Below are 144,179 nucleotides of genomic sequence, written 5' to 3'. Positions count from 1 at the left end.
AACGGGACTGGGGGGCTTTAACTGGGGGGCGCGGTCTGTCTGGTCCGCCCCACCCTCCCTACATAAAAGACCGAGCCCACCCGGCCGTCGCCCTCAGCCCATCGGTTCCGGACTAAGTTTCAGGTGGCCCTGCACAGGGTGTGGAAGGGGAACACCGTCAGACCCACTGACGTACATCCAAACCAGCAAGAAGCTAACGAGGCACCATGCGAGAGATCGTGCACATCCAGGCGGGCCAGTGCGGCAACCAGATCGGCGCTAAGGTGGGCTCGCAGCTTACGGGGTGGGGGAGGAATGGTAGGAGAGCGCCCCTCGGGATGCTTGGGCACCAGAGCACTGCGCGATCCTAGGTGGACCCAGGTCTTGCCAAGGGTGGATCTGACTTGCTTTGTGCAATAGGATAGGGCGTGTGCTCGGAGGCGATTTTAAAGCTTGGGGGTATTAATCATTTTTCCGGAACTGTTGAAATTTGGGATGCCCCTTCTTCTTTTCCTCTCTGATCGCCACGCGAAGGAGGGGTGTGCAGGCTGGGTTGTGTGCGCCGGTCTTTGGGAGGGGCCGGGACGCAAGGAGAATTGATTTTACTCGCTCGAACACCCGGCGAGCTGCGGGGGAGGGGAGGAGAGCGATTGTACGGCTGGACGTGCTTTGAATTTAAAATACCCTCCTACAGTTCCCTGGCCTCACTCTCTCCCCGCCTGCCCCTTTCTTTCCGCTCCTGGAGTCCCAGAGCGTTTGTCTCCAGCCGCCACTGGCGGCTGTGACCCGCAATCCCAGGCTTGGGCTGGTTTTTTCACCCCCAACCCCCCCCCCCATTCCTACCTCCTGCTGAGAGCAGCTGTCCGCCTGGGAAACCGCCCAGTTTCAACTTTCTGATCTTGTACAATGCAAGCCCTAAGGCTGTGCCCGGGTCACGCCACTCATTAATGCTTCTGCAGTGTCGGGTTGTTAAAACTGGGTGGGAGCTTCTCATTACAATTCGGGGTGGGGTCGTTACATAGCTAAATGCAGACTTTTTATGTCCCAGTTTTGGGAGGTCATCAGTGATGAGCACGGTATCGACCCCACTGGCAGTTACCATGGAGACAGTGATTTGCAGCTGGAAAGAATCAATGTATACTACAATGAAGCCACTGGTAATTATTTTTAACTCCCCATCTTTAATTCCGGCACCTCTATGCCCTGCTCTCATGCGGCCCCAGGAGAAGGTGTCGACTTTAGGATGACCACTCTTAGGGTGGGGTAGCCTCTACTGTGTCAACGAAATCCTTTGAAAGCCTGGTCATAGGCCTTTCTTTGTTTGCGGGTAGTACCAATCAGGAAAGAGGTGGTACCAAGCCCTTCTCTGCAGAGATCATTGCCTGAAGGGCTAAGCCAGCTCTTGTTTCCTTGCAGGTAATAAATATGTACCTAGGGCCATCCTGGTGGACCTGGAGCCGGGCACAATGGACTCAGTCAGGTCTGGGCCATTTGGGCAGATTTTCAGGCCAGACAACTTCGTGTTTGGTGAGTATGTGGCATAGCTGAAGACAGAAAGGCACAAGGTGCCAATTACCACTGGTATAAGGGGTGGAGGAGTGTGATTGACAGATTGAGAGCATAACTAGCATCATCCAGGTGCATCCTGGCTAAGCCTTAGTGTATGCTTAGAGACAAATGCATCTTAGCTTTTTCAAAGCAACTCATTTATAATTGCATGGATGACCAAGTAGATTATTGTTTAATATTTATTGGCCACTTGGTGGTAACTTGAAATAACTATATCTGAGGGGTGTTTTTTGGGTTTTTTTGTGATTTTTTTTTTTTTTTTTAAGAAGGAATTTACCCAATCATGGCTGATTTAATCCTCCTTTGCTCTGACAGGCCAGAGTGGTGCAGGAAATAACTGGGCAAAGGGCCACTACACAGAGGGCGCTGAGCTGGTGGACTCCGTCCTGGATGTAGTGAGGAAGGAGTCTGAAAGCTGTGACTGTCTCCAGGGCTTCCAGCTGACCCACTCACTGGGGGGAGGCACTGGCTCAGGCATGGGGACCCTGCTCATCAGCAAGATCCGAGAGGAGTACCCAGACCGAATCATGAACACCTTCAGTGTCATGCCCTCACCCAAGGTCTCTGACACTGTGGTGGAGCCCTATAATGCCACCCTCTCTGTGCACCAGCTGGTAGAGAACACAGATGAAACCTATTGTATCGACAACGAGGCCCTGTATGACATCTGCTTCCGCACCCTCAAGCTGACCACACCCACATATGGCGACCTCAACCACCTGGTGTCAGCCACCATGAGTGGGGTGACCACCTGCCTGCGCTTCCCAGGCCAGCTGAATGCAGACCTGCGCAAGCTGGCTGTGAACATGGTGCCCTTCCCACGCCTGCACTTCTTCATGCCAGGCTTCGCACCTCTGACCAGCAGAGGCAGCCAGCAGTACCGAGCCCTGACGGTGCCTGAGCTCACTCAGCAGATGTTCGACTCCAAGAATATGATGGCCGCCTGCGACCCACGCCATGGCCGCTACCTGACTGTGGCCGCCATCTTCCGTGGCCGCATGTCCATGAAGGAGGTGGATGAGCAGATGCTCAACGTGCAGAACAAGAACAGCAGCTACTTCGTGGAGTGGATCCCCAACAACGTGAAGACGGCCGTGTGTGACATCCCTCCTCGAGGCCTCAAGATGTCAGCCACCTTCATCGGCAACAGCACCGCCATCCAGGAGCTGTTTAAGCGCATCTCGGAGCAGTTCACTGCCATGTTCCGACGCAAGGCCTTCCTGCACTGGTACACGGGTGAAGGCATGGACGAGATGGAGTTCACCGAGGCAGAGAGCAACATGAATGACCTGGTGTCTGAATACCAGCAGTACCAGGATGCCACGGCTGATGAGCAGGGCGAGTTCGAGGAGGAGGAGGGCGAGGATGAGGCTTGAGTTCCCCAGGCCAAGAAGGTTAGGGAAAGCTGAGATGAAAGCAGGGGGTGGGGGGCTTATCCGTGAAAATAACTTGGCAGTTGAAGGAAGAAAGATGGTCTTAGGTTTGTGCTGGGTCTCTGGTGCTCTTCACTGTTGCCTGTCACTTTTTTTCTCTTTTTGTAATATTGATAACATCAATGTAACACTTGAGATCTTTCTGAACTCCTGTTGTAATGGCTAAAATCACATAAACCTTTGTGTCCTAACGGTGTCCTCTTTTCTTTCTCTTCTTTCTCTTTATTAAGTTCTTTTATTACCAACTTAAATCCACCTTTCTGAGCACATAATACTTTCTTCCTTTAGAAAAGAATGAAAGTCCAGAGGCATTTCCTTTTTGGGTATGGTATGAATTAATATAACTGAAACCAAGAATGACCTTATTCAATCCAATAGGAGAAAGCAACCTAGATTTTAAATGCCCTTTGGTACATGACTTGTTTGCTGCAGGAGTGCTTCCCAGAAAGCACACAAAGCGTGTTTTCATGTGGATACCTTTCCAAGCCTTTATTCCCTTTATAAAGTTTTATTTGAACAGTTACATAGAGGCACACAGCACAGCATTTAAAGGAAGGTGGAAAGTTAGTTCCTCTCCTCCTACGGTCCTTGATCCAGACTTCTTCTCTGGAGAGTGCCATTATTAATAATGTTGATATAATCACCAACTTATATGATTTTCATAATGCTGGGAATCAAACATGGGGCCTTCTTGCACACTCAGCAAGCATTATACCACTGAGCCCAACAGCTGTGTTCAAGAGACAGGGCATTCACCATGTAGGTATGCTGTGTTTTATTTGGCCTGCTCCTACCAGTGGACATTCAGGTCATTTAGACTTTTTTCATATAATGTGACAATGAATAATTTTGTAGCATTGTGCACACAAGAAAAGCTATTTCTATAAGTGGATTTTCTGCCTTTTTCAGATAATGAAGTTATGTGCACTTAGGAGCATACGTTAGATATTTAATAGGTGCATTCTCAGGTTTTCTCCCAGTCACAGTGTCCACAGCTTTATAACCTTTGTACTAATCTTCATTTCAGTTTATTTGGAAATATAAATTTGGAGTGGTTGGGGAGTTTTCCTTTAAAAAGACAAACCATAAGAATTTTCATAGTTTATTACATTCTTACCACAAAGACCCAGGACTTGAGCTTTGTATTCAAGCTTAATCTAGACTTGAAGTCAACAATGAAAGAAGCTTTTGGAGCTCAGTTAAACATGGATTCTCAGTTAAGATACTTCCATGAGAATATCTGTACTTTATCAAAATGGCACTGATACTCTACTTTAATCTGGGCCAGACAGTTTCTCACTTGAGGATGAGAAGTAGAAAACAACTGTGCAGAACTTATTTATATGCTCCTCTGGAAAAGAAAATAAGTCAAGAAGACCTTTGGGATTTTTCTACTCTTTTAGATGAATTCAAAACTAAAAAAAATACTATTTTATATCTGGCCTTATATTTTTTTCATTGTGTATGGGTCTATTACTTTAAAAGGAGGCATAAAGAATTTTTATCTTAATAAAAGGTTGGAATATATTTGGAAGCAGTTCCAAGGGGGAGGGTGAGCAGTGTCATTCTGAGTAGTGTTAAAAAGAAGTTCATCCCACTCCTAGGCTCCATAAATGGAAAAGGGCAGCAGTTCACTGTGTAAGTAGAGATCACAGAAACCTGACAGTGTGAGTAGGGTTCAGTGGGCCAGGATCTTTAGTTCCAACACTCTATATTTAATGGCAAACTGACAGGTGTCAGTCCTGGCTGAGTTGGTGTAAAGCTTCCTACAACCTCCTTGAGGGACGACATTGGTTTTAAATGCCCTGAACACTTGGGGCAGCTGCCAAAGCTCCCTGGACGTGTCCTTGGCTGGACATTTCCAACAGCCTGTCAGATCCATGACAGTAACTTTGGAAAAGAGAAAGGATGATTGCCAAGCTTCTTGTGGCATCGTGGAAGTGTGCATCTCTCTCATACCTTGTAAGTAAAGAGCAGGCAGGTGCCAGCCAGCTAGCCCTTTGGCTGCACACAGCTAGAGCTTATTTTGGCATGATGGGAAGGGTGGATGCCAACCTGACCATTCAAGCAGATGCTCTGGATTTTATGTCACCTCAAAGACGAGAAAAATGTTTAGATACTTAGAATAAGAGATGCTATTTTTTTTATGCGTGGCTTTTTTTTTTCATTTAAAAAATTAATTTATTTTTATTTTGTGTGCATTGGTGTTTTGCCATGAGTGTTGGGTTCCCTGGAACTGGAATTACAGACAGTTGTGAGCTGCCATGTGGGTGCTGGGTATTAAACCTGGGTGTTCTGGAAGAGCAATCGGTGTTCCCAACCAGTGAGCTACCTCTCCAGCCTCAAGAGATACTGTTTTAAAACACAAATTTCCTTTGGTTGGTGGCCATTGTGTGATGGGATCTTGTGTATGTGTGCTGGAGGGGCAGTGGTAGTGAGCTGGTGGTGGTTGCAATGGATGTTTTTAACTCTAACAGTGTTCCAGGCCTCCCTAATGAGCTTTAAGGAGGATATTCACTTTGAGTAAGCCAGGTGCCCAAATTATAAAATCTGCTGAAGGTCTAGAGGTTGGGATTAAGGATGGGGGATTTCGGTTATCTTGAGGCAAGGAAGCAAACTCCCACAGGGCTCCACACTGGCCTACTCCCCTGCATCAGCTTAAGGAGTGCTAGGGTTTTGTTAGGCTAGTAGTCGTTTCAGCTAAAATCTTTTGCTTTTCTGTGCAGTTCACTTCAAAGGAAAACTTGAAGACGTAGTTGGTTTGGTTCTGTTCAGATGTCCCTAATGAGGTCACTGTTTGAAAATGATGTTGCATTTCTTCATTTTAAAATTCCACATGCACATGTGTTATCATATTTGCAAGAGAAATTTTTTTTTCTTTTTTTTGGTTTTCAAGATAAGGTTTCTCTGTGTAACAGTCCTGGTTGTCCTGGAACACGATTTGTAGACCAGGCTGGCCTTGAACTCACTGAGATCCACCTGCCTCTGCCTCCTAAGTGCTGGGATTAAAAGCGTAGGTTACCCGGTGCAAGAGAAATATTTTTATCAGAACTGTGAAAATTAATGGGGAGTTAGGGAAAGCTGGGAATCATGAGAGACCCTAAAACAACCATGTCACAGCTAAGACTCCCTTCCCCCAGACACCCTTTCACATGTTCTGGTGTCCTGGTTAGCAAGGCTTATCTGCGGGGGAAAGCTGCTTGACAACTCCTAAATGTTGATTTCCTCTGAGTGTGTCAGCAGCTTCCTTTGAAGTAAAGACGTTTCCAAGTCAAATCACGTGTTCACTCGGAAACGGACTCGTTCTTCCCTTGGTTTTTTAACTGCCCTCTCTCTTAGTTTCTTTTGAGATACTCTGATTGTCACGGACCCACAAAAATTTATTCTGGTGCAGTCTATTTCACATCATTTCTTCTTCTTTTTTAAAATTTTAAACCATAAAAAAATAAGCACTTGAAAGAGTACAGGTGTTGTAGCAGACGACCTACTTTCTGAGTATAACAGCCATTGCCATCTTAGGCAGCAGCTGTGACTAACAGGAGACCATCAGGATGGGGCCTGTTGAGGTTCTCATAAAAGGAGGGGCATCCTGACACTCTCACCTGGGTCCTCTTGGCCACTGGGTCCTGTTCCTCCTGCTGAATGTGTTCCTGCACTCACTGGTTCACCAAGCTAGACTTAACACGGAGGTTCCTAGAGGTTGTCTATCCAGCAAGGAAATGGACACCTTGTACCTTTTCCCACGTGCCCTGCGTTACGCATCCCTTTATCTGATCCCCACAGTTTATGGTTCCTTTTATAGCAAACCAGTAGACTTCAGTGCTTCTCTGAGCTCTGTAAGCTGCTCTAGGAAATCCATCAAATCTGAGAGGTCAATGGAGGCCACAAGTTACAGCTGTTGGCCAGAAGTATAGGGGGCAACCACTGGATTGCCACTGGCATCTGTAGTGCATGACAGTCTTGTGGGTCACAAGCCTGAGATTGTGTGATATGATGCTGCCTCCAGGAAGTCAGTGTCATAGCTGGATTGAACTAGTGGATATCCAGGTGGTATCTACTGTAGAAATGGCTTGCTCTGGTGAGGAGGCATCTCAAATTTAGGGGGTATAGTTTTCTGTATTGAAAGTAGAGGGGAGAACCATTTTGTCCACAGAGTAATATAAATAGGTCTCTTAGGCTTAAAGAGAGCAAGCACTAGGAAAGGAGATAAGCCTTTGAAGTGTTTTCTGGTGTGGAGAAGCGTTATTTTCTAAAGCAACCGAAGACAAAATTTAAAACTTGACCCACATTTCTGGTGTGATCAGGAGTGTTCAGATGGACAGTATTCAGGATGGTATGGCTGTAGACATTGTCCATGTCTGGATTCAAACATTTCTCCCTCTTATCTTGAGGCCTTCCTAATTTTAAGCTAACAGATATAACACACCCATGACTTACAGAGAACATGTTCAATGATCTGCAATGAAATGTCATGTCAGGACAGCTAAAATGATGGTGTTTTTTTTCTCCTGTCTCTCCAACACAAGTGTGTTTGCTGTTTGTTGTTTGTGTATCTGGTTACCAAGGGGAAGGGATCTACTTTGATGGATTTGGTGATAAGGGAAGTCACAAAAGTATACACAAAAAATAAGCCCCTGTGGCCACATGGAAGGTGTTCCCAGGAAATTGGTTGGGCACAGGAGCTAACATAAGGTAAAGGGCTGGAGAGGGGGTAGAAAAGAGTATGTGGCATGTCCATGGGCAGTCGGTGGCTAGTGTCTGGCAGGCCTGTTGAGACATGTGAGTCTGTGGAAGTGAAGACAGGAAGACATTCTACATTCAGCAGCTACATTACTCATTGATACAACTCCAAGATACAATCTCTCCCTAAAGGAGACAGAATTGAGCAAGCTGCTTTGCAACTTCATAGTTTGTTTCTTCTAGTTCACTGACTGAATATGTGGTACCATGTGAATGCAGTTTATTTCCAACAATAACCACACGGAGACTTCGTTCTGCAATGTAATGATGGTGAAGTGGTGTGATTTTAAGGATGATAACTAGGTATAGGGCACCATCCTGAGAAAGGATGAATGTGATTCTCTATGGGCAGTTCCTCTCCTGGAAAGTGGGTGACTATGAGACTGGACCCAGACCTTTCTCCCCCTCCGTGGCTCTTTTGTTCCTACTATGTTTCAACATAGCCATGACCCTCACCAGAGCCCAGAAAATGCTAATGTTACAAACGTAGAAGTGTGAGGAAAATGAGCCTCTGTCCTTTATAAAGAATATGATTTGGAGATTTTATTATAACAACACAAAACAGAACAGCACCACATGGCTTTAGTATCTCAGTTTATAGGAAAAGAAAAGAGAATCCACACTTAGCACCTACTATGTGCTAGGCTTATTACCATTTGGTCTACACTGTAGAGTCTATACTGTAGAGTGGAGAGAGAACTCAGTTGTCATTGAAGAATTTGGGAGACCTTTAACATATCACTTCAGCTGTGTGAATCCCTGTATAAAACAATTCACAGTATCTGTACAGAGGTCCAAATGGCGTTAATGTACATAGAAATAAGAAAGTGATCGTGCCCAGTATTTGTGAACATGTGCTCCCTGTTATATTTTAATGTCACCTAGTTTTTCCAGGAATAATATACAGTTCGGGTACTATTGTGTTCCAAATGAATTTTTAACTTGCCTTCAAAAGGAGTAAGAGAAATTATTGGCTCACGTTGTTAAAAAGCCCAGAAGCAGATCTTTCACAGCAATATTTAGAGTCTAGACGTACATATCCCTTGATAGCTGTAAATGCAGACCAATTCAAAATCATAAACTTACTTAAGACGTTATGAGACCATTTTTTTGGTCACTTGATTGTGTAATTCTCTGGTGTAAACCTTGTAGATGACAAATCATGTTACCATGTCAAAAGTTGGAGGTGCCTGGACTGGCTTTGCATTGTGTCCCTGGAACCTGTTCTCTCCTGAACACCTCTGGGCTCTGCACTTCCTTGTTTCACCATTGCTCTTTACCAAGATCTCCCCAGGGATGACAGGTTGAGGCTCATATCACCCCATTGCTACAGAGAAGGAGCCAGACTGGCTATGGACCTAAGTCAGATAGATGCCCATCTCTGAATAAGCCCCTAGGGGCAGGGGAGAAAAGGACAATGATTGATCAGTCTGGATCACTTGTGTTTTCAGGCGGATGAAGAGAGGCCAGAGGAGTGGTAATCTTGGCATTCAGGGAATTAACTTAAGCAACTTGTTCTAGAATGATTCAGTTGTAAGTAAAAGACACCTTGGTTTTCTGACTCTGAAGTGCTTAAGGTTTGTCCCAAAAGGGATCACAGCCAGTTACAAAGGGCTCAGCATGGGAGCCTGATCCATAGATAAGCAAATCTCCAAGGTTCCAGCTGGTCAACAGGCTTAAGTCTATATTCAAGGAGCTTGAGACCATCTGACACATTTTTTACCTTTCTATCTTCTCTCATTCTCTGTAGGAGTCCTACACTAGACAGTAGCCAAAAAGCCAAGAAGCAGTCTTCTTGTTATAAACTTCATCTCCAATAGACAATGCTACACTTCCTCATTATGCTGTCTTTTCAAAGTTCCCAGATCATGGAGTTATTGGGAGGTGGTGGAAACTTCAAGGTAAAGCCTAGTGGGAGGTCTTCTGGTCAATGGAGAAATGCCCTCAAAGGGGATTCTGAGGGCTGGAGAGATGACCCAACTGTTAGGAGCACTAGCTACTCCTCCAGAGGACCCAGTTCATTGCCAGCACCTGTCTTGTTCACAGCCATCTTTAACTCCAGTTCCAGGAAATTGAAGCAATGTCTCCGTGGCCTCCTTGGGCACTAGGAATGCACATAACACATAGATATACACTTCTACACATTTTTTTTAAAGAAGGGAGGGTAGAATTCTAGGACCCTGTTCTTCCTCTTTACTTCATAGCCACAAGGAGATTGGTATCACTCTACAGAGTGCCCCTTCTGTAATAAGCTGCCTTACCACAGTAACAAAATTAAGAGGGCCACACAACCATGGGCCAAAGCCCAAGTGAACCCCTCTCCATCTCTCCTTTTGAGACAGGATCTCACTGTGTAGTGGTCCAGGCTAGCCCCAAGCTCTGCTCTTTCTACCTTATCTCCTGATGTCCCAGGTATGCGCCAGCACAAGCTTTCCCTGTTCTAAGTGTGCTACCCCAGGCACTTGTCCCAGTCATGGCAAGCTGTGTAACACATTCAGATCTCACCTTGATACATATCCTTCTCTCTTCCCAGAATACACTGCGTGTCTTCTTCCCAAGGGTTCCTCAGCTGCGTGCATGCGTGTGCGTGCGTGCGTGCGTACGTGTGTGTGTGTGTGTGTGTGTGTGTGTGTGTGTGTGTGTGTGTGTGTAGTGTACACATGTTAAAGAATATGCTCATGTTTTTGTTACTGTGTTTGTGCACATGTGCATGGAGGCCATAGGTCAGTGTCAAGGGTCTTCTTTAATCACTTCTGTGACAGTTTGAAAGAAAATGGCCCCCAAAGGGAATGGAACTACTAGGAGGCGTGGAGTAGGTGTGGCCTTGTTGGAGGAAGTGTGTCATTGTCGGGGTGGGCTTTGAGGTCTCCTTTGCTCAAGCTATGCCCATGTGGAACACAGACAGTTCACTTCCTGTTGCCTGTGGATCAAGGTATAGAACTCTCAGCTCCTTCTCAAGTACCATGTCTGCCTGCATGCTGCCTTGCTTCCTGCTATGATGATAATGGAGTGAACCTGTGAAACTGTAAGCCAGCCCCAATTAAATGTATTCTGTTATGAGTTGCCATGCTCATGGTGTCTCAGCAATAGAAACCTTAACTAAGACAACTTTCCCTCTTATTTTTTGAAAAAGGGTCTCTCAGATTCTGCAGTACTGGCTAGCCAGTTCCTGTGTCTACCTCCCCAGTGCTAACCAGCCCCTGTGCCCACCTCCCCAGTGCTAGCCAGCTCCTGTGCCCACCTCCCCAGTGCTAACCAGCCCCTGTGCCAACCTCCCCAGTGCTAACCAGCCCCTGTGCCAACCTCCCCAGTGCTAGCCAGCTCCTGTGACCACCTCCCCAGTGCTAGGATTGCCAGCATGTGTCACTACCCCCACCATTTTTTAATGTGGGTGCTGGGGATTTGAACTTAGGTCCTTATACTTTCATGGCAAACACTTTTACTGATTGAACCCATGCCCCAGTCTCCCACTTAACTCTTAAATGACAACCAGATTCCATCTTTCTAAGAGATTTTCCTTTGTTTTAAGGTTTTATGTGTCCATTCTTTTCATATTTGGTATCACGGGAGCTGCCAAGGAATCAGCTAGTTTTGGGCTGGTCCTAACATTTTTTTGCTTCCATTTTATCTACTGCTTTTCTTTTTTGGTCTGCTCTCTCTTCTAACTCCACTTTTATCTCCATTACTGCCTTATGGATGTTTGTTTTCAGTGTTTGTGCTATGGTTTATAATATGTACTTTACCACACTATGCTTTCAAGTCGTGCCCTCACACCCAGCCCCAAACGCTGTGAATTGCCCACAGTTTTGCACTTCCTTTTGCTCCAGCTGTCCAGCTGTCCAGCTGTTCAGCCTGGAGCCCTGTCTTGTTCTCAAGTCTTTTATTTAAAAACAAAAGTCACTATTTTTGCTTGTAACAGCTTCATTTGATTCAAAAGGAAACTGTGTACTCATCCACATAGTTCCAATTTCAGATCTCTGCATTTCCTTGGATACATCTACTTTCTTTCCTGCTACAAAACTTACTTCAGCATCCTTAAGGTGGCAATGAATCTGTCAGCTTTAGTTTAGGCTTTAAAAACCTTTATTTTGCCTCATTTTTCAAAGATGTTTTCACTGGAGGTAGAATTTTAAGTTGACTAAAAGACATCATTCTATTGTCTCCTGATTTGTATTAAGATGTAAAGTTACCGGTAGTTAAGAATTTTATCTTCTTGTATGAAATGCTTACTTTTCTGTTTTTAATCACTATTTTCCAAGCAGGTTTTAAGTTCTTTAAAGATTTATTTTATATGTGTATGAATGTTTTGCCTGAATGTGTGCACCTTGTGCCTGCCTGGTTCAGAGACATGTCCATGAAAGTCAGAAGAGGGTATTGGATCCCCCAGGAACTCGAGTTACAGATGGTTGTGAGTAGCCATGTAGTTGCTGAGAATTGAACCCAGATTCTCTGCAGGAGCAACAATCGCTCTTAACCACTGAGCCATCTCTCCAGCCCTTCCAGCAGTTTTGATATGCTGTATCTTGGTGTGGTTTCCTCCAGGTTTACTGTATTTGGGGTTCATTAAGTGGTTTAAGTATGTGAGACTTCGTCAAATTCACGTTATCATCCAAAATTTCTTCAAATATTTTTCTCCTACCCTTACCTAATATTGAAGGATTTTAATTACATATGCATTTAACTTTTTAACTGTGTCTTAATGGTTTACTGTCAATCTGGCTGTTGTCAGTGGTAGATTTTATCAGACTTTTTTTTTAATGGGTCTGGAAGTTTCTATTACTATGCTTTCAAATCCATTGATCTTTTCTACAGTGACTAACCCCCTATTAAGCTGATGTGAGGATTTTCAAACTTAGATATTAGATTTTTAATCTCAAAATGTTCCCCCTGGATCTTAAAAAGCATTCTGTCTCTCCCTCTCTCTCCTTTCCTACGTTTTTGAACGTAGAACACATTTACATTCACAGCCTTGTGGTCCTTTCCGTGCTTCCATCATTTCTGTTATCTGTAGTTCTGCCTTTTTGGATGGATTTTCCTCCTGGTTATGGGCAATCTTTTCCTACCACACTGCAGTTTTCAGGTGGGAGCCAGACATTGTAAATTTTTTGCTATTTGAAATTTGAATTTTGTTGTAGTCCTTTTGAGATTATTAGAAGTAGATAGAACAATACCTATAGCCCCCAAGCCCTGAGTGGCAGTGTCGCTCACAGGAGTTTCAGTCCTGTGCCTTGTACTCTTCTAGACCTGTGGGAGCTCTCCCTATGGTATGGTCTGGTTTACTTTCCAGCTCTCTTTCTGCATCCTTGCATTTGCTTGGGTTAAGAGGATCGCTATGTTATGTTAACCACCAGAGCATGTTCTCTCTCTCATTTTATTTTATTTTATTTTTTGAGTCCCACTGTGTAGCCCTGGCTGTCCTGGAACTCTGTGTAGGTGGGGCTGGCTTCAAACTCACAGAGATCCCCCCACCATGTCTGCCTCCTGAGTGTTGTGATGAACGGTGTGTTCTACCATGCCTAGCCGGCAGAGCTCCCTTCCTTCTAGCCAGTGCTGTCTTTATGATCTAGTGACCTGGGCTCCGAATGCTGACCTCTGATTCCTACTCTGTGGAGCATCCCTCCCTGCCCCCTCCACCTATCCACCCCCACACACCCCACCCCCACCCCTCCCACCCTTGCTGCTCCACAGCATGGAAACTGCTTCCAGATAACATGTTGGGGGAATCACACAGCATCCTCATTTGTTCTCTTTTCTCAGAGATGGCTGTCACCATTGCCTCATACCCAAAGGCTTATTTTGCCCAGTTTGTTAACTGCTTCAGTAGAAAAAGACTTTTCATTTATTCATTCATTCATTCATTCATTCATTCATTCATTTAACCATCCTGGGGATCCAGCCCAGGGCCTGGACCGCGGTCCACGTGATGTCTCATCACTCTCCTTCACTCCCATTGAACTCCATGCCTAGCCTGTCAGTCTGTCTGTCTTTCCATATACTAATTCTCTCATTGCAGTATTTGTCCAGTTTATTTGTTCTTATGTACCTTTTAGTTTAAATGTTGCTTGTGGTTATTTTCTTTATTTTTTTTAAATCTCTTTTTACAGATCTTTCTTTTCTGACAGAATCTCATTTCAGAATTTTCTTAATTTTTTTATTTTCTTCCATATCTGTTATCTTTTTACGCTTGGGCAGATGAGAGATCTGTGTAGACGTTATTTTGCTCCTAACTTCTCTCACTTCTCTTAACACTTTTATGGTAGCACATACTCATAATCACAGCACTCAGAGGTAGAAGCAGAAAGATCGTAAATTCAGGAATCCTGGGCTCCCTGCCACAGTCTCAAAAAAATGTAAAAAAAAAAACAAAACAAATACAGTTGTATGGAATTTGATCATGGTCCTTATGTTATTTATTGGAACTGGGCCTCTCACAAGCTAGTCAAATACTCTACCACTGAGCCCCATCCCCAGCTCTGTAGCTCGTTTTCAAATGAAATGAATTTTCCTACTCTTTGGGAAGAAAAAAGAAAGCTCCCCCACCCCAGTCTACAGACAACACGGCTCTATAGCTCCCCCTTCTGCTGTTTTCATAAGAACAATTTAAAAACATTCTTTAGAAGTGTTTATTTATTCAGTGTTGGGTGGGGTGGTACACCTGGAGGTATTAGGACAGGTATTAGAGGCTTTTCTTTCCTTCCCCTGGCATCGAACTCAGATAGTTAGGCTTGGCAGCAAGTGCCTCTACCCACTGAGTCATCTCGCCAGCCTTTTGTTTATTTTTAATTGCCCGCTTGAGAGATGCATCTGTACTCCCACCAAGACTCCCACAGGAATCTCCTCTTTCCTTTCCTGCTGCTGGTCCTCAGTGGTCATGGAAACTGCAGCTGGCGTTTTCTCCTCGTTGTAATCCCCATTGTAAAGGAGCATTTTGATAGCTTAGCTGGAGAATTTAGAGTTTGCTTCTTGCTGGGCATGGTGGCTCATGCCTTTAATCCCAGGACTTTAGAGGCAGGTAGATCTCTGAGAGTTTCCGACCAGCCTGGGCTACACAGTGAGACCCTGTCTCAAAATTTAATTGATTAGTCAACTAATTATAAAAACAAATTTTGCTGTTTGGTCTGTTTAGTAGATGGGGAAGGTGAGGGAGACAGGTTCAGGGGGATTCAAACTGTGACCCACAGCCGCTCTCTCTGCATCTTCCAGATCAGTCCACCTCTAAAGTCTCTAACCACCATGCTTCTGTTTCACCAGCCATTTTACCTTAAATTTTACTTTGACACAGTGGTAGTGATATGAATGTGTGGATAGATACCCTCTGGCCTTCAGGGAGTGTCCAGGCCACCCAGAGAAGCAGACCCAAGCACCCAAAGAAGACATGGACTTGCTCCCGTGGGCGCTCTATAATTGCAGTTTTCATAGAGGAAACTGCACTCATTATCTCAAGGTTAGATGGTCTGAGGGGCTTCCATATCAGCCAGAGGCAGTGTCTTAAAGGAGGATGAATTAAACAGTGGCTCATGAAACATCAGGACATGCTGTTCCAGCCAATGAAACCAGGTGACAGGAGCTGTCTCTACCGAGAACACTGCTGACCTCATTTTTTTTTTCTATTTTCTTTTTTTCTGTGGTGTGATAGGTCACACAGGGCCTCATGCTCTGTTCCACCACTGAGCTGGGTCTCCTTTATCTTTTGTTGGTTTTGCTTCCCCCAGGAACGTTGGCAGGCCTCTGGAAGGCAGACAGTGGCTGTTGCCTGGTGCAGACCCTATGTCTTCCTTCTTGAGGCTGACACATTTGGTCAGATTACGGCTTTGGAGTCTTCTGTTGAAAGAGGGATCCTGCCAAGATCTTGTATTTTTGACCTGTGGCATTGACCATTCTACTCTTTGGACGGCACTCACATAACCTGCTTCCTTATCTGGATAAAGACCAAGGGGCTGATGAATGTGCTGTATGGAGAGGCAGGCCTAGCTTTTCCCATGCAGGTTTTGTGTGCAGAACTTTACTCAGAGCACCAACATATGGCTATTGTGTTGTATATCATATAAAGCTATTTTATTTTGAGTGTCAAATACTATGTTCAGTCATTCAAGGGTTCAATTGGAGAGTTCAAAAAGACGGAAGACACGATTATCTTTAGGACTCACAGTCTTTTCTCTATACATACCACTACACCTTCCTACTGAGCCCAAGGCTCAGAAGCAACCCTGAAATCAGCAGGTGGAAGAGAAAAAGGCAAAAGTTAAAGATATTCCCCTAAATCAGCCTCAGAAGGAGCCATGCTAAGGGTTAACACAGCCTGGAAGTATTGACTTACAGAGGAAGAGGTGGACGGAGAAAGGGTTGCCAGGTTCCCGGTGCCCATACCCATCCTTCTGGACTTACTGCAGTCCTGGACCAGTTCCACAACGTAGGCCCAGACCTTGGCAATTGCTGTGAGACCACACTGCTCCTGACCCCAACTCCTCACCCAAGTCGGGTGAGTTCCTTTGCAAGCCAGTCCCAGAAGATAAGACTAGAAACTTCCTCAAAGAAACTAGACGTGATAAAGCTAATCTCAGTGATGTCCCAGCCAATCCAATTCTCCTGCCAACCCAACTCTCCTGCCAACCCAACTCCCCTACAGATCAGCACAACATGCCCAGTTCTCATGGTTCTACCACCTCCTCCTGCCAACTTTAATGATGTCTGGGGTGGGAGCAAGTTGAGACTAGGGTATCAGAACACAGTGAACCTGGGATGGCCCCTGGCCCCTTCCTTTCTTTTACCCCTAGGCACAGTCCTTGTGTGCCTTGAGCTCTCCAAAGGCCTTTGTTTTCCTACTTCTGTTCTTCTCAAGCTAGATATGATGTCACTTTCAGGTCTGAGTGTTCAACTCTGGCTTTGGAAAGTTAAATCTCAATCTCTCTCTCTCTCTCTCTCTCTCTCTCTCTCTCTCTCTCTCTCTCTGTGTGTGTGTGTGTGTGTGTGTGTGGTTGGTCTATGTCCACATGTGTGCAGGTGCACTTGCTCATGCAAGCTCACATGGAGGTCAGATTGCTATCAGGATGTCTTCCTCAATCTTTTCTCCATCTTATTTTATTTTTCATTTCTTTTATCAAGAAATTCTTCACTCACCCTACATATCAACCACAGATCCCCCCCCCAGCCCTCCTTCCCAAGCCACCCCACATTCCCACGTCCTCCAAATTAAGGTCTTCCATGGAGAGTCAGAAGAGCCCCGTACATTCAGCTGAGGCAGGTCCAAGCCCCTCCCTGCTGCACCAAGGCTGCTCAAGGTGTCACACCATAGGCACTGGACTCCCAAAAGCCTGTCCATGCACCAGAGACAGACCTGATCCCCCCAGCCTGGGTGTCCCTCAAACAGTTCGAGCTAAACAACTGTCTCCGGCATCCAGAGGGCTCAGTTCAGTCCCATGGGGGCTCCCCAGCCATTAGTCCACAGTTCATGGGTTTCCACTAGTGTGGTGGGTCATCTCTGCACATCTTCCCATCATGATCTCGACGTCCCCTTTCCCACAGAATCCCTCCTCTCTCTCATCGATTAGATTCCCGAAGTTCAGCCTGGTGTCCAGTGAGTGGTGGATCCCTGTATCTGCCTCCATCAGTCACTGGATAAAGGCTCTATGATAACAGATAGGATATTCACTAGACCGGTCACCAGAGTAGACCAGTCCAGGAACCCTCTCCATCACTGCCAGTAGTCCAAGGTGGGGTCATCCCTGCTCCACGTTATTTTTTGAGACAGAGTCTCTCGGTAAACCTGTAAGTCACGGATTCAGCTAGACCAGGAGGTTAGCAGACCCTAAGGAGCCATGTGTCGCTGCCCTCCAGCACTGGGGTTACAGACATGCCTGACTTTCGCCTGGCTTCTGGGGATCTGAACTCAAGTCTTGTTTTCACTCTGTCCTGCTTTCGTTCCTGTTGCCATGACAGACACCCTGACAAAAGTGACTACAGGGAGAAAGCGTTTGTCTTAGCTCACAATTCCAGGTTACAGCCCGTCATTGCGGGGAAATGCTGAAGGAAGACCCCAGACTCAAAGAGTATGCAAGAGCAAAGAGTGTTATTAATATTCCAGCATGCCTGTGAGTCGTTCAGCTGTACAAAATGGTGATGACCCTAAGAGGAGCATGCAGGCTCCTTTTAAGCACAGCTAGGAGATTTTCAGGAGCAGTTAGTTCATCTCAAACATAACTGGTTAAGAAAGCAGCAGTTAGATTAGTATACTTTTAGTTGGCTGTGGTTTTATTTTTGGATATACTTGGGTAAGTTTCAAGGAGGTTGCAGGAACTGTTCTTGAGAAATTATGGGGTTGACTCAGGCCTTGTTCATGCTCTCTCCCTTGTCCTTGAATATAATTTGTTGGGAGAGACACCTGTTTGCCTCTCTCAGGGAACTGAAACCTATAATCAGTTGTAAAAGTGGGAAAGTTCAAGACCTTCAGAAGTCACAGTGTTAAGAGCCCGAGACAGTGGGAGCATCACATCCCTAGCCAAGAAACAGAGGAATAATTTACCACATGCTTGCTTCAATCAGTTCATTTCACTTTCACAGTCCTGGACCCAAACCAGGAAATGGTGCCAGACACTTAGGCTAGGTTATCCCAAATCAATTAGCCCTATCAAAAAACAAAACAAAACAACAAACAAACAAACAAATCCACAGGCCATCTGTTCTTGTTTCATTCTATTGCTGTGACAAATACCATGATCAAAAGCACCTTAGGGAGGGGAAGGCTTTATTGCAGCTTCTGGGTGACAGTCCAGCAGGGCAGGAACTTGAAGCAGAAACCACAGAGGAGTACTGTCTACTGGCTCACCCCCAAACCATGCTGAGCCAGCTTTCTTTTACATCCCAGGACCACCTGTCCAGAGAATGGTGCCATCCACAGTCAGAAGGCCTCTGTATCAATCAACAATAAAGGCAATCACACACAGGCATGCCCACAGGCCAACCTGATAGAGATAATTACTTAACTGAGGCTCTTCAAGTGATTGCAGGCTGTGCCAAGTCCACAGTTAATGGTAACTGGGTCACCAACTTAATCTAGACAATTCTTCACCAAGCCTCCCTTTCCCCGGGTGATTCTCCATTGTGTGGAGCTGACAAAACTACCACACACAACCAGTACTTTATCCTTCAAGCAATTGCCACAGCCCTAAGTCATCCTGACAGATTCTACCATGGCCTCTGGACCAGTCGGCTCTCCACCACAGAGACAAAATACCGGAGGCGATTGACTAAAAGGAGGGAACATTATTAGGGCTCATGGGTTCGGGTTATGGTCCTGTTACTTTGGCCCTATGGCAACACAGCAAGCACAGCATGACCAGAGCACGTGGTAAAGGAAGTAAGTTCACCTCGAGGTGGCTAGGAAGCAGAGAGGTGGGGGGAGCCAGAGGCCCAGTGTCCACTTCAAGGATATGTCCTATATTAGCCTCATTCTTTAGAGGAATGGAACGGATAGACTGTGAATGTGAACACACACAGAGTTTTGGCTGTCTGCATGCAGGAGAGGCTGGGAAACCTGTAACTGCTCAGAGCATGAAGCTGGATACCACAATTCCATTCTGGAGCCAATGGCTTAGATTCCTGGTGACTCATTGGTATTCATTCTACAGTGGAAGGCCAAAGAAGTCAGGAGCTGATGTCAGTGAAAGATGGTGGTGGTGGGGGCGGCAGCGGCAGCAGCTGCAGCAGCTGCAGCAGCTGCAGCAGTACTGGAGTCCTCAGCACGAAGCAATGGGGGAGACACTTGCTTTTCCCTCAGACCTTGTATCTGGGCTGTCTACTACAAGGTGTCACCCACACTAAAGGGGAGCATCTCCTCTACATGCAACTCTGGAAATGCCCTCACGGACATGCCCAAAGACATTGTCTCCTAAGTATTCCAGATCCAGTAAAGTTGACAGTCAAGAACCACCACAGCCCCAATGACCTAACTTCCTCCCTAAAGACCCTTCTCCTAAAGGTTCTATCTCATCAAGCTGGGGACCATGCCTTAAACACAAGGGCCAGTGTGGGACATCCCAGATCCAAACTGTAGCATGCTGTCCTGGAAGTCGCCATGGGCTCAACCTAGTATTTCTTGCCTGTCTCTACCCCATGTCATTCTTCCTCAAGCACTAACCAAAAGGGGGGGATGTATGTGTGTGTGTGGGGGGGCTCTTTTGCTAAGTGTTTTGTGAAATACTCAGGGCATCAAATAGTTCTACCTTTTGGCTTTCAAGCTGTGTGACTTTGGACAACTTACTCAACCTCTCTGGGGCTTCATTTCCTCATCTATAAAATGCAAATGATTGTACAAATCATCACAAGTTTAAACACAAATTATCTGTGTATGATATTATTATGGCTTGTCATTGGTGGTGATGTGAAAGGCATTGCAGAAGGATTCCCTCCCCCTGAAGCAGAAGGCACACCTCGACCAATCTCTGGCGCCATGGCCAGCACACAGGTCAAAGAACAGGAACATATTGACGCCACGCTGTAACTGAGTGAGTGGGAGGCATGAGTCACATACAGGGCACTCTCCAGAGTGTTAGGTTGAGTCATACGAAATTACAGAATTTTGTGTGGAAACCCATAGGTTCCTATCAGTCAACCCTGCTGTCAGTCTTGAGGAGAGGAAATGGAAGGAAATGGAGGGTACAGTGTGTTTTTGTTTTTGTTTTTGTTTTTTTGTTGTTTTTTTTGTTTTTTTTTTTAGCCCCCTCCGTCTCCAACTCTTTTCTCTTGTCCTTGTTTCTCAGGATGGTTTGTGTCCCAGGACAGGGTTTCATAGTCCACATCTGGTTCCTCACTCAGATTTGGCAACACCCTGCTTATTATCTGGGACCTCCATATTGCAGGGTCTGACCCAGTAGTTCTGGGGAGCGGCCAGAAACCCTATACTTGTAGCAAGCTTTCAGGACAGGGGCTGCCACTGTACCCTGAGAAGGAGACTCTAGGATGTCATAGCAGCTGTGACTCATTGCAGCTCCAGAGAGCCTGGTGACTCCTTCTTGCAACATTAGCATGCCAAGACAAAATGAAGACAATGGCTGCAGTACCTGTCAGGCTCCCTGCCCCTCCTGTCTCCACAGTTTCAGATGCGACACTTTTATTGTCTGCCCTTTAAGCCCACAAAGGATAATTCTTTTTTCTTGTCCTTCTTCACTGAGCATACATTCAGCCATATTTATTGACATCTGTCACGTGACATGCACTGCATGTAGGGAAAACTCAGTCTATGCTTCATGCTGTTGTCAGTTTGCGAGGACTTCCAGGGTGCAAAGTACAAGTCCCCAATGTGGTGGCTGTGTTGGCTTGTTTTGCTTCGGCATTTTCTGGTGCTGACCTCTAAACCCCCGGCCAGATCCTTGTACATGCTAAGTATTGCTCTGCTACCAGGCCACACCCTTAGACCTTAGTGTAATGTTTCATGTTTTCTGAAAGTGAGCATACCCTATGGATAACTCACCACATGCTTTCCAGCTCTCTTTCCTTAAGCTGACCTGTCTCCAAGCTGCAGCCCCCACATTCCCTGTGGAGGCCCACAAAGGTTTCCTAGAGATCTGAGCTTGCTTTACCCAGCAGGGCTGCATTAGAGGATTGCTTGACTACTTGTGTGCGTGGTTACCAGGTGTTTGGAAGGGTCTGCACTTGGATGTGCAGTATGCTTTGATCTAGCAAGGAGAGATCTTTTACCTTGCCCCTTGGCATTCCTTTAAAAAGCCCTTTAGAAGACACAGAGGGGCTGGTGGATAAGGATCTAGGCCCTCCCAAGCTATCCTGTGTTTCTGTCTCTCTCCCTTCTAGATTTCTATTTAAATATTTCTCACTCCTCCCTCTTCAAGAGTACCTCGGGGTAAAAGCGGGAGTGGGTCTCCCACACTCCCCTCTGACTTATCCCTCCATTTTCCACTTATCACAATGTTGACATTCTCACATCCCTTCCAGAGGCTTTTGGAAGCTCTGGTGGATTTCCCAGGCCACCCTTGGTTCTGGCAGTTTCACATGGAAGTTCATATGCGTCTTCTTCCATGTAACCTCAAGTTTCCAGAGTGTAGAAACTTGTCTCCATCATTTCTCAACCGGCACATTTTTTGCTATGCTGTGTTTTTCTCTGAGCACTATGTCACCTGGTTGGAACTCCTGCCTGCAGGTTTTCCCATCTGCGATGACCATGGATTTGACCTGCTTCCAAATAATTAGCTCTGGCTTCTCAGCAGCTGGTGAAGGGCTGGGTTACAGACTGCTGAGGAACGAGAACTGTTAGGGTGGATGTGCATCATCTGTGGTATGTAACATCACAGCCCAGCTGGCGGACGTTGTAACAAGAACTGTTAAAGAGGGGTGAGGAGAACTTGGGGAAGGCAAGTGAAGGGACGGGGGCACGCCAACAGTGTCTATCAAGAGCCAGGCTCCTCTGAGAAACTGAGTTGTCAACAATTTTAGATCCCCTTCCATGGTGAAAATCTCTCACTTTTGGGTATAATGAATTAGAATGCAAAACCAAGTTCTTCTAAAACCAGTTCTAGCTTGCTTCAGTAAGGTTTGCAGCAGCCAATTAATTGTGCCAATCTGGTGACTGTTGTAGCCACTTCACTTTTATGTCAAAACCCATTCAAACTCCTTCTCTCCTCCTCCTCCTCCTCCTCCTCCTCCTCCTCCTCCTCCTCCTCCTCCTCCTCTCTGTGTGTCTGGGTGGAGAGAGAGAGAGAGAGAGAGAGAGAGAGAGAGAGAGAGAGAGAGAGAACAGGGGTCAATGTCAAGTGTCACCCCCTCTCCACCTTATTTTTTTATACAGGGTCGATCCCTGAACATGGAGCTCATTGTTTTGTCTAGACTGGCTGGCCAGTGAGCCCCAGGACCCTCTGTCTGCCTTCCTGATTCCTGCCTGCTCCCAGGGATATCTTTACAGTCATGTAGTGACCACACCTAGCTTTTATGTTGCTACTGAGGACTTGAACTCAAGTATGTCTGTAGCAGGCTCTGACCCATTATGTTATTCCCCCAGCCCCATTCTTTCCTTTTATGAGAAAGAGCTTTTGGAATAAGTTTGGTTTTCTTGTTCTCTTGAAATCATATTCCTCACTCAAAAACACACTTATGATGACTCAGTAGGCTTGCTGTACAAGCACAAGACCTGAGTTTGGATCCCTACTGCCCAGGTAAGAGGAAAGGCATGGTGGAGCAGCCTGTCAGCCCGATGCTGGGGAAATGGAGTCAAGAGCACCCCTGGGGCTTCCTGGCAACTCATCTAGCCAAACTTTGAGCCCCAGGTTCAATGAAAGACCTGGTCTCCAAAAATAAAGCAGAATTCAATTGAGGAGCATATTCATTGTTGACCTCTGGCCTCAACACACACATCATATACACATTATACATTACATAAACATCATATACACAAACTATACTTATACCATCAATAACAAAAACAATGTTATTTTTCTGTGTCATAAAATTGAATCAGCAAAAATGTAATATAAAGAAGGTTTGAAATAATCCATTATTCTCGTTATTTGTGGTGTGTGTGTGTGTGTGTGTGTGTGTGTGTGTGTGTGTGAATACAGTGTACATGGAGACCAGAAGAAAAAGTCAGATTCCCTAGAGGGGATTACAGGTGGTTAGGAACTTGGATCCTCTGCAAGAGCAGTACATGTTTTTAATGAGTGAGCCCTCAACTTTGAATATTTTTTTGTGTTGATTTTATAATTCAGATGCCTGAAATAATTACTTTTTAACTTTGCAGTCTCTCCATGTGTACAACCCACCATCCATTTGGGTCCTTGGCTCTTTATTCCCTTTGATTCTCAACCCTGAACCACTTTGGCTCTTTATGTCTGAGCAGAACAGTGGCACAATGGATGACATTTCTGGTTTTGAACAGGGTGATAACCTGGTAAAAAGCCAAACGTCCTAAGCTCACCACCCCAAATCCAAAATCTAAATCTTTGTGAGTGTCCCTAAAAGGGAATTTCTACACCAGAAAAGTTTGTTTTATGCTCAAGATGATTTTGAAACATTCTTAAAGATTATGGTCAGCCTCTGTGTATAAGGTGTATATGACACATAAATGAATTTTATGAATAGACACAAGGCCCCTGTTTAAGGTATTTCATTAACAAATGGGCAAATATTCTCAAATTAGAAGATCAGAAATCCAAAACACATCTGGTCCCACACATTTGAATAATGAGTGCCTTTTATAACGCCATTCCCAGGGGTTCCAGCTTCATGGCATGACCACCCAAGGCCCCACCTCCTAAAGCTGTCAGTTTAGGGATTAGGATCTGAACAGATTTCTCAGGGTCGCAACAGTCTGTAGCACGGGGATAGACACCTTGCTGAGGGTTTTCTAGTGAGATGGAAAGACAGACAAGAGATGCCGGAAAGTGGAGCCAGGGTCAGAAACTGGTTGAATCCACTTTCTAGGTCACACTGAGTCATCTTGGGTGGTAGCACAAAGCCAGCACATTCCAGTTAGTGCTTCATTTACATAACGTCTTTGCTAACTCCCAGGGTGGCCAAGTAAAGGAAAGGTGAAACCCAGTAGTGTGGAGCCCATGATGCATATGGTGTTATGCAATGTTGAAGGATGGTGGCCTGTGGGAGGAGTGGAGCTCAGTGTCACAGTCCCCATGAGGCCTTCACGCTGACAAAGTGTGAAGACCGGCTGGTTCCTTCTGTCCTTTCTCCTTGTGTGACCAAGCAAAGCCTCTAGATAGTGGGTAAATTCTGGGTCAGGACAGGAAAGGGTTTGTAACTCTCCAGTATGATCAGAAAAGATGCCAAAGTCAAGGTCAAAGTTGTTAGGTGTTGAAGTGAAGCCTATGGCCTAGGAGTTAGCTGGAGTGTCCAGGGTTCCAGTTTTCAGGAGCAGCTAAGGACCTGGGTGATATGAAGTCACAACATGCCCACACGGTTGGACATGCCTGGCGGACCTAGACACTTCCGCCCTGTTATTTCCGGTTCAAAATAGCCATTTCCAGGTCAAAACACCTCGCATGACTAGGACTCCGTGGCTTTGCATGGTTGTGTAAAGCGTGCGCAGCCATGTAATCTACGCGCATTCGTGGAGTAGCCACATGAGTTCCTGTACTCATGTGCGCCCACCCTTTATAAAGCCGGCACCATTTTTGCACCGGTCTCTCCTTTCTCTTGACCACGTGTGTTTCCCACAGGCCTGTTCACATCTGTCTCTTTTCTCCTATCTTAATAAAAACTCTTCTGTGGATTTCTCGTGTTTCGGGACATTTCCTTGCAGGGTAAGAGTGCCAAATAACTAACACTGGAGGCCTTCCCAAGGTCACCAGCCTTGTAGGCAGTTCTACCGCCAATAAGGGGACAGCTGCTAGGTTCTTACGTGACCAGACAATTTGCGGAGGTGGTCGTATGTGTGGGACTCTTGTGTTTCACCCTTTCTCTTTATACAGACTGCATTATCTGCCGCTGGATTCATCACTATGGTGGAGACTTGAGTTTTAGTCTAGTTTCTTTGTTCAGCCTATGGAATTTTTCTAGGTTTCTTGAGGCTCAAGTCTACTGATAATAAAGCCTGTTTCACGTCCCTGGTCCTCCTGACGCTTTCACTCTGAAGCCTCATCTGCCTGGATGGAGAGTTCTGGGTCAGCACTTCAGTTTCTCTGGACGACACCTACACCATAGGAGAAGTCAGGCAACCCATTATTCCCCGTGCTCAGCACATCTTCTGAGGCTTCTTTTAGGACTGACCTCCATTGCTGTGATTATGTTGTGTCTTGCTCAGTTTCTCTCTGTTCACCTTGCTGCAGTTCGGTGAGTTTGTTTGTTTAATGTATGAATTGGTATTTTCGGGGTCATTTTAAAAAAATGTCTAGCCCTCTTTATTTTCTTTCCTCCTGGGGTTTTAATTGTGTGTATGTTTGCTGTCCTCTCACAGTGAACTGAAGGTCTGATTCTTTATTAACATCTCTTTTCTTCTTCCTGTGACTCAGTTTGATGGTTTCTATTGCCATGTCTTCAAACTGACTGCTTTCCTTAAGATGCCCCAGTAAAACTTCCATTTCAGGTGCTGTTTATATTTCATTTTACTTTCAAATAATAATATAATATATTATAATGCATAATATAATAAGCAATATATCATGAATATATTAATATTATTACTATAATATATAATTGACATGTCACAATATCCTTTATTTCATATCTACTATTTGTTTACTCACTGTGTTTATGTTTTACTGTAAATCCTGTGATGTTTATATTAGATATCTTAAAATTGACTTTTAAAAAAGGATTTATTTTATTAGTTTTGTATATATGTTGGTCTGTGTATGGTATGTGCACATGAATGTGGGTGTGTGCAGTGGCTGATGTACAGGTTTATGAGACCCACCCAGTGTGGGTGTTAGAGTCAACTCAGATCCTCTGCCAAGAGCAGCACATGCTTGTAAACACGAAATATCTCTATATCTTTCCAGCCCTAAAATCATTGTTTTGTTGTTATTGTTGTTTGTTTGTTTATCTTGGTTTTGACTTCGGTTTTTTGAGACAGGGTTTCTATGTGTAACACTCTTGGCTGTCCTAGAACTTGCTTTGTAGACCAGGCTGGCCTTGAACTCACACAGATCCCCCTGCCTCTGCCTCCCAAGTGCTGGGATTAAAGGCAGGGGCCACCACCGCCTGGCAAATTATTGTCTTTTAAAAACATTTTCCCTCTGTTATTTGTAAATGTTTATTACTGATCAAGTTGACCTTTCTGGATTTTCCTATTTCTTTGTGTGTCTGGCATCTCCGGGTTGAATGCTGGACATTTTGAATGTTTCATTGTTGACTTCTTTGGGCTTTGTTCTTCTAGGCAGGACATTACCTCTAGACCAGCTTGACCCTTCCGCAGCTTGTTGCTAAGTACTTTTATGATGGATCTATGCTGCCTTCTGCCCCATGCTGCTTTACTTACACAGTGGTCCCCCTTTCCAGTTTTGCCTCCCACACTTTCAGTTATCTGCAGTCAGTCATGCTCTGAAAATATTAAATAGAAAATTCCAGAAATGAACAATTCATGAGTATTTAAAACAGTATATTGTCATAACTTTAATAACATAACATAATTTTATTAGTTGTGTAATTATGACTATTAATCTCTTCCTATACTCAGTTATAAACTAAACTTTACCCGAGCTAGGGAGCCAGGCCCGCCCAGGCGGGAAGCCGGACCCACTGCCAAGCCAAGTGGTTTTTAATGAATTCTTGCCATGTTGGGCGCCAAATGTAGATGTAACCGTCTTTTTAAAGGTATGCTTATTATGTAGTGTATCTATAGAGCTCAGTACTAGCCTGGGTTTCAAGAACTCACAGGGAGATCTTGGAGCATTTCCCTATGGGTAAGAGGTAACCATTGTACTCCAAAGTTCTAACCTTACTGAGATTTCTATGAAAGTCCTGAGGTTCACTTGAGACAGCCCCAAGCTGAAGCTCAGAATGCAGATTTCTCAGGATTTTGCAAGCTTTGATTGCCCTGTAGTGGCTCTTTTTCTTGATAGTTGGTCTTTGCACAGCCTTATAGAATCTCATCTGCACATAACAGCCTAGCATTCAACCAATATTTTCAAAATATTATGCATATTTATGGAGTCATTTACTTATTCTTGAACCTTCACAGCTTCCCCTCAGGCATGGTTTCTCTTAGCAGTTCCACAAGCCTGCTGTGCTCTGATTGGATGCCTGCTCCCTGTACCACAATAAGGAAAGGTCCCAGGCAGGAAGCAGGAGTGATTCTGAGACCATCTTACTATGTCTCTCCCTCCAGAGGCTGTAGTCATTAGACATTTATTTTCTCAGGACTGAAAAGCAGTTTTTTGCAATGTTATATCCCGTTTTCCAATGTTTGTGACAGACTGGTGCTTTGTTATCAATTGCTTCTTATACATTCTTCTTAATGAAGCATGCTATTTCCTCCTCATTATGTGGTAAAGTATAAACAGCACATGGTTCTGGAAAAGGGTTGAAATCCTGTCATTTACAACAATGTGGATAGACCTGGAGGAAACTGAGTGAAGGGAGCTAGGCATGGAGAGACAAAACACATGATTTCACTCATATATGTGGGGTCTAAAAATAGCTGATCTGATATAAACTTAAAAGTAGAATAGAGCTTACCAGGGGGAGGCTGAGGAGGAGACAGGAGCAGGTAATGAGGAGAGAGTGGCCAATCAGAGCAGGTGACCAGAGGAAGAAGTTGCAAGGTTCTATGGTACAGCAGTGTGATGACCGTTACAGTGCCCAATAGCAAATATTAGTAATGACTTGGTCCAAGAAGCTAGAAGCCTCCAAACCAGAAAGACTCTTGTATAATATTAGAGGGACCAGCCTTAATACCATACGTCCCAGGGGCTCAGGAGAGAAAACAATGAATGGCGAGGACTAATTTTGGGAAATAGAATCTCAGCACACAGAGCTCTTAGTCCAGTCATTTATTCTTCCAAATCTTCTCCATCCTCCTGTGCCCTGGGAGTCCTGGTATATATACACTTACAAGCAGTAATCCGTTGGCAGTGCAAAGCCAGGCTTCCAGGGTCAAACAGAGGGGTGATAAGAATCACAGAGAGGGGCAGTAATTGTTAATTATCATTTGCAACCCTACACTGAAGTTGTTACTACCTTTAGGGGTTTGTGAGATAGAAATTAAATAAAATAAATAAATTTGGGGAAAGAGTTAGATATTTTTATTTACCCATGTTTATGTACTAAAATTTTATGTTCTCCAGCAATGGATGTTAATTTCAAAACACTGGTGACTTGATGAACAATAGTACACATTAAATATAATTTGTGTTCTTTAATTATCAGTGAGGATTGGCACCATTCATATATCACAGAGTGAGAATTAATTTTAAACCCACTACAGTGTCATGAATGGACATAAAACCAATGCAATTGACATTCACAGCCTTGAATCTGCAGATGAACTCATATGCACAGAACTGTCAGGCACCAAATAAGTCACTTAAAAGGCATATTCTCTGAGAACTGAAGATGTAGCTCAGTGGATAGAGTGCTTGTCTAGTATGCATTAAGCCATGAGTCTGGCCTCTAACACTGTATAAACAAAGTTTACTGGCACATGCCTATAATCCCAGTGCTTGGGAGGTAGAGGCAGGAGGATCAGAAGTTCAATGCCACCTGAGGCTACTTGAGTTCAAGGCCAGAATTGGATATGTGAAATCCTGTTGGGGAGGAGATCCTCACCAGAATTTCTGCCCATATTATTGACTGGATACTAGAAATAAGGCCAGAGCATGAGGATCCCAGTAGGATCCCAGGTTTTAATACTATCAACATCTCGCTTTCTCTTTCCCAACAATCTAATAAATCTAGTATGTAAGTCTTTGAACTAGACTCCATATGAACAGAGGCAAGTAATTCTCCACATTGTGATATTTCTTTTTTATGTTAAAACGGTCCCCATTTGCTCAGAGGTAAATGCAACCCTAATCACACTCAGAGGTAATCCTCATTTTAAAATAATTTTCATTACAAAACAAAATGGGGGACACCAAGGTGACTCCGTGGGTAAAGGCGCTTGCCACAAGCCTGAGAACTGGAGTTTGATCTCCAGGGCCCTTATGCTGGAAGGAGAGAACTGACTCCCACAAATTGTTCTCTGACCTCCACAAGCGCTGTGCATGCACACACACCTTCCATAACAAATGAATAAATATAATAAAAAAATAAAAATAATGATAGCCAGATGTGGTGGCACATGCCTGTTACCCTACACACAGGAGGCACAGGCAGGAAGATTGCAAGTTCAAAGTCAGTTAGGGATGTTCAGCTGGAACTTCCAACTTTCTCCTATGAAAGCCCCATTCCTGTCCCCCCAACCCCACCCCTAGAGAATCTCCAACAAAGGGAAGGCTCCAAAAGCCCAGTCCTGTGTACCTGGTGGCTATGGTAGCTCCTCCCCCAAAGTCTCCACCCAAAGCACTCCACACCTGGGCACAAACCCAGCTTATGGAGGACAATCAAGGCCCCTTGCCTACAGGGTATTTAAGTTCAGACATGTTATTTCTCCTGCCTCTTCTCCTGCCTTGATCTCTGGAGGCTGGAGAACTCATCCAGGAGTTAGTTGCTTTGCTCAAAATAAACCTATTCTTTTATTTTTTCAATTTGGCTTGATTTGGCTTACTGCATCTGCGGAGAAACCTTACTATCGAGATACAGAAAACCTATTAAGGGGTACATAGCAAGACCACGTCCACCCAAAAGAGAAACAGAATAAAGGTACCCTGGGGCTGGCAGGATGATGCATCAGGTAAGACCCCTCCCATCAAGACTGAGGACCTGAGTTCAGTCTCCAGGGCCTACATGGTAGAAGGAGAAAACTGACACCAGAAAGTTCCTTTGACTTCATGCTCTTGCTTTGGCATATCAGTAAGCACACACACACACACACACACACACACACACACACACACACACACACACACAGAGAGAGAGAGAGAGAGAGAGAGAGAGAGAGAGAGAGATATGGAAATTATGAATATAATTACATTTTTTTAAAAGACTGTTTCCCTAACCAACTACTCTAGTACAACTGTTGGTTCTGTTTCTGTAACACCATCTAGTCCTCCATTAATTACATATTCTACATATTCATAATTCTAAATCATGACTCAGCCCTCCCAGCATTAGCTATCAATCTGCTATATTCAGTCAACAAACATCCTAAGCCAGGGAAACAATGACTTGGCTGCTACAGACTTCAGTTCATATCCTTGTCTTCTACTTTTAACATTTATTCACTCACTCTTTTAGTCAGCAAACATGTATGATGCTGGACACTATGGGTACAAATATAGATAAGGCTCTATTCTTGCCCTTGGACTCCAAAAGTCCAGGTGATCAAGAGTGTCATGGGTTTTCCATGCCTTTGCCCATCCTGGTAGAAACTATGCTTTTAATGCTAATTACACAGAAGTGGCCAGAGATGTGTGCTTTGGTTGAGCAAGTTGCTTCCTTAAGGCTTTACAAGCAGAACCATGGGTGGGTGAGAACACTCATGGGTAAAGGCACTAACCACCATGTTTGACTGCCTGAGTTCCATCTGAGACCCATGTGGTGGAAGGAGACCGCTAATTTCTAAAAGTTGTCTTCCTCCCTCTACCCACGGTGTGCATACACACACACACACACACACACACACACACACACACACAAACACACACACACAAACACACACACACAAAATACATCTGAGAAAAAGGTAAAGCAGAATCATACCACGATCTAGAAGACTTGTATCCATGTTGTGGTGTAATCTCAACACAGCATATGCTTCTACTTCCGACCACAGGAGGGTTCATCAGATAAAAACGTTGCTTTGAATGAGGAAAACAATTATAAATTGAAAATGGGCCTTACAAGATAAAAATAGGCCTTACTCGCCTGCTTCATAAAATATATTTTTAATGAGTGGATTTGTTTTGTTTGGGTTTTGGTTTTTTTGAGATGGATTTTCTCGATGTTGCTCTGGATGTTCTGGAATTCACTTTGTAGACCAGCCTGGCCTCAAACTCACAGAGATTCACCTGCTTCTGCCCCCTGAGTGCTAGGATTAGAGGTGCATGAAACCATTACCCAGCTAATGAGTGGATCTGGAGGTAGTGTTTTTACCATATTTCCCCCTTTCTGCATTGTATATTTATGAGGAAGCTGGCATGATGGCCACTAACCACACCATGCATTCTGGCTAAAACTCCAGGTCAGTTAGTTATGAGGAAATCTGACTTATGCTTCAGGCCTAGAACCAATCTAGACTGCGAGGGCATTTCTGCAATTTACTGTGTGTGAATTGGGTTTGAGCCCTATAATCTGGACACACACACACACACACACACACACACACACACACACACACACCCCAAAACCCAAACATCTAAAAGAACTAGAAAGTGTTGGCATCACTGTTTTTGTTGTTGTTGTTTTCTTAGCTTCTCTATGTCACTGGAATTGAATGGTGATTGCAAAAGCAGAGGTACCCAGGGTGCAGTGGGGCAGAAACAAAAACCATCACGTGTGGAGCAAGGGTGTCTTGTGGGAAGAAGTAAAAGGACATTCTGTCTCAAAGAAAAACAGACCTGGAGATAACTGGAGAAACAGCAGGCATTAGGACCCAGTGGCACCTGCATCCCCAAACTCTGGCCCAAGCATGCTGAATCGGCTTGTAGCTGCCACACTTGCCTACCAGAAGTAGCTTCTCTAGAATTGGCAATTTATTCTTCAGGTCTTTGCTGTGATCTGTGTTTCTCCAACGTTTGGCCTCTGCTTTCTAGGCGCAGCTATCTCAAAATATTAGCTCTTTATGTTAGCTAGACAGTTTTAGATGCAAATGGCTCGAACAAGTCTAAATCCCTCTTAGAAACCAGTAAATAATGCTATGCAAAACCATGTGTCATAATCTAAAAAGTCCATAGGGGAGGTCTGACATTAGTTCCTTACTCTGACATAGGAAAGGCGTTAACCTCATTGCATGGCAATAGAAGCAGTTTCAGTGTTTACTTCAAGTCTCAGTTCCACAATCGATCACATTAGGAATCCAGGAGAAGATTGGGATGTTTGTGCCTATGGCACAGGATCCCCTGAGGGCTCAATGGTAACTTTTGTGGATGCCACAATTTCGATGTTGCTAATCATGATGGTGATCAAGTCACACAGTCACCTCCATTTTGATGAGGTCTTTGGTCAAGACGGCAAAAAAGCCATTTTGTTACTTCCTGCCAGTGGTGTGCTCAGCTCTACAGATGATAAAGTGAGTCCATCCTCCACCAGGGCTTGAATCTCCGTGGGAATCTCACATGCTAAATGTGAACAATAACTCCTTTGTTTTTAAAATAAGCATCCATTGGGGCTGGTTAATTTTGGTGCATAATTTTTTTAAATTGCAAATTTTATTAATAAAGTTTAAAACAAAAGTACATTACTAAAAATTAAAAAAAACCTTCATCCAAGTTAGGGTAGCATGGATATAGCAGGAGAAATTACTTTCAAGTATGCCTCAAACAGCAAAGTAAAGAAATAGAGAAAGCAATTTCATGATCTCAATCCAAAGAAGGGTAGTGTTATAGAATATTATTTTAACTGTATTAAAGGTATGCTACATTTGTTTCTGCTGCTTTTGTTAAGGATTCAATGACATGTTACATTTGTTTGATTAAATAAAATTAACCTGGGGTCAGGAGGCTGTTTTAGAATATTATTTTAAGGTGTGTTATTTTTGTTTATGTTGCATTTGTTTAACTCTGTGAAGCTGTGTTACTGTGCCTGTCGAAAATACCTGATGGTCGCCGGGTGGTGGTGCATGCCTTTAATCCCAGCACTTGGGAGGCAGAGGCAGGCAGGTCTCTGAGAGTTCGAGGCCAGCCTGGTCTACAAAGTGAGTTCCAGGATAGGCTCCAGAAGCTACACAGAGAAACCCTGTCTCTAAAAAAACCACCCCCCCCAAAAAAAAAACACCTGATGGTCTAATAAAGGACTGAATGGCCAATGGCAAGGCAGGAAAAGGTTAGGCAGGGCTGGCAGGCAGAGAGAATATATAGAAGGTAAACTCTGGGAGGAGAAAAAAGAAGTAGCCAGAGAAGGAGGAGGACTTGAGGGGCCAGCCACTGACCTACACAGCAAGCCACAAAGTAAGAGTAAGAGAACTGGAAAAGCCCAGAGGCAAAAGGTAGATGGGATAATTTAAGTTAAGGAAAGCTGGCTAGAAATAAAGGCAAGTCAAGACCAGGTATTTATAAATAAGAATAAGCCTCTGTGTGTGATTTTTTTGGGGAGCTGGGTGGTGGGCCCTCCAAAAGAACAAAGACAAACAACAACAGGAGGCTGAGTCAGCAATTAGCTGACAGGAAGTGGCAGGGAAGAACTAAGTGTACCCAGGATTCTTTAGTGGGGACAGAAAGCTGGCCCTTTTCTGGGAAATGTGAGCAAGGAGAAAAGGTTAGCTATTTTCTATTCAATCTCTCTGAGTTAGCACGATTTTACTTCAGCCTTTGAATCCTGAGTTCTATAGAAAGATAGAGATTTAGATAAGGTTTCCTTTAGTGGCCATGACAGAGCCGGTACCTGAGGGAACAGAATTCCCTCCTGGCTGTGGCCCATGTGGCTGAACTGCTGCTCATAGATGCAGAATTGCAATTGCTGGTTGGGACAGCAATTGCTTAAGGTGCAGCCATTGTATTGAATGCAAAACAATGTTGGCGCCCAGCATAGGGCACCAAAATGTAGTTGGTTTTTCTTTTTTACTCTTTGGGAGTCTGCCACCCAGCTCCCAAACAAATACAGGGAGACATATTCTTACTTTTGAATGCCTGGCCTTAGCTTGTCTTGTTTCTGGCCAGCTTTTATTAAATTAAATTATCCCATCTACCTTTTGCCTCTGGGCTTTTACCTTTCTCTATTCTATATTCCTTTCTTTCCTTCTTACTCCATGTCTGGCTGTGTGTGCTAAGTGGCTGACCCTGGCATTCTTCTTTCCTTCTTCTTTTCTTCTGTTATTTATTCTCTCTGCCTGGCAGCCCTGATTGTCTCTCCTGCCTAACTATTGAGCGTTCAGCTTTTTATTAGACCAATTGGGTGTTTTAGACAGTCAAAGTAACACAGCTTCATAGAGTTAAACAAATGTAACACATCTCAACATTATTAAACAAATATTCCTCGGCATAAATGAAGGTAACACATCTTCAATTAATATCTACAACAGGGGAGTCCATATTGGACTATGGGAGTAGCTAGAATCACAGTGTGAAGTTTCTCTGAAAAGGCTTCTAGAGAGAAAGGGAAATTTAACCATGACTCAAATTTTAGGTTAAAACAATAGTGGGCCTTCTGTCTTTTAAATTTGTAGAGGGACAGAGGAAAGACAGAAATATAGAAGCTTTAAAAGCAACAAAAGGTTTATCTGTCTCCAGGATAAGAACAACTTCACATATCTCCCTAAAGAAAGTGGCCAAGGACTCCTCTACCCACATTAAAAAATGTTTAAATTTTTTTATAGGAGTGTGTGCATGCATGCGTGTGCATGTGTGTGTGTGTGTACATCATGTATATACAGGAGCCTGTGGAGGTGAGAGGATAGCATCTGCCCTCCTGCACCTGGAGTTACAGGTGATTGTGAACTGCCATGTGGATGCTGGGAATTGAGCCAGGGTCCTCGTCTCATTTTTCTAAGAAAAAGTTCTTTCTAAAGAACTTTCACACATTCTTAACTCCTTATTAGAGGCCCTTTTCATGTTTCATTTAGGTGAGATAAGCAACAAGAGGAAAGATAAGACAGAATCCTTAAGTTTGAGAAGACAGGACTAATGGGGTAAAGGTGAAAGGTTTAATCTCATTGGGAATAAAGGTCATTGAGTTTCCCAGAAGCCAGCTACCAATAATTAACTCTAAGAGATCCTTCACTCAGCTTCAGGGGTGGCTGTCATGAAATTGTGGCCAAAACTACCAAAAAAAAAAAAAAAAAATTCTCTTGCTCTCTGATAGGCATTAGAGGTAAATTCTAAATAGGAATCTCCCTATCAGAGAAAAAGGAGAAACCAAATTACCTGCCTAGTAATTCCATTTGCTAAACTTGGGGGTCCTCCATTCATGGACAGGAAGGGATCAGGAGAGCTTAACTATCACACCTTTTGTCTTAGTCACTGCTCTACTGCTGTGAAGAGACAGCATGACCAAGGCAACTCTTATAAAGAAAGCATTTAATTGGGGGCTTGCTTATAGTTTCAGAGGGTCAGTCCATGAGTGTCATGGTGGGAAGTAGAGTGGCAGGGAGGCCTGCATGGGAGCAGTAGCTGAGAGCTCACATCTGATCTGCAAGTTGTAGGGAGAGAGAGAGAGAGAGAGAGACAGAGAGACAGAGACAGAGAGAGACGGAGAGAGACTGGGCCTGGCCTGGGCTTCTGAAATTCAAAGCCCACTCCTAGTGACACACCTCCTCCAACAAGACCACACCTCCCAATCCTTCCTCAACAGTTCCAACAACGGAGGACCAAGCCTTCAAACATGTGAGCCTAAGGGGGTCGTTCTCATTCAAATCACCACGCCCTCCTGTCCTTTCTGAGTTTGGCTTTGTTCATACTGACCTTAATGAGTCAGTAGTCTTCAAATTACATGAATTTGGGGGACGAATCCCCCTGAAATGTTCCCATCTAGGGGTCTTAGATTGAGTTTGTTTTCTCTATTGACTAAAGAATTAGAATCTAGGAAATAGGTCATAGTCTCAGCAAGCAAACACATTTTATTAAAAGTGAAAGTGTATCCATGTAGTACCGCCCTCCCCCCTCCAAGACAAACTCACCACAAGTGGGAAGGAGACCCAGAAACTGAAATCTGCACCCTCCTCCCTGAGAAGGGATTGGGTTTTTAAGTGTTTTGGGTGGCATAGGGCAGATCCCCCTCACCTCATTTGAGACTGGTCAAAATAGACAAGGAAGAGTGAGCTAGTTGAGTTATAGAGTCCAGGGTCAGGACCCGCCTAGGTCATGTCAAGACAGATCAGCCAGAGGGAGTCCACCATGGAAGGAAGGAACTGTCAACTCTTTGTCCTGGTAGACGAAGGAGCCAGAAGAGTGCCATCTTGTTTATGAATGGTTTCTTTCCCTGTCTGCCTGCCTGCCAGAGTGTTCTCTGACCCCTAGATTCCCTCATGCACTTCCCTTTCCAGTGCACAAACCCTGACTCCATACCCTGTCAAGTCTGGGGACTTTGCCAGGCACTTACACCCATCAGCTCTAGATCCTGGCAGCGGATGACTTCCCACACCTCAGAACCAAGCCCATCCCTGTGGGCCAGGACCACAGTGAAGCTGCTGTCTCTTGACCATGACCTGTGACAACTCTGCAGCTGGTGGTTGGTATCTGAAGTGGTAAGCGAAGATGTAACAGGTTGGTCCACCAATGTGCCCTTCCATATATTACCAGGGGAGATGGATTTTATCAACACACAGGAGTTTGGATTGCATTCACATAGGTGTCAGAAGAGCAAGTGTGTCTCTGCTTCTCAGTAACGGGTGAAGGAAATGCTTTGAGTGGATGAGGGCAGAAAGGCGAAGGTGGTGATGGCATGGAAGGCAGCTAGCTACCTCTTCTTCCTGCTCACCTGAAAAGCAAATTCCTTAAGTCCCAGAGACCATCTTCCAGGTCCACTGGGAAAGTGCACAATAAGAAAAGACCTGGCACCAGGCCAAACAGGATGTTTGACACAGAGACATGCTAGTCCTGTCCCCGTCCTGGTCTGGGAACTGGAGAGCACACTGGCGAGCCTTTTCCCATGGGCAGGGCTGGGGGAGGGGAGGGCTTTCTTTTCTCACGGGTCTCAAAGGGTCCCACCTCATGTGAATAAAGAGGACTCATTCTTGCTCCAAGAACCCCCTCCCCCCCCAAAAAAAAAAGAAACCAAGGGTGTGAATAAAAATAGAAATGAGCTCAGCGCTCTCACAAGCAAGGTTCTCAATGGATGTGGACCTTTAGTGAGTGGAAATAGCTCATTTGAAATAGAATCCCACGGACAGGCTTCTGGGCTTTCTGTTTTCGCCACATTAACACCCCAACAAAGGGCTGCTGCATCATTGCTAAGGCAGGAAATGAGGGGGTGAGTAGACATTGGCTGCATTCCTCCTCCCTTCCTCTGAGTTCAGGCAGACAGTCCTGGAGGCTGGGTGCTGGTTGCCTAGGAAACTGCTTGGCTGTGAATCTCCAGAAAAAGCGCTGTCTGCATCAGGAGATGCAATGACTGGTTTTGTTTGTTTGTTTGTTTGATTTTGTTTTTTTTCTTTCTTCCTTTCTTTCTGGTATTGTGTGATGCTGGGGGCAGGGAGGAGCCTTCTTTTAACCCTCTGAGCCAATTTCTTCACACATAAAGAGGTTCTCTCTCTCTCTCTCTCTCTCTCTCTCTCTCTCTCTCTCTCTCTCTGTGTGTGTGTGTGTGTGTGTGTGTGTGTGTGTGTGTATCATTGCTGGTTACTGAACCTAGCAGACACTTGGTATGGCTTTTCCCTCTTTTCTCCTACCCACCTCACCAGCTTGCTGCACTTAATAGGCACCAATTGAACAAGCAGAATATAAATGAGACGAAGAAATAGGTTTGGTAATGAGAACTTAACTCCATTTTTGTAACTTGCATGATAGGAAAAGCTTAAGCAAGTTTCATGACACAGTGTTAGATGATTGGTCTTTTGTAAATGGAAAAATCATTAAAGATGCAAATACTTCTAATTCACCACTTCTAAGAAACACACAGTTATTGTTTTCTCTTTGAATAAGCATAGCGCAGAGTGGGGGTGGGTGTTGAAGTTTCTCAGTAAATCACTCACTTTTTCTTTACTTGTGTTCAGACCCAACTGAGAGAGATGTGGAGTCAGCAAACAGGAGGAGCCATCTCCCTGTGGAATAGCAATGGGTGTTTTAATCTCATTGCTCTAACTGGAGAAAATCCACACTCCACATACAGGTAGCGTTGGACTGCCTCCATTGCTCCCAGACTTAGCCCCCAGCCAAGGTTATGCTCATTCCTGCTGTGGGTAGCCAGTACACACCCTCTGTAGACACCAGTGAGGCTGTGTCTCATAGGGAGGAGCTCTTAGTCAACATGCACTTAAAAAGACTTTAAAAACTACAAGTCTGTCGTTTACGTAGCAAAGCAGAAGTTGTAGAGACTGCCAGACTTCTATGAGGCTTTCACTTCCCCCAGCTGCGGGTATTCCTTTGTCAGAGCTGTCTTCAGATTAAGAGAATGGCCTCCCCAAAGTCATGGCCCTGATGGTCAGGACTGGTCAGAGGGAAGGGAGTATAGAGCTGTACTCCTTTGCCTCAACTGGGGACATCTCTGCAGAGTTCTTTAGGATGACTGATTCCATCCCAGAGGCTGCAGGGCTCAGCTTGTGGCTTCTTCCCTGTCTCCTCTAGTTTGTCCCATGTTTCATGTGTAAATCTCTGTCTTTCCCCCAAGGAACTGGTTTGAGAAAATTAATTCCAAAGTAACTACATCATGTCCTTAGATTGTAAGAAGTGATAGATGCCCATGGAGAACTGTATCTGAAAATCCCTGTCTTCAGTCATTTTCTTCATATAGTTAGATAATCATATTTTCCTCAGTTTTTTCTCCAGTTCTTATCTGCTGAGTTCCTATCTATCTGGTATTGAACCTTCCAGACTATTCTCTCCTGCTTCTCACCTCCTCCTCCTCCTCCTCCTCCTCCTCCTCCTCCTCCTCCTCTTCCTCCTCCTCCTTAACTCTACTTTTTACAAGAGTTATCCAACTTTTCTTCCAGTGTCTCCACTGGATTTTCTTGATATTATTATAATTTGTGGTTCCTGAAAACCTTTTTTGAAAAATTCTTTAGACTTTAGTTTTACTATTTTATTTTGAGACATGGTCTCCTTCTGTAGCCTAGGCTGGCTTGGAATTTATTGTGTAGCCCAGACTGACTTTGAACTCATTGTTTTGTTTTGTTTCTGTGTACAAGAATGTAAGGATTGAGTTTTATTCATGAACTCTCAGTCCTAAGATTTTCAACAGTCTTTTTGTGATGAGTTTATTAGAAAAATGTGAGGACAATTGGCAAAGGCATTTGTGAGGACCACAACACTTATCCCACTGCTCTCTCTCTGATCCTGAGATTTGTTATCTTTCTAAGTACAGCTTCTCATAAAAAGAATCACATGACCACCCCCTCCCCCCACAGTGGAGAGGCTCTAGGAAAGAACCTAAGAGACAGCAACTCACTTTTAATCACCAGATAGAGTATTTCAACAACAAAAGGCTTTTCCTAAGCATTACATATTTCTAAATAAGGTTAAGTCTGTGTCTGTGGACATTTTAGTCCTAACTTTGAACTCATTGTAATCCTTTTGCCTCAGCTCTTGAGGAGCTGAGGTTATAAGCATGAGCCTCCACTTCTGGCCAGGTCTTCTATTCTTATTTCCTGAACTCACTGTTTTGTCTTATCTAAAGATACTCATGAGATTTTCAAATATTTTTCTTCTCCCTACATGATATCTATATATCTCTCCTTTCTCTCTGTTTGCTTGGGTTTCTTGGTATAGTGGTATTTGGTTGCCTCTCCATTTTTAAAGATCTATTTTTATTTTTGATTATGTATGTCTGTGTGTCAGTATGTGCATATAAGTGAAGATGCCCAAGGAGGACAGAGGCTTCAAGTCCCCTGAATTTAGAGTTACAGGCAGTTACGAGCTGTGTGAAATGGGTTCTGGGAACTGAACTCTGATGTAAGAGCAGTAAGTGCTTTTAACCTATGACTCATCTCTTCAGTCCTATCCATATTCACTAAAAACACACTATGTGTGTGTATTTGTCTGCATGTATCTATGTATACCATGTGAGTGCCTAGTGCTCACAGAGGCAGAATCAGATATCAGATCCTCTGGAACTAGAGTTATAGTTGAGAGCCACCATGTAAATGCTAGGACTGACCCCTGGTCCTCTGTAAGAGTAATAACTGTTCTTAACTGCTGAGTCATTTCTCCAGCTCTTAAAATCCTTTAAAAATTATATTTATTTATTTATGGAGAAAGTTGCATGTGCCATGGCACACATGTTGAGGTCAGAGAACAATTTGCAGAAGTTGGTTCTCTTCTACCACATGATTGTAGTGGGTAGCCATCCCAGCATTGGCCTGGAAGTTCCAACCCCCTTTGAGGCTTCGGTAATGGTCACACCCACAAGGCAGGGTGGAGGAGGAAGCAGAAGACCGAGGATCGAGAGGAGGGCTCTCTCTTGGTTCTGGGACCCTGGACGCTGGAGGTAGACCGAGCAGAGTTCTCCAGAGAACACCGCTGGACTGTGCTATACCTTTGCCAGACCCTGCAACCTACCCCTTCATTTGTAAGTTACCCCACAAAATAAACCTCCCTTTTAACTACGTGGAGTGGCCTTAATAATTTCACCAATATCTGGTGCCCAACTTTGTAGCTGGAGTTTTCCTGCCTGGCCCACAGTCAGGACAAATCTCTCTTACCCGCCAGTCCCACAGTCACTCAGACCCAACTAAGAAAGCACACAGAAACTTACATCGTTTAGAAACTGTATGGCCGAGGAAGGCTTCTTGTTATCTACTTCTTCTATCTTAAATTAACCCATTTCTGTTAGTCTATACTTTGCCACATGGCTTGTGGCTTACCAGTGTCTTTATATGTTGCTTTTCATGGCAGCGGCTGGCGGTGTCTCTCTCCAACCTTCTACTTCCCAGAATTCTCTTCTCTGCTTGTCCCGCCTATACTTCCTGCCTGGCTACTGGCCAATCAGCATTTTATTTATACAGAGTGATATCCACAGCAACATGGGGTCCCAGGAATTGAACTCAGATGGTCCTATTTGGTGATAAAAGACCTGTACTTGATAGCCATCTTATTAACCCATGCCCATTCATATTTATAAGAGATACACCCAAAGCTGACTGAAATGTCTAAGACTGCCGTGTTGCAGTCAAATCCCATGTGTCTACTTGAGGAAGCTCCTGGTACCTAGGTATTTGATCAACAGTGGCTTATAATGGTTCTAGGTCCCCTAATTTAATTTAACTCCTAGCAATTATTTAAACATATTGTCTTCTTTCCTTACCTTAATGATTCTTTACCTCTGATTTGTTTTTTCCAGACACCAGGCAATTTAAAGATTCCACTGTAGCTGTAAGTTTCTCCAGTCCCATCTGCACCCAGGTCCCACAGCTGCTTATAAAATAATCATTCAGAGGCTTAATATTAATTGCAAATTATATGGCCTATGGGTCAGGCTTTTTGCTAGCTAGCTCTTATAACTGAACTCAACCCATTTCTATTAATCTCTATGTTGCCATGTGGCCATGGTGTTATGGGTCTGTTGGTATCTTGTTGCTCCTTCAGCAGCGGGCTGGTGTCCCCTCAACTCTACCCTTCTTCCTCTTGTCTTCAGTTTGAATGTACCACCTAACTTTATCCTGCCCTGCCATAGGCCAATGCAGCTTTATTTGTCAACCAATCAGAGCAACACATATTCATAGCATTCCACAGCAGTCCACAATATGATATTGTGTGCAAAAACAAAGCATAAAAAGAGATTGCAACTTTCTTTCCCCATCAAAGCCCTCAGGAGGCCATGGAGTCAGAGGCTCTGGGTTTGGAAGAAACTGAAAAGGCTAATGCTACAGGAAGCCATGGGTGGATTGCTTTGTGTCTAGGACCATTAGGCAGATCATCCCTTAAGTTCACCATGAGCACCTCACTTCCCCATGCTCTGCTTTGGAAAATGATAGACAAAGTTACCCAAACTACTAAGATTGCCAGAGAACTAAGAAACTCCTATGTTAGTTCTTAGCAATTGTTAGGGCATGATCCTGACTTCCTGAAGGATACCCGTGACTGTTCTCTCAGAAATGACTACTGTGTGTTCCCACAGACATTTCAGATGCCTGTGTATCAATCTTCAGATCACAAACAGGAATCCATCCAATTGCCACCTGTATTTTAAACCCTCCTATAGGAGACCTTCACACGCAGCTTCTCGCGAATCTCCAATCTGGATTGTATGTTGTCACTTCTTAGCTTCAGTAGTTGTTCTTTCTAGTTCTGACATTAAACCACAGCTCTCATCTTAAAGGGAATACAATTTATTCTGGAGCCATTTTCAATGACAATGGCCCAGGAACACAAATTAGGTTACCCCAAATTCTGTGTTCCAATGTGGAAGCAGTTTTATGAATTTTTTTTATAGTTTTTATAGAAGCAACAAAAGTCATACATCAAGGCAAATTTGAAATACCTTGGTGGGTACACCAGAGAGGCAGATACATTGAAATGGGAGGGGAGCACTTCTCAATAGGTTAAGATGTTATTTGATGACATTCTTAACTCTTGGATTGTTGGAAACTAGTATTCTGGTAAGTCAATAGTTTCTAAGAGGTTTTTAATTTATTATAATGAGATGTCAGTTCAGATACAGAGTGAGGCAAGGAATGGCTGTCTCAGAGGCTAAAACTAGACCAAGATAAAGTAACTTGCCTCTGAACCTACAAAATTCTAGTTTCTCCACAGTACTAAAATTCCAATTGATCCGTCAGTCTTTGCAGACACAGACTCCTTCTAGGAATATTTTGTTCACAGCCAAACACAGCTTCTTTTCAGGAATTCTCATCCACACATCTATTCTATGTTTATGTATGTTATTTTTCTTTTCCTGTGATAAAACACCATGACCAAGGCAACTTATAGAAGGATTTTGGGCTTGTTTGAACTTACAGTACAACATGATAAGAATCCATCATTATTACTGCAGGGAGCCATGGCAGCAGGCTGGGATGGCAGCTTGAGCATGAGGGTTCACATCTTGAATAGAAAGTACAAAGCAGAGAGTAAACTGGAAGTGGTGTAAGTCTTTAGACTCTCAATGTCCTCTTCCAGTGACATGCCTCCTCCAAATGTGTGTCACTCATTCAAACCACCACATTTAAAAACCTGGTCCTCATAGGTTTATGACCATAGTATAATGCAAAATGCTTTTAGTCCAACTTCAAAAGTCCTGATAGTTTTATTATAGATTCAACCCTGTTTAAAAGTCCAGAGTCTCTTTTGAGAGACAGTGACTTGTAAAATAAGAAAGCAAATTACTTATTTTCAATATACAATGTCACAGAGTATGCATTACCATTCCAAAAAGGAGGACTGGGGGCATAGTGAGTAAATACTGGACACAAACAAGACCAGAACTCAGCACAAACACCAAATCCTCTAGATCCAAGTCCCATATCTGGGAATCTAATTTCAAAGGGCTTGGATGACTCTACCTTCTAGTCTTTCTCCCTGTAACATACATCTCTCTCTTGGTCTGGTCCCACTCTCAATATGCAGCTCTCCTTGGCAGATATCTCATGACTCTAGCATTTCTAACATCTTGGGATCCCTAACGTAGCCTAGGCTTCATGTCCACAGCTGTGAAAATGGCCTTCCTGGGTCTCCTGCTCTCTCGGGGTCCCCTGCTCTCTCGGGGTCCCCTGCCCTCTCAGGATCCCCTGCCCTCTTGGGGTCCCCGGTCCTCTCAGGGTCCCCTGACCTCTCAGGGTCACCGGCCCTCTTGGGGTCTCCAGCCCTCTCAGGGTCCCCAGCCCTCTCAGGGTCCCCTGCCCTCTCGGGGTCTCCTGCCCTCTCAGGGTCCCCAGCCCTCTCAGGGTCCCCTGCCCTCTCGGGGTCTCCTGCCCTCTCAGGGTCCCCTGCCCTCTCGGGGTCTCCGGCCCTCTCGGGGTCTCCTGCCCTCTCAGGGCCTCACACAGGGATTCCCCTCCCACATGTTGCCAGGCCCCAGTGGCTCTCTGTAGCCACAGAGGAAGATTCCACAACCCCTTCAGTCTTGTATCCATCGTGACTCTAAAGCTAGAGCCATGTGGATGACACTGCCAAATTCTGTTACCTGCTTGGAATGGAACTCAGCCCCTTGAATGGCATTTAAAGCAGGCTTTTAACCCAGTCACATTTTGGAATCAGAAAATGCTTCAGGCTCTCCTTTCACTAATTGGAAGCTTATCTGAGTGCCAAGACCTCACTCAGCTACTTTGTTACTTTTCTGTTACTGTGATAAAACGCCATGACCAAGACAACTCATAAAAAGATGAGTTTGTTCGAGTTTATGGTTCCAGAGGAATAAAAGTCCATTACCATCATTTCGGGGAGGTGTGGCCACCACAGGCAGGCATGGTGAACTGAGCAGAAAGCTGACAGTTCACATCTTAAACCACAAATACAAAGCAAACACAGCAACTAGAAATGGCCTGGGCCTTTACACTCTCAAAGCAGACATTGAGTGACATGCTTTCTGTAATAAGACCGCACCTCCTAAACCTCCCCAAACAGTGCCACAAGCTGGCAACGCTTGTTCAAAATACCTGATTCTTTGGGGGACTGTTGTAGAATATTTAACTATGCAAAGATGTGTTACATTTGTTAATGCTGTGGAATATTACATTAACTGTGTAAAGGTGTGCTACATTTGTTTATGCTACGTTTGTTTAATGATGTAAGGATGTGTGAAATTTGTTTCACCTTGCCTGCCTAAGGCACCTGATTGGTCTAATAAAGAGCTGAACAGTAAATAGATAGGCAGATAAAGGATAGGCGGAACTGGCAGGCAGAGAGAATAAACAGGAGGAGACATTTAGGCTCGAGAGAAGAGAGAGGAGAGAACAAGGGAGACACCTGGGGCCAGAAATGGAGCCAGACATGAGAAGCAAAGTATGATATAAAGAAGGAAAGAAAAGTAAAAAGCTGTGAGGCAAAAGGCAGATAAAGAGAAACAGGTTAATTTAAGTTAAAAGAGCTAGCCCGAAATGAGCCTAAGCTAGGCAGAGCATTCCAAACTAATAATAAGCCTCTGTCATGATTTGGGAGCTGGTTGGTGGTCCAAAGAATTGCTACAGGACGTTCTCACTCATACACCACAGTCAGATGTAAGAGTAGTCTGGCCGTTGCATCTGTCATCCTGTTGGTCATCAGGATTGAGTCAGCTGAGGTGGCTAGCTAGGTGGGTGTCCCATTCCTCTCTTAGCACACCATGTGAGTCCCTCCCAAATTATGTGCTTGTTTGAGAGAATGGCCTTTCCCAAAACAGGACTTCCAATAAGGGTACGGGAGTAGCTGAACTCCCTTGCTAACAAGCTCCCAAACCACCATAGTCTGTTCTTCCAGAAATGTGTGATTACTAACATTTTTAACACCTATCAGTGTGAAAGCGTGATGGAAGATGGTGCAGCTGGCTCTAAAGGGACAATGGACATGATGCCAGTCTAGCTGGAGAACTCATTGGCCAAACTTCAGGACAATGAATTTTCATCCCACTGCTAGTCTCATTTAATAATAGATCGGGGAGGGAGCCGAAACAATGGGAGAGCAGCCAACGGCTTGCATTTGCCTGCTTCTTACCCACAACTTTAGTTTCACCACACCTTAGCCAGGCTTCCAATCCTTTGCAAATGCCTCTAAATTTTGCCTTGTTTCCAGGCACCCAGGCATACACTGTCTGCCTAAACACCACAGAATCCACAGATTAGGGAGAATACTGTTCCCTATGTAAGTGACCTGATTTTGCTACATGCTTATTCCCACCTGGCTCCCCCATACCCACAATTCCTGAATACCCTGCTTGTCATTTCCCAGTAAAGAAACTCCACATCTGTTTGATCCTGGATACTTAAAGGGTACTGGCTTAGAGTATTTCTCTTTTGTAATTGACTTTCAGTCTTTGTCTAGACTTATGTTCTGGATATAGCACCATGCAGATGAGGGTCCTAAATAAATCCTGTTCACATGGGCACTGTCTAAGTGTGTTGACATACAACATGATAGTCTTATTTCCGTTTATGAGCAAATGATGGCACTAGGTAGCGCCACCGTGGGGAGTTCATATCAGGCAGAGTTTATGTATGTGGGTGGGCATGATACAAAAATGTCTTCCCCCCCCCCACCTCTTTCCTGTTTGAGGTTCACAATAGAAGCTTCATCCTAATAATAACCAACCTTCCACCATTGTTCTGTTCCCCCTCAGCCTTCTCTCTAAACTCGCCCATTCAAGGTCAGTATGTATGACAGCTATAAACCTATGCAGTTCAATGAGGTATTGCGTCAGGAGTCTTCAATCACCGTGTCACAGAAATTCACCCGTACCTGGAGTGAGAGAACAGCTGCCTCTGCAGTTCTGGCAGGGGATCTGCTGTGCCCACTTCCTTCTCCAGGCTCCTCCCAGCCCTGCATCTGTGGTCATAATATGGCTGATGCACTCACTGCGCATTTCCCAGACCCTCTGCAGCAGCTGCTGCCCAAACACATAGGGGCCAGCAGCTCCCTGGGCTCTTGCCTGCTGTCTGACCAAGGCCTTTCTGGGTGACAGTTAGGATCCTAAGCATGATGTGATTCTCTGCATTTCAGTTTTGGGAGGTGATAAGCGATGAGCATGGCATCGACCCCACTGGCAGTTACCATGGTGACAGCGATTTGCAGCTGGAGAGAATCAATGTGTACTACAATGAAGCTGCTGGTAAGGGTCTGGATGTCAGCCTTGCTTTCCATACTGTGGCAGAGGAAGTGGCCAAGGAGCATGCAAACAACAAGAAAATGCTTTTTGCATCTCATTTAAAATGCCAACTGCAAACATTAAATAAATAAATAAAATAAATAAAAGCACTTTGTAGCTCCCAAAGACTTCTGCATGCTTCATGTCTCCATTTTCCTTTTCTTCCTTTGTCTCAATGCTTGGATTTCTGTAATGAATTATGCTGCTACATCTATCTCCTTTCTCAAGCCCAGTTGTAAGTCAGCTCTTGTCCCCACAGGCAACAAATATGTACCTCGGGCCATCCTAGTGGACCTGGAGCCAGGCACCATGGACTCAGTGAGGTCAGGACCCTTTGGGCAGATCTTCAGGCCAGACAACTTTGTTTTCGGTAAGTCGTCATGCTCCATGGGAGCTGGCCAAATGACTCACCCCTTCCTAGCAGCCATGGGCTTTAGAGTTCTGTGTGCAGTGCCCAGCTGAGCCTGTGTCCACAGACCACAAGTCCTGACCTCACCTTTGCAGCTGACAATATCATGTCTGTTCACTCTTGCCAGCTCAGAGGAGAGTGTGGGCCTGTAGGGGCTGTTAAAGGCCTCCATGAGGAGCAGCCTCTAGAGGGAAGGGTGGAGAGGATGAAAGTCTTCAAAGTGGGCATCACAGGCTGCAGGGGATTTCAAAGGACCAAAGATGCCAGGTAACCACTTCAGTGCCCAAGGTGTAGACCAAATGCTTAGAGCTGCCTTGCCCTGCCTCTTTAATTATACATAATTAAGAGTATCTACAGAACGTTCTCTGTGCTTATTTTCAGAGGCGGCTCCTTTCCTTCAAGTTGATTCTTTTGTTTGAGACCATCTCATACACCCCAGGATGATCCTCTTTCGTCTACCACCTAAGTACTGGCCTTCCTGGCATATAACACCATATTCAGCTACTCAGCTTAATTCCAACCTTTTTGCCCCCTGAGTCTTGGAAAGGTGACTTTTATTTTTAAATCAATTTATAAAATCAGAAAGGTTGAAGATAATGAGGTGTTACACCATAGCTGGCATATGTTTATATTGTGTAACATTGAAAACCTGGCTAAGCGTTTTCATCGCAAACGTTTCCATGGGCTAAAAACTCAGAAACCTCTCAGCTTTCTGACATGCACAGAACATTGTTGTTTCCATAGCAACAGCACAGCAGTGCTTCTACTCCCCTCAGCCGTAGCTTAGCAACCGAGATCAACATTTCCCCAACACTCTGGATCTCAGCCTTTTTGAGGGTCATTAATTTATGGAAATTTTACCTTTGGAAACAAAAGTGTGTCTAAAAGATTATCCAGGGTATCCCAAGAATAGTCCCATTTTGCTCTTCAGAGTTTTAATGACACAATCTGGGATTGCTATGTGTGTATCTAATATTCTCTTTGTTCCGACAGGCCAGAGCAGCACAGGAAAGAACTGGGCAAAAGGCCACTACACAGAGGGCACTGGGGGTGGCACCAGTTTAGACATCATACCCTCCCACATAGTCTTAGCCACCATGGTCAAGCTCTGCAACACAACACTTTCTGAGCACCAGCTTGTGGAGAACACTGATGAACCTACTGTATCAGTGAGACCCTGCATGACATCTGCTTCTCCACCCTCAAACTGACCACACCCCCATATGATGACCTCACCTACCTGGTGTCAGTCACTCCTCAGGCCAGCTGAACGCAGACTGGAGCATGCTGGCTGTGAATATGGTGCTTCTGACCAGCAGTGTAGCCAGCCATCTTTCTGCTGGAAATGCTGGTGCTCCAGCATGTTCGACCTAGCATACTGGTACTAATAGCAAAGTAGGTGGGTGAGGGGGTTAAAATATGAGTACAGCTTTTGCTGAGGCACTGGTGTGATGAAGCCGTCTTGTAGCTGGTGTGGTCAGAGCTGTCCAATGACAGCCCTTGGAACAGGGGCAAAGCAGTGACAAGGGCTTTGGACTGTTCCTTCAATTCTGAGTCTAAGGCCTCCCTAGAGTAGAAGGGATTCAAAGCCCTGCTTCATGAGGGTCCTGGGAGGGGATGCAATAGTTAGGCCAGGAGCCCCAGGCTCGGGAAGTAAACATGGAGAACAGGTGTGATCTGCATGGGGTTGCCATGGGTCACCAAAAACCACCTGTCCACAGATGAAAAGGAACTTCCTAATTAATGTCTTTAGAGTAACACTTTTAGTCCTGGCCACTGGTTCCTTTGGGTCTTATTATTCTAGGACAAGGTAGAAACCTCTATGGGTGCAACTGCAGGCCTCATTTACCCAGTTAGCTGAGCTTCTATGGAAGACTTCTCATGCAGTGGCAGGTTAGAACCCACCCCCCACCAAAAAAAAATCTAGTTTGCCCATTTCCCATGAGGGACTCATGTGATGCTCTCTGGTCTCCTCTGCCACGTGTCCTGGGTTGAGCCCTTGCTATCCATGACCATCATTTGCTATCTAGTGCAAGCGTTTGGCTTTCTTATCTTCCTTGGCTCAATTCTCCATGACCCTTCTTGAGCATCCTAGGCTTTAGAGCATTTTCAACATCTCCTTTCAAATCTCCCATCTCACAACATGGAAGAAGTCAAGTATAACCACACCTCTATAGCCATAGGTCCCCTATCAGTAGATTGAGCCAACTTCAAGTTGCAGCTATTTGGGGCGTGGGGGTGGGTGGGAAGGCTGTATCAATATAGAGCATGCACAGACTTTTTCTTGTCACTCTCTGTAAGCACTGTTTACAGTATAAACAGCTATTTAAATGACATTTATACTGCTTAGGTGTTGTGACTCATCTAGAGATGATTTAAAGTATACAAAGTGGTGTGTTCTAGACATATACAAACTGCTTTATGGAGGGGATACACATCTGCAGGTTTATATAACTCTTTCCCATGGGTACTGAAGGACAACCTTGTTAGTTCTGTATTCCTATGTAATAAGTCACTACAAACCGAGCAGCTAAAAGTGAAACAATCATTGTACAGTCTCCAGGGATCAGGAACCTAGCATTGAAGATGAGTCCCTTCCTCAGGACATCACAGAGTGGGCCATCCTGGTCTACACTGTCATCTGAAGCTCAGAGGCTCTTTTCTCGCAATTCATCTGAGGGCCTTTTCATCTCTACTGCTATTCACCAAAGACTGCTCTCCATATCTGGAAATGTCTAGCCATTCTCTGTGTGACACAGTAGCCCTCGCTTTGAGGTCAACAGGAGAGTACACTGAGCCTCATGGTCCAAACTGAGGTGCTCTTCTGTCACAGCTGCTCACAGTCTTGTTTTGGGGGGTATCATTAGAGACAGCCTACCCAGGAAGCCTTAAGACAAACTGATGTGAAACCTGCCTATAAAACCCCATCCCAGCAGTACTTAGACTAGTGTTTGAACAGTTGGAAAAGGGGTCGTCTTAGAATCTGCCTAACACACATGGACTGTGTAGAATGGAAATAACATGATCTTTGGACTCAGATAAACCTGTGCTTATCACAGGGTAAATAACTTAGCTCATTCGTTAGTAAGCACTTTGTTTGTGGTGCCAAATGACAAAGGTGACCTGGCTAATAAACTGCAGAGAGGTCACATAGGTTCATTATAATGGAGGAAAACATCCTAATAAACTTTAGAGAGGTCTTATAGATTCATTATAATGAATATATATATTGCATGCTTTGTGTTAGAATAGCCATGAAGTATTGGTGGTATTACATTAGTAGCAATATTTGGGGCTATGAACATTATTATTTCTTGGTATCCAAGGAGATTGGTCCCAAGATCCCCGTGGATGCCAATAAAATAGATGTTTGCATATAACCCACACACTTCCTCCTATTTACTGTGTGTGTTATCTCTAGATTACTGATAATCCCTGATACGATGGCAAAGCTAGGCAAATAGTTGTTTAGCATGACAAGAAAACTGTTTGCACATGCTCAGTGTTGACACATCTTTCTGTTATTTTGGGATATATTTTATCCATGATTGGTTGATTCCATGGATGTGTCATGTGCAGATACATGAGCCAACTATAGAAAAAAACCTTTAAAATTCATCTTACATCTGACATTTGAAGATAATGCTTAGGACTGTTTTGTACATGTGGCACTAAAAACAAAAACAAACTATAGTGACAGATGTGAAGCAGCAACCCTTCCAATTAATCTGATGTTTCTGGGGTTTATCTGGGATATAAAGGAACATAACAACCAGAAACGATTTAGGATTTCTCTGAAGGTCCCAGTTTCACAGTCAGGTCAGCCCTGGACAGTTTGTTGTTTGTTTGTTTGTTTTGTTTTTTTGTTTTTGGTTTGTTTTGTTTTCATGTCTGAAGTGCTCTCAGCCCAATAAACACTTTTGAAACAATTATTTCAATATTCCTTTTTAGCTAAAGGATATCGGCTGGTGTTTTGAAAGCACTTCCCCTGGGTATATCTTGGATTCAGCCTCCCATACAGACTGCTCTTAAGAAAGCAGCACAGACCATGGTAGGGACAGGGAAGGAAGGATCATTTCTGAATCAGAGGCTGAAATACAGCAGTGTGGCTGGGAAAGGACCTCATGGATGAACACCCAGGGCAACCATCTCCAAGCCAGGCTCTCTCCCCCAAGCTTGCAAATATTTGCTGCAAAATTCTCCCCTGCACACTTTCAGCAAAGGCGGAATTATTAGGCTCTGTACAAACAACTGGCATCCTTCCCTTCAGAAGAAAAGAAAATATTGATGTCAACCTTCCCAAGTTGCTATTTGCCTTGACAGCAAAACTGAACGGATCTGGGGCTCTGGAATGTTCTGGAAGAACTGAATAGTGTTTTCTACACTAGCTTGGTAGGACGGAAGGTGGCATGTTCAGCCCCACCCAAATTCCTTGGCAAAACAGATCTTGGTAGAGATGTGAAAGCCGGGTTCTGTGAATAGCTGATGGGGGAAACAACGTTGCAAAGATATGGGAACAAGGTCTCTCCCAGGTTAGGGTGCCTCGCTCTCCTGCCCTGCGTGGTGCGGGGGGTCCTCTGGGGACCTGCAGACCCAAGGGGCTTGTGTAGAGAGGAACATTCAAAGGATGCTTCAACCGGCTGCTTAAGAGTGCCACTGTTTTGCCACATCTGCTGGCCACTGGTCCTTCTCATGGACCAAGGGCACAGATGTTACAGGAGGGTGTGCACACAGCAGCATGGGGCACAGAGGACCGCAAAGATTCAATTAAGTAGAACAGTGGTTCTCAACCTTCTGAGTGCTACCCTTTAATACAGTTCCCCATGTTGTGGTGACCGCCAGGCATAAATATATATTTGTTGCTACTTCATAACTGTAATTTTGCTGCTCTTATGAATTGTACATGATATGCAAGATATCTGATATCTCCACCCACAGGTTGAGAACCACTGAACTAGAGCACCCTATAGAAAGGAGTTGTGTCAGTCAGCTTCCTGTCCCTGAGACAAAATGCCAGGAATGAAACAAATGTCAGAAGGAAGAACGTTTCACTTGGCTTCTAATTTTAGCAGTTTGGTCCGTGATCGGTTGACTCATTGCTTTGTGGCCTGCGGTGGATGTGGGTACATTAGGGTGGAAACTGATGGTGAGGGAAAGTGTTCTATGAATTGCTGTGGATATTGCTCTGTGCAAATAAAATTCTGATTAGCCAGTGGCCAGGCAGGAAGTATAGACAGGACAAGGGAGAAGAGAATTCTGGGAGGTGGAAGGCTGGGGCGGAGATTCTGCCAGCCTTGACCATGACAATGAAGATGTAAGGTAATGGTAAGCACGAGCCACATGGCAAAGTATAGATTAATAGAAATGGGTTAATTTAAGATAGAAGAAGTAGATAACAAGAAGCCTGCAGTTTGTAAACAATATAAATTTTTGTGTGTTTACTTGGTTGGGTCTGAGCGTCTATGGGCCTGGCAGGTGAGAGAGATTTGTCCTGACTCTGGGCCAGGCAGGAAAACTCTAACTACAGTGAATGGTGGCTAAGAATTGAAAGACTGAGAGGAGGTTGGGCCAGAGTCCCAACATCCCTTCAAGGGTATTCTCTCAGTGATCTAACTTCCTTCTACTAAACCCCACCTCTTAAAGGCTCTGCTGCCCCCTTATAGAACCAGAAGCTAGTAATCAAGCCTTTAATGCAAGAGCCTCTGGGGGATATGGACAGTACAAACTGTGGCACTGACATGAGCTGATTCTGATTTATGCAGGAGCATATGGGACAAAAGGAATGCACACCAAACCCTCTGCAACCAGGGGCCCAAATAAATCCTCCCCATCTTGTTTTATCAGATATTCTGCCACAGTGGCAAGAATAATAAGGAATGCAAGCTCCCGGAGTCGGGAAGGGAGAAAGAGGGCAGAGAAGGGGGAGGGTAGAGAGGAAATGACATGCCAGCTGCAATAGCTCAGATGTATGTAACCAACACTTGCTATGTGGCAGGTGGGATTGTAACTGCTGTTACACACTGGTCTGTTCAGTCTTTGTAACAGCCCCAGGGAGGTACAGTTGTCCCTCAGTGTCATGGAAATGGGTTCCAGGAGTCCATTAGATACTCAAGTCTCTTATATAAAATGGTACAGAATTTTCATAGCCTATGCACCCCCTTTAGACTACAGATTATTTCTAGATTACTAACAATGCCCGACATTATACATATCATGTTGTTTTTACTGTGTGTGTCATATTGTATTGTTTAGACAATGACAACAAAGTTGATACATGACCAGTTGGGAGCATTTGTTTCAAATATTTTTGACTCCTTAAATATGGTTAGATGAATCTATAGATACAGAGGGCTGGTAATATGATTATTTGCAGTTCACTGATGAGGAAGTGAGTACACAGAAGATGAATCTATAGATACAGAGGGCTGGTAATATGATTATTTGCAGTTCACTGATGAGGAAGTGAGTACACAGAGGTTAGGCCTTTGGAATTTGCACCCACTCACTCAGTCGGTGTGGCCTGTACTCTTACCAATCAGGGGATGAGATAGGGGTGATTCTTCCCCCCATATTAACAATTAGCCATATGAAGCAATTTGTTCTGAGGACTTGGTATGTCTAGGTGATGGAGAGATTGAGAGCAGCTGGGGGAAGTTTGCATAGGACTGAGACTTTGTAACATTGTATCTGAAGGAATAAGAAGATATTGTTTGTTTTTAATCACAGAAGCAAACATTAAAATTACGTTCAGAAGGAACAAAAACACCTCAACCCACAAGTGGAGGAAAAAGGAACCTATTACCATCAAATATCAATAGTGAGCAGGGAGGTGGTGGTGCATGCCTTTAATCCCAACACTTGGGAGGCACAGGCAGGCAGATCTTGTGAGTTCCAGGCCAGCCTGGTCTACACAGAGAAACCCTGTCTTGAAAAATAAACAAATCAATAGTGAAACATACACCACACATCTAGAGATGAGTGGATACACTAGACCTCTTAATACTTTCTAAATTGTAAAATAGAAAGGATTTTGGGTGTGTGCACATGTGCCCAAGTACATGTGTGTGCATGTGAAAACCAAAGGACAACTTGTTGGGAAGTTGGTTCTCTCTGCCCACCTTTACAGGGGTTCTGGGGATCGAACTCAGTGGCCAGGCTTGTATAGCAAATATCTCTACTTGGTGAGCCATTTGCCAGCTCTAAATTTTTAAATTTTATAACCAAGAAGTATGTCCATAACGCATATTTGTGGAATTAGAGCTTAAGATGAGTTCAACCTGTGGCCAGGAGGAGCCTCTTCCATCTACAAAGGAGATTTATACTTGTAAAAAGTACCTTACACATCCTTGAAGGTGGTTGGAAACGATCACTACACATTTACTCTAAATTACTGTTATCTGATGCAAAATCAATAGATTTGGTTGGGGTTAATGCTGAAACTAATGTTTTCAAAACTTTAGGTCCCTTATAAGTGGGCTGACAAATCTGTCTCAAGTATGTCTGTCACCCACAGAAGGAGCATCAGTCAAGGTTGTAACTAACATGCCATGCACTCACAGAACACTGTTCCCCAAAGCTTTCTCACTGGGACCCTTCATGGTGGAGCCTGGTGAAGGCCAGAAGGGAAACTGGGCAGAACAGCAGAAGGGTAAGACCTGACTCCATGTTCAGCCATCCACCCCCTAGTCTACATTTTTGTCATCACTACTCTGCAATGCCTTCAGGGCAGGGATGATGCTGGTAACATCAGGTCTAAAGCAGGAAATGGCCTATGATTGGAGGACACTGTTGTCTCTTACCATACATCACCTGCCCAACAGCCAGCAGAACTGCCCCTTTAAATGAGAAAAACAATTAAAAGGAAGGAGGGCTAATTGTTTCCCACAAAGCTCTTCAGAGACCTGTTTGAGAGCAAGAATTACTTGGCTCATTTCCTCCTGTCATTCGCTCTGAGCACCACAAAGCAGCAATGCCTTGTGATATGATAGTGTGATGGAGTTTGGATAGTCATACTGGAGAGAGAGAGACAGAGGAAAGCAAACAGCCCTCACATGAGTCACTCCGGACAGGGCAAGCATTGTTTAAAATCTGTGTTTCCCTGACTGTACGCTAATAGACATCAGGACTGGACGCCGCAGGCTGCCTCCAGATAATGCCCAAAGCAGATGGTCTTTAGGAGTCTGTGCCTGCCCTGAGCAACACAGTCACTGTTCACTTACTTCCAGGCTACTCCATGTCCAGAGCACACTGAATTCTGCTTGTCTCTCAGCACAGTATTTCCGCCTGGTGAGGTAGGCTCAAAGGGGAAATGCTGGAGGATGCAGAGAAGAAACAGTAGAAAAGCTACACTCCACTCCCCGAGGTGACCTAGTCTCTGTCTGCTAGGGGAACCTCACATCCCAAGGTCATCCCTTCAGAGTCATATCCTCTGCTCCTCTTGGCCTTAAGCTTCCACCATGAACGAAGCCAACACAGGCCAATGGGCAACTCTCTCCAGGAAAACTTCGTAAAATGCCATAACCAGTGACCTTCTCCAAAGCAGGGTCTTTTCTGCAGAGGGTCTGGAAGGTTCTAGCTGATCATGAAGAGCCAAGAAATGGAACTGAAGGCAGAATGGGGTAGAGATGGAGGGCAAGCCTTGTCCCTGATTATCAGCTGGATAACCTGCCAGTGGGGACCCAAAAGCTGACAAGTTATCCAGCTGATACTCAGTGGTGGTGGGTGGGAGAGAGAACATTTAGGATATCCATTCCCATCCGAGGAGGTACCAGCACTGCCTGCCTGCTGGGATGGAGGAGCCTAGAAAGCTGGTTCCCTGAAGCAGAGCCCATGAATATGGGACTTAGCCTGGGCTAATTCATGAGTGACTGGCTTGTGGCTTCCATCTCAGTGAATGACCCAATATTAATATGGCAAGCAGGATCTACCTTTACAACAGCATTACCTTGGACTTTATGGAAGCATCTTTGCTTTATAAACACAGCCTGCTTTCATATATACCTTCTCATTTCCTGCTCACAAAGCCAGCTCCAAGGGACCTATAATTATTTAATGTTTGAAGAAACTGGCTCCCAAGAGGAAAAGGTGGAGGCTCCTGTTTACCTGTCTACTGTTCCAAACCCAATGAAGAATAACTCCTGTTGGGCCAGCCCTCACACCAAACCTTTGAAACTCACCCAGGGTTTCTGCTAATAGGAAGAATGCAGGTTCCTTGGCTTTCTAGCTTTATAGCTGTAAACTTTGCTTTTCTGACAGGTGGAATCAGGGTAATAATGATGTGTGCTGTAGAGCAGTACTAACCAAGAGAAATGTAACGTGAGACCACACCAGTGTTTTTTATTTTCCTGGCTATCATATTTACTAAATGTGAATCATTTAAAAAATATTTCAAACACTGTATCCAAACATGATCATTGTGACCTGTTATCAGTGGAGTTCTTTGGCTAACTTACCAAGCCCATGAAAACTATCGTGAATCTCACACAGCAACATCTCAACTCAGGAAGGGACCCTGTGTTTCAAGAGCTCAATAGCCACCTGTGGCTAACAGCAACCAAAATTACCTCGCAGGTGGCCTAAGGTTTGGAAGGGGTACATGACCTCAGTGCTGTATTAGACTCATCCTTCCCTCTCCCTCGCTCTCTTGTTCATGTGCTGGCATGCAGAAATTTCAACATTTAAGAGGCTGTGAGGACCCAAGAGTTCAGAGCAGACATATGACAAATCTGGTTCCGAGCACTTTTCCTCCCCAAGCCCAGCAATCGACCTGTAGAGCGCACACTCTCTGTCCTTGAAAAAGCAGCCCAGCACCTCTCTGGAACATCCCCTCCTCTTCCCAAGTGGTACCCAGTCTGCAGTTTAACTCCCCTCAGTTACTACCCAGACTTGAAAGAGAATGGGGAGGGAGTTCAGTCATCAGCCCAAGAAGCACGTTGCCCTGCTCAGATTGACATCTAGTGAAGTATGCATCTTCAGTTCTGGGCCCCAACTCCAAGAGCGAGGCGACTCCTGTCCTGCTACTGGGGAAGCGGGACCCCAATCTCTAGTCCCTGAGTGGTGGGGAGTGGGCGAGATGGGAGAGGAACCATAGTGTGACCCAAAGGTCTCGCCAGTGGCGGAGCAGCTCAGGTGGACGCTGAGGGGAAGCCAGCAGGATCGGCCAAGGGACGCAGTAGCGCTGGGAAGCTGGATGCAGGGCGAGCACCCCTGCACCTCGCACCGCGCCCCGGCTCCCTCTCGCGGTGCCGCAGTCCCTGCCGCTCCGCCTCTCGGCCCTGCCCCTATAACGTCAGCGCGGCCGGGCGGGTCCCCGGGTATAAAAGGCTGAGCTGGGGGAGGGCGACAGGTCTTTGCGCTCCCTAGCCCTCCGTCTACGCACTGCTCCGAGGGCCAGCGCCTCCACCCCTTCTGCAGCCAGCACCATGCGCGAGATCGTGCACATCCAGGCGGGCCAGTGCGGCAACCAGATCGGCGCTAAGGTGGGCTCGCCCCTGGGGGAGGGAGTGGGTGGGGTCGCCCGCTTGGGCTGGGGTCCCAAGGTTGTGAGCTGGGGACTGAGTCGAGCCTAGGGAACCCAGAGGAGCCGGGGCCAATGACGCATTCTGCCGCTGGCTACTGGGCGGGACAGGTCCTGAAAGCCGTTCAACCTGCCACGAAGAGCGTGACAGGGTGTCTTAAATCAGGGTCCATTACATTGCTTTGAGACACAACCCTTCTGCGAGGTGCAGCTGACATTCCTCTGGGTTTTTTCGTCTCTGAAATTTGGGTCGGGGATTACTGTCATATGTGTTGAGAACCTCATGTCAAATGTAATTTGTATATATTATATATGCGTGTATATATATACATATATGTATATACATACACACACACACACACACACACACACACACACACACATATATATTTGTCTGTCATATGAATGAAAAAATGCAGTGTCATTGGGTTGACAGATGTTACAGAGGCGTCTCTTTGGGCCAACAGACAAGGGTGTTAGACAAATTCCCTTACAAGTGCTCCTCTAGACTTTACATAAAATGCACTGATAGTCCTTCTCGTCTGTGAGACAGCAGGTGACTGCAGCCTGGAGGCAGCAGTGGGCATTCAACATGGGTGTGGGCGGGCGCCTGTACAAGGACGTGGTCTCTTTCAACACCGCCATATTGCCCACCCAACCTCCCCACCCCCTTTCCTGCTGCCAACTCACAATGGAGGCTGCCTCCTCAGGATGGCCAGCTTTTTCGAGGGCTGGCAGGCGCCCTTGTAGGATTGTGCTGCCCATCTCGAACATTCCTAGCCCGAGGTCAATACCCGAAAGCCAATATGTAGGTCAGTGGTATAAAACTGGGCTGTTGAAAGCTGCCATGAAGTCTGTGCCAGGAGTCATTGATCCCATGAGGCACAGGGGGCGGGGCACCTGATTTTCCCTTCCTCCCTTCCCCATCCATCAGCCTGTATGTAGTAACATTCAGCCCTGTCTAGAGTGAGAGAATTGCTGCCTCTGCAGTTCTGGCAGGGGATCTGCTGTGCCCACTTCCTTCTACAGGCTCCTCCCAGCCCTGCATCTGTGGTCATAATATGGCTGATGCACTCACTGCGCATTTCCCAGACCCTCTGCAGCAGCTGCTGCCCAAACACATAGGGGCCAGCAGCTCCCTGGGCTCTTGCCTGCTGTCTGACCAAGGCCTTTCTGGGTGACAGTTAGGATCCTAAGCATGATGTGATTCTCTGCATTTCAGTTTTGGGAGGTGATAAGCGATGAGCATGGCATCGACCCCACTGGCAGTTACCATGGTGACAGCGATTTGCAGCTGGAGAGAATCAATGTGTACTACAATGAAGCTGCTGGTAAGGGTCTGGATGTCAGCCTTGCTTTCCATACCAGGGCAGAGGAAGTGGCCAAGAAGCATGCAAACAACAAGAAAATGCTTTTTGCATCTCATTTAAAATGCCAACTGCAAACATTAAATAAATAAATAAATAAAATAAATAAAAGTACTTTGTAGCTCCCAAAGACTTCTGCATGCTTCATGTCTCCATTTTCCTTTTCTTCCTTTGTCTCAATGCTGGGATTTCTGTAATGAATTATGCTGCTACATCTATCTCCTTTCCCAAGCCCAGTTGTAAGTCAGCTCTTGTCCCCACAGGCAACAAATATGTACCTCGGGCCATCCTAGTGGACCTGGAGCCAGGCACCATGGACTCAGTGAGGTCAGGACCCTTTGGGCAGATCTTCAGGCCAGACAACTTTGTTTTCGGTAAGTCGTCATGCTCCATGGGAGCTGGCCAAATGACTCACCCCTTCCTAGCAGCCATGGGCTTTATAGTTCTGTGTGCAGTACCCAGCTGAGCTTGTGTCCACAGACCACAAGTCTTGACCTCACCTATGCAGCTGACAATATCATGTCTGTTCACTCTTGCCAGCTCAGAGGAGAGTGTGGGCCTGTAGGGGCTGTTAAAGGCCTCCATGAGGAGCAGCCTCTAGAGGGAAGGGTGGAGAGGATGAAAGTCTTCAAAGAGGGCATCACAGGCTTCAGGTGATTTCAAAGGACCAAAGATGCCAGGTAACCACTTCAGTGCCCAAGGTGTAGACCAAATGCTTAGAGCTGCCTTGCCTCTTTAATTATACCTAATTAAAGAGTATTTACAGAATGCTCCCTATGTTTAATTTTAGAAGCTACTGAGTATTGTTAAAATGTGTCCTCCTCAACTTGATTCTTACTTTATTATGATCCCCAGGGTTTTTGAGGTCCTTGATACATTGACAATATTTCCTTCCCGTAATACAGTGTATACAAAAGACTACTGGTTTGGAGATTTAGCTCAATGGTAGAGCGCTTGCCTAGCAAGCACAAGGCCCTGGGTTCGATCCTCAGCTCAAAAAAACCAAAACCAAAACAAAACAAAACAAAACTACTGAATGTTTTCTAAGGCCAGCTTTTCCTTTTCCTTCATAGTCCAATGACATCACCCTGAATTCCTAAGTGTCTAATATTCTCTTTCTCTCTTGCAGGCCAGAGTGGTGCAGGAAATAACTGGGCAAAGGGCCACTACACAGAGGGCGCTGAGCTGGTGGACTCCGTCCTGGATGTAGTGAGGAAGGAGTCTGAAAGCTGTGACTGTCTCCAGGGCTTCCAGCTGACCCACTCACTGGGGGGAGGTACTGGCTCAGGCATGGGGACCCTGCTCATCAGCAAGATCCGAGAGGAGTACCCAGACCGAATCATGAACACCTTCAGTGTCATGCCCTCACCCAAGGTCTCTGACACTGTGGTGGAGCCCTATAATGCCACCCTCTCTGTGCACCAGCTGGTAGAGAACACAGATGAAACCTATTCCATCGACAACGAGGCCCTGTATGACATCTGCTTCCGCACCCTCAAGCTGACCACACCCACATATGGCGACCTCAACCACCTGGTGTCAGCCACCATGAGTGGGGTGACCACCTGCCTGCGCTTCCCAGGCCAGCTGAATGCAGACCTGCGCAAGCTGGCTGTGAACATGGTGCCCTTCCCACGCCTGCACTTCTTCATGCCAGGCTTCGCACCTCTGACCAGCAGAGGCAGCCAGCAGTACCGAGCCCTGACGGTGCCTGAGCTCACTCAGCAGATGTTCGACTCCAAGAATATGATGGCCGCCTGCGACCCACGCCATGGCCGCTACCTGACTGTGGCCGCCATCTTCCGTGGCCGCATGTCCATGAAGGAGGTGGATGAGCAGATGCTCAACGTGCAGAACAAGAACAGCAGCTACTTCGTGGAGTGGATCCCCAACAACGTGAAGACGGCCGTGTGTGACATCCCTCCTCGAGGCCTCAAGATGTCAGCCACCTTCATCGGCAACAGCACTGCCATCCAGGAGCTGTTTAAGCGCATCTCGGAGCAGTTCACTGCCATGTTCCGACGCAAGGCCTTCCTGCACTGGTACACGGGTGAAGGCATGGACGAGATGGAGTTCACCGAGGCAGAGAGCAACATGAATGACCTGGTGTCCGAGTACCAGCAGTACCAGGATGCCACGGCTGATGAACAGGGCGAGTTCGAGGAGGAGGAGGGTGAGGATGAGGCTTAAGAACTTCTCAGATACCTTGTGCACCCTTAGTGAACTTCTGTTGTCCTCCAGCATGGTCTTTCTACTTGTAAATTATGGTGCTCAGTTTGCCTCTGTCAGAAATTCACTGTTGACGTAATAGTGTGGACCTCCTTTCAAGACTTCAGTATTGTCTAAGATATCTATACTAATAAAAAGCATGTGTATAATACCTGTGGTCCTTTTTTTCTTGACATTCTTTTTTCTTTTTAAAGGAAATACAAAGCTTCAGGGGATAATGCTGTGGGACTTTTGCTTAGTGTTTTAATTGTTAGCATTCCAGATATCCTATGAATAAAGGACTAAGGCAAACCCAGCTTTTGAGTAAATGTGAACACTACAAAGGTTTCACATAAATTTTATTTGAAAATAAATTATGGTAAGAATTTACTTTTATGACAATGATAGAAACTCATAATTTAATGTTAAAAATGCCAATACTCATTTTTTGCAGTAATTAAGACTATAACCTGACTTGGGTATGCTATTTTTCTGCTTGCATAGAGTCATATCATGGGGAGAAGAGAAAGCCTGGCAGGTGTGTGAACTGGGGAGAAAGGCAAGGAAGGCATTCTGGAGCATCCTGGTAACAGACAAGGCCATGATCCTTGTACAGCATCACCCAGAAACCAAAAGCTTCTTGTAATTTCATTGTAGAAAGTCTTCTGCCAACTTGTTGAACTCGTTTGCAAAACGTAAATGCAGATTGTGTTTGCCTTCTGGCATTAGGTGCAACCTAAGAAACAAACCAAGCTTTTGATCAGTCGTACATATTTAAAATGCTTTCACCTCATCAACACTTCATGAGAATCTTTCAGAACTATATAAACTTCCCATGAATGTGAATGCCAGGGTGAACTCCTTAAGGGGATTCTGACCACCCCAGAAATAGACCATACAGCCATCACCGAACAGTGACAATATGTTTGGGATTGCATCAGGTAACAAATGTGGGTTGACTAGAAAACAGTGGAGAAAGTGATCTGGTAGTTACTTTAAAAATCCATTTTTAACAAATGTGTTTGTAAACTGGGGAAATGATTTTATTGGAGAAACGATTACAAAAATAACGGAGATGATAGCAGCTGACTGCAATCCTAACTCTTAGGGGGAAAGACGACAAAAATGAGAAATGGTCAGAATTCACTGAGTTGCACAGGTGAGTTTTTTTAGTATCTGCATAGTGGGCAAGCCTAACAGGAATCCTCAGCCAGCAGCAGCAGCCTCCATGCAAGGTTCCAAGGCATCCTGTCGTGTTCAGACTACAGCCAGCAGACGGATGGAAAAATGCCGCAGGAATTTGGGGTGGGTGAAGGGGTTCATCTGCAGCCATGTGTACAGAGCTGCTCCTGCAGCTGTCACATCGTGTCTCTGGTAGACCCCTCTGTCCTGGAAAGGCTTCTCGCATTTAATCTGATGTGGGTCAAAGAGGAGACTGATTTGCAATAAAAAAAAAATAAGTACAATTTAAAAAATCTTATCTATTAGCTTCTAAAGTGAAGAAATAGAGTTTAAACAGAGCTTCTAGGAGGCAAACTCAAGTTCAAGCCATGTTGTCTACAGTGACAACTGGCTGTCAAAAGACCTAGACTGGAGCAAAATTCCAATGACGCATTCTGTGCTTCTCTGGTCTTTCAGCAGCAGTACTAATGATGATGGCTCTTTGCAATTCAGCAGGCAATTGGGAGGACTCTGGGGGAAGGCAGCCACCCTCAGAAGATGGTGGGCCTCTTGCAACTCAGCTATGCCAATAGCTGGGGTGGGAAGACCAAGAAAATCAAGTGAAAAGGAAATATATACTGAGGGTATCTTTTAGATGCAGCTGAAAGATTAATAAAGCTATTAATAATAACCAGAATCTTTTAAGTTTAAAAGGTGCTTCTTAGAAGGGATGAGTTATACTAGTCCCAAAGATGACCCAGCTGCATACACAGGAGTGGGCTGCAGGTATGCTCAAAGCTGCAGATTTTAGGATACAGAAAAGACTGTTTCCCAGGATGCTGGGGTAACAGAAAGACAAGTGTAGGCCAAACTACAACCATTTATCTGAATTAAGCTGGGTTCAGAGGCCAAGAAACCCTGACCTAACCATCCTGAAGTAAGTACATCTAGAGATAGCCAACTCAGCTGTCATCTGTTCCACCCTGTTCCTACAATTTGCCTGTTCCCAAGGACAGAAAGAGGCCAGCTGTGAATCCCCATCCCCCCCCTTTTTTTTTTGCTATACAGTGAAGCCCAAAGTTTTTCTACAACATCTCTAGATCTTGGGAAAACAAACATGAGATTCTTTATATTAAAAAATATGAGAGAACTACTCTAGATGCCAGGTGGGTGTATTATTGGATGCTTGGATGGACAGTGGGTGGGGGAATGAGTGGATGGGTAGGTGGATAGGTAAATGGATGGACAGATGGATAGGCTGATGAAAGTATGGAGAAAACTGTTCTCCTTGATGCCTTTCCAGTTCTTAGTGTAAACCCTCCCTTCACTCTCTGTGGAACCTGCTGTGAATCCTCATGGGAACGGGACCAGAACAGCCAGTCATAAACACTTGGCCAGGCAGCCGCTCTGCTGCTGACCCAGTTCTTACCCAGACAACAAAAGGGTGCACATGCCTCACTGAGTGGCTTTCAAACAATCTCGTTCTCCAGGAAAATCAGTAGGAAAGCCTACCACTAAACACATGTCTCAGATGGCCGTGATGTGGTGATATTTTGTTGTACTCTAATAAAGCTTGCCTGAAGATCAGAGGACAGAGCCAGCCACAGAGTTAGCCATAGAGGTCAGGCAGTGGTAGCACACACCTTTAAACCTAACATTTGGGAGGCAGAGATCTATTTGGATCTCTGTGATTTCAAGGCCACCCTAGACTACATGAGATTAATCTAGTATAAAAGAAACAGAGCCAGGCAGTGGTGACACACACCTTTAATCCCAGCACTTGAGATCTCATGCCTTTGCTACCAGTATTTGGGAAGCACACGTGCCATTAATCCCAGCCCTAGGAAGGCTGAGATGGAAAGTGAGATGGCTGGGCAGAAAAAAGCATATAAGGCTTGATAAGACAGGAACTAAAGACCCTTTCGGCTGAGGACTCAGACATTGACTCAGAGGATTCGTGGAGTTGGCGAGGTGAGAAGTGGCAGAGGCTTGTTCCTTTGTCTCTCTGATCTTTCAGCATTTACCCCAATATCTGGCTCCGGGTTTTTATTATAAGACCATTTAGAATTTGTGCATCATCGTGAAGGAGCCCTATAGGGTTAAAGTTCCTATTTGCAAGGGAGGGGTCCTATAGCATGTGGCATCTTTGGAAAGTCTAGATCTCTTGGGAAGAAGCTGTGAAATTTGGGGTAAACCCGGTGGTCATCTCAGCTCTGCTGACCCAGCCCCTCTCAGTCCTGGTGGCATGAGACGCTGATCTCACTGGTACCATTTTGTCTCCAGCCCCTATTTTCAGCTTTCAAATGAAACTGTGAGAGCTGTCCACTAGTGACAAGGCCATAATGAACATGCTCTAGCATCTTCACTCTGAATGAATGTGACAAGATTCTCAATATGTTCTGAACCTATACATCAGCCAGGAGGACTGTATGCACCTCTGCTTTCCCTGGAAACCAAAAGAGCAGCCAATTCTTTGTGAGGGACTACAGAGACCTTTTCCTCATCCTTCAATGGCAGACCTCCAAAGCCATGCAAACCTGGCTGCCCATAACAGAAATGGAATGTCTTCTTTTATTGATTATGCCTTTGAGAAAGTCCTAAGGAAAAGGCAAAGATGTGAGAACTATAAACTTCTTCCTACTAGTGAAGCTAGAAGGCACCACGCCCCAGACATTATCCTACTAGACATTCGGGGGTTGGGGGCAGACATCTCAAGGGGAGATGTCTTATAATCATGTCTTACTCACGGAAAAGAAATTAAATCATTGTGGTGGGGGCACGCCCCCTCCATGCAGCACTTCCACCAGGTCTGGTGTGTGGAGGACAATGCTTTCCCAAACCTGCTGAGACACCAGGGATCCAGCTGGGGTCTACCAACTGCAGTGAAAGATGGATATAAACTGAGGGGGTCATCAGCGGGTGAAGGGCTTTATGGAGACAGCATGGCCTCAGCACCAGCAGTTACACCCTCATCCAGAGCCACCATTTTTCACCTGGAAAACAGGGTAGTAATGGTACCCCTGAGATTATCATGGGGACCAAAAGAAAGAAAGCATGCACATGCACCAGTCTGTAGGCATTTCACTGGTGTCTGCTATTGGTAAGTCCTTAGGAAGGTTCTAACCAAGCACAGCAAATTAATGAATATTCTGACTTGAGAAACTCAATTTATTGGTTGACATGCAATCTCCAATTGGAAGATTTTTCCCTTAAGAAAAGTTTTGCAAAAAACAAAAACAAAAACAGTGTTTAAGATTTGCCTAGAAAGGGTCAGACTCTGCTCATTTTGAATGGAAAAGGCCTCAGCCTAGTAAGCGCTGGTGACTTCTGTTTGGAGCTAATCCTGTGGCCACAGGGGAGCCTAGCTGACTGCTCTCCTCTGCTAAACTTCCCCAGGGGAGAAATCACCTGGGCATGAAGGTGGGAGCTCCCAACAAGATGTGGTATACAAGCACAGGCCGCAGTGGGTGCCTTCCATCAGCCTCTCCCTCCCCAGGCTTTGCTTTGCTATATGACTGAGAAAAGGAACTCAGTTGCTATTGTGAACCGATTCCACCTTCATGTTCCAATTCACACTGCTCCAACAGGCCAAGGCATTTTACATTGGTGGTGAGCCAAGGAAGCCCCAGAAAGAGGCCTTCCCTCCCTTCAGTGACCCAGACAAGAACATAGTAACTACCTACCTAGATGACCATTCCTGCTCCTCACCTTCACTCTGTTAACATATTCTCCAGGAAAGCCACCCAAGCCCAAGAACCCTGTGAAGAGGAGCATGTGCCTGTCAAGCCTTCCCCACAGACATGGTTAATTTCACATATCAGTTTGACTGGGTCTCAGGGTGCCCAGATATTTGATCAGAAATTATTGCAGCTATTCTTGAGTGTGTTTGGGAATGACGTTAAGACCTCAATCCATAGGCTGAGTAAGGTAATCACCCTCCCTAATGTGAGTAGAGCTGGTTCAATCTGTTGAAAGTCAGGTTGAGACATTATTACCTTGCACCTACAATTTACATACCAGAAAACAAGCTAGAGATGTCACTTGCAATGCTCAAGGGTACACAGTCAAATAACCTCCAGTGCTCTTAATCCCAAGGCCACAAATGCCACTCAGCATTCTTTCATTTCCAGACAAGACTCCCTTGGCTTTTCCTCTTGGTTGACATAAACCTGCAATGTCGCTCTGTACACACTGACTTTACCCCATTCTCTCCCACTTGCGTGGTTCCCAAGCCTGACTCACCATGCAGCTGGGCCACTACAGACTCTGCCCTCTGGGTGCTCTCTGCTCCTGTTTGTAAATAAGCTTTTTGCCTTTGCCCTTCCTTCCTCCTCCCTCACCCAACATGCACAGAGCCTTTAAGATGTGTTACGTTATATCCTGAGAGAGCTATTCTATAGGATAAAAATGAAATCACATGCTGAAAGCTGTTTTAATAGGTATAAATAAGGAGCCATGTAACCATGGGGTAAGGAGGCTTCCTTGAGGGAGAGACACTGAGCCATGACCTGAAATGCAGACTCTGGCTTCTGTTAATTCCTGAGATCTGAAGCCTTCTCAAAAAACACTTTCATGGAATGAACTGCTCTCCCAACCCCAATCACATGCAGAAATCTCAGCATCTTTAAAGAAGTGACTTAGTTCAAAATGTCATCATATCCTGATCCATTATGACTAGTGTCCTTATAAGGAAAGCCAATTGGGTCACAGGATCAGAGAAAAGACTGTCTATGAGCTGGGGAGAGAGGACTCAGAAGAGACATGCTCTGTCAACATCTCTGGAACTGAGAGAAGATGGATATTTGTGTTGTAGTGATGTCTTCATTAAGCTACCACATGTTGACAATCTTGAGGCTGAGGGTGTTGCTTAGTGGCAAAATGCATATTTAGCATGTGTGAGGCCCTGACGTCACCCTCAGCAATGCAGAAAAAAATTAATAAAATACTCTAAATAAAAATGCACCTAATGGATCTATATTGCCAAACACTACATCTTAGCCTTACCTACCTTAAATATGTTCAGAACACTTACAGCCTACAGTTGTGCAAAATCATGTCCACTGCCAGGGACCCTGAGTTCTAATAAAGTGTTGAGAATGTCATGTCATTTAGTGAACTCTGAACTGAACATGGAGAGCTGATGGTTGCATGGGGGATGCTCTGGCATTACTGCAGAGTTGAACGTCTTTCTTAAAAGACAGCTAAGGCAGGAACTCTCTGACTTGGCTGTGGTCATCAAGCTAGCTGGGTCACAGCACAGTGGCTTGACCTAGCTGTGCAGTCACAGCCTCTCTAGTCTAGCTCTGTTGCCTCCCAGAGCCTCTTCACCAGCTCTAGAGTATGATGGGTCCCAATTACTGCTTGACAAGATTTCTTGGATGGCTGCTGGGGCTGCTGTATGCTTTGGAATGGGGAATGTCCACCCAGAGGCTGGCAGATAAGCCAGGCAAGAAGTCCTTCAGCCGGGAAGGAGGGAGGTCTGGCTACACGGGAGCCCTGAAACTAGGATCAGGGCAAGAGGACTCCACAGACAGGGTCTGTTCACCTTACTGCTGCAGTCTATGACTATGCAGTCCATGACAGCTCTGACTACGGGCTTTCTTATACAAGAGTTCCAGTGGGAGAAATGCAGCTGCCTAAAACTAAAAAGTTAAAACAAAGGCCTCCTTGCTTTTAAGAGACTATGATTCCTCTCCTATGGAAAGAGAAAAGAGAAGGGAAGGAGACAGATTAACAGAGCTGGAGGCTGGTCTCCTTCCAAGGAGGTAAAAGTAGCATGGTGTGACTCATATACAGTAAGTGCTTCTTGGCAAAAAACCTGTGAGGACAGACTCCGCTTTTAAGTGTAGTTAAAGACGTGCCTGGCAAGGAGTGCAGCTGTCCTGCCTCAGAAGGCCTGGTGCAGATGCTCAGCAGGGATTTGCAGCTCTAGGAATCCAGTTTCCTTCTGAGGGTCTTGTAGGTACCCACCCAACATAAAGCTCTCTTTTAGCAAAAGGAGTGGGAAACACAGACCAGTTTTAGCGGACTGTTGCTAATAACATTTTACCTCCAACCCATGAGTTCCAATGAATACTGTTATAAGAAAATGATTTCCACCAAATGTACAAGAAGGGCACATTTTCCTCCAATATTGATGTATTCTGTTGCTAGGAGATAGGTTTGGAACAGAATTCCTAGGCTAAACTTTCTCACAGACAGACATTTAGTGAGCCTGGCTCCCTAAGGGAAGCCTCTGTATTTATTATGAGGGTCAGCGTGTAAAAACCAGCCATTTCTGAAGCAGAAGACGGTTAGCCAGACTACCCAGCATGGCTGTGTCACCATCTCTTGAAGGGTACATTCATGAGAGACATTTGTGCTGTGGTGAAAAAGTTCTGTTTAGGAAAATATAGAACTTGTCATTTACTAACTAAATAGCTTAAAACACTCACTGTTTGACATCAACCGGCCTTAAAATCTCGTCTAAAAATGGAACTACTTTCTAAATCTGTAGTGAAGTATAATTAGATAATTTATGTAAAATACCTTTAAAATACAAAAATCTACATGGAAATACCACATTGCATACTCTAAACATAAAATTAAAATAAAACAGAGACTGAGATGAGCAGAAAACATCTGGGAGATTAGTAAGAAAATAAACTATTGGATTTTGTGCCACAACCATGGCTTAGTATTATTATAAATATATAAAAATCAAGTTTGAAAACATCTTATTTACTATGAATTTTTGTAAAAATCCTTTATGTTTACCCACAGTGTAATTTTAATCTAATGTCTACCTTCATTCTCCACTTATTTTACAATCTTCCCAAAGTGCTTGTTATTCCTGCTCAGGTTCTCACGTGAGTTTAACTCATGGCTGAACTGCTATAGAAGGAATATGTAGGATGAAGAATGTCCTTTCAATGTAAAGAATTACACACACACACACACACACACACACACACACACACACACACACTTCATAGATAAGGAGATATATGAATTACTATGTAATTGTATTTTGCCGTGGAATAAGAAACACTCCCTCCCCTTACTTCCAACTCCCCAGAGAAGCCCTCTGTTAAGAATCACTGAGAAGACTCACTCACAGGCATTGGAGCTGCTGGGGTACCAGCTTTCTCCACTGGGCTTCAGGGACTTTGAGGACAGGAACTGAGCTAGGTGCTCAGTTTGCTAAGCAGTGCTGGCCCTCCACAGGCATCAAAATCTGGTGTATGGAGGGGCTGAGTGCATATTTAAGATGGATATGACTTATAGAGCTTACAATATAATTTGGGTGACAAAGACTTCAGAGTTAAAAACAGAATATAACTATATCTATGTGGGTGGCTAGCAATGGACTATTTGCTTTCTTGATTTGGTTTTATGGGTGTTTTTTATTGTTATTATTTTTAAATGAGCTAAAAATCCCAAGGTTTATTGAATTGTTACCAATGGTGTTACAAATCTAAAGTGATTCTCTTGTTACAGAGCTCTGTTCTGGGATGATCCTCTGTATGCTGTGAATGTGTATTACTCTCGCTGGTTAATAATAAAGCTGTTTGGCCTATAGCAAGACAGGATAAAGTTAGGCGGGACAATCAAACAGGGCTGGGATGACGAAGGGTGGAATTGGAAGAGATGCGAGTGAGCTGCCCAGGTAGCAAGATGCAGAGGACTGGTAAAGCCATGGGCCACGTGGCAACATATATATACATAGAAATGAGTTAATTGAAATATAAGAGCTACTTAGTAATAAGCCTGAGCTATTGGCTGAGTATTTCCTAATTAATATAAGCTTTTGTATGCTCATTTGGGACCAAGAAGTTGGGACAGAAAAATTCCATCTCCATTTACAAGCTCAGTGCCCAGGAACATATAGCCTCACTGTGCTCAAAGACATTTACCAGAGTCCCTCTGCTGAGGATTCCCAGGGCTCAGAGCTCAGGTCCTCTGTGCCCAGTGGTACTCTAAATACAGTGGCACTCTCTTTCTAAATGGGGAACATGCACCCTAACCTCCACTTCTCCCATTTCTTTTCCTTCCTACGGCTTCTCTCACTTCCTTGAGGCTTTGAGGCACCCAGGAGTTTCAGAGGCTGTGATGAGACTCACCGTGACCCTTTCACATGCTCGTGAATGAAGTCAGCGTGAAAACGTGGGACCAATGGGTCCTTCTCCCCGTGCACGATGAGGGTTGGGCACTGGACCAGGGGCAGCAAGTGCCGACAGATGTTACCTGAGGGACAAGAGCACAGGGAATGCCCTTAGCACAGTCTCTCTGCAGGGAAGAAGCAGAACTCTGCAGAGATGCACTGCTAGATGTTGGTTCTCAATGCTTCCCAAAGGCACCAAAGGTTTGGTCCACAGAGAGGTGCCATTAGCAAGTGGTAAAAGCCCCAGGGTGTGGCTTTGTGGGACATCCTTATCATAGGGGACATGCACCCGAGGGGACTGTGGAACCCTAGCCAACTCTCTCTTCCCTTTTCACTCTCTGACTTGGGATGTGACTAGCTTTGCTCCACCGAGTGCTCCCTGTATCTTACCATAGATGCAAAACAAGGAGAGTGCTTGCTTTCTCATGACTGGGAACCTCCAGAACTCAAGTCAAGGTAAGCCTTTTCAGAGGTCTGGCAATCCGCTGACACATGTGCCCTTTGCATCGTGGCTTCCCTGTCAGTGGAAGCTAGTTTGATCTGGGGGTCCTTCCAGTTTTAACATTCTCAGTCTTCTATTTCTGTGCTCAGCTTGCTTGTTGTGATGCTCTACTTGTAAATAAACAGCTTTTCCTGATTTAAATTCATTATTCATATAAACTGGTAGAAAAATCAAATAAGCAAACAAATTAAAAAAAAAAAAAAAACTTCACAAGTCTTATGTTACAAAGAGGCAGCCTGTCAGTCATGTTGATGATGCCTGGCATTTGAAACCATTGAGGTTGTATCTCAATGACTGAAGGCCTCGCCAGTCCTCGGGATGCAGGGACTTCACCGTGAAGTTAGCCTGTATGTGGGACACAAGTTACTCTTCAGTGCTTGTGCTTTAGGGACACCCGGGTACCACACCTTGGTGGCTCCCAGCCAGGTAGAGCTTCAGTGTCAAACAGCAAATCACAGGTGCCTGTGGCCATTATGAGGTTACACACATGGTCAGCAGTAGTGAAGGTTCTGGTATCCGTGCTACTAGCTCCTTCCTCCACTGCCCTCCCAGCTCTGCCTGTTCCAAAAGGAAGGTGCTATATAACTGAGCTGGCTGAGATCCAGTGCGTGTGGTACTGCCCACCAGACACCAAGCCCCTGCCCTTCTTTCCAGGTGGTGATTGCTCTCCACCAAGGGAGAGTGACCCATTGACCGGGGAAGCACTGCTTTGAGCAGTACACACCTGCCAGCTGTGTGGGGTGACGCTAATGAAAGACAGTTCTACAACTGCCTGCTGTACATGGTAATGCAAGATATGGTAATGCAGGACATGGTAATGCAGGACATGGTAATGCAGGATATGGTAATGCAGGACATGGTAATGAAGGATATGGTAATGCAGGATATGGTAATGCAGGACATGGTAATGAAGGACATGGTAATGCAGGATATGGTAATGCAGGATATGGTAATGCAGGATATGGTAATGTAGGACATGGTAATACAGGATATGGTAATATAGGATATGGTAATGTAGGATATGGTAATGTAGGATATGGTAATGTTTACAGCACTTGTGTTTTTTCTTTTTTAATTTTAAGACAAGCTCTTACTGTGTATTCCTGGCTGGACTGGACTTACTATGTAGACCAGGCTGGCCTCAAACTCACAGATTCACCTCTCTCTGCCTCCCAAGTGCTGTGATTAAAGGCACATGCCGCCATGCCAGGTTAACTCTTACATTTTAACTCATTCAATATCAACAAACATTTGTAAATTAGGCGCTTTTCTTTAAAAATCATAGTAGTAGCATTTTCATGAAAACTGTCCACAGCACCCTACCATAGCTGAATATATATTACCTCACTTAGTCCACTCAAAACTTAATGAGGTAGGTATTAGCATATTCTCCAGAAATCAAGTCACTGCCCAAAGCCATTCTGACAGCAAGCCAAGACCTCAAGTCCAGGCCCTGATGACTCCACAGCTGTGTAATCACCCATGCTGGACCAAGTGTCTATAAACCTGAGCACACAGCCATGAACAAAAGACTCCTGTCAGATCAATAAATACAGAAGGGAGACGAACTACTAAGTTCTGCTCTAAGATGATTTCCACATTGGGTTCTCTATGTTAGGATGTGCTTCTGAACTGTCAGTGTAACACTATTTCCATCTCTTCGTGGCATCTCCCAGAAAGCATCAGACTATACTTCTCAGTGTGCTCGCTTTCATGGAAAACTAACTCATTGGTTTAATGGCATTTTTTCTGTTTTTTTTTTTAATTAAAGATTTATTTATTTATGTATTATGTATACAGAAGAGGGCACCAGATCTCATTATAGATGGTTGTGAGCCACCATGTAGGTGCTGGGAATTGAACTCAGGACCTCTGGAAGAGCAGTTGGTGCTCTTAACCTCTAAGCCATCTCTCCAGCCCATCTGTTGTTTTAAGATGCAAAGAAACACATTTTTAGGACTATTTACTATGCATGAAAATTGCATTTCAACAGGATCATTATAAGGCATGATTTGCTCCTTTGAACTTAAACCAGACATGTAACATTTCCAAAGTCCCTTTCATTGCAAAAGCTTTGACATTACAGATGATTCATGCTGGAAAGGATTACCTAATAGATCAAACTGTCCCTTCAGATACAAGCATTCTGTAACAATGTTTCCAAGATTCAATCTTAGCTACTCTGTTTTTGTAGCGACTACAAAACTAAAAAGAAGAGAGGGGAGACATCGATTCCAAGCAGCTTGCTACAGTTTGGATCTCAGTGATCCCCAAGATTTGCATGTTAGAGCTTGTTTCCCAGCATGAAGCAGGAGAGAATGGTGGGACCTTTAAGAGGTGGGGCCTAAGTGAAAGCTCACAGGAAATGGCGGGGGGGGGGGGGGGGGGGGGGCCTTTGGAGGAGAGGTGGACTCCAATCTATTCCTCTTTTTCCTTTTGCCCATGAGGTAAATGGCTTTGCGTTGTCAAGCTCTCCTGACATAATGCATTGCACTACCTAGCCTTAAAGGCAGTAGGTCTCCCTAGTTATAGACTGGAACCCCCAGAACTAAGTCACAATACACCTTTCCTCTCAGTTAGCTGATTATCTCAGGTGTTTGTCACAGAGTCAGAAAGCTGACTAAACACATAGCTATGCAAAAATAAACTTGAATTCTGCTTAAAGATGTTAATTCTTACTGGGAATCTTATTAATTTTTAAGATAAACAAAAGGAGGTACTTGTCCACAGCTAAGGTTATGTATTACTTGGCTCTGAAGCTGAAAAGAGAATTGAACAGTCTTTTACCCTCTCTGGCTCTGCTGGGGCTGAAGAACATGACAGAGACTTCCTCCTGCTTTGTCCTAGAAGTAAGATGAGGAGAGGGTAGGCCCATCCAGACAGAAAAAAATTGTCTGTATGGTGTTCTCCTGCTAATGACCTGTTCTTCAATTAGAAAGTAGAAACAGGTTTCTGGAGAACAGATTTGTGCTGCCACATATGTGAAGGGCTGAAGACAATGGACAGACAGCTGTTAAAGTCTCAACATGAGCCTTTAGTCACATGGGTCTGTCTGGCATTTACACTTATTACACAAGGGCTCATTTTATTGTACAAAAACTTCTGTCTCTGTTCACACATTAACAGTGTGAGGATAATGGGTGTGCTTGTTCATTATGGAGGAATGCTGGGAAATCAAGGGAGGAACTCAAGTACCCTCTGCAATTAGCAAAGGAACCATTAGTCCATGCAACTTACCATCTGGCAAATGTTTAAACTGGTTTATGCCATCCACCCACTTCTCACAGGTTTTGGCAAAGTAGTCATATCCATATAGGGCTTCCAGAGGTTTCCTTGCCTTCTCACTCCATTTAGAAACATCTCGGATACCTGAAAAACAGAGGGGTGGACAAGGATGACTCCAGTCTCAGACTAAGGTATTATCAGGCTAAGGTATTACTTCAAATAACTCAAGCCAGACCAGCTCTGGGCCCCAGGCTCACTGTCTTACCTGCTGGGAAGACCTTTCCTAGTACCCTCGTGGCTCACTCACATCCTCTATGTCTCTGCTCAGATGTTAGAGCCTCCCCCACCCCCAACATGCTCTTTGTGACTTTCCTGGTCTACTCAGCACTTGTCACTGTTTTTGAAGGCCTTCTGCCTTGAGCTTGACCATCCATCTTCCCTTAGGGATGTGTGTCCAGTGAAAATGTTTTTGGTTTATGCCTTGCTATACATCAGACTCTAGGCTGGGCTTCCCACAAGAATAACATGATAACTCATTAGTGACTGAAATCAGACCTGAGTTGAACACTGTCTGCTAAAGATATTAACATAAAAGGAAAACATTTCTCTAATTGGTGTCTCCAGAGTAAGAATGACATTATAGTTATCTCTCAGTTCCTAAAGTGTTGTATAACAGTTTTCTCTAATATTGAAACATTCTGTCTTGTAGAAAGTTCCTTAAGTAGGACGGTAAACAACTCAAAATAGCTTCAGGAAGTCCCTGAAACTGACCAGATTCACTAGGCCCCTCCCTGCCAGAATAAGCAATAAAAGCCAAGAGTCCTCTTCCAGCTAGAGATGACGAGCTGCAAAGACAATTCTCAGAGGAGAAAAGCTGCAAAGAAGACTCTGAGACCAGACCTGCTGCCTGGAAGGAGCAGAAGCTAGCTGAGCTGACTAGTAGAGATTTAGACCAACTGAGGCACGTGGAAAGGACATTCTCCAACCTGATGAGTCACCTGTGGGCTAGCAGTTTACTCTGGGTTCCCAGCTTTGTGAGCTGTCACCTATACTGGAGTGGGCTTTGGTGATGCAGCTGTCTTTGAGTCATTAATGCTCTTTGCAAGTAACCCCAATAAAACTCACAGTTCACTATGTTGGACTTTAGTGGTATCCATACTTTGGTCTGTCATGGATACCCTCTCTGGGGTGAGTAGACATGTGCATTGCATCTCCCCAGAAAACACAGAAGGGGGCTGTTCCAGGAACCCCTGTGGACTTCAAATCGTGGATTCTCCAGCCCATTATGCAAAATTGAATGTGCACAGAACTGACATAGGAACTTCCAAACCATCTTTACATTATTTTACTTTAACTCGGGTAATTTAATGCTGTAGTAGTATACTATATTGTTTAGGGAAATCATGACCAAACAAGTCTGTATATGTTCAGTGCAGAGGTAATTAATTTTCAAATACTTTTGGCCATGGTTGATTGACCCACAGATGCAGATATTAAGGACCAGCTACTTAGAAACGTTCTTCTGGTACATTGAGAAGCAGGCAAATGATGCAAAGGACTGAAGGAAAATGAACAGACAGCTGTTAAATCCTCAACATGAACCTTTATTCATATGGTCCTGTTTGGCATTTACACCTTTACATAAGGTCTCTGTTGAAGAAAAAGTGTGTAGCGCTAACTACTAAGTCTAAACTATATCATAAATGATTAATTGATAGGAAAAATAATAGGTAACTTCTACCTTTAAAATAATGCAGCCAATGTGATTTACTCAGCCTGATCTTTCCCATACTTCCTTAAGCACTATGGCTAAGATCCTGGTGCTCCTGGACATATTAAATGCTGCATATGAAAGCCTTTAGTACATGCATTGCCAAAGGACATGCCAGGGAGGTCAGGTGACAGCAGTAACCCACACTGACATCAGACGGTAACTGTAGAGGGCTGACGGTGCATGGTACCTGGCATGCCTCAAGGTACACTCGGTGAATGGAAGTACCCCAGAAACAGGAGGTAAACTAGTCGTCCATGAGTAAAGGGATGCACAAACTAACTGGCAGACTTGCCCGATGTACCTATGAATATAATCCAGCAGTGGAAACCAGGGCACCACAGCCACAGCAGCACCATGAGAGAATCTTAGCAGTGTAAGATTGATGAAGATGAAGAGAAAGAACAAGTCAGGGATGGCAGAGCATACAAGATATCATGCTGGTGTGGCCTGGTGACAAATCTGTTGCGTGGGAGCATAAGCCTATGTAACCAAAGCTCGAGGAGGGTCAGGACTCTGGGGAGGCAGGGTGAGCTGGGACAAAGCTCACAAATATAGCAAGGGTGTCAGCAGAATCAATCCTGGCCTCCAGCAGGCTCACAGATGACATAGTCCACTTATGACAGAAGGGTTAAATTATAATGACTAAATAGAAAAAATAATAAAAGCTTTAAAAATCAATTAGAAAAATAAGTTCCTTGTGATGTGAAGGCCAAGAGCTGCTGAGAACCCAGTGGACTGGTGCCCAACAGTACTCCTGCTGAAGCACAGGGGCTGCCGTGGAACAGGATGAGGTCCTTTTAATGGATTAATTGATGTAGAGATTTGAAATGGAAGGTGTCTATGGGAATGCTGGATCTGTGGCAAGCCTTCAGGATCCCAGAGGAAAGAGCATTAGATCTCAGGGCAGGGAAACCTAGCTACTGCTGGGGGAAGCCAGTGGTCTTCCAAGCAATGGTTGGGAGCACAGGTGTGGAAGTCAAACTGATAATGCAGCTACTAGATTTACTGCTGTGTGAAACTGGGCACGTTACTTAACCTCACAGTGTTAATTCCCTAATCAGAAAATATGAATTATATTAACACTGCAGAATAAGGAGTAAGTAATTACATAGAATTTGCTGATAATAGTGCCTGGCATGTAACATGTACTGAAAAAGATTCTTCGCATTTATATATTAACTTCTGTTAATTTATTTAAAGAGGAAACCGTTTCTGTCCCAAAGCATAATCACTACCCAAAATTAGTAATTATGCTTCATAGGCAAGTGCCCAGAATAACCAATTGAATCAAAATGTTTGTTGATTCACAACAAACTTTGGATCCCAAAAGCAACTGACATAACCCCCCACTTCCATTTAGAGCATATAATCCATGCTAAACCCTAGAATTGCAAAGAAAACTTACTAATTAAGAGTTAATTCAGTAAGCACAAGTCTGCTAAGTGCCTGTTTCCACCAACATAGACTTGGATGATGTGGTGGTTTTAAATGAGAACGGCACCTAAAAGCTTATATATTTGAATACATGGCCTCCAATTAGTAGAACTGTTTAGGAAAGATTAGGTGTGTCACTGGGGGTGGGCTTTGGGGTTTCAAAAGTGCATACCATCCCTAGTTAACTTTCTCTGCCTCCTTCTTCTGGACCAGATGTGAGCCCTCATCTACCGCTTTAGCATTATGCCTGGCTGTCTGCTCCTCACCACGATGGTTATGAACACTAACCCTCTGGAACCATGAGTTCCAAGTTAAATTCTTTGTTTTATAAGTTGCCTTGGTCATGCTGTCAGGAAAGTAAGACAAATGAGATACAGCCTTTGCCTTCAAGAGCTTACAGTCAAGGGCTTGCAGATAGCATCCAAGGCACAATGGCTGCCCTTACCCCAAGAAACACAGCCAGGACACCTGGTTTCTTGAAGACACAGAGCACTGAACTTTACAAATACTGTGTTCTCCTCTGATGACACTTATTGCTAAGCAGGCCCAATAAAAGAGATTAGTAATAACTAATGTAAGCCAGAACAACTAGAATACACTGTAACGGGACTGCCATCATTGCTCCTCATTGTATGAAGTGTTTTAAGTGAAACAAGTGTTCACGGAATGCAGGAATGGCACCAAGTTGACAGTGGATCTGTTGACCAAAATGGTTTCTGAGGACCAACAGGCAGGCTGCGTGCAGAGTGCAGCAGACACACTGGACAAAGGGGTGGTTTGTGATCTGGGTGGCGTACAGCAGCACTTGGTGTGACAGAATATTTTAGCATTCTTCTCCCAGTGGTACACAGTCTAAAACTTAGGGGTTGATTACTCTGGAATTTTCCATTCAAGACTTCAGAACACAGCTGAGCGAAGCTACAGAAAGTAGACCCAAGGTAATAGGCTATGTTCAGTCTGAAACCAGTGTGTCCTGTGCTCCCAGGTGAATAATTTACCAGGGTAGGACATTTAGCAAGAGGAACAGGTCAAGAGGAAAGACTGAGTCCAGTTTTTACATGGAGAGGTATCTGTGTGGCAACCAGATATGAAGAGTCCAATGAAAAAAAATGAAGAGTCCAGTATGTGGGGGCCTGGAAGCCAAGAGAAGACAGAGAAGGGCATGGAGTGAGAAGAGAGTAGAGCATGGCAGAGCATGCCTGTCATCCAAGTTACCCAGGAGGCTAAGGAAGGTGGGCTGTTTGAGCCTAAGGGTTTGAGGCCAGTGTGGGCAACACACTGAGATGCTGGCTTTAAAGGGGAGGGATAGAGGAGGCTAGTTGGGCAGTTCAGTCAGAACAGTGCTCATCACACAAGCGTGAGGATCTGAGTTTGATTCTAGAACCCACATAAAAGTCTAAAGGCAGTGGTGCACACTTGTAACCCGGGTGCTGGGAAAGCAGAGACAGGCAAATCCCTGGGGCTCCCAGGCCAGCCAGCCTCACCTCAGCAGTGAACTCCAGGTTCAGCAAGAGATCCTGTCTCAGAAAACAAACAACCCCAAGGTGGACCTCTAGCCTCCACATGCATGGGCACTTACACGTGCACCTATATCCTGACACATGCATGTGTACATGTAAGCACCCACACACATACATGTGTACACATACACACACAGTGGAAAAGAGGAGGATCAGAACAGAAAGCAAGGATGGCACTTGAGGACCCAGCAAGGATGGCACTGTCCCACATATCAAAGTCAGAGACCAAGCAGAGACAGATGCCAGGGCCATGACATCACAGTGGCCAGAAAGCCAACCAGAGGAAGAAGGTGTGAGTTGTGGCACACACACAGCAGGGGACTGTTTTCAGTGCCCATAGGGGAGGGGGAATTTAAAAAGAACACAGAACAGCCAAGTGTCCTGAGGGTTCTACTAATTGGAGGCCATGTATTCAAATATATAAGCTTTTAGGTCACATGGAAGGCACTGTCTCCACTGGACTGGCAGGTCAGAGGCCACTTTCCAGGATGAGGAAGTGTCAATCAATGGTGGTTAGGGAAGGAAACAGACATCCTAGACAGTGAGGAGTATTGGTGGATTGAGAGAGCTTTTATTTCATTTTAGAAAGCAGTGAAAGTCAGAACCACTGTCATGGGAAACTTATTCTACAGTCACTAAGGCAAAGGAGTAAGAGGGTGACTGTCCCAGGCAAAGCACCATGGCGTGGGCATGTGCATCCCATTACAGGTCCACCAGGCTTAAGGGCTCTGGACACCTTCTCAGATACCCTAAGAGCTGGGTATTGGGGTGATGACTGAGAAGGATGTGGCTGGGAGAGGGCAAGGTGCATCCCCAAGGCAGCTTTTCAATGCAGGAAGTCCACAGGAAGATAGGGACAGTGGAGTTAGAAGGCTGAGTGCCGTCAGACTGGTAGGGGCAGTCAAGCTGAGTGTGAAGTTACTAGAGGTTTGGTTTTTTTAAGTGGGAGATTTTCTTCTATGAAGGAGAGAATATCCCATGAGCCCAAGGTTCTGAACTAGGAGAGTGAGGGGAACGGGGGTGGGGTGGGGGGAAGAATAGAAAACTCAGGAGTCACTGTGTGACATCAACCAAACAAACTCACTGTGAGGTGTAGAGGGCAGAGGAGGACTGAGCTCTGTGGGCTGTTAACTGAATGACAGAGGAAAGACAGTGAGTAGAGATGGGGGTGGTGTTCAGTTTTAGAAAAAGATAATCCGTGTTCTGAATTTAAAAGAACTGAAACTGTATTAATTATGTGTCCCAAATCTAGGCAAATTAAATACTAATAGCAGAGAGATATCTCGGAAACCCTAAATATTTAGATATTAAACATCCCCTTCTAAGTGCCCGTAAGTGAAAGGCATAGTCTGAAGAGACATTAGAAAAGACAGTTTGAAATATCTTGTGATGAGCGCAAATGCAACACGATCAAATTTCTAGCTGTGATGGCTACTTTTGGCTGTCAGCTTAACAGCATCTGGAACCAACTAAAACCCAAGCTGCTGGGCACTCTGTGAGAGATTTTCTTAATCAGATTATTTGAAGCAGGAAGACCCTATATCTAGAGCACACCTTCTGGTGTCAGCCTACATAAAAGGATGCGGGAGAAGGAAGTTTCTTTTCACCTGCTTGCTCTCACTCTTGCTGGCAAGTTCATTGATCATGTTGTCAGATGTGTTGTCTAGTCAACGTCATACAAGCTAGTCATGTGGGAGGAGGGAACCTCATTTGAGAAAATGCTGTCACCCGATTGGCCTGTGGGCAGCCCTGGGGTGCACTTTCTTGATTGGTGATTGATGTGGGAGGGCCTAGCTCCTTGTGGGTGGAATCATCCTTGGGCTGATGGTCCAGGGTGCTCTAAGAAAGCAGACTGAGCAAACAGAGAGGAAGGAGCAAGCCAGTAAGCGTCACTCCTCCATGGCCTTTGCTTTAGTTCCTGCATCTAGGTTTCTGCCCCCAGTTCTTTCTCCTACTTCCCTCAGTGATGGAATGTGACCTGAGAGTTGTAAGGTGAAATAAGCCCTCTCCTTCCCTAGCTGCTTTTGGTTATGTTTTGTTTGTTTGTTTGTTTTTTAATCACAGCAATAGGAATCCTAACTAGGACACTGCAGCATTCCTTCACCAACATTCAAACCACTATCTTCAGGATGTGCTACTGTAGACAGAAGACCAGCAGTTGTCTAAGAATCCTCCAGACCTTCAGAACAGGACTGCTAAGATATCCAGCATCCTGACGGAGACACTACTGGATTCTCAGTTGCTTCAGTGTGAGACAGCCCTTGTTGGGGTACCTGGACTGCATTCTGTAAATCAATCTAATAAATTCCCTTTATATATACGGGTTATTAGATCTAGCTGCTCTAGAGGAAAATTTACAGCATTAAATGATATATCTGAAAAGAATAAACATCTCAAATCCATAATCAAGATTTTTCACTTTGAGATTGGACGACATAAAGCAAATCAGAATCCAAGGCAAGCAGAAGGAGACAGAAATAATGGAAGCAGAAAACAAAACCAAGTTGGCACTAGAAGCTGCTGCTTTGAAAAGATCAGTGACTGGCCACCAGGCAAAGGTGACACAGATAACCAGTGTGTATGGGGGAGGTATTTCTACAGACCACACAAACTCAGCACGTGACCCAAATGTCTAGACAGTCAGGAAGTGCTACTGACAAGTCAAAAGTATCCACGGTCTTTGACAATATTATACTTGCTATGGTGAGAACCACTAGCAGGGAGGACCAGGAGGACCACACAGCCACCAAAGGAGTGAGAACACAGATGCCTATTTTAATAAAGCTGTGAGGCAGGATACAGCATGCATGGTGAGGAGGAACGACAGGGGAAGGAGGCAGTGTTTTGGAGGAAGAATCATGTGTACCTGCTCAAGCAGAGAGGAAGGGCCCAGTAAGGGAAGTCAAGGATTTACAAGACGTGAAGGCATCTGGTGCCGGAGGCAGCAGGAACTCATGGATGGCAACAGTGGATCAGCCCACTCTGCCCAAGGCAGACTCTGAGCCACACAGAGGATGGTGAGTACAAGAGGAGGTCAGACTAGGATTGGTTTCTCCGTCATCTGTCACTTAAGAATTTCAAATTGCTGTAGAAATGGGAAGCTCGCAGAGAACTAAGATTCTAGAACAGGATGCAGCCTCTAAGTAGCTTACAACATGAATGGCAGAGCACCTAGAGGAGACGTAGCATGTGCAGGGCTCTGTCAACTTCTGCCAGGGCTAGAGAGAAAATATTTCAGACTCTGAAGGCCAAAAGGCCCACCAAAGACATACTGTGGACACAGCTGTGGTGAGAAAATGCTAGACCCACTGGGAGTAGACTGATCCTGTCAGGCCATCTACGGTTTAGTAAAGACACAAAAGGCTTCCAGTGAGAAAGAGAGGTTTGTGATGGGCCCAGGTGGCAGGTAGAAGTGGTGGGAAACCCAGGCAGCTTCTCTTTTGCCCCAGTGCTCCCCCTTAATCCCTGGGGTACCTCTCTTTCCTTCTGAGAGCTTGACTCCCAGTTCAGAAAGCTTGCTTGAGGCTAAACCATGCCAGGGCTGAGTGCCTAGTAACTGCAACCCTTCCAGATGCTCTGGCTATGGGTGCAGGCCAGACAGCAGTGCTGGGAGATGAAAATGAGGGAGAGTTAGGATCAGATGCCCCGGTTTGGTCTCTAGTTCATGAACTAACTTCTCATTGGTGTTTCAGCTTTACAAAAGCAAGTGGCAAGCCAGAGCTGAACCCCAGGTCACCGGCGCCTCTCTTGGGACCCTAAAAACCGCAAGGAGAGGCCTAAATGAGACTTCAGACCAGAAAACTGCACAGATTATTGTAACAAAAATGCAGGTTAATTGTTCAGCCCAGTGCTTCCTTTACTACTCATTACATTCATGTATTCATTCATTCAGGTGTTTGTTTGTTTGTTTGTTTGTTTGTTTTTTCTGATACAAGGTTTCTCTGTGTAGCTTTGGAGCCTGTCCTTGAACTCCCTCTATAGACCAGGCTGGCCTCAAACCCTGAGATCCGCCTGCCTTTGTCTCTTGAGTGCTGAGATTAAAGGCATGAACCACGATCGCCTGGCCTCATTCACGATTTTTATTTTGAGACAAGGCCCTGCTACATTGCCCATGCTAGCTTCAAACTCAGAGTTCTCCAGCCTTAACCTCCCAAGCAGCTGGCTTTCACATTACTTTAAAGGAGGTTGAGTAACACTTCACAGGGCCCCCTCCTTCCTTCAAGCTCTCTACCCATGGTGGTAGTGAATGTAAACACTGCTTTTCCAGAGCCTTGGCCTGAGTCATCCAAGTTTCACTTCTGGAAATAGAAAGCTATCCATTTCTAGGTTGCTTAAATTATATGGCTTTCCTGAAAATTCATTCTTCTTTTGACCTTAGAGCTGAGAATTGTAAGTGGATGAGATATGACTTGTCAGCCGACACATATCAAAACAGGAGATGAGGAGGGAGCAAGGAGGACCGTCACGACAAGGTCTATGACTGGCAGAACTTACCCTGGTAAATCCTGATGTCTTCCTCAGTGACATAGGCATTCGCTCCCCAGATCACCATCTTGCGGATGTAAGCTGGGTACTTCGCAGCAGCAATGAGTGCGGTTATGCCCCCATCACTCCAGCCCAGCAGGGAGACCTGCTTGAACTGCAGCACCTGTGGGCAACACAGCAGAAGGCTGGCATAGTTAGTGTTCACCTGTGGCCAGCACAGCAAGACACACGACACAGTCACCACTCCACTCTCTTTAAAGAACCTGGGTGGTGGCGATCTGAATTCTACAAGTCTGCTGCTTGGAGACCTGGTGTCAGTTAGCTTTGCTACAATGTAATTGTCATAAAAACAAACAAACAAACAAAAAACAAACAAACAAACAAAAAACGTGAGTATACAGTATTATTTTGACCTCTGCAGGAAGCATATCTTCTGTGTGGGTGCATACACCTGAGCAAGGCTCAGAGACAATTCTGTAGATTGGAGAGGAGCGCAAGATAAAATGCAGCAGGGTATCTGGTGAAGCCACAGCTGCAACTGTGGGAGGAGCTGGCTAGGGATGAGAGGGAGCATGGAGTCATGGCAAAGCTACATCCATCCTTGGGTGAAGCCATCAGGCCCCTGAGAATGTGCTCAGCAGAGAAAGCCGACAAGGCCCATGGAAGAGGTTTCTACAAGCAAAACAGAGTATCTGAAAAGATTAAAGGTGAGGAACCAACATGTTAGTCAGGATAATTGCCAGTGGGATCTCATGTGTGTGCACATACTCTGGATAATCATTAACATGCAGAATGAGGATACATTCTCTATAGCCTAGTACACTACCTCCTGGATTCATTTACCAGGAGACAGAACCAGGACACACACAACACTACTCATAATCACAAAAGTGACTAATGTCCCTGAGCAACTTCTAGCAAAAAGTAGCTTAAAATTAAGTTAATCATTTACCACTGGATGATGCATGGAATAAGACAGTGCATGCATCCAGTGAAATACAGCAGCTCTCTTGTACCTGCTGGGGTTACATTCCAAGACCCTACCTCACCATGCTGAGCACATTCTCAGAGGCCTGATGGCTTCACCCAAGGATGGATGCCTTGAAACATAGATGGTACCAAAAGCTACACATGTACGTGCAGTATAGAGTGGATGTGCTGGAGAGACGATGTCTTACAGTGTGGGCAGGATGGAGACAGGATGGTTGGGCACCACCACACTTCACTGTACCACTCAGAATGACATGGGATTTAAAACTCATGACAGGGTGCTACAGATAACATTGATGAACTTGCATTTCAGAAAGACAGAGGAAGTATTTTGGAAGTTTTTCTCATGAGGAAATGATTTGGGGACTGGGGGAGATAGTTCTGCTGGCAAAGTGTTTACAGTGCAAGCGTAAGGATCAGAGTTCTCTCCCTGGACCCCCAAAAGCCAGACACACTGGTGCATGCTGAAATCCCAGCTCTGAGGTGGAGACAGGAGAATCCTAATCTACTTGGTGACCTTCAGGCCAATGAATGATCTTGTTTCAGAAAACAAGGTAGAAAGCAACTGAGCAACAACAGTTGATGTGGCGGACATGTTTAACCTGATTTGAGCATTATGCAGTATAGACATGCACTGGAACCTTATTTAACCCCCTAGTATGTACATTTTTTTATGTTTTAATGTATGAGCTAAAAATAAACCTAATTTAAATTATAAAACATTACAAATTATGAACTATTTCTGGAATTTTCCACTTAATATTTCTGGGCCACAATATTTCTTGACCACGGGTAACTGAAACCACAGAGAATGAGACTGTGGAGAGGGGACAGTGGCAGCAAATGTACATTCATCGGGAAGGAAGCAGCATCTCCTTGACACATCGTCAAAAGCAGCAAACTGAAAAACTGTAAGGTATAGTATGAGGGCATAGTATCACACACCTGTAATCCCAGCATTCAGGAGGTAGAGGCTCCCCTGCTACACAGTGAGTTTGGGGCTAGATCAGGGATACACAGCAAGATCCTGCCTCAAACAGATCAAAATAACCAAATAAAATATGGTGTTTGCTTAAAAGCAGACTCCTCACTTGGACCTACAAGGTAATTGGATAAAAGCTGGACTTCTCCATCATCATTTTGTATCTTCTTTAACTTTGGGTTGGATTTCTGCTCAACTCTGAATGAAGGCATGCTAAGCATTCAAGGAGCATCTGTCTAATGGCTGGTGGTACATAACTAACATAAGCAGTCTTAACCCCTGTACTGGGTAGTTTGACGTCAACTTGATACAAAGCCAGAGTCATTAGAGAGAAGGGAGCTTCAACTAAGAAAATGCCTCCATAAGATCAGGCTGTAGGCAAACCTATAGAGCATTTTCTTAATTAGTGATTGATGGGGGAGGGCCCAGCCCATTGTGGGTGGGATGAACCCTGGATTGGTGGTAAGAAAGCAGGGTAAGCAAGCCATGAGGAGCAAGCCAGTCAGCAGCACCCTTCCATGGCCTCTGTGTCAGCTCCTGCCTCCAGCTTCCTCCCCTGCTTGAGCTTCTGTCCTGACTTCTTTTGATGATGAACTATGGTGTGGAAGCATAAGCTGAATAAACCCTTTCCTTCCCACATTGCTTTGGTCATGGTGTTTCATCACAGCAATGGTGACCCTAACTAAAACAACCCTCTTCAAGGCTGAAGGCATTATAAGAGCAGTGGTGACATCTTACTGTTGCCTTTTATAGTGTCTTGTTCCAGACCCACATTGTTCTAAACCTGAAGTCAGCTTGGATTCCAGGAAAGGCAGAGCCTTACAGACAGAACATCCCATGAGATGATACCCATGCACGGTCATGACTTCTTCAGGCCACCTTGCAGACGCAAGACTGAAATGACCCCGGACCACACCTTGACCAAGACCATTTAGTTATGCAGACTTCTTGCCTTCTCTCTAGTTCTTGCTCTCCATAAACCTAAAGCTCATGTCAGTACCTAGAAGATGGGCTGAAAGACTTTCCACCTCCTCCAAAGGGCAGTTTTGTTCAAAATGCATTCCTGCCCCTTCCCCACCACCTCTTGCTGCTTTCTTCGGGATGAGTGCCTATGCCTGGTACACCGGAAGTTGTGGAGTTGGGCCTCTGTCTTCAGACTCCAGTTACAGCAACATAAAACTGTATTTTGCTGTGTGTAGTGTTGTAGTCCTGAAATCCTAGCATGCCAGAGTCTCAAGCAGAAGGATCTCATGGCCTCCTGAGACTATACAATAAAAAATGAAGTAGCACAAAGCAAAACTAAAACCGTACCCTGATGTATGCCATGAGACTAGCCAGAAAGGCAGAGCCTAGGTGTCTTGGTAGTACCTCCTTAGACAGCTGGTCTCTGTTTCTACTCAGCCCTTTAGATCTTCCTTACATAAGACTTACTTTAGGTATTACCTTTGTAGAAAGAAGGAACAGCAGGGATTATTACAAACGAAGGTGGGTCCAGTCACCCTCCCCCACTCCAGCACTTCTCTGGGTCTCACCTTCATTAAGTCAACAGCATCCTTTGCATCCCTTTCAAAAAAGTCCCGTGGGAAGTCTCGATCTGGGGGCCTGGACTGTCCATATCCTCGAGGGTCCCAGGCCACCACTGTGAAGCGCTTCTTATTTAGGCTCTGAAGCTGTGGTGCAAAGTCCGTGCTTCCACTTCCTGAAAACAGCCACGGGGTTACGTTCTGAAAGTTCTCAGTTTAGCCAACACACCAGAGCGAAACCGAAGCAGTACCAATCGGTTCTTGTTTCTCAGTTAGCCAGGGAAGTTAAGTTGTCTTGCAAGGCCTGCCTTGCACCCAGAGGCGCATTTCCATTCTTGACGGCGTTAGGCCCTGCCTCTGGTCTCCCCCTAGAGGTGATTTTGAGGAAGCGAGGCTCAGGACCAGTATTTTGTGGCACTTTTGACAGCCTTTCTGTTAGTTCTCTCCTAGGCACCCATTGAAAGAATTAACTAAACTATATGGAAATGAACTTTCATTTGATAGTTTCTGGGCCTCCCCTCTCTCTTTTCTCTAAAGAAAGATAACTTAGAAATGATGGAGAGCCCAGTGGCATCCAGATAGAAGTCTCATATTCCAGATATTTTATCTGCCATTAAGCTAATAAGAATGACTCTTTAGACTTTATTTTTTAGTTACAACCAAAAACAGAGAAAAGTAAACTAAAACACTGAAATGTTTGTGTTTAAGAAATCAAATTATATTTTATCAAACCAGTACAAAGGAATCTATGCCAAGAGCCTGTGGGGCCCTGACCGGCAAGTCCCCGCTCACCGACCAGCCACTTGAAGTGTGGTATGCCCATATCCACTATGTGTGTGGAAGATCACTTGGTAGGAGCTCCATCCAGTGGCAGGTGTGTTTACTGTGCAGTTTTGTTTTGTTTTTTTTTTTCCTAAGTACCCAAGTACTCAGGCCACAAATAGACAGGAAACACACAGCTGAGCTCAAAAGCAGATGGGTGGATTTTCAGCCCTTGTCTACGGCTCTCTCACAGGAGCTTCTTGTATGTCCCTGACATAGAAGGAACTATCCTGAAGGAAGGGCAGGGATTAGGGCAGGACCAGAGGAGGGCAGACTAAAATAATAGTTTCATGAATGAGGAAACATATGCATTCGAAGACTAGGGCCAAGAGTACTAAAATCTTCAACAAATGTTTTGAGAATATACATAATTATCAGTACATGATAATCTTAGTGACCCATGGGTACTGGGGGACAAGGTAGGAGAGAGAATCCCACTGTTCCATTTTAAAGCTTTAGATTCATGCTAATATTTTACAGAAATGAAAAATTATACTAGGGTGGGTGTTTTGTATGATTAATGACTGCAGTGTTGAAACAGTAATAAAATGTAATGTGGTAAATTGTCTTTGCTGGTGGTTTAACTGTACATCAGCTATTGGAGTAGATATCTCCTTGAACACAGAAGCTTAAGAAAAGGGCACTAAGTATCTGTCCATGACTCTCATGTATCAGCGAAGGCCTGGCAAAGAGGACCAAAAGTAGCTGAAAATTTTAGCATGTGACCTTGAGGAGAAAGAAGCAAGTCACAATAAGTATAGACTGAGATTACACAAATACCTAACCCCTGGATATGAGGTAAACTAATGGGTATAGCTGGTCATAAGCTTATTATCTTCACCATCTACTCTTTCTTTGGAACCCTATTTCTTTGACCTCTGCAACACTCCCAAATAGTAGGAAACCATTTTTACAGTGTGTTTCAATATGGGAGGAATAAAAAATTAAAGCAGTAGAAAGTTATTTACTTTTCCAAATCACTCAATTGGAGTGAGGCAAGTATTCCTTTAAAGTTTGTATCAAGCACTAACATAAACAATGGATGTGTGGCGTAAACATCATGATGTATCATGGGGAATCTACAGCCTGCAGAAACAATCCATTACAATCCACGTACCCAACATCCCAGGAAGCAGGAGAACTGCATGATCCCCTTCTCCTGTTCGCTGGTAATGCAGATGAACACCATTCACAGCCACCTTGGCAGAAGTCACTGCAGTGCTGGAAGAGGAAGAAGTCCCAAGAGGGAGACTTATCTGTCATGTCAAACTGTCATATTTAATATGCCGAAGCATCAGTTCTCGTGTATGAGTTAGCACTGGTACCCCACTCTGGGCATGCTGGACTGCTTTGATCTGTGCCTCAGTTTTCCAATTATAACAGAGTGCAAATCTGAACAGTGTCTTCTTCTTCTGACCCACTACAGCACCCAGGGGCTTGCCTTCTGCCCTGGTTAGATGTGTGTGTGTGTGTGTGTGTGTGTGTGTGTGTGTGTGTGTGTATGTATGTATGTATGTATGTGTTAGCTTGACACAAGCCAGAAGGAACTTCGATTGAGAAAGTGCCTCCATTAGCTTGGCCCAGAGGCAAGTCTATGGGGGCATTTTTTAATATTCATGACTGATGTGGGAGGGCCCAGACCACTGTGGGTGGTGTCGCTCTTGGGCAGGTGGTCCTGGGTTGTATGTACTAGAAAGCAGGCTGAGCAAGTCAGTAAGCAGCATTCATCCATGTCCTCTGCTTTAGTTCTTGGCCTTACGGTCTTCCTAGCCACTTCCTTGAGAGAGGGCAGCCACACGCGGGATGTGAGGGGCATGCCAGGACAGATGTTAAGAGGAATCTCTCTTCTTGTAGATTGTCAGTAAACTTAAGTCAACCACTGACTTCCTTTTTCTTCTGCATACCCCACCCCATCTCTGACCTTGGTCAAAATGATTACCAAAATGTGACACTTTTGACAAAAACAAGGGTTTTGTTCCTTGTGTTGGTTTTAGCTGATTCATTAAGTTCAAGTAATAAAGAGTGCAAGCTGGACATGGTAGCCCAGGTGAAATCCCAGCACTTGGGAGGTATAGGGGGCAGAATTGTCATCACAAGTTCAAAGTCAGCCTGGGATTGGGATAGATAGGGAAAACCTGTCTTAAACAATAGCAACTGCCAGGCTGTGGTGGTGCACACCTTTAATCCCAGCACTCGGGAGGCAGAGGCAGGTGGATCTTTGGAGTTCGAGGACAGCCTGGGCTACCAAGCAAGATCCAGGAAAGGCGCAAAGCTACACAGAGAAACCCTGTCTCGAAACCCCCCCACCCAAAAAAAAATTAGCAACTAAATTAATAAAGAATGTGGGTGTTGAATATTGGTACATCTAACATTAGCATATGATTTCTTAAAACTAGATGGCAAAATTGGGAAATAAGTAAGATCATCTACACAAACACCAGAGGAGCAATGATAAAGCCATTAAACAACAGCCAACGACATCAATTTGTTTTTGTTAACATCTGATCCCTCCAAAGAATTGAGTTTTATTGCTAGGATGACTTTAAGCATCTTAGATTCAAGAGAGATGCAAATAAACCCACTCCACTAACAAAGACTCACTTCATTCAGCACTAAGAACATTTGCATGCTCCCAGCCCAGCAGAGAGAAAACAAAGACCCACCGCTCAGGGAGGCAGGATTATGCCGGAAGCACCTGGGCCAGATAACATTTCCTTCCTGTGCATCGTGTTTTATTAAATAAAGCCACCCCCGAAGAGTAGTTACTGGGCTCATGTTAGCTGTAAAGCACCGAAATGGCGTCCCCTTTTACTGCTCTCTGGGCACGAGAGCTCTCTCAGGGGCTCCCTTCCCTGCAGTCCCAAGAACATGCTTGTCAAAGCCGTTTTGCTCTCTGCAGGTATTTTGTACAATGGAAAACCTTTCCGTTTTCCTCAGTGCGCAGAGACAGTGGCTTTCGGGACTGCTGTGGCTGCCAGAGCCCTGGGCATCGGTCTCTCCCTGGAGCACTGGTTCACAAAAGCGTCTTTCCTTCAGTCTCTTCAGTGAGAACAAAACAAACCTAACTTCTTCCTGCACCTGGCTGGAGCTAAGTTTTGGTTTTCCATTCCAGACTTCTTTCTAAATTATCACCGACTAAACAAGAGTTTAGGGACATCAGGTGGCTAGAGTTCATCTTACTAGAAACTCTGTGGCAGGGAAGGATTTGCAAAGTCTTGGAAGTAAGTGGCTTTGGTGGAGAGAACAAGAGATGTCATGTCAGGTTGGGTAGAGGTATCTGAGAAGAGAGAAAGGCGTCTTTTGTGAAGAAATGCCAAAGAAGGGTAAAAATGTAACTAAGAACATTGCAGGACAGCATTGATGCGTCTGAGGCCATATGGCATGCTCCTAAGCCTGTGTTCAGCCAGGCAGAGTGAGAGGACAGGGGGACAAGGGTAGGGGCTGGATGGTGTGGGATTCTGCAGTAAGTGGCGCTGGGCAGGTATAGCTCAGTGCTTTCTGTGTGCATGTGTGGAACCTCTCAAGTGAAGGTGGGGGTGGTGGAGAGCCTGGGTTGTAGGTGCAGTTCAGCAAGTTCAGCCTACCAATGCCAGCATATCTTTTCTCCTGTTACTTCAGCAGGGCTCAAATTTTGAATTCAAGCCACTGCCAGCCTTTTACACCTGTGAGCCCAGCCTGCCCTCCACCACCATCTGAGTGGGAAGGAGGCGACTGCACTTAGTCCAACAGACCAGCAAGACTGAGTTAATGTCTTAGAGAACAAAAGGCCTAACAGTCCCTCCAAGTGTACCTTCCCAGCTCATGTGTCCTTAGCTCCGACCTGTGGTTTTTCTACATGGTACCAGAGGGGGAAAGTAGGTAAACCAAATTTAGTACTTCCGACCATGTGTCTGCACTCCTGTTAGTACTTGACCTGTCTTTCCTTTCTGAGGTACATGATGCACTTACCCTAACATTACCACAGAAGGGCTGGAAGTTGGTGGGAAAGCTAACTTGCTGATCACAGGATTAGCTAATCCAGCCCAGGATGAACTTCCAAGCATCCAACCCAGAATCTTGGCTTCTGCACTGTGCTTCAAGATGAAAGTGGGGATTGCTTAATAAGATCCAGGCTCACTTTGAAAAGCCTTACTGCTTGTACGCTGCTTCTTACCAAATAACCGTGAGTAACAGTATCAGCTACTGCCAGGGCCCTGTTACATGAAGTTTGATGACTTCTTTTATATACTATGCTATTATTTATATGCTCACTATTTATATCATTAATTGCACTTGTTAATTGTTTATATTTATTCTCTTCCAGGCCTTTCACAGTCATTGTTTCAAATACAAGTGCTGCAAGCCCAGAAGCCCAAAAAGGCTGAGTAACTTGTCTACAGTCACACAGCTAGAAGAGACGATACCACATTAAACTATTTGAACTCATAAGGCCATGATTTCTCTTTAACCTCATGGCAGAACTGACTTTCCAACAGGGCAAAGTGCTAGGGTGGCATTCAGTCTGACTGCCAAGTAGGGGGTGGAGGCAGGCATGAGAGGAAGGATTGGACCTAATTCTCTGGCAGGGCCTCCTTAGGGTAAACTCAGAGAATACTGTTTTCAGTCAGACTGTCAGATTCTGTAAATTATTACTATCAAACTGACATCCAGCTCCCCACAGAGAATACTTTTGACAGTTCATAGAGATCATGATGTAAGACAAGGGTCAAAGTTCCAAGCAGTGGACAGACAAGCAACTCCGTACCACACAACCCAGCTAGTTGTAGAGCTGCCCCTGGGTGTGAAGATGTTTGCACAGGATGACTTCGAGTTGCAGGCATGGAGCTGCAGCCTGGCTTCAGGATTAACACAGCCCACGCCGTGTCAGTATGGAACAGTGTTTTGAAAATGGCAGGACAAGACCCAGGGAAACCTTTACAGAGATCTTTCAGGAAGAATGGTTTACGGGGCAGCTAAGTGAATAGGACTCTCGACAGCCATCAAGTCACCAATGAGTACGGCATTCACACAGCCCTGGTAGCCTCATCTCAACCCCTTCCTGCAATCGAGGAACTGGAAAAAATGCCTACTGTTCACTGGCAATTTATACAACCATAGCTACTGATGTGTTTTTCCACCTGTATATGTATATTTAAAAAGCGCTAAAGTCACATACTCTTAAAACGAGGGAAGAAACTGGAATTAGATACAAAACCGAAGAACTACACAATCATGTTATGAACGTTTAAAAATCTGGTTCGATTTGCCCTTCTTTCTGCTTCCAAATTATGTGCTCAAATGATCGGTTTCCACATTAGCTCTAGCAAAGTTCTAAATGCCAGTCATAATGTCAATAGCCCACCAACAGTAAACCGCACACGCGCAGTGGCCATGTCTGCATGTGTATATGGTGGGATACGCACAGCTTCAGACGGCTCTATCCACATTTTCTGCTCTTGAGACTGAGCACCCATTTTCAAGACAGCAGTTCTCCACGAATGTTGTTATTGTTTTATTAAAGGGCGGGAGTGGAGCGTGGTGGAGAATGGAAGGGAAGATGCAGCTTCCTGGGCATCACCACACACCTACATGGAGAACCTCCGGCAGGGGGACGTGGATCTTTGAATTTACACAGGTTCCTGCACACTGACCTTCGAGATTAGCAAGCAAATGGACTCAGGAAACTTGGGCCCTGCGACTGAAGCAGGTTAGGCGGATTTCTGAGGAGGCAGAATAGTTACTGTCCCCAGCAACTGGCTAACAGACATTGGATTTGGGATCCGTGACAACCAGCAAAAGTCCCTCCCGGCCCCTTCCATCTGCACTGAGGAGGCTGGACCACAGCCCAGCCCCTAAAACCGAACCCTAGCCACTTAGCCACCGAAGTGCTCGCTCACTAGCTTGGCGGGATCTGGACCCAGGTCTGAGAGGGCGCTAGGCACCTGCTCCTCCCCTGCCAGCGGCCGGCGCCCCAAGCTGCTCCGAGCAATCTATTACCGGAAGGCGGCTGCTGGCTCCGCCAGGAGCACCGGGATCCTGGACTTCAGGGGCGAGAGGAGCAGCCGCAGCCGCAGGGCCGCAGGGTGGACCGCTGCAGTCGCCATAGTTTCAGGTCGCACCTCCTCGCGAAATGCGCGTGCGCCCAGCTGGATGCCAAAGTGCCAAACTCGAAGCCACGCCCCCTGCCGCCCACGCCCTTTGTCAGGCCTGCTCAGAAAGAAAGCATTGTTCTCTCTTACACCTAGGTCTCCCAGGGTGGATAGTCCTATTTTGGCACCGCTCCTTGCTTTCAATTGCGGTGGTTTCCAAAGCTTTGGGGAGGAGAGGCCACCTGCTGGGCAGCTAGGCAGAGCCTCTGAGAGAAAAGACCACCATTGTTTCCTGCTTTTGTTAAGAAAGGGCCTTAGGTAGCTCAAGCTGGCCTAGAACTATGTAGCTGATGTTGACTTGGAGCTCCTGATCCTCTGGCCTCATGCTGGGATTTCTGGCCGGAATCACCACACCTGGCCACATTACACTTTCCACGTACCTATCTCTTTTTGAGTCCCTTGCTGCTAAGCAGAATGATATCAGCAAGCTTTTAGGTGTAGGAGAGTATTCTTTCAAGATGTGTTACATTTGTTTGTGCTGTGGAACATTTGTTTATTGATGCAAAGATGTGCTGCATTCTTTTATGTTGCATTTGTTTACCTCTGTAAAGCTGTGTTACTGTGCCTGTCTAAAACACCTGATGGTCTGATACAGAACTGAACGGCCAATTGCGAGGCAGGAGAAAGGATAGGCGGGGCTGGCAGGCAGAGGGAATAGAGAGAAGATGAAATCTGGGAGGAAAAGAGGACAGATCAAGAAGCAAAAGGAGGAGAATGCAAGGGGCCAGCCACCCACCCAGCCACCCAGCCACCCAGCCACCCAGCCACACAGCCACACAGCCACACAGCCACACAGCCACACAGCCAGCCATGGAATAAGAGTGAAAGTAAGATTATAGAAGTAAGGGAAAGGTAAAAGCCCAGAGGCAAAAGGTAGACGGGATAATTTTAGCTGGCAAGAAACGAGCCAAGTTAAGGGCAGGCATTTATAAGTAATAGTAGGTCTCTGTGTGTGATTTACTGGGGAGCTGGGTGGCGGGCCTCCCCAAAGAGCAAAAACAGTAATACCTGTGTCAACATTTATTACATAAGTCTCAGGACTTCTCCATTCACACATTGTACTGTGTTAGCTTTCTGCACCACGTTGACAAACATCTGAAAACAATCTAAAATGAGGACAGGTTCATGGCTTCAGAGTTTGCAGTCCCAAGTCATCTGGACCCATTGCTTTGGGCCTGAGCAGCACATGGTGGTAACACAGGCTGAGAAAGGAATTGAGGAGGGGGAATGGCTCAAAGGAAGAAATTGTTCAAAGGCATGATCCCAATGACCTGTTTCTTATAGTCAGGCTCCACCTCCTACCATCAAACTATGAATTCATCAATTAATTACTCCGTTGATTGTATCAGAGCCCTCACGATCCAATTACCCACCAGTGACTGGTTCCACTAATTGGGGAAAAGAGCTTTCAACACTTCATACACAAACCAAAAGTACTGTCATTTTTATGCCAGGCACCTTAAAAAAGGCTTTACTTTAATTTTAATTTGTATATACTCTTTGCATTCCCATTCCCTAAATTATAGGTAAGAAAACTGTCATCAGGTGTAGTGGAATATTATTTTAAGATGTGTTACATTTGTTTATGCTGCAGAACATTTGTTTAGTGATGCAAAGATGTGTTGCATTCTCTTATGTTGCATTTGTTTAACTCTGTGAAGCTGTGTTACTGTGCCTGTCTAAGACACCTGATGGTCTGATAAAGAGCTGAACGGCCAAAAGTGAGGCAGGAGAAAGGACAGGCGGGGCTGGCAGGCAGAGAGAAGAAATAGGAGAAATTTGGGAGGAGAGATGAAGAAGAAAAAAAAAAGGGCCAGCCACACAGCCAGACATGGAATAAGAAGGAAAGAAAAGATATACTGAAATAGAGAAAGGTAAAAGCCCAGAGGCAAAAGAGAGATGGAATAATTTAAGAAAAGCTGGCAAGAACTCTGTGTGTTTATTTGGGAGCTGGGTGGTGGGCCCCCCAAAAGATCAAGAGTAAAAACAACTACAGTCAGGGAAGTTAGGATGTCTTGGACCATATGGCTGTGGAGCAGCATTCAGGACTGCTTAGTAGTTTTTTAACACTATGTTAAGACACAATACCTCTCACTGCAACAACATTAGCTCTTGATTCTTTATAACCAGCTACTTATAAAATGCTATTGAGCTCCTCCCTTCTCCATTAAATTTTTTTTTTTCAAGGCGAGAAAACCATGAAGCCCTCCTTGATTTCCTCCCCTCTTTCTCACCTTCCTTGGCCCAAAAGCCTGGACATGAAGGAAGAAGCGATTGGTTCATTGGCTCAATTTTTGGTAATAGTATGTCAGCAACTATGAAATGTTATCAGACCAAGCTACTCAATGTTAGCCACAAACTGGATATCAACCTTTTAGATAACTTTGTAAATTGCCTATACCATGGAGAAGAAGTCCAGGGTGAAGCTAGCTTTGCTTGGATGCTCGAGCTTCCTGCCTCAGGCTCCCAAGTGTTGGGTGGGACTCCAGCAAAGAACAGTTGAGGAAGTGCTGACACAGATAAAGGAGCATCCAGATATATGGACAAGAGTTGACACATTATTGGAATTTTCATTGAATATGAACATGGCACTTTGGAAAGTGTGGTTAAAAATTGCAAGGTGAAAGATTCTTCCAAGGAACTGATGGTGTGAAGGAATAAAAAAAACTATGTTGTTGGTCTCACTATCAAGATGACATTTACCCCAACTTGAATAGAGAGCTGATTCCCATCAGTTGACCTCTGACCTCCACATGAGCACTGTAGCTCAAGTGTACACAAATAAATATAAAAGAAGAAGAGCCACCAAGTGGGTATGTTGCCCATTTGTGGACTTTCATTAAGTTAAAGTGAAATGATAGGTTACTGTGGTGATATTTTATTTGTGCTCTAACAAATAAAGCTCCTTGGAGATCTGAGGACAAAGCTAGTCACTATATTAAACGTTATCGGTCAGGCAGTGGTAGCACACACCTTTAATCCTAGCATTCGGGAAGCAGAGATCCAACCACATCTCTGTTCAAGGCTACACTGGGAACAGAGCCAGGCATGGTGGCACACACCTTTAATCCCAGCACTAGTTAACCATAGAGGTCTGGAGGTCTGTACAGACAGGAAGTGATAGGGCTGGGCAGGAAGAAGAAGTGATGTGGCTGGGTAGAGAGAGGAAGTAAGATGGCAGGCACAGAAAGGTATATAAGGTGTGAGTACAGGAAGTAGCTCTCTTGGGCTGAGGATTTCCTATCAGTTAGAACTTGTGGCTGGCTTGTTCAGTTCCTCTGATCTTTCAGCTTTCACCCCAATATCTGGCTCCGGGTTTTTGGTTTTGTTTTTTTGTAATACCATTTAGCAACTTGTGTTACAGGTTACATCTTTTTGTAAAGAACTCATTAAAAAGCAAAGAAAGAGTACATCAAGATAAATGGTTGAGATGTCTTTGAGGTTGAACTCCTTTTCTCATTCCTGTCTATGACTACACAACAGATGGAGGCAGGTCACAATCACAGCAAGTGGAAGAGCTGTGCTTGGGGGCAACTGTGGAGTCTCCTCCCTCATCTTCTGGCCAGGCTCCCTTTGCCTATCTGGTTTCTGCTCGAGTCTAGAAGTGGAGCTTGGCATGCACTGCAACCCTTCAGAGGTAAATGTGGCCAGTTGAAGGTAAGGCCTCTGAGCCATGTGGATTTCAGTGATGTGACCTCTTGGGGACAGTACATACTGCTCGGGAACACCTTTTCACTCGAATGCACAAGAAATGCCAACATGAGCAGTATATTCACACAAACATCTGTATTTAAAGTATAAAATTTTATTTCACTGTTTTTTGTTTTTTTAAAGAAAAGTTACTAAAAACAGAACCAAACAGAATTCTGGGTTCTGGGAACAGGGTTAGTCTCCTTGGGCCTTCAGTGTCCGGGTGGTGGTGATCTTGTTTTTTTCAATGATGTGGACAATGACACTCAGGCCTGGCTTGCACCCCACTCCACAGCATTCTGCACAGCTTGGGAGGTGGCTTCAAAGAAGTGCTCTAAATCCATGCTGGGCTCCCAGCGAGACTCCCACATCCCATGCACTTGTTTGGAGCACATGCCACTGACTAAAAAGTCATCAGTCGTCATGGGCAGCCTATGAGGTGCAGAGAGCAAATGAAGGTCTTTGGGTCTAGTCTATCAGTGACTGGCTCCGTGTAGTTGGTTCAAAGCCTTCCTTGTACAAGGGACCGGCCAGCATGCCAGAAGTATAAGGCTTCATCTGCTGACTGTCCTTCAACTCATACAGGCTCAGCCACAACTCAAGGTGCCAAGCAATTGTCTGGATGTCAGTGGTGAGCCTGGCCAGTAATCCATGGAAAAGACCTGGAAGTCTGTGGTCACAATCTGGGCCTAGACCTGCAATGGACCCATAATTCTTTCCCTACAGAACACTTAATAGACATGATTTTAACATTAGGACCCCGACTGCTACTACAATTCCAAAAACAGTTCTGGCTTCCCTTGCCATTCCCCCACCCCCTCAAAACTCCATTAAAAATTCTAAATCTGTCTTCTTAAATCAGCATTAGAATATAGGTTAAGAAGAAAGCATTTAAAGACTATCCAGGTTCCTCCAGGAAAGTCTGGAACCTTCCCTGCTCCAATTCCCTTCCAATGTACACACACTATGCAGTGAAGGCATGAACCCAGCATGTGTGACAGGGGAACCGAGGCATATAAAGTTACAGCAGGGTCCCTCCAAAGAACATGTAGCCATGTATAGAGACATTTTTGTCACATCTGGTGGGTGGCGTTGACTTGCACGACTGGCATCCTGCAAATGGAGGCCAGGAATGTTTCTAAATATTCTAGAGTACAGGATAGGCCGACAGTGGAGGATGAAGTGCTGACCAGTACCAAAGTGCCACCAGAGCCAAAGCTGCTTTGCAGCCCATTCCAGGAGTGCTATGTATCTCTGAGGTTGCAGGGGATTCAGAATCACAACCCACCATTGTCAACCGGACACCAGAATCTTTTCTAATCACCAGACTGACTATCTCTGCGTAGCCTCCGACCAGCAAGTGCCAACATGACTGGAGTTGGCTCGGGCAGCTTCAGTCTTTCCTTCTAGTTCTTCCATTTCCTCCTGGGCTGCACATGGGCTTGCTGAAGGCACAATGATTGGACTCTGAAGCTGTCCTTTTGATCCATGGCACACAGAAGAAACGTATTTTTCTACAGTACATGTTTCTGGGTAAACTGAGGAAACAGCTCCACAGTGAGCAGTGCCGAGGCTCTGGTCATATCCGGGGAGGAAGAGGTGCCATTTCCTGATCACTATTTCCTGTACACCTGTTCCCTCTGTGGGGTGCAGGCTGAGGAATGGTAGAAGAAAATCCAAAAACTCAGAGTAGTTTTGACAGTAGCTGCAGTCAGCAGCAGCTGTCAGTGGTGACTGCTGGAATCTGCTGATCTCCCTCTGCCCTTAGATTTCCCTCCTCCTCAGCACTCCTTATCATCTCCTCATTAACGTACAATTTGATAGACTAGAATTGCACATGATTCTTAAAGCTTAAAGTGATAGCACAGCACTGTCGCTAAAGTTAACAGAGCCTGTAACTGTAGGAAGAACAGTGGCTGTCGTATTAGGCATCTGAGCAGAACTTCACTGCACTCAGTGCATGAAGTAGGAAGCTAGTGGACTTTACGTTCTTTGAATGTTTTGTTCTTTTTTCCCCTCACCCAAACGAAACCACGGGAAACCGAGTAAATAGCATGATTGAAGACTATAGCACAAGCTGAACGAAGACCATCTTCCTCCTCCAACACCTCTTCTCTCCTTTTCACAACCCAAAGCCTGTTCTTTTTATCCCCCACCCCAACCTTGTCCTGGGCCACTGAGCAGTCTTCTTGCTTGTACTTTCTGAAGAACCACTGTTGGCTGCAGACTTCTCCTCCCATTTTCCAGTTCCAGAATACATGACACAGTGCGCAGATGCAGGGCTCGTACTGAGGTGAGTTCTGAAGGCCGAGGGCAAACGGGGCTGGTACACTGGGCAACAGTCTGGTTCCCACTGCCAGAGCTAGCCCAGGCTTAGCTCTGGCTGGTGCGTATCAAGTGGTTCAGCAGGTCTATCCTGTGACACAGGTGAAGTGCCCAGGCCAACTTTCCCACTGTGGCCCCCTTGGTGCCTTCCCGCATCAACCACTTCTGGAGCATTTGGTAAACCTTTTCTTTCAGGCCGTCTCGCTCATAGTCATGGTCAATTTCATCTATCTGAGACTCAGTGAAGCCCAGCTTGCGGGCACAGTTTTTCCAGTGCCTTCCCAGGTTGTCCCTCACAGGGTTCAGGTGCTCATCAGTCAGACTACTGGTGTTATCTGCCAAACAGAAAAGAGGAGAAGCCTCAGGCTCTAGCTCATTTGAACATTCTCCTGCCTGCAATGCTGAAACGGCCCAGGAAAGTGAAGCGGACCAAGAGATGCAACAAAGAGAACTTTCTGTTTTGTTTGAGGCAGTCTTGCTCTGTAGCCCCTTTGTCTCCTGAGGACTGGGGTTCTAAGTGTGTACCGCTGCCTGGTGATAACTGCTAATGACTTGTTGGACAATACTTGGCCTAGCTCCAGCCATTAAGGAGTCTCTGTACAACTTAAATAGGGTGTCCCTTCCTTCATGGCAGATGACACCTTCCTGAGCCATAACTGGTGGCTTCATGAACCAGTCCCTTACATGGCTGTTCTATTCAGCTGGTACCTGCAGCCTGTTCTGGTTAAGACTAACACCATGTAATGGGGAGGGGGTTGTTTCTTTGGGACATTGTCAACTTACACATGGCCACAGGCCAAGGCCACCCATCTCTAGACAGTTGACTTTCCTCTTAATAAGGACACTGAGACCAAGTGTAACCCTCATTTAATTACAATATCTTCTCTATCTCTCAACAGATGAGGTACATACACTTTTTAAGGTTTTCTCTCCCTTCATCTAACTGCTGACCCTTCATTTTATATACACATGGCCTTTCTCTTGTCACTAGCTCTATCACCTTATACCTTCATAAAAATAAGCAAAGGAAACACCTGAAAATAAGAAATGGCTCAGTGTGGTGGCACAAGCCTTTAATCCCAGCACCTGGGAGACAGAGGCAGGTGTGGGGAGGGAGGGAGGGGCAGACTGACAGACAGAGGAGATAGATTCTGTATCAAGAAAGAGAGAGAGAGAGAGAGAGAGAGAGAGAGAGAGAGAGAGAGAGAAAGGAAGGAAGAAAGGAAGGAAGGAAGGAAGGAAGGAAGCAAGCAAGCAAGCAAGCAAGCCAGGCATGGTGGTGCATGCCTTTAATCCCAGCACCCAGGAGGCATAGGCAGGTGGATCTCTGTGAGTTCAAGGCCAGCCTGGCCTACAAAGTTCTAGGACAGCTAGGGCTGTTACACAGAGAATCCCTGTCTCAAAAAACCAAGAAAAACAAAAGAAAGAAAAAGAAAAGGGAGAAGTCACCATTAACAGTCAGAAGGCTCAGAAGCCTGAATGTGAGGGACACACAAAGCCCTCATTCCCCTCTCAGTGCCATCAGCACCACAGTGCAGTCTGTCCATCTGGCAGTAACTGTCTAAGAGCCTCCATAACTGTCAATTCCCAGTCTCTCAGGAGAGTCACAAAGGTAACTTCAGTTCCTCAAAAGCTAAGAATCCATCTCTCAGATATTTTAAAAGTAACTCTTCCAGTGTGGTAGTTCAGTTATTGGCAAAGTATGCAGCTTATGGGCCTAGTCTGGCTCCTGCTTTTTGTGAACAATTTGGGGGACCACATCTATACTCATCCATGTGCATACTATCTGTGGCTACATCTGCACTCCAAGGATGGAGAGGCCTCAGGGCAAGCAGAGCCTTGACTACTACATGCCCCTTCATAGAACAAAGCAAAACAAAACAAACAAAAAAACCAAAATTCCTAACCTCCACAGTTAATCAGAAAGCTGAATTGCAATTCCTTTTTGAGACAGGGTCTTGCTATAGCCAGGCTAACCTGGGACTCACCATCTTCCCACTTCATCACCCTAGTGATGTGATTACAGGCATGCATCACTGTCTCATGATAGAAAGCGATGGACACCCATGAGAGCTCTTGTTTTTATTACACAGTGCAATGGAGAGCATGGCTTTCTGTGTTTTACAGAACCCCTTTGCTGCAGAGCCGAGCGAGCTATTTCTCCAAGTCTGAACAGGATCATGGATGATGATGACAAGTTTAATATTCACAGTTAGTGTCCTACATTTTCAATACACATTGACTAGTATAAGCTTCACACCACCACTACCAATTAGATACTATGATTATCCCTGTGTTAAAAAAAAATTGATAACAAAGGATTAAAAACTACTGAGTAAGGGCTGGAGCAGATTGCTCAGCAGTTAAGAGCACTGGTTATTCTTGCTTGGGTCAGTGCCCAGCATCCAGACAGCTCACAACTATCCCTAACTCCTATTCCAAAGGATCTGATACATTCTTCTGACCTCTTTGGGCACCAGGCATGAATATAGTACAAGCAGAAAAAACAGTCATACAAGTAATATATATCTAAAACAATTACTGAGGAAACACAGAATAACTTTCAGAGATAATCTTGGAAGAAAATTTAAGATTCTGTTATGTTCCTCTCAACAAGTAAAATTGTTCAAGAAGTGTCCAAGTCATAAGACATTGTACCATTTTCAAAAAACTCCCTTCAATGCTGGGAACTGAATTCAAGGCTTCATGCATTCTAGGCAAGCAATCTACAATAGCTACACCTCCGCCCAATACTGGTACTTAATAAGCATTTTACCAAAGATGGCTTGGTGCTTGGAAGCTGGCTCTTCTTTGCACAGGTTGTCTGGTAGTTGTGAACTCAGTCCAAGATCCATATAATTGTAGTTTCCAATCTGAACACCAGAACTATTGAATATAGTATATTTTATAGACTCATCTGAATAGAGAAAAAGATATAGGTAAATGCATGAGATTGAACGCAAAAGAAAAATACATGGCATGTAAAGATGCAGGGGTTTATACAGATGTTCAACTGCTTATCCTATGACACCCTTAATAGTCAGTTCTTTATAATGTGGCTATTTGACTTCACAACCATTATGATACCTACCATTAAAAAAAAAAAAAGACATCAGTGTTGGCAAGATTATGAAAAAATGAAGCACCTATACATTATTGGGAATGAAAATGGTATAACCAAAGTGGAAGACAGCATGCAGTTTTCTCAAAAATTAAAGATAGAATTACCGTATGATTCAGTAATTCCATTTCTAGGTATGTATACACACATACACACACATTCTCTCTCTCCCAAATACCCATAGAGAGACCCCGAAACAGACAGACTGAGACTTCTACATTCAAGCTTACAGCAGCATTACTAAAAAAAATAGCAACCCAAGTGCTACTTTATTCTCCTTTCCCACTTACTGGTAGACACACCCTCCTATTATGGCAGTTAGAGCTAGAAAGCTCACATTTGTTAGGTCTAGCTTATCAGAGAAGCAAGCAGAAGAACCACATCTGTGAGATCCTCCTCAGGGTATAGCAATTCCATGACTGACTGTGAACTGAGATTCCCTGGCTACTGGCAAAAACTCAGCATCAAGGTCTACTGTTGGCAAGACAGAAGGAGGACTCTTGGAGCCAACTAGTAAGATTGGGCTACTCATATGGAGACTGGGCCAGAAAATGACATATTAAATATTGGTGATGACTGCTTGCCACCCATGCTGATTCAAAGCTGCGTGAGGGAAGGAGCTCAGACTGCTTGCTCATGTTACAGTTCTCCAGCAGCCAGGTAAAAAGCAGGAAGCACTCAGAAATTTTTATTGAATTAATCATGAATAAAGAAAATACAATGGTGACACAAAACATTTTAGATGCAAAGGCAAGGGAAACAAAAGACATCCCACTCCTGAGTATGTGTATGGTATAGATCCTGCTGAATACCTCGTCCAATAATGTGCTTTCCATAGAGCTTACAAAAAAAAAAAAAAAAAATCTACAGAAAAGGCAGAATACTTTGGGGAACCTGTCATTTTGAAAGACAAACTGTTTTGTATCAAGGAACACAGGGCCTCATGCTTGGTAGGCCGGTTCTGTTTCACTGAGCTACATACACAGCCATCTTAGAAAGTTCTGGTTCTCAAAGTTTCCTCTACACTGTGGATCCTGGGATCGCTAGGATACAGTACAGTTGTTGCTGATGGATGACATCTGGGTAAGATAAGGTATCATAGGAACTGTTATTTGGTAATAATGATGGATATGGATACTAAGTTACTTCCATGCTAGAGTATTGAAAACTATATCAACTAGCCTGGATTTCACAAGAGAGCTATGGAAGATGAAAAATACTTTTCTTACCATAAATTGTAGCCTATATCTTAAACAAGAAACAAAAATATCCAAGACTTCTTTCTTACTCTCAGAAGACGAGAAGCAAAATAAAAGAATATAGAAGAAATAAATAAAGAAAAGAAAATATTTTCCATTTATTGGAGAAGCTGGTATCTCCCACAGGCTGAAGAGAGATGCCCGTCAGTTATAAGGGTCTATAATCCAAACACAATTGCAGACCGTGTGGTCTGTTGGGGAGCATTTCAATGTGGAAGGCTGCACCTGCCAGCTGAAGGCTCTGAGGAACTTATTCTTTGTCCCATCAATAATGGAGAATTGATGACAATGCTATTGGTGGCTCCAATTTCAGGGGAAAAAGAAAAGACAAGACAGGGCCTATTAAAAATTCATTTACCTGATGGTGGCAAGGAGATGAATGGAATTGTGGGTGTGCTTCCCAGTAGGTTGGTCTCAGGTACTGGAGTTTTGTAGGAACTAGACATTTGGCTTGGACTTGGCCCATACCAAACTCCTGCACCTGCAGTCCCAAACCCATGCTGATTATATAACCCGTTGTTCCAGAATGGCACTTGTGTTTGGCTGCCTGGCCCTGACAGCCGGTGTGCTGCATTTCCATATCTGACTCTGCTGGGATCAGAAAGACCTTTGGCCTCTGCACTCTGACCATTCTCATGAGGTCTCTGCTGTGCAAAGGGGTCATGGGAGACCCTTCGTTTCCTTTCCTCCTCTCTGCTGTAAGCCACATTGCGCCTGGGCTGCGGTTTCTCCTGTTTCTCTGTGAATTTTCCAAAAGCATGGTAATTGGCTTCCTCTTGGAGTTTAGCCTGCACACTGAGCTCAATCTCTTCCTGTGGTTGCTCTGGAGAGGAAGAAAACCAGGACTCCTCCACAGGTCCCATCTGGAGTCCCTGAGAGCTGTGCAGTGAACCGGGCTGTTCTGCAGCAGAGAAGAAACGATCAATATAAAAACCAAAACCAAAACTTGAACATTTTATGAACCTTTCCTGGAGTGACATGCTGAAAATAAGAATCATGAGAAGCATATAATGGTTTGCTTCCTATAGGTTTAATATATGATCAGCAGGAACCCTTGCTGTCAGGGAAAAACATGGGAATTATCACAAGCAACTAAACAGAGTTTTGCAGGAATGGCTGAGGCAGAAGAGGACTTGCATTGGATCAAGACGGTGACTGTCAACCTTGGAAACATGTGGGGGTCTAAAAAAGGAGCAGCTATGTCCTGTGTACATCTTATTGTTCTTTTGTTCTTTAAAAGCTTACAGAAAGGGTGGAGGGATGGCTCAGTGGTTAAGGGAACTTGCTGTTCTTGCTGAGCATTTAGGTTCAATTCTCAGCTCAGGACCCATGTCTGGAAGCTCACAACAACCTTTAACTCCGGTTCCAGGGGATCTGATTCCCTCTTTTGGCCATCATGGGCACTGCCCATTTGTGGTGCACAGACTTAGGCATGCATTTGTGCATGTGTGAGATTATATATTATATATATGTGATTATTTAATAAAGTACATCTAAAGCTTGTGGGAATGCAGGCCATCATATTTATGACTGGATGAGGTTTGAAAGAGATTAGGTAATTTGCTCCAGATCAGATGGCAGTGACCTTGATCTCACATGATGTCTTTGCTTTTGTCGTAAAAAAAAAAAAAAAAAAAAAAAAAAAAAAAGCATCTCTGTATGTTACATAACTAGATCTAGAGTATGCAAGAATTCTTTTAAGGCAGCTGTTTGATCTTACATTTTCTTCCAGTTTCCATATAGTTTTCAGAAGTATTTTAGGGGCTAAAATGAATGACTGAGAAAGCAAATGAATGAATGGGGACATTACCTGAATTTGACCTGCTTGGAGGTAAGGGCACACAATCATTCTGGAGAGAATACATCCTCTTCAAAACTGCACTTTGATCTGTATACTGTTTCTATAATTGAGAAGATACACACAGACTTCAGTAATAAGCAGAAAATTTTCTGAAAAGAACCAAGCTCTTCACATTATCAAGACATTTTATATAAACTATAATAAGCAGTAACTTTTTCCCCCACAAATTAAACATTTTCCCCAATAGATAAAATGATATGTCAAATTAACATAGTTAACTGGAGGACTTATATTTCCTAAATTCAAGTTACTACAAAGCTACAGAGATCAAAATGTTGACAGTTACATAAAACAGACACACAGATCAAATGAGCACCCCCCATTCCATGGTTTGACCAGGGTGCCTTGGAGCATTCAGAGGGGAAAACTGGATGTACATATGTACAGAATGAAGATGGACCCTTACCATATATAAAAAGGAACTCAAAATACATCAATGACCCGAATTCAAGCACTGAAACTGTGAGATCCTTAGAAGGAAGTACAGGAGAAAATGGTCGTGGTGCTGGTCCTGCAACTCTCTCCTGACACTGATGCCAAGAGCACAGCTAACAATTCCCACGCAATCAAATCAGACTTTCACCACATCACAAATAGAGTGTATGCATCAGAAGAACCCACAGGATGGGAAAATATTTGTAAATTTGATATATTTGATAAGAGGTGAACATTCAGGATATATAAAGAACTTCTACAACTCAACAACAATTAACTACCACCACCATCTCCACCTCTACAAATAACCCAACTAAGAAACCAATTGGAGGGCTGGGGATATGATGCCATGGTAGAATACTGCCCAGCACATGTAAAGTCCTGGTTGGGTCCCAAGCACAACATTATTTTAGCCAGGCATGGTGGTAGGACATGTCTACAAGCCCAGCATGTGGGGTGGAGTCAGGTGGGTCATGAGTTGGTGATGTGTTTTGGATGTTTGGTTTGATACTGTCAAAAACCAAAAACAACAAACACCCCAAAGTGGAAAAAATTGAATTGACATTTCTTCAAAGAAGATATTTAATGGGAACAAGCATTAGCACAGGAAAGATGCCTAACCACCAAGAAATGCCACTTCCTGTTGAACAGAATGGCTAAAACAGAAGACCAACACAAAAACAGCATGTGTTTGTCAGGTGATGGCAACTGAACTCTTGTACACTGCTGGTGGAGAACGTGAGGTGGTTCAGATGCCATGCATAATGGTTCAAAGGCTCCTAAAAAGTGCAACAAGATGCCTATGTGGACGAGCCATCCCATTTCTCAGAAAATATCACAGAGAACTGAAAGCACATGATCAGAACAAAGACCTGTACACCAATGTTTCCACAGCATCATTCAACAACAGTTCACAGGGAGGAACTCCAATTCTATCAACAGATGACCGCACAGACAAGTGTGGCATCATCCACAGTGGGACATTATTCAGCAACAAAATGAACAACGTGGTAAACGAAGTGCTTCTACAAATGGAAAAACACTGTAGGGTTTTATCCCTGTGGAATACCTAGAACAGGTGAATTCAGAGACAGAAAATGAAGACTGTTGTGGGGAAGAAGAAATAAAGACTATTTAGTAAGCAGAGTTTGTGTTTGGGATGATAAAATAAAAAACAAAACAAAACAAAAGTAGTGATGGCTATGCAATCCTGAACTTAAAAGTGGTTTAAAAAAAAAAGTCACTTTTATCACAATAAATAGAAAACAGAGGTGGAGCTACAGCTCAGTTATACAGTACTTGCCTAGCATTCATGAGGCCCTAAGATCCATCCTCAGGTCGGGGTGCACAAGGATGAGAGAAAATATTCTTCCGTATGTAAGTAACATTTTCATTAAAGAAAATATGAAAACGTAGGAAATTAGACTTTTCAGAAGCCTACCAAAGGAACAAGGTTAACACTTTTCTAACTTTCCTTTAAGATTTTTTTTCCCTGCTCACATTTGTATTTTGTTCTTAACAGAATGCTCACATAAATAAGTGGTTCAAAAACTTTTTGCTGAAAAAAAAAATGCATGCTTTGGGAAGGAATGCCACAGCACATTAGTATGTCCACATCTTGCAGCATTTTAAATACTGCTTTTATTTATATGAAATGCAGCTCTTTGTTTTGCTTTGTTTGAGTCAGGGTCTCACTGAGTAGTCGTCGGTTGTTTGGGAACTCACTTCCATTGATCAGGCTGGCCTCGGACTCACAGAGATCCACCTGCATCTGCTTCCTAAGTGCTGGGATTAAAGGTGTATGTTATCATATCCAGCAGTTTCAAGCAATTTTAACATTTTGTAAAAGTGATTTTCCTTTTCCATCCTTTGTGCCATTCCCTCCAACTCTCTGCCCTGCTCTCTAGAGGGAATCCTTATTCAGAGTGGGGCACGTAGCCTTTTTCTCCCTCTAGGCACTGGCATGCACATTCCAAAACATGCAAATACATGCACACACACATTATCTAATATGAAGAGACTCACAATAGTGCTGTTCTGTGACTTTGTGTTTTCACTAACAAGACTTGAAGGTCCTTCTGTGTCATTACATTTTATTTTCATCTCTTCTCAATATTGGCTTTGTGGGTTTAGATCCATCATGACTTGAGGAATCTACTTAAGACATCTGCATTGTTTCTAAGTTTTTAGTTGTCAACTAAAGTATAAGTAACTTTTGCATTTACATGTCTGAATGTGTATGCTAGGATGGGCTCCTAAGGCTGTGCTTATGCATGCATGGACAGTTAGTTTTCTAACACTTTGAACACACATGAGGACAGGTTTTTACAATGCCTGATAGGTAATTTATTGTTCAAAAAACTTCACTAATTGGGATGTCTGTATTTACTAACACCTACTATTACCAATCATTCAAAAATGGTAATTTTAGGGATAAAAAATTCTAAGTGATTCAATTTGTTTTTTTTTGTGATACCAGATACAGTTTTGAAATTTGCTGGTCAGTGACATGGTATTTCTTCTTACGATGATGATTCTTGTTCAAAAACATTGTTTTAGCTATTTCATCAGTTTCCTGGGGGTGAGTATGTTGTGTTTCTTTTCCCTCAGACCAACTTCAGCTTGTTGAGTTTACAAGAGAATTTGGGTGGGATTTTTTCATTAGTATTGTGCTCTATACATCAATGACATTAAGAAAACTAACAGCTTTATTGGATTATATGCTTCTTTCAATCCATAACCATATACCAGCATTTATTCGCCTTTCCCTCATGTCTTTTTGAAAAGTTTCTCCACGTTTGCCCGTCTGTAGACACTCTGTATCACCTGGTATGCTTTGATTGCCCTGGTTACTGGTAGGGTTGCTTTTCTGATGCAGTCGCTGGCTGTCTGAGCATTCTCTTTGGTGATTTGTTGACTTCAGTATTTTGTCTCTGAATTTTTGTTGTTGTTTGTTTGTTTTTATGGTTGTTTTTGAAACCAAGTCCCATTATATAGACATGGCTGGCCTCAAACTCAGAGGTCTACTTGACCCTGTCTGAGTTTGTGCTATACATCTTGCCTCTGTCTATGATTTAATCAGCAGCTTGTCTTTCTGATTTGTAAGAGTCCTCTGGAGAAGCAGTCACAGCTCTTAATCACTGAGCCACTTCTCCAGTTCCATATTATAATCAATCATTTTAAATGTTTATACATGTGAATTTTAAAATGTTCTGTGTTTTTTGCAAAGTATTTAAAGGTAAGTGTGATGGTTAACTTTAATTGTCAGCTTTATGTACTCTAAAATCACCTGGGAAGAGAGTCTCAGTAGAGGACTATCTATATTAGAGTGGCCTGTAGACCACTTTATGGGGGACTATTTTGATTACTAAGAAGACCACCCCACTGGGGGTGGCACTACTCCCTGGCAGAGGATCCTAGAGTGGAAAAAGAAAGCAGAGTACTAGTATGGGTGTAGGAATTAATTGCTCTCTGCTTTTGATTGTGGATTATAAAGGGACTAGCTGCTTCAGGTTTCCACTACCTGGACCTTGTTGTAATGGACTGTAACCTCAAATTGTGAGCCAAATAAACCTTTTCTCCTTTAAGTTGCTTTTGTCAGGGTATTTTTTTTTTTTTAATCACAATAAGAAAATAAAACTAAGGCAGTAGTTATTTGGAAGTTATTTGAAACAGAGATTTATGCATTTGTATTAGGTCAAGTGTGTTAAAAAGGTGAATTTCGAACAGTCTAAATTCTTACTGATTGTTTGGATCTGTTTGCTGTATCAATTAAAAAGGGATGCCTTACTATCTCTAAGCACGGCTGAGGATTTGTCTATTTTGACTTGTGTATTTAAGGGCATGTTACTACAGGTATGTCCATATTGAAAGCTACTGTTATCTTCCTGTGAACTGAACCTTTTTGTCATTATCAAGTGTGAGGTAATGCTTCTTTGACTTAGTATCTACCTTGATTATTATATGTTTCTTTTACAGTGTTAAGTATCCCTCCAAAGTCTGTAAACACTTGCTAGTTTCTCTATCAACCTACCTACCTCCTACCCACCTACTTCCTTCCTTCCTTAAAAATCAGTTTGCTTGCTTGGTTTATTTATTGACATTTCCTTTCCACATCTATGGGTGTATGATCCTAAGATAGTTATGGCAGCATAGTGATGACTAAGAAGTGTGAGTGTGTGAGTGAGTGTGTGTGTGTGTGTGTGTGTGTGTGTGTGTGTGTATACACACAGATGTGTATGCAAGTTTCTGTTCCTCTTAGCTGGCTGGCTGGAAACTGGACTATAAACCTCTCTTAGTCCAGACACCAAACTCCTCACTTCAGCCTGAGATGCTGTTGCCATTGAGAACTTGAGCACAAAGGAAGTACATGGAGGAACTAGCTTTTCTTGACAGCATGTATGTGGTTCTGTGCCCAGCAGTGTCTGCTTGCTTCTCTGACCCCTGTCAGCATTAGCTTGTGGGTTAGCATTTTGTTCCTTCATCTGTCTCAATAGATATGCTTTTGTTCTCTTCCTATTTGGTGCCCTCCCCTTTTTCATGTGTGGTTCTTTGTTTTGTGGTGCAGGCAACAGAACTCAAAGCCTCACACATCATCTATCACTGAGCCATATCTCCAGGATTTTTTTTAAATAAACTCAGAATGACTGACCCACTTATAATTAATAACTTCCAATCTCTTCAAAGTTGGGTGTCTTTTTTTTTTTTTTTTGGATGTTATACGTACATTTCCCTCTCAATTTATACATTTCAATGGAGAAATAGGCCTAACTGCCAACATGATAGTTTATACAATTGCTAATTTTGTTTTCTGTGTTCCCCACACTAGCTTATTTCAAATCTCAGTAACAAATTACTTCTGCATCCATTCTTGATAATGCATTTTGGTACACTGCTGTTCTGGGCATTTGCTATAATCACTCACCTTTAAACTTGCCACATCCTCTTCTACATATTCTTCAAATTGACTTAAGTAAAAAGGCCTAAATTCTTCTTCAATGCCTGTATGAAAAAACAGTCCTTTAATTTTCTTATCTGGTGTGCGTGTGTGTGCACAAGAGAGCATGTTTGTGTATGAGTGTGTGTATGCTAACGTGTGTGTGTGTGTGTGTGTGTGTGTGTGTGTGTGTGTGAGAGAGCGAGTGTGTGTGTGTGGAGGACCAAAGATGACCTTAGCTGTTCCTCAGCTGCAATCCACCTTGATTTTTGAGACAGGGTCTCTTGCTGGCCTAGACCTTGCCAAGGCTAGTCTGGCTGGCCAATGAGCTTCAGGATCTGCCTGTCTCCTCCTCCCCAGCACTGAAATTACAAGTACTTATCACAATCAGCTTTTTTTATGTGGCAGTCAAACTCAGGTCCTCCTGCTTGCAAGACAGTTTACCAACAAGGCCATCTTCCCAGAACCCTAAATTTCTTAATTAAAAAGTTAAATATTAATAATCTATTATTTAAAGTCACTTACCATTGTGTGTAGACAAAGCAATGAAATAAAATTTGCAGCTCCAAATCAGTGACTTTGATGAAGAGACCAGAACTCAATGCCAGGTAGAAAGAATAGGGCTAACACTTGCAATCCCTGGTTCCAGCAGAACAGTGTGCCTTGCTCTGGCCACAGCACAAAGTTCTGGTACGTGAGGTAATCTCCAAGTAATTAAGGATGACTGAACTCCACATTTTCTGTCTCTCTGGCACTAAAAAGCTAGAGCTACTAGAGTGGGGGTGGGAGTGGTTCTGGACATGGTGAATTACACATGTAATCCCTGAACTTGCAAGGCTGAGACAGAGAGAGGGACTGTAACAAGCTCAAGTTCAGGCTAAGCTACATAGTGAGTTCCAAGTTAGCCTACACTACAGAGTGAGCCCCAACCCTAACATAAAAAAAAACAGGAAATCTTCAGTTCTAGGAAAACGGACTAGCCATATTTTTCCTTTTCTTCCTGCTAAGTACAATAAAACATCCTAGATATTATATACATAATAAACATATGGATACCCTGGGAGAAAGAAAGGTAGACAGTGTGTCATTGACCCCAGGATCTGTGAAAACACATGGCAGTAAGTTCAGTGTGCTTTCTCTTTGCTTCATATCTCCCATAGTTAAAGCTGAGAAGCTAGCAACCCAGCACTATCATCAGGCACAGACAATAGCAGTAACAAACGACAAATAGCAAAACAATGACAAAAGCCTGTGCTCTAGCCAGAGGACTAAGCATGGGGCAACCTACTAGCACACAAAACCTTTGGCCATGATCACTCTCCTAACCAGCTAACACTACAGAAAACAACCGCGATTTCACCCTATTCCCACAGACTCTATGGACAGCCTAGATTTACACACACATAAACAGCTATAAATCTTAGAGCTGAAAACACAATAACCAAAACAAAAAGCTCAGTAAGGGTTTAAAAGTGAAATGGAAGGAGCAGAGAATAACCAGTGAGCCGCCCAATCTGAAGAAGAGGGGAAGTTCATTGGAAACAAAGAGGAGAGTACCAGAGACCTGTGGTACCACAACCAACATCTGGTATATATGTCACTGGAACTCTAGAAGACAAAAGGAAGGAGGTAGAGCTGAAAAGGCACTCAGATGAAGAAACCCTTGAAAGACTTTGAAGTATGGTACAGGGAAAAACCTGTGCATTCAGGAAACTGAGCAAACCCCAGCACAAAGAAACAAAAATCCACACTAAGACAAATTACTAATCTGAAAGGCAAAGACAAAATACTTAAAATAACCACAGAAACACAAGGGAAATGGCCTTTGTCCTGCTTAGTTCATGGTAGGCAGCTCTTGAAATCCCTGAGTCTCCTATTGTAATAATGGTATCATTTGGGCAGAAGCAGGGGGAATAGATAGCCTCAGGACAGGGGATGATTGCTAGAAAAGCCAAGCCACTGATTAGAGCTAGAATGCTTGGCAGCACCCTGTGGCCCCTGAGGAAAGGAACTAGAGATTAAGTCCAGTCACTAATGACCAATGTGTCCATATAATAAAACTCCTACAGAGACCCATAAATGCTGGGGTCCCAAGAGTTTCTAGGTAGGTGAAGAAAAGAGGTGCTGAGTGGGACGCTCTCTTGCAGAGGGTCTGAAGGCTCAGCAGCTCCTGCCCGAACCCACTGCCTATCTATATACCTCTTCTATCTGGCTGTTTCTGAATTTAATACCCTACAACACAGATCTAAATGCAAGATTTCTTGAGCCAGATGAATCTTTCTATTACCAAACCTGAGATGGGGTATATACCCCCAAACTTGTAGTTAGCTGGGCAGTAGCCTGGGTATCCAATGTGTTCAATGTGGGTGATAGTCATGTGAGACATTCCCTTATATGTGGAATTTCATGATAGCCTGTATAGTGTCAGAAGTGTATATATGTGTAGTATCAGAAAAATGACACATGGCATTCCAAACAGTGGGAAATAAAACAAAAAGGCTTTCCTTTTAAGTTTCTTTAACTATGAAGACGGAAGCAAATCCACAAAACTGTCTGATGTATCCTACATGTATGAAGGGGAAATACTGAAGGAGAAAGTAAAGAAAGACTTCCATGCTTCACTCAAGGTGCTAAAATGGCAAACTGGAAAAATAAATGACATATGGGTAATATAATGCCTAGAATGTCCATGAAGACTATGCAGAGAAAAACACTATAGATGAATCAAACTAGAATCTAAAACAAGTTCAAGAACCTACAGAAAGGCACGAAAATGCTAGTTTGAATCTTGAATGACCCCCAGCGTATGCCGTGGTCTTCAGCCTGCAGCACTGTCAGGAGTGGTGGGATCTTTAAGAGGTGGGGCTCTAGCCAGGTGCGCTGGTGCACACCTTCAATGGCAGCAACTGGAAGGCAGAGGCAGGGGATCTCTGAATTTGAGGCCAGCCTGGTCTACACAGTGGCAGAGGGTGGGACTCCAGTTGTTTTCTCACAGAAATACAATAGCATGATACTCTGTATTCCCGACTGCCTTCTACTGTACTCTCTGCTCCTCTGCTTGGGCCCACTTCACACACTCCTAGATAATCTAGGGGATGGGGCAGGTGCAGAAGTGGGCCAAACACCACATCTCCTTCATTTCCCTCAATTCCAGGGCCAACCTAAATGGCAGAATACATTTCTAAGGATACCAAGAAGATGCGAACCAAGAGGAGGAAAATTAGGTGAAAGAAGCTAGAAATGGTAAGGCCCAGTGTCTTATCAATGGATGAATACACAACTATCTATCTATATTCAGCAATAAAAAGGAAATTCTGGCACATTCTTAGAGACATTATACTCAGTAAAACAAGACAGATATGAACAGAAGTACTGTGTGATTTTTGCTTATATGAGATACTTAGGGCAGTCAAATTCAATAGAATTTGTGAGTGCTAAGGCTGGAAAAGAGAAAAGGGAAGTGAAGTAGTGCCTCCTGAGTAGAGAGTTGTGCTCTGGATCGAGGAGTCCTGGAGACGGATGGTGGTAAAAGCTGCTCAAGGATAGGAATGGACTTCACACCACTGGACTGTATACTTAAAACAGCTAATACGGAAAGCATTATATGCACTTCAGAACAATAAGAATGCTAATCTCCAAAACGAAAGAAGAAAATTAAGAAGCCCGTGCTTTGGGGAAGGGTAGTACCTCTTCACTGACGAGATGCTTGAAATGTGTGAGCCAGTTTGAAGCCACATGTAAAGTGGGGCTCAAAGCATATTCCTACCTGTGATGACTGATATTCATTGTCAGCTTGACTGGGTTTAGGGTCATCCTCCTAGGTAGTTCTGGGAAACATAGTTCTAGGTGTGCCACTGAGGGTATTAAGCAGGGAAGACCCATCCTGAAATGTGGGTAGTACTATCCCAAGGGCTAGGACCTTGCACTGAACACAAGAAAGCCAAGTGACTGTCAATGTCTTTCTCTCTCTCTCCTTCCTGACTCTAGATGCGATGTGGCCAGCCTCCTCCCACTTGCTTCTACGCCCTCCTGCCGTGGTAGACTTTACTCTCGAACTAAGCCAAAATAAACACTTCCCTCAAGTTGCTTGTCCTGTATTCTGTCACAGCAACAGGAGAAGTAACTAAACTACCGGTGTCACCTTACTGAAGAGTGTCAGCATATGAGATGCATCCTAAACAGGCACACAACCTGCTCTTACCAGGAAACATTGGCCGGTCTTCTGGGTCTGTTTGCCAACATCGCTCCATGAGGCTGATGACCTGCCTTGGGCAATGCTCAATGATGTCTTCCACTTTTGGCCTGTTTCCAGAGTTTATGCAGATCAAGAGCTGCTCAGGACAGATGGCATCTGCAAAGAGGGACAAGCTTTAGTTGGGGCTCGCAGTCCCAATCTACTCTCAAGCAGAAAGACGACAGGACCTGGGAAATACTGCTATTCTGTCCCTACCTAGTGTATGCTTTTCCCATGGCTGGCTCACTCCACAGGGCAGCAGCCTTGTGACAAGGACTTAACACAGTCTACTGTAGAGATGACAGAATGAGGTTTTGACTTTGGCAGATGGGAGATAAAATTAAAAACAAAGCTACTTTTTCACAGAACAAATACAATGCATGGGTAAAGCCTGGGCATTGCCCAGGGTTCAACACAGAGGCAAAAGGGGATGCCTCGGGCTTTAAGAAGCTCAGGTAAATGTGAGTGACATAAAATACACACCGATGACGGATACTTTAGTGCAAGTATGAGGGTAACACAGTCTTGTGGAGAACAGAGGGTCAGAGAGGGTTCTCCTGCGTCCAGGTATCAAGGAGTTATCAAGGTAAAGAAGCAGGAAGGAGGACTCCTGAGGGACAGCAGGAAACTGAGAGGATGGGAATGACAGAAATCATAATGCATCAGTGACCTGTGCCCAGGGTAAGTAGGCACACTGACGTGAGGAGAGGCAGGGAGGAAGGTGGAGAGAAGTCAAGGCGGAACCACCAAGGGCCTCACACTTTACACTGAGGAACCCAGGGGCTAAGGGAGTCTTTGAAGGATTTTAAATAGGCAAGGTGGTCCTCTCTACCTTCAAAACTTTGTATTTCCTTGATTTTTATTTTAAGTGAATGGGTGTTCTGCCTGTACTACATCTATGCATCACATGTATGCAGTGTCTATGGGACTAGAAGAGGGTGTCAGATACCCTGGTACTGGAATTACAGACAGTTGTGAGCAGCCACGTGGGTGCCAGAAATCAAAGCTAAGTCCTCTGGAAGAGTAGCTAGTACCCTTAACCACTGAGCCATATCTTCACCCTGTCCCGTCTACCTTTGAAGATGATGACCAACCATCTTGGCTGCTTTATGATCGCAGAAAGCTCAAGGATCCCGTAGCAGAAATAAGGAGGGTCTGAACTAAAAAGGCCAGTGGGCACAGGGAGATGTTCATAGAATTCATATTTGTTTTTCTGGCACTTCTAGGGCTTGAACCCAGGGCCCTACACAAGCTAGACAAGCTCTTTAACATGGAGCTCTATCCCTAGCTGCTGATTTCAGGTTCTGAGGTTTTTTTTAAGATTTATTTATTTATTATGTATACAGCATGTGTGATTGCAGGCCAGAAGAGGGCACCAGATCTCATTACAGATGGTTGTGAGCCACCATGTGGTTTCTGGGAATTGAACTCAGGACCTCTGGAAGAGCAGTCAGTGCTCTTAACCTCTGAGCCATCTCTCCAGACCTTGGTTCTGAGGTTTTATTGGCTGTGGGAGATGGGGACAAGGGTGAGTGAGTCTCAGGTGATGCTAAAGTTGCTTATTGTGCAACTCAGTATGGGTGGTGAGCACAGGAAGCCATGAGAGAGTGGTGATAAACCTGGGAGCTTGTTTGGGTGTGCTGCTTTGGAGGTTCCTGAGGTACATGTGTTGGTCTAACAGGCTAGTGGATATCTTGGTCATGGTCAGCGACTGAGATTCAAGAGCATCAGCAGAGATGATGATCCCTGATCTACTGGTGTTGATAATCAGGAAGAATTCACAGACAGGAGCCGTTCCTTTTCATGCTTAACCAAACCCAAGGATGACTGTTCCCCTGAACAAAAATTACTACTCCCTTATCTTTACATCCCCAACTGACTGAACTGCCCACAACAGGTAATGAAAAAGGCTCATTCACAAATACAGTTAAAGTCTGGGGTGTATACCTGGTAGTATGAAAGGCTGCCCCTATTCCAGGAAGAATCCTGGAGTTTTACAGCAACTCCCAAGCTAAGCTATCTTATAAAGGTATCTATCCAACTGATGAGTTTATCCTAAACTGAGATAACTAATTCAACAAAAGTCTCCTGAGTACATCCAGGCATTGTGTGTGTGTGTGTGTGTGTGTGTGTGTGTGTGTGTGTGTGTGTGTGTTTGTGTGCACGCACTAAAGACACAGCAGTGAATAAATCAGATGTGGGACCAGCAGCCTTTGTGATACTATAGAAAGCAATTAAATGAATAATCATAGACTTTTAACAGAATTCACTGAAGACCACTATTTCATGTAAAAGTTTAAAAAAATTATTACATTTCAAGAATTGTGTGTGTGTGTGTGTGTGTGTGTGTTAAAGAGAGAGACAGAGACGGAGGGAGGGAGGGAGGGAAAGAAGGAGAGAGGAAGAGGGATAGAGAGGAGATATATCTGCACGCCACAGTACATATATAGAAGTCAGAGGACAACTTTGGAAATCTCTCCTTCTCCATCTAAGAAGTCCTGGAGCTTGGGCTGAACTTGGGTTGTCAGGATTGGTGGTAAATGCTTTCACACACTGAGCCTCTCACCAACCCATATGTAACAGTTTTGGTCTCTATCAAAATCCCACATCGATGAATGTCTTACTCTCATAGGGCTCCTTATGTGCAAATATTGCCCAAAGTACAATGCCAAAACTGTACACATCCGACTTCTCTGTGGGTTTCACATTGATGTCATTCAGGTGTTCGGGCGCCATGTAGGACAGGGTGCCCCCATTCCTCTTGGAGGTGCTGTTCACGTCCCTCTGCTGGTTGTGTTCCTCCTGAGTCAGTTTGCTCCAAGTCTTAAAGGAAGCCACACCAAGATCCGCTATCTGCAAAAGAGGCGGGGCCAAAAGAATTTACTGCATGAAGGCTACAAGTAAATGAAGCTTGATATTTATGAAATCAAATTTGAGGACTAACCAGTACACGTGTGCCACAGTCAATTTTCTAGTGGTTGCACGGCGTCTATCTAGAATAATTACCTCTCAATAGACTCTCATACAAACTTGGACTGTTCACGGAAAATTCTGGCATCTCAATTATGTTTTTTCCAAAGTTGTTTTTTTTTTTTTTTTAAACATTTATTTATTTATGGGGGAGCCACATATGCCAAGGTGTGTATGTAGAAGTCAGAAGACAACTTTCAAAACTCCCTTTTCTCCGTTCACCAAGCTTTAAACTCAGGTCTTCATGCTCAGCAGCAAGTACCTTTATTAGCTAAGCCACCTTGCTGGGCCCTTCACATCTAATTCTTAAGCAATAAAAAGACTGGGGACAAGACAACAAAACTGTTTGTCCTAATTTCTCATTTACTTTGCATATTTTTTGTTTTTGTTTTTCTGGGGAAGATGGAGACTGGTTACCACACCTTCTATGTGCCCAGTAGCATCCAGAGGACCATGGCTGTGTTAACACCTTCTATGTGCCCAATAGCATCCAGAGGACCATGGCTGTGTTAACACCTTCTATGTACCCAGTAGCATCCAGAGGACCATGGCTGTGTTTCCAAGCATTCCAAAGCCACCCTGAGGGTGAGAAGTTGCTGCTATTTGTTTTGAGTTGCCAGCCTGAACCTAAGAGAAAATAGGATGAGGAGAAAGAAATCCAAACACACGTAGAGGCAGAGAAAGACAAGGAAGTTAGACACAGAACAAACAAGGAAGTAGCAGGTTGAAATGGCAGAGCAGGAGAGTACCGGAAGAATCCAAGAGGAAGTTCCCCTTCTGCCTCTAAGAAACATTTGGGGAGGAGCTAGAGCATGTGCTTACCTGCTATCCACAGGTTTTAACCCAGAACATAAGGAGTAAGTTGTTAATTGAAAGAATCAACAGTCTTAAAAGACACTGAGACTACTAGCTGACTGTGACACGAACGGTGTCTGATGTGGATCTTACAGGCAGGTCCTGGTTTTTCCCCAGTGCTACATGTTTTCAGTTCTTTTTGTTTCTTGTTGGTGGGGCTCTGGGATGACCCTCAGGACTCTGAGCCTGAGCTATCTATTCCCATTTCAGGTCTCCAGCTCAGATTCTAGCGGTCAAGATTAACTACATGTGCTGTTGCTTCCCTTAGCTAAATGTAGCCCTTGACAGATGGGTGTCCCTTTTCTTACTGTTTAACAATTTGTATTGTTAAACAAAACTCACTCTGTTTAACAAAAAGAGCTTTCAAAAGGAAATTGATTTTTTTAAATGAAAATAGAAATAAACGAGATTTCAAAGCAGAGGTCTTTGCTTTGGGGTGCCAGCCTCAGCCCCAAACTTCAGATGTGTTAGACTAGCTGAACCACACCCCTAGCTACACAAAGTGGAAGATTCTGAGGCCAAAATGGCTATTGACTGCTGCTGTGACTCTTCAGCCATTTCTGAATTCTAAGAATATGTTCCACACACTTCCATACTCCCTTTATCTCCAGGATGGAGAAGTCTCAGTCATTAGATTTCCTGGGGAAAATGATGAGGAGACAGTCCCTTCCAGAGTGAAGACAGTAACCCTTGATTGCTTCCATGTCCAAGTCTAACCAGAGGGAAACAAAACCCAGGAACCAGGGATGAGACTCTTTTCACCACTGCATCCTTAGTTATCTCCCGATCCAATCAAGTCTGCACCTGCCCTTTCATATCAAGGTAGCCTGCAGCAGCATAATGCTGAGCGAGGTCCTCCTTGATCATGATCACCTACATGAATGGATTTCTAGTGGAAAATTCAAACTATAATTACTCAACTTTCTCAAATTCTAGATTGTGGATTACCTTGATGTGAAAGTCACGGTCAACAAGGATATTTTCAGGCTTCAGGTCCTTGTGTATCACACCTTTGGCATGTAAGTAGCACATTCCTTCAATGGTCTCCACAATTATCCTTCCTTTTACAGAAAGTGGGACAGTGATCTGAAACAACACATTAAGTATATGAAATGGAGAAATAATCTAATAGGTAAGAGCAACTACTCCATCCAAGATGGTGGGATATGGGCCCAAGGTTTGTGCAAGCAGGTTTCTCCCATCAGGGGGTCTGCAGCACTGCTGTCCCTGGGAAACAAGCCCCTTTCTAGAAAGATTCCATTCTAGGGCCTACAGGGTACTAATGTTATATTTTATTCAGTGCAAAAAATAAAAAAAAAAAAATCTATGCCAATCCAGATGCAAATAAAATACTGTAAGAAAAATAAGCAATTGATTCATTCTCCTACTGGGTTGCCTTATCCAGCCTTAATAGAGGGAGGTGCCTAGTCTTACTGTAACTTGATAAGCCAAATTTGGTTGATATCCTTGGGAGGCCTGCCCTCTTCTGGAGAGAAAAGGAGGAAAAGTGGATGGGGGAAGGGGGCTTGGTACGAAGGAGGGAGGGGGTAAACAGAGGTTGGAATGTATAAAAAAAAAGAAAAGAAAAAGAAAAGGAAGCCATGAATTAGAGAGAAAGCAGTTGAAGGGAGTCGGGGGAGTACATGGGAGGTACTGAAGGGAGGAACGGGAAGGAGGAAAATGATGTAATTACATTTTAATTTTTAAAAATAAATAATTTACAAAAGAATATCCTGAGACCACTTGATGTTTTATCCATTCTACGATCCTTTATGTCTATTGCATTATGTAATAAAAAAACTCATGTTTAAAAGAACATGAAATCAAGTTTCTTGCAAACAATGACATCTATTATTATTATTATTATTATTATTATTATTATTATTATTTCTATTTCTACCACTACTACAAAGATGGCCTTTGTATGCCTAAAATGATGTCTGGAATATTTGATTGAACAGCAAAATCCACAAACATCTCCATGGCATATTCATGTGATATGACATTGTTATTTACATTAAATATAATAATGCCAGGGAAACAGGAATGTGAAATGACGCTAAGAGAAAACAAGTATAAGGAAGTATGCTCACACTGCTGACAGCTACATAAGCATCTCTGCCACATGCATGATTTTAAAATATGCTGGGGTCCATTAGATTTTTTTTTTTTTGTGACCTGGCAGCAGATACCTTAGATCTTTGTAGAAACTTAGGTCACTCTTAAAATTATACTCTCTATATATCAACTTCAATGTCATTATTTAAAAAATGCATGTTTCTATTTTAGTGGTAAAATTCTATTTCAGTTTTTCTCAATACAAGAACCAGCTTACAAAAGAATGATTCCTAAAAGTCAATGTTACTGGTTCACAGGAAAAGGTCAAGGCGATGGAACTTAGATTTTCAAGTCATACCAAATCACAGTCTTCACACCATCTGTGGTGGTTTGAATAGGACCCCATAGACTTCATGTGCTTGAATGGATGGCCCACTGGGACTGACACTATTAGGAGGTGTAGCCTTATTGGAGTAGGTGTGGCCTTTTGGAAGAAGTGTGTCACTGTGGAGGCAGGCTTTGAGGTCTCATATGCCCAAGCTATGCCCAGTGTGGCACAGTTTCCTTCTACTGCCTGCAGATCAAGATATAGAGCTCTCAGCTCCTTCTCCGACATCATGTCTGCCTTCATGCTGCCATGCTTCCTGCCATGACAATAATGGATGGACTAAACCTCTGAAACTGTAAGCCACCCCCTAATTAAACGTTTTCCTTTACAACAGTTGCTGTGGTCACGGTATTTCTTCACAGTAATAGAAACTCAAACTAAGACACCATCTGTATCCACATCATGCTGTAACTGAACTACAGTATCAAGAGCTTGACCATCACAATATAAAAGACAGCAGAAGGCTGGGTATGGTGGAACACAGCTACAGTCTGATACTGAGGAGGCTGAGGCAAAAGGATCACTTCAGCCTGAAAGTTTGAGAGCAGCATTGCTATCGACCTTGTTTACAAAAATTAATTGATTAACTAAAACATAGCAGCAGAGATCTGTTCCTGTTTTCACTGGCATACTTTCAGGAAAGCCTTGTTAGCAAGTATGATTATCCCCCAACCCAACCTCTCCTTACTTCTCTTAGGTCCTGGACTTTTTCTGGGGCCTACCCTGTGAGGCTTCTCATTGGCTGAGACCACAGAATGCCTTCCATCATAGATAACTTATCACTGGATCAAAATGCCTATTTCTGTCACATGGCTGATCTTAGCTGGGTTGGAGAAAAAGAACCATCTGGTCAAACTACAATGCCATGTGTATCATCTTTTACCCTTCCCATGGGTGTTCATATTTCTGAGAGATCTGATTTGGCAGTTGTAAGGTGTAGGGAGATGGAAAGAGGGGAAATATTTGCTACAAAAGCAGCCAAATGCTTCTGCCCCTTACATGCAATTTGTGTTCTGGCCGAAGCTGGTGACTGGCAGTTCTACAAACTGGCATCCTTTAACTCCTTCACACATGGCATTCTCTGTGCCTGGAACACTTCCTCTCTAGTGGTCTGCTTCAACTTGTCATTTCCCACCTAGCTCAAGTTGGGGTGGGCTCCCTGCCTATGTTCCACAGCAGGTAACTCTATGCCTATCAAACACAATCACATCATCTGCTCACTTGCATTTCCACCTCTTGCACTTGCCTGTGTTGTATCAGCTATGGGCTCCTGAGAACTAGCACAAGACTTAGCTCCTAACAGGTACAGAAACTTTAAAAACTTACCTAGTTTTCATGAGTTCCGTTTTTTCCTGTTCTTAAATTTTATAGTGCTGTGGTTTATATTCTAGATTTAACCTACAGTAACTTCTTAAATGGTCTAAAAGTACAGTCACTGACATTCTACCTTTTCTTACAGTCAACAACAGTGTACATGCTTTTCTTAATTACCATTTATCATTTGCAACACACAAATTTTCATCAATCAACCCAAATGTGTTATCACTTACACTGACTACATGTAAGAAGACGACGATTCTTCGGCAGAGGACAGGTCTATCTGTCAACTGTGGATTAGAGAGAGGCTAGAGGTACAGTAAAGAGCGACCTTGCACACGGAGAATTACCAGGGGGCTTGAGGGCTGGGGAGAAGACAACCTCCAAGGAAGGGAGAGGCACAGATGTAAGAGGGACTAACTTTACAAAGTCCAAACTAAACTAGATGTGGTGGCACACACCTTTAATCCTACCATTTGGGAGGCAGAGGCAGGTGGATCTCCATGAGTTCAAGGGCAGCCTAGTCTATATATTGAGTTCCACAACAGCTGGAGTACATAACAGAGAGACCTTGTCTCAAAACAACAATCACAAAAACCAAAAATAGAAAGAAAAAGAGAATCCAAATCATGGAACAAAATTCCCAACCAGAAAGCTATAACGGAGCCCCCAAGAGCAGCCAGATCCGACAGCACAGACTGCTGTAAATGCCACCAACCTCGGCCTTCAGCACATGCATCAGGTTGCCCTTCTCCATGTACTCCATCACCAGCGAGTAATTTCCTTCTTCTAAGATGATGCCCAGCAGCTTCACCACTCGACTGTGTCTCAGTCTGTGCATCATCTTCCCCTCCTCCAAGAGAGCCTCATTGTAACTGTGGGCAGGAAAGGCAATATGCTGAGCAGGGTGGGGCAAGACCTTCTACCCAGGTTCCTAAGAAGCCCCACTGTCCCTGCCGTGTGTCAGACTGCAGACGTTTGTCACAATCAGGTCTGTTCTGTCTCCTCCAGGCAGTCAGGTCCGAGAAAGCAGAGGCTTCTTCTCACCTATATGCCCCCTCCAGCCCTGTCTTAGGGACTGGCAGCTGGGTGCTCATGACACTTAAATCAATTAATGAAAAGTGCAGCACAGACCTGGCCTGATGGACACTGAGCTGAAGAATACAATAAAAAAGGCACAACTCTCAAAGCTAGTCTGAGGAGGGGAGAAGCCCTCCACTGACTGCCTTTTACAAGGTTGCTGGGACTTTTCAGGATGGTGTTGGCCTTTGTTTGGTATTTCAGGTTAGGTGTTTACACCCATGGCCCTGTTTTCTGCCTCCCTTGTTACCCAGGTTTCTGTCTTCAGTGATGTTTTTCCCGTACATTTCTCAAGCACTAATATCTTTTCATTAACCCCAAAGTCCTTGTCCAACATAACAGTAAGAGTTATGGTCACCCCTCATATGGCCAGTGTGTCAAGTCTCCCAGCAGGTGAGCCTCATTTACAACTCCATGTGCTTAGCTGCATAGGTGGCCACAACTACTTTCTGTAGGCAGCTAGGTAGGGCCTACCCATCTCTGTTCCCGACTCACTCAGCACGGTTGGGCCCTGTGTACACCTTTTTCAGGATGACAAATCCATGACTTCTGTGGAAACACAAGGACACCTTCCCAAAGCCTCCACTGTCTAGCTCTTGCTTCTCCAGCAGGTCACTGGATGCCATCTTGATGTTGTCCAAGGACATGTCTGGTTGCATTTTGAATGTTCAACACAGCAGTATTGGTTTGTGCTTAGTGCTGTATCCTATAAAGAAAACAGAGAGGCTATCTCAGGGCATGATTTTAAAAGACCATTATTTAAAAAGCAAAAACAAAAACAAAAATACCACATGTTGCCAGACTTGGTGGCACACGCCTGGAATCCCATTACCTAGGAGGCAGAGTCAGGAAGATTGAAGGTCTGAGGCTAAGCTTGTACTCCATAGTGAGTTCCAGACCAGTTTGGACAAGATAGTGAGTCCTGTCTCAGAAAACACAAAGGTACCATATACGTGGTGCGCCTTTGTTTTTATTGAGGGTAAGTGTGATCTGGAATAGGAGGTGCTCAGCTAAGAGCTACAGATGGCTGTGACTTTTATTTCAGTGGACCTTTCGTTTCTGGCAACATGGAACACTAGACAAATTGTAAAACATTCTGCCACAAAGAGCTATGCATGTTAGGTAATATAATGCGAGCATCCACTGAAATTCAGAGTTTAGTATAGTAGAAAAGGCAAATTTCCAGGAACAAAAAGCAGACTCAACACTGGACAAGGAGTAATGACTCACATGGTAGCAACTGTACCAGCATGGCCCTAGGTTAGGAGCGGGGTGGTATTCAAGGTAAGAGGGCTGGAATGAGGCCTTCCTGTCACTGGGACCTCCTCGGCATACTACATCTCAGTGGAGAGATGGACTGGAAAAAATAAAAAGCAATGAATACATGTGTCTAGGACCAGGAATGAGGTGTTCAAAAAGATTCTCTGTGAATTCATAACCTTGAGTCACCTCCAAATAAGTTTGGGCTTTGATTTCAGAGGATCCTGGCCATTCTCATTAGGGCAGGATTCTCTAAACTAAGAATGTTTATGCACACAGAGGTCATCATCTGATGACATCCTCAGATTATAAGGTTAAAGCCAAAAAACAAAAAAAAAAAAAACAAAAAAAACAAACCTTCAAGGCAGGCTAGACAGAATCTGTCCTTACCCACGATTACTTTAACATAAACTCCCTTTCCAAAAGTATAAATAACAAAAATTCCCTATGAGCTAGACCCTGTATATATAACAGGCGGCAGTACTAAGCACTGGGTGAGAACCTCAGGTAACTAGTCTATTAACTAATATTAGGAAATAAATATGTCCCAAGTAATTACGAGCAAAATTATGGACTGGAAGACTATAAAGAGAGTAACACACTCTGAATAGGAAGATGTGAAAAAGAATGAGGACTTAAAGGAGAGTGCTTTGGAGGGGGGCCACAGTGCCAGGATGAGTGTGGCAGCTTCGCTGAGTTCAACATCTTCCTGACCACCCACTCATACAACTGTAATGACCAACCTCGTTACAAACAATGGCTATTCAACACAAGCGAACTTCATTCCCACTTTGAACGCTGTGAAAAGACAGAAAACTCCAAAATAAGGAAGGTAAAATAGAAAGAGACAGTAAGTAGTTTCTGGGTTACAGTACATTCTTAATGAGCACTTAAAAGGTGAAATCGTGACCAAAGAGAAAATCCAGGAGGCCTAAGAAGTGTACAATGAACATATCCAAGGTGACATCTTTAAGAAGAAGGAGTGGAACTATGATGGTCATCTTCCCAAGGTGGCCATCATTCCTGAGGACACTTTCTGTTCTGAGTAGAAAACATGGCCCAGAGCAAGTGCTTCCCTCTGGGTGAAGACCTAAGACATTCAATGGTATTAAGAAGTACAGAGGAGTCCTCTTAAAACTGTGTTAACAGTTTTTGATATTTCAGGTGAGAAGTCTTTATCTTGAAGTTATTCAAGGAACAGATAATATCTTACAAGCATGGGCTGCCTGTGATCTTGTCTAGTGGCCTGCGGCAGAACGCTTGGGTAAGCGAATCTCCTCCACTGTACAGAGGCTCCCTGGAGGACACCAGCATCACAGCACAACTGATATCAGACAGACACAACAAACGATCTTCTCCATGTCTTGCCAAGCAAGAAGACTAGCGGCGGGACAGAGGCAAGGAGAGGAGGCTGCCCAGAGGAAGGCATGAAGGCAAAGGAGGAGCGAGGCTTGCTAGCAGAAGCCATTCATGTGCCTTGTGACTTGAAGGAACTTAGTCTTAATTTCCTCATCTGTGAAAGGAAATGACAGCTCATCTTGGAACTGGCAAGGAATTTATGAAAAAATAAATAACACACGAAAATACACTTGCCTGCTTATTAGCTATGGCCATAGTTAGCCCTGCTGTTTATGTTTATCAACACTGTGGCTCTGGGAACCCCACTGAGTCACTGGGCCTGGGTACACAGGTACATTTCCAAGTGTACAAAAAGCACTTCCAACATGATGTCTTTAATGAGAAGGGGTGGAAGTACAGTGGCCATCTCCCATCGACGTAAAAGCCGGTTCTAAGGGCAATGCGATCTCCAAGGAAGTGTTCTCTTCCGAGTGAAAACCAGCCCTAGAGAGCTACTGGCTTACAGGCTGAATTAAGACTGGTATGTTGAATTGAGACTACCCAGCAAGTCCCTACTGACAATCTATGAGAATGAAAATGGGATAGTGTGAAGACAGATGGGGTAAACGTATGTTCCAGGCCTGACTCTTCATTTCCTATAGATGCTCTAGGGCACATGGACCTGCCTAGTCTCCCCAGCTCATGATGTGCCCTTCTCCCCAGCCACAGTATTTTAAATCCTAGTCAAGAAGCCTAGAGGTTGCTGGTCTGCCAGGTGTCCATGCACATTCATTTCCTGGAGGACCCATCTTAAGACTTCCTGTTTTGAGATATTTACAGAGCTTGGACTTCTCTCCTCAAACAGTTATTTTAAAATTGTTTCTAATGAAGTTTACAGAGGCAAAAAACCGAAACCAAAAAAAACTGTTTGGCTACTATCCTCGGTGCCTAGCAGAACCAAATGTGGTAGACAATTGTTAAGAAGCTAAAAAATTTTTAAAGAACTATTTGGTTGTTAAAGAATAAAGGATATAGTTAAACAGATTTTAAAGTATTTATAAAATAGATTATATGGCAATTTAATAGAGAAAAAGGCACAGGGAAAGACACCAAAATATTCACCACCAAAATATTTACTTGCATTTTATTTACTCTGTAGGGAAATGTTTACTTTCTTCTCTATACTTTTAAATCAGGGTCTTGCTGTGTGCCTGGGCTGGCTTGAGATTTGTGATCCTCTTGCCTCAGCTTCTGGAGTGCTGGGATTACAGCTGTAGCTCACCATGCCTGGCTCATCTTTATATATATACATTTTCTATAATACCAAGGATTTCAAAAACACTGAATGTAAGGTAGAAAGCCAGATAATCAAAACAGGTGAGCTGACCTGTTATTTCAAGCCATAGCTAATTTCAACTAATGTCATGTCCTTTTGAGTGGGGTTTGCTAATGCTCTGGGATAAATATTATTAATGCACAGCCACAGAGAAGTGAAAATTTCCCACTGAAACGAATCAGAATTTCCAAGAGATTTCAAAATTAACCTTGGTAAAATAGGTCTACATTATATATACATATACTACTGTTTGAGCTCAAGCTTATTTAGTGAGTTCCAGGCCAGTCAGGACTACACAGTGAGATCCTGTCTCAGGAAATGTGTGTGTGTGTGTGTGTGTGTGTGTGTGTGTGTGTGTGTGTGTGTGTGTGTGTTTGTGTGTGTACAGACACATGACCCCTGTAATGGCTGGACTCCCTTTAAATCCAATTAATTTTCTCTTAATTTTCAGTGACAATCATATATGATAAGAGCAGGGACAGAGAATGAGAGAATGTCACTTGCTTATTGTGGCCCACTTCTTCCCCAACAGAATTCTGACTTTATTCAGGTATGTGACATAATCAGAAGCCATCTCCAAGGTTCTTTCATTAAAATTGCCTGTGCTTTGTCTCCAAACAGGGCAATGAACAAGGAATCAAATCACCAACCAAAGACAAAGTTGGAATAAAATTTAACAAAGCATGATCAAATACATTAGCACACTGACCTGTGAATTAATCTTATCAGGACTATTTTCAATTTACAAATAAAGAAACTAAAAGTTGAGGTTAATTGCTTCACCTGCAATGAAGAGATTCAAACCTTACCGCTTCTCTCAGACTTCCACTCTCAGTTCTCTAATACATGCTACTTTTCTAGAAAGGCAAATAATAATTTATCTTTTGAAAACTCCAGATGCTGATAAAACCCCAGATGCAATGACCGAATGTCTTTAATACAGGCACCAAGGAGGCAGAGGCAGGTGGATTTCTGGGAATTCAAAGCCAGCCTGGTCTTCTACATAATTAGCTTCAGGACAGTAAGAGCTACATAAAGAGACTCTGTCTCAGCGAGGCATGGTGGCACACACCTTTAATCCCAGCACTCAGGAGGCAGAGGCAGGCAGATCTCTGAGTCTGAGGTCAGCTTGGTCTACAGAGTGAGTACCAGGGCAGCCAGGGATACACAGAGAAACCCAGTCTTGAAAACAAACAAACAAACAAACAAACAAGATCAGTATTATCAATATCTTCATAGTAAGAGACATCTGCCAGATTATCCAACCAAAGTGCGGGAAGCTGTACTTCTGATTCAATTCCCAGATTCTATTGGTGATATTAACATGTCATAGATTAATAAATAGAATACCATGTCCAGTTTGTAAGTTGTTACCTTAGGCATATTTCTTAATACAATTCTGAAGGTTTAACATTATATATGAGGCTCAAAACAGGAAAGTAAGAGAAAAATGAAAATTAAAGTTGGTAATTGTTACTGTTGTTTTTCAGTAATACAAACAAATTTCATTTTAAACAGGACTAGTTCTCATTTTCTGTCTACAGGAGAGACTTAATAATGTCTTCCCAGTGGCTACAAAATTACATGACAAAGTCATTACATCTCAAAGTTCACGCTGCCATTGAGTTTTCATGTGCTAAGAAAGAATTAATAGCGTTCTAAAGATTAATGGAGTTTTGTGGAATTTATTGATTAAAACAGCCTCACTCTTTGCTACAAATAAATGAGCAAGGAAATCAAATGATCTGCAAGAGACAAAGAATGAGTCACCCTGGACCAAACCATCCATCCTCAGGAGGCTTAGGTGAAGAGGATGTGGCTTATCTTCTTCATAACCCAGAGAGGGTCTGTAGCAACCCATAAAAGCAAATGCTACTGAGGACCAGAGAAGCCTCGGATGTTTGCCACTGTTCTCTCGCTGAGGTCATGGATCACTCCTCAACTGCCAGATCACCTCTGAAATAGTGATGAAAGCTACTGATTGCTCTGCAACCTCCTGCTGCCCCAAGTACACCAGAAATAACCCTGTTGAAGGATTGGTAGCTCCAGGAATATTTACGTAACCTTGTTAGAGCACTAACACATCAATAACCCATCACCCCAACCAAAAAAATAGTAAGAGAGAAACACCTGTCCTACAGTCCCACCACAACCGTCCACTTTCCGTCGCAACTTGAACTAAAGCCAGCTCAGAAAGACTCCAACCTCCCGCTAGAAGACTGACAGCAAGTGCCGCGCTTTTCGACTTCCGGGTTTGCTGGCGGCCCCGCCCACTACCGGGCTTCCGGAAACGAGGCCCGCCCCCTGTCTCACGCGCTGGAATCGCGCGGCCCCCGCCCCTTCCGGGAAGCAAGCCGCCGAGGGAAACCCGCGGCGGACCCGGCCTCGGGCCCCTGCGCTGACCTACCTCAAGAGTTACTTTCCTTTTCCGCAGCCGAGTACCCTGGCCAAGGTGAGGAAGGACGGGCGGTGGGTCTCAGGAGCTGCGCCTCGCCGTGGCTGCCCGGCCACGACGCCTCCTGGGCCCTGACGAGGACGCGACCGAGCTCGGCGCTCAAGTGGCGCCAGGCTCGCCGCCGCGAACGCCGCGCTCCTCCGAGGGCCCGCGCGGCCGTTGACACCCGGGAGGTGAGCGGCACCGACACCCGCGTTCCCGAGACCGGTCCCGGGGCTGCTCGTCCTCCTCCACCGAGCTCCGCTGGGTGGGGCGGCGCTCGGCCGCCTCCGCCTCTGTCTCCGCCTCTGCTCCCGCCCCGGGGCGGTGAGCACGGGACGGTGCCAGCCTCCCCGCTGGGCGGTGAGCTCCGCTGGGCACGCCGCGTTCGCACGTCTATCCCGGAGGCCTGCCCGCGGAAAGAATCGCAGTTGTGCCTTGCTTTCCAGCTAGTTCCGAGAGAGCGCTTTAAAAGAGGGGATCATAGCGGCTCTGCCAGGGCGGAGTCAGCTTGGCCCGCCGGAAAACCCCGTGTGCGACCCTGGCGCTGGAGAGCCGGCGAATAAATGATCGTTCCTCTGCCGCGGCGGGCTGTCGAGGAAGACGTGATTATTTTGTAGACCTCTAGAATGGTAATTGCGAAATCTCAAGCAAAAAAAAAAAAAAAAAAGTGTTACTAACTGGTGTCATTAAGAAGTTGCACGATAATACATGACCACTTACTGTCAAAAGATAGTCAAGACGGAGAACATAACACACAACCACCACCTTAAGAAAATTCACAGCCCTTTTAACAGATACCTCACCATGCAGATAAGCATTTAAAAGATGCTTATTGTCATAGGACATTATGGGAAACTCAACTTTGATGTAAAGTACGCAAAATGACCAAATCCCCAACATTCACAGATGTAAGGAATGTGAAATGTTACTTTTATACTTCCTGTATGACTTAGCAGTTTCACACACTGTTATGTACCCAAATGAACATAAATCTAACGTGCAAATACATGTACCAAAGTGAACATAAATCTAATGTTCAAACACATGTACCGAAGTTGGTAGTTGGTTTTTTGTTGTTTATTGGGTGTGTGTGTGTGTGTGCAAAACTGCACATATGTGAAGGCCAGAAGTCCACCTCCAGTATCTCCCTCTCACTATGTGCCCCCCCCCCCCTTTTTAACAGACAAGGCCTCTTTACCTTTCGCTTGTGGTTGGCTGGTTAGTCAGCCTCAAGAACCTGCCAGTCATTTCATCTCTGGCATCACCATGGCCAGGTTTTTACACGGGTTCTGGGGATTGAGTTCAGGTCCATTTTGTTTGCATGCTTGTTGAAGGAACCCGGGGAGCTGTATTCCTCAGGTCCCTGTACCCAAGTTGTGTTTCGGGTTTATCTTTAAGATTTGTTGTTGTTGTTTTTGAGTGTGTATACATGAGTGCAGATACCCCAGGAGGCCACAGAAAGGCATCAGGTCTCCTGGAGCTGGTGTTACAGGTGAGCTGTCTAATGTGGGCCTGGGAACTAACCAGGTCCTCTGTAAGAGCAGTATGTGCTTTTAACAGCTGACTCATGTCTCCAGTCCCTCTGTCTGAATTAATTTTTAAGGGTTTATTTTATATGCATGAGTGTTTTGATTGCATGCTTGTGTACCACTTTTGTGCCTGGTGCCCATAGAGGTCAGAGGAGGGCATCCCATCTCCTGGAACTGGAGTTATGGGTGGCTGTGAGCCACCATGTGACTGCTGAGACTGAAACCCAAGTCCTCTGCAAGAACAGCCACTGACTCATCTCTCCCAGCCCTGTAGCTGAATTTTTGCAGCAGCTGTTTATAATTTCCAAAACTTAAACGAGTTACTTTTCAATAGCTATAGTAAATAGAATACTATTTGGCACTAGAATGAATTTTAGAATTAAAGAAATTGGTGTGTTTTTTGTATATTTCTAAGTAAGAGAATTCAATCTTAAAAAAGCTATACAATATGATTTCAAATATGACATCCTCAATGAGGGAAAAATATGGAGATTCTACAAGGCCAGTGGTTGCCAAGAGTTTACAGGGAAGAGGGATATATAAGTCAAGCATAGGGAATTTTTTCTTTTTGCAGACTGAAACTATTTCATCTGACTACATGGATACCTGTCATGGCATGCACTAGTCTGGATACTCCAGAGAGGCAGAACCAAAAAGATAGATAGAAAGGAGGATAGAAAGATGGGAGTAGATTTTTTTTTTTTTTTCTTAAGGGGAACCAGACTGTGAAATTATAAATACTGAAAAGGCTTATGTGGATCTATAAGCTGAAGACCTCATGTTGTTGGTAATGGTTCTTTCTTAGAACTTGAGACCTCAGAATTAGGGAAGCTGATATGTGCCTTTATGGTGTATTGTTAGATTTCATTACTGTTAGCATCTTACTAGACCTAACTTAACAAATTATAAGTTAACTTGAGAGAGGAGGGGAGGAAGGGGGAGAAGAGAGAGAGAGAGAGAAAATGAGAATAGATCTGTACTACCTGAGGTATCAAGCATTAACTAGGCTACTTGAGATGCATGCCACATGAATAAGATGTATTAATAACCCCTATTTTCTCCTTTTTTGCTTTGTCTTTTTAGGAATTTATCAAAGTTGCTGATCTCTTAAAAAGTTATGATTTTGTTTCCTATTTTCAGGTTCATTGACTTCTACTGTCTTTATTATTTCCTTCTGTTTGTGGTGGCCCTGTCCTTTTCCTTATTGTTAGTGTTGAGTTATAGTTTATTGTTTTAAGAATTCTTTTTATAATAAAAACATTTTAATGCTGTAACCTTTTAGTCTTCCTTTACATCTCAGTTGTTTTCATATATTTTATTTTTACTTTTACTCAATTAAAATAGTGTCAAGTCTCCTTTTTGACCCATATTTCATTGGTAAGTATGTTGCTTTCCTAGTATGTAGTGTTTTTTTTTTTCTTTTGAGACAGGGTCTTACTATGTAGACCTGGGTGACCTTGAACTCAGGGATTCACCTGCCTCTGCCTTCTGGGTTCTAGGATTAAAGGTATGCACCACAAACCATCTAGGCTTCCATTATCTTTTTATTGGTTTCTAGTTTAGTTTTGTATTAAAGTAGAACATATTTTGTGTAATTGCAATTCTAGATTGCTACAACCAAGGATGAATGTTCCACATGTCCCTGGAAACCATGTACATTCTGTTTTGCTGGGAAGAGTATTCCATAAGTGTCAATTGGATCCAGTTGGCTCATAATATTTTTCAGTAATTTCATATCCTTACTGGTTTTCTGCCTCTGGTTCTACCTATTATTGATGAGAAATCTGTAATCAATCTGAATTGCTGATCCCTTCTGGACTACATGGGATGGAAGATATTTCAAGAGTTGGTCTTTAATTTTTAGGCTTTTTTAAAAAAGATTTATTTTATGTGTATGAGTGTTTTGCCTGCATGTATGTAAGTACACCACATGTATGCTCTTATCACAGAGTCCAGAAGAGGGTATTGGATTCCCTGAACTGTAGTTACAGATAGTTGTGAGCTGCCATGTGGGTGCAGGGAACCAAATCCTGATCCTCTGCTGGAGCATCAAGTTCTCTTCACTAGTGGCCCATGTTTCCAGTCCCGTCTTTAGATTTTAATAGCTTTATCATGATATATTTTTGGAGTGTAAATTGTCAGTTGTATTATGATGATTGTGTTTTTCAGTTTTCAAATTTGCGCTTCTTTTTTATAGCCTCCATTCCTTTACTGAGGCTTTCCACTTTTCCATTGTTTGTTAGACTATTTGTGATTCACCATTGAAAAGGTTTTTTGTTTTGTTTTTGTTTTGGGGAGCTAAACAACATAACTTCACTGTCTCACAGTTCTAGATGCTAGAAGTCTGAAATCAAGATGTCACAGGGTTGGTTCCTTTCAGAGTTTTTGATCTTCCCAGTTTATGGTGACTTTGGGCAGTCCTTGATGTTGCTTGCCTTTCAGCTATATCATTTCATTTCTTTTGATTCTTCCTCACATGACCTTTTCTTCTGGATCTCCCCTGTTTCTCAAATCCTCTTCTATATCCTTATAGAATGACATAAATCATTGAATTTAGGGTCACCATAAGTACAAGATAGTCTCTCAAGATCCTTACTCCTGTAAAGATCCTCTTCCCAAATGTAGCCAGTTTCTCAGGTATTGGAGGTTAGAACATATGGATATCTTTTTGATAGGACACAGTTCAATCCACTACTAAGTATGCATTACTTAGAATTTGCCCATTTTAAGTGTTTAGTTTTGACAAATAGATGTAGTAGCGTATCTGCCACTGCAATCATGATTCAGAAAACCTCTAGCAGCCTTAGGAAGGTCTCCACAATTTTATGGTCTCTCTTTTCACTACAGTTCCTGGTTACCAAAGATCTTTCTATAATGTCCAGTAAGTGAAATATAAATACATATACAATGTTCCATCCTTTGTGTTTGGCTTCTTTGACTTAGCAGAGTGCTCCTAAGAGTCACCCATGTTAAGTGTATTAGTGGAATTAATAGGTTTGAAAATGTTTGAACGAACTTAAACATGAGTTTCAGAAATAGTACTCTTCAGCTCACAGGTGTGAACATTTTGTTATGCTTGTGTTGTCTTTATCTTATGCTTCATCTTCACACATTGTGCTAAGCCATTGCCTAAATCACATCTTGCAAGGAGAAGGATCTTCTTTTGTAGCACGTTTATAACTGCTTCAATGAATGTACTGTAAAGTTTTTGTTTTAAAGTCTGTCATATGAGTATCAGGTATCAGAAAAGAAGACCCAAAACTACTATTCAGAGATAAGTAATGGCTGCTTAATATCTGGGTTAGCTTCTTTGACTTTTTTTCTTCCCATGCAAGTTGATACTGACTGGCACTTTGAATGCCAAATGATTTTAGATTGCATTATGTATATTTTGGCTGTTATGTAAGGCTGGGTGCTAATTAGCACCTATGAGGAATGCTGTTAGTTTTGTTTTATCCAGATACCAACATAATGAGTGTCAGGCCACAAGTTACATTATGCACATATGCAGTTTGAACTTTGTTCTATGTGCATATGAAGTGGCCCAAATACTACTCTTTTTTTTTTTTTTTTTTTTTTTAGTTGAGTTTAGTTTAGTTCTCACTGTCTTTGGCATGCTGATTAAGGTCAGATCCACACATGTGAAACTCTGAAATGATCTTAGATATCTATATAAACTTTATAGTGCTACCTTCTTCTGCTTAATTTTCTTCCTCCTGCTGGTCTACCCAGTACTTTCTGCTTCTAGGAGACTTCTATTTCCAGTCTGCATGCAGAAAGCTGGGGCTTTTGCTGCCTACTGCCACTTGCTTCTACAAGTTCACCCTGTCTGGAGCAGGATATAGGAAGGAAGAAGAAAGCAGGAAGTTTGGCTCAAGTTCTTGTCAAATTGAAAAGTTTTATGTCTTCAAGGTTTGAGTTTTTGTGGGCTTTATTTGTTGTAACTATGGGATTTCTATAAAATCAAACAAAGCTTCATATTCAGATGCTTTTACTGGTGTCTTAGGGCTTCCATACCCTGACCACAGCAACTCTTATAAGGAAACATTTAATTGGGGCTGGCTTACAGATCAGAGGTCTAGTCCATTATCATCATGGTAGGAAGCATAGGTGCTGGCAGGCAGACATGGTGCTGAAGAGGTAGCTCAGAATTCTACATCCAGATCAGCAGGTAGCAGGAAAAGTAAGTGACACTGGGCCTGGCTTGAGCTTCTGAAACCTCAAAGCCCACGAAGTGACATACTTCCTCCAACAAGCCCACACCTCCTAATAGTGCTACTCCCTATGGGCCAGTGGGGGCCACTTTCATTCAAACCACAACTGGTGATTGAAAGAAAATCCAAGGAACAAATTATTTGATTCTTAATCCAGTTAATCTAGAGTTATTTATAGAAAGAAAGACTAGACTCCAACTCTTCATAAGAAAATTAGACAAGGATGGAAAGCAAAACTACAGGCTAGCCGGGCGGTGGTGGCACATGCCTGTAATCCCAGCACTCGGGAGGCAGAGGCAGGTGGATCTCTGTGAGTTTGAGGCCAGCCTGGGCTACCAAGTGAGTTCCAGGACAGCCTCCAAAGCTACAGAGAAACCCTGTCTTGAAAAACCAAAAAACAAAACAAACAAATAAACAAAAACCTTACAGGCTAACTCAGCAACATCAATATAAAACTTTTTTTTCTCATCAAAATGAGCATTTATTTTTTCTTTTTATTCTCTCATACAACACATCCCAACCACAGCCTCCCCTCCTCTCTCCTCCTTCCACTCCTTTTAATCCCCCTCTCCCCATTCCACCTCTTCCCCAGATCCATGGCTCCATTTCCCTTCAGAAAAAAATAGACCTCCCAGGGATATTGACCAAACATGGCATAACAAGATGGAGTAAGATTAGGCACAAACTCTAATATCTAGGCTAGATGAGGCAACCCATTAGGAGGGAAAGGGTCCCAGGAGTTGGAAAAAGAGTCAAGGACACCCCGACTCCCATTGTTAGGAGTCCCATAAAACCCCTTGATCTAAACAACCATAACATGTATGCAGACCCAAGCAGGCTATGTATAATCCCAGTCTCTGTGAGTCCCTATCAACCATGCTTAGTTGTTTCTGTCGGCTGAGTTCTCCTGGTGTCCTTGACCCCTCTGGCTCCTACAGTCCTCCTCCCTCTTCCTTGGGGTCCCTGAGCACCTAATGTTTGGGTATAGGTCTATGCATCTGATCCCATCAGCTGCTGGAGGAAGCCTCTCTGATGATGATTGAGCTAGGCACCAATCTATGAGTATAATAGAGTATCATTAGGCCCCAGGCTCCAAAAAGACAGCTATGCACTAAGGACAGGTCCCAGTCCCACTGCCTGGGGGCCTTCCATTTAAGCTATTGACTGTCTCACTTATCCAGAGGGGCTGATCCAGTTGGGGGCTCCTCAGCTATTAGTTCATAGTTCATGTGTTTCCACTAGTTTGGCTATTTGTTCCTGTGCTTTTTCCAATCATGGTCTCAGCATCTTTCACTCATACAATCCCTCTTCTTTCTCGCCGATTGGACTCCCAGAGCTCCATCTGGGGCCTGGCCGTGGATCTCTGCATCTGCTTCCATCAGTCATTGGATGAGAGTTCTACCACGACAGGGTGTTTGGTCATCTGATCACCAGAGTAGGTCAGTTTGGGCTTTCTCTCAACCATTGCCAGTAGTCTATTGAAGGTATCTTTGTGGATATCTGGGGACCTCCCAGCACCCTGTTTCTTCCTATTCCCATGGGGGTCTTCATTTATCATGGTGATGAGATCTACATGAGCAAACTGGACTTGAGGAGTGGGGGGTAATGAAGGGCAAGGGTCAGGGGAAAGAGCTTAGAGGATCAGGAGATCCCAGCTGGATCAAGAACAGAGGAAGAACAAGGAAAGAGAGTTTATCTCATTTTTTTTTTAAACAGCTGAGTAATACCCCATTGTATAAATATACCACATTTTCTTTATCCAGTTGTTGATTGAGGCATCTAGATTGTTTCCAGTTTCTGATTATTACAAATAAAGCTGCTATGAACAGAGTTGAGCTAGTGTCCTTTTGATAGGATGAAGTGCCTTTTGGGTATATACCCAAGAGTGGTATAGCTGGATCTTGAGGTAGATCAATTCCCAACTTTTTGAGGAACCATCATATTGATTTCTATAGTGGCTATACGAGTTTGCACTCCCACCAGCAATGGAGGAGTGTTCCCCTTGTTCTACATCTTTGCCAGCATGAGCTGTCACTCGTGTTATTGATCATAGCCATTCTGACAGGTGTAAGATGGCATCTTAAAGTACTTTTGATTTTCATTTCCCTGATGGCTAAGGATGTAGCCCATTTCTTTAAGTGTTTCTCAGCTATTTGAGATTCCTCTGTGAGAATTTTTAGATCTGTATCCCATTTTTTAGTTGGATTATTTGGTTTGTTGATGTCTAGTTTTTAAGTTGTTAGTATTTTTTGGATATTACTCCTATATCAGATATAGTTGATGAAAATCTTTTCCCATTCTGTAAGCTGTCCTTTTGTTCTATTGATGATGTCTTTTGCCTTACAGAAGCTTTTCAGTTTCATGAGGTTCCATTTATTAATTGTTGATTTTACTGCATGTGCTATCTGTGTTCTGTTTAGGTAGTTCTCTCCTGTGCCAGTAGGTTCAAGGCTATTGACTACTTTCTCTTCTGTCAGGTTCAGTGTATCTGGTTTTATGTTGAGGTCTTTGATTCAATTGGAATTGAGTTTTGTGCAGGATGATAGGTATAGATCTATTTATATTCTTCTACATGCAGACGTCCTTTAGATCAGCACCATTTGTTGAAGATGCTTTCTTTTTTCCACTGTGTTTTTCTGGCTTTATTAAAAATCAGGTGTCCATAGGTGTGTGGATTTATGTCTAGGTCTTTGATTTAATTCCACTGATCAACATGTCTGTTTTTATGCTAACACCATGTGTTTTTTATTGCTACAGCTCTGTAGTACAGCTTGAAATCAGGGATGATGATAACCTCTGAAGTTCTTTTATTCTTCAAGATTGTTCTATCTATCCTGTTTTTTTTTTTTCCCATATGAAGCTGGGTTTTGCCCTTTCAAAGTCTGTAAAGAATTGTGTTGTAATTTTGATAGGGATTGCATTGAATCTGTAGATTTCTTTTGGTAAGATGGCCATTTTTACTACATTAATTCTACTAATCCATGAGCATGGGAGATCTTTCCATCTTTTGATATCTTCTTCAATTTCTTTCTTCAAAGTCTTGAAGTTCTTTTTATACAAGTGTGGGGGACCAGCCTCCACCTTTTACAGGGTTCCTATGAGGAGGAGGGAGGAATAAGAAACTTGTAGATAGAATGAGAGGCCTAGCTCAGAATAGGAGAAAGACAGAAACACAGGATAGCTTCGGGAGGACCTGGGTCAATACCCAACTGCCTAGAACTTTATTCAAAAGGGCTTTTTATAACAATGCCAATGGAAGGGGCAAATGACCTCCCCCTTGCTAGATACAACCAAGTGTAGACCCTTCCAAACACCTGGTACCTGACCCGTGATCCAAGCATTCTCTTACGTAGTCCTCCTGGGTAAAGCAAGCTCAGATTTCACTAGGAAACCACTATGGGCTCCCACATACAAGTCCTTCACTCACTTGGTTAGAGTTACCTCAAGAGTTTCTTTCTCAGTCCATTTGTCATTTGTATATAGGAGGGCTACTGATATTTATTTATTTATTTATTTATTTAGTTAGTTAGTTAGTTAGTTACTTAGTTAGTTAGTTAATCTTGTATCCAGACACTTTACTGAAGGTGTTTATCAGTTGGAAAAGTTCTCTGGTAGAATTTTCAGGGTTGCTATCATATAATTTGAAAATAACAATACTTTACTTCTTTCCAGTTTGTATCCCCTTGATCTCCTTCAGTAGTCTGTTGCTTTGGCTAGAACTTCAAGTACTGTATTGAATAGATATGGAGAGAATGGACAGCCTTGTTTTGTTCCTTATTTTAGTAGAATTGCTGTGAGTTTCTTTCCATTTAATTTGATGTTGGCTATAGGTTTGTTGTAAATTTCCTTTATTATGTTTATGTATATCACTTATGTCCCTAATCTGTCTAAGACTTTTTATCATGAAGGCTGTTATATTTTGTCAAAGGCTTTTTAAAGGTATCCAGTGAGATGGTATGTGTTTTTTTTTCTTTCAGTTTGTTTATATGGTGGATTACATTGACTGATTTTTTTTGTGTATGTGTTGAATCATCCCTGTATCTCTGGATGAAGCCTTCTTGATCATGGTGGATGATCTTTTTGATGTGTTCTTGGATTCAGTTTTCAAATATTTTGTTTTTTATGTAGGCATTTAGTGCTACAAACTTTCCTCTTAGTACCTCTTTCATTGTGTCCCATAAGTTTGGGTATGTTGTACAATTCATTTTCATTGAATTCTAGGAAGTCTTTAATTTCTTTCTTTATTTCTGTCTTGACCCAGTAGTTATTCAGTAGAGAGTTGTTCACTTTCCATGATTTTGTAGACTTTCTGTTGTTTCTGTTGTTGTTGAAGTCCAGCTTTATTCCATGATGGTCTGGTAGGATGCAGCAGTGTGGGGGTACGTATTTGAATTTTCTTTTATCGTTTGCTTTGTGAACAAGTATGTGGTCACCTTTGGAGAAAGTTCCATGAGGTGCTGAGAAGAGTATATGTTAGTATATGTTAGTTCTATTTAGTTTACAATGTATATTAGCTCCAGTATTTCTCTGTTTAGTTTTTATCTGAATGATCTGTTCATTGGTGAGAGTGGGTAATGAAGTCTCCCACTCTCAATGTTTAAGGGTTGATGTGTGATTTAAGCTTTAGTAATGTTTCTTTTATAAACATGGGTGCCCTTACATTTGGGGCATAGATGTTTAGTATTGAAATTTCATCTTGGTGGATTTTTCCTTTGATGAGTATGAAGAGTCCTTCCCTGTTTCTTTGATTAATTATAGTTAGAAGTCTATTTTGTTTGATATGACTATACAAGCTTGCTTCCTAGATCCATTTGCTTAGAAAATCTCTTTCCAACCCTTTGCTCTGAGGTGATGTCTGTCTTTGATGGTGAGATGTATTTCTTTTATGCAGCAGAAAGATGGAGCCTGTTTTCACATCTTTTCTGTTAGTCTGTCTTTTTATTGGGGAATTGAGTCCATTGATATTTAGAGATATCAATGACAAATGATTGTTAATTCCTGTTATTTTGTTTATATTAGTGGTGGTGATGGGGTGTGTGTATGTGTGTGAGTGTGCATGTGCCTTCTTTCTGTTGGTTTTGTTGATGTAAAATTATTTCCTGTATTCCCATGGGTGTAATTCTAATAGTTACTTTTATATATTATTTGCTCTTTTTTTCCTTTGTAGCTTTTAATATTCATTCTTTGTTCTGCATGTCTAGTGTTTTGGTTATTATGTGGTGAAGTGACTTACTTTTCTGCTCCAATCTATTTGGTGTTCTAGATGCTTTTTGTATCTTTATCAGCATCTCCTTTAAGTTAGGAAAAATTTCATCTATATTTTGTTGAAAATGTTTTCTGGGCCTTTGAGCTGGGATTCTTCTCCTCCTTCTATTCCTGTTATTCTTAGGTTTGGTCTTGTCATACTGTTCCAGATTTCCTGGGTGTTTTCTGTGAGGGATTTTTTAGATTTAATTTTTTTGACTGTTGTATGTATTTCTCCTATGGTATCTTCAGTGCCTGAGATTATCTCTTCCATCTCTTGTATTCTGTAAGTGATGCTTCTGTCTGTAGTTCCTCTTCACGTACCTAGATTTCACATTTTCAGAATTCCCTCAGTTTGTGTTTCCTTTATTGATTCTATTTCCATTTTCAGGTCCTGAACACTTATTTGTTTCCTTCAACTGTTTGGTTTTTTCTTGGCTTTCTTTAAGAGATTTACTCATTTCCTCCAATTTTTTGTTTGTCTTTTCCTCAATTTATTTTAAGGGATTTATTCACTTCTTTAATGACCTCTATCATCTTCATAAAGTTGTCTTTAAGATCTTTTTCTTGTGCTTCAGTTGGGTTGGAATATTCATGGCTTGTTGTAGTAGGATAGGTGTGTTCTGGTGATGACGTATTGCCCAGGATTTGTTGATTTTGTTCTTATGCTGGTGTGCTTATAATAAGTCTAGGGCCGATTTCTGGGTTTGTCTTTGTTGGTGTCTTATTCCTTGGTTTCTGTTTCCTCCCAGGTCTTTTGGCCTGTGTGGCATGTGGTTGAACATGTGGTCTCCACCTGAGTTGAGGCCTAGAGTTCTGATAGCCTGTGTGGCCTGTGATCTAGTTAGGAGTCTCTGCCTGAGTTGGAGGCTGGTACATAGTGATGAGGAGGGGAGGAGAGTTTGGGGATAGTGTTGGAGCGGCACATGGAAAATGGAGGAGGTCTGCAGGCAGGTGGCCTACCTGTAGTTCTAGTGCTCACCATGGCCTCTGGTCCAGCAGGGAGTCTCCACTTGAGTTAAAGGCTGGGATGTGGTGACGAGGACAGGAGGATTGGGGATGGTGTGTGTGTTGGTGAACTGAGAGACTAGAGGAGGCCCAAGGGTGGGCAGCCTATCTACTTCTGGCAGGTGTGGCCTGTGTTTGGGCCAAGTGTGTCTATCAGAGTTAGGGACTAGGGCACAGCATCGAGGAGAGGAGGGGACAACTGAGGATTGGGTCTGTTGGAAGCTAGAGAGTGGGGAGGGTCATCAGGCTCCCATCTACCTGGTCTTCTGGCAGGCATGGCCTGTGGTTGGGCTAATATAAAGCTTCTAACTCAACTCAATTATTAAAAAGCAGAATTCATGAGGATACACACACAGAGACCAATGTAAATTTCCCAGACACAGAGTTATTTTAAGATTAGTGAGGCAATCCATAGATCCTCAGCAGGTTAAAGTTGAAAATGTGGTTATCTATAAGTGTGTATCAAAGTATTTAAGTATTTAATAGTATTCAGTAACCATTCATAACAGTGGTGAATCTGTAAATGACCACATAATAAGGTGACAGATATTACCACAGGAAGTGAAGACAGCCTGGAGACTCTGTTGTTTTCAAAAAGCAGAAGCAAACTGCTTTTTGCTAGAAAGAGATATTGACTCATCCCTTGAGGTTGCTCCTTGCAAATATGTCCTAAGATATTGAGATTCCTCTAAAAGATCAAAACAGCAGGAAAAAGTACAAAATTTATAAAAGGAGAAATTAATCATGCAAGAATTATGTCAAAGTTCTCTGATCTGGGGGATTTCAGGGGCCCCGTGTGGAAGAACAGAGCTTCATCTGCCAGATGGACCGCTCAGTTGAATACAGATCTACAAGAAAGCTAGAGAGTCTGAGAAGCAAAGAAAAGATGCAGAGAAGGCAGAAGCAGAGAGAACATCTTGCTTAATTTTCTGAAGACAGTGTACACTGTTCTCTCCCTTGTGCATGAATATGAGTGTACACATCGACTTGCTCACACATGAAGATGACAAGATAAGACAGTGCTTTGGATATTGAATGTGTCCACCAGAAGTTCTGTGGCGAGCTCCTTGACCAGCGAGGAAGAACGACCACCATTCAAGGATTCTTCTCAGATCACACTTTATTGGAGCGCCTCTTGATTAAGGGAGAGCGGGAGGTGAGGGGCCCCAAGAACCAAAAGGCAGCTGCTTATATAGGGAACCAAGCGAACGGGTCAATCTATGATTGGATCCCACCAGAATGCAAGCATGGGGAGCCACGGGATAGGCTGAGGACATAAGGCCAAATTACCATATACGCGCATGC

At 44.0% G+C, this 144,179-nt stretch overlaps 4 protein-coding genes and 1 pseudogene across 6 annotated transcripts in view; 2 read left to right on the top strand and 3 right to left on the bottom strand.

Annotated features, from left to right (window-relative positions):
- LOC118584037 (tubulin beta-2B chain) overlaps nt 1-3,175 on the top strand; it is a 3,203-nt gene extending 28 nt beyond the window's left edge. Inside the window, exons 1-4 of the mRNA XM_036187964.1 lie at nt 1-263; nt 1,028-1,136; nt 1,396-1,506; nt 1,864-3,175. The exon at nt 1-263 is cut by the window's left edge and continues 28 nt beyond it. Of these exons, the coding sequence (XP_036043857.1) occupies nt 207-263; nt 1,028-1,136; nt 1,396-1,506; nt 1,864-2,924 (1,338 nt within the window). The 5' untranslated portion in view covers nt 1-206 and the 3' untranslated portion in view covers nt 2,925-3,175. The remainder of the gene's footprint in view (nt 264-1,027; nt 1,137-1,395; nt 1,507-1,863) is intronic.
- Nucleotides 3,176-57,524: 54,349 nt separating this feature from the next.
- On the top strand, nt 57,525-61,462 carry Tubb2a (tubulin beta 2A class IIa). Its single transcript, XM_036186876.1, has 4 exons — nt 57,525-57,677; nt 58,938-59,046; nt 59,346-59,456; nt 60,212-61,462. The coding sequence occupies exons 1-4, from the start codon at nt 57,621-57,623 to the stop codon at nt 61,270-61,272; spliced, it is 1,338 nt and encodes a 445-aa protein (XP_036042769.1). The 5' UTR covers nt 57,525-57,620; the 3' UTR covers nt 61,273-61,462.
- A 170-nt stretch (nt 61,463-61,632) lies between these two features.
- Nucleotides 61,633-93,985, bottom strand: Bphl (biphenyl hydrolase like). The gene is made up of 7 exons (XM_036186877.1): nt 93,828-93,985; nt 88,969-89,072; nt 87,039-87,205; nt 83,544-83,697; nt 74,334-74,465; nt 70,554-70,677; nt 61,633-62,026 (listed from the first exon to the last, which is right to left on the bottom strand). Exons 1-7 carry the CDS (start codon nt 93,932-93,934, stop codon nt 61,939-61,941), a joined length of 876 nt encoding a protein of 291 aa, XP_036042770.1. The 5' UTR covers nt 93,935-93,985; the 3' UTR covers nt 61,633-61,938.
- Nucleotides 93,986-97,823: 3,838 nt separating this feature from the next.
- LOC118584662 lies at nt 97,824-99,252 on the bottom strand (annotated as a pseudogene).
- On the bottom strand, nt 98,241-131,173 carry Ripk1 (receptor interacting serine/threonine kinase 1). Of its 3 annotated transcripts, none has more exons than XM_036187540.1 (11): nt 130,850-131,173; nt 125,004-125,214; nt 124,147-124,303; nt 120,614-120,751; nt 118,465-118,693; nt 115,808-115,957; nt 111,595-111,671; nt 106,185-106,275; nt 104,733-105,275; nt 102,771-102,911; nt 98,241-100,329 (listed from the first exon to the last, which is right to left on the bottom strand). In XM_036187540.1, the coding sequence occupies exons 2-11, from the start codon at nt 125,165-125,167 to the stop codon at nt 100,043-100,045; spliced, it is 1,977 nt and encodes a 658-aa protein (XP_036043433.1). In that variant the 5' UTR covers nt 125,168-125,214; nt 130,850-131,173; the 3' UTR covers nt 98,241-100,042. The 3 variants fall into 3 exon arrangements, with proteins under 3 accessions (XP_036043433.1, XP_036043434.1, XP_036043435.1); XM_036187541.1 differs by lacking the exon at nt 130,850-131,173 and adding an exon at nt 130,573-130,678; XM_036187542.1 differs by lacking the exon at nt 130,850-131,173 and adding an exon at nt 125,739-125,796.
- Nucleotides 131,174-144,179: the final 13,006 nt, after the last annotated feature.

This window comes from Onychomys torridus, chromosome 5, assembly GCF_903995425.1.
Source record: "Onychomys torridus chromosome 5, mOncTor1.1, whole genome shotgun sequence".
Taxonomy (NCBI): Eukaryota; Metazoa; Chordata; class Mammalia; order Rodentia; family Cricetidae; genus Onychomys; species Onychomys torridus.
This window is presented reverse-complemented; position numbering and strand designations above follow the sequence as displayed.

Excerpts from the sequence above, each read along its gene's own strand:
- Tubb2a (XM_036186876.1), top strand. The coding sequence starts at position 57,621 with ATGCGCGAGATCGTGCACATCCAGGCGGGCCAGTGCGGCAACCAGATC. Across the intron at positions 57,678-58,937 it reads GCAACCAGATCGGCGCTAAG|TTTTGGGAGGTGATAAGCGA; the intron begins GTGGGCTCGCCC and ends TCTGCATTTCAG. Across the intron at positions 59,047-59,345 it reads GTACTACAATGAAGCTGCTG|GCAACAAATATGTACCTCGG; the intron begins GTAAGGGTCTGG and ends TTGTCCCCACAG.
- Bphl (XM_036186877.1), bottom strand. The coding sequence starts at position 93,934 with ATGGCGACTGCAGCGGTCCACCCTGCGGCCCTGCGGCTGCGGCTGCTC. Across the intron at positions 74,466-83,543 it reads AGACATCAGGATTTACCAGG|GTATCCGAGATGTTTCTAAA; the intron begins GTAAGTTCTGCC and ends TCTGTTTTTCAG. Across the intron at positions 62,027-70,553 it reads GAGCATGTGAAAGGGTCACG|GTTGCACCTAATGCCAGAAG; the intron begins GTGAGTCTCATC and ends TTTGTTTCTTAG.
- Ripk1 (XM_036187540.1), bottom strand. The coding sequence starts at position 125,167 with ATGCAACCAGACATGTCCTTGGACAACATCAAGATGGCATCCAGTGAC. Across the intron at positions 115,958-118,464 it reads ACATAAGGAGCCCTATGAGA|ATGCCATCTGTCCTGAGCAG; the intron begins GTAAGACATTCA and ends CCCTCTTTGCAG. Across the intron at positions 100,330-102,770 it reads CAAGCACCAAGCCATCTTTG|ATAACACCAGTAGTCTGACT; the intron begins GTAAAATGCTTA and ends TCTGTTTGGCAG.